Source organism: Quercus robur, chromosome 7 (assembly GCF_932294415.1).
Source record: "Quercus robur chromosome 7, dhQueRobu3.1, whole genome shotgun sequence".
Classification (NCBI taxonomy): Eukaryota; Viridiplantae; Streptophyta; class Magnoliopsida; order Fagales; family Fagaceae; genus Quercus; species Quercus robur.
The window spans coordinates 15,644,678-15,788,856 of record NC_065540.1 but is presented as its reverse complement, the minus strand read 5'-3'; the positions used below and the strand labels follow the sequence as shown (position 1 = coordinate 15,788,856).

The following is a 144,179-nucleotide window of genomic DNA, read 5'->3' as shown; positions in this document are numbered from 1 at the left end:
TTGTAACCTTCTACCATCTGACCCAATGAATCTTTCTTGCTGATTCTAAAGTGCCCCACAGAAAATTACGGTTAACTCTTTCCATACCATCCAGAATTTTCCCCGGTAATAAAGTACACTGCATGACATATGATGGTATGGCCGCTGTGGAAGCCTGAATGAGAACATTTTGCCCAGCCAAAGATAGTAAATTGGTCTTCCACCCCGCAAGTTTCTGCTTCACCCTATCCAATATGAAGTTGTAATCATGGGAAGAGGCTCCCGGCACCCTCATAGGAATTCCCAAATACTTCCCAATGTTTGGAGTGGATGTAAAACCAAGGACATTGCTCAACGACTCTCTAGTGTCCCTATCAACATTAGGTGAGAAAAATACTTTCGACTTTGCTTCACTCACCGATTGACCTGACAAGTTGCAGAACATATCTAAGACATCTCTTATTACTAAGCAATTATTGAGGTCTGCTTTGGCAAAGAAAACAAGGTCATCTGCAAAGAGAAAGTGAGAAAAAGCCGGACCACTTTGAGAGACTTTAACTAGCTGCCACAATTTATTACTGCATTTCTCCTCTATGAGTTGACCAAGGAAATCCATGCAAAGAATGAATAGGTATGGGGATAAAGGGTCCCCTTGCCTTATCCTTCTAGAATGATAAATCGGATTAAGCTCTTCACCATTTACCATAATCGAAGTAGAGACCGTCGAAACACAGCTCATCATAACCTTAATAACATCCAAGGGGAGGTTGACTCTGATAAGCATATCGCTAATGAAACTCCATTCAAGCTTATCATAAGCCATTTCCAAGTCAATTTTTAACACCATATAACCCACCTTTCCTCTCTTCTTACTGATGGAATGGATGACTTCTTGGGCTATGATTGTATTGTCAATACCCCTTCTTCCCAAAACAAAAGTAGTTTGGAAGGGAGAAATGAGCTTATCTAAGAAAGGTCTCAGTTTAGCCACTATGATCTTTGTAACAATCTTATAGACTGTATTGCATAGAATTATCGATCTATAATTTCCTAAAGTCTCTGGAATTTGAATCTTTGGTATAAGAGTGATGTGAGTCCTATTCAAGTATTTAGGAACTCTTCTCTCTACAAAGACCTTTTTCATTTCGTCACTTACTGAACTTCCCACTATCAACCAAAATCTATGGAAGAAACCTGCATGCAACCCATCCGGACTCGAAGCTTCGAAAGCTTTCAAAGACCACAAAGCAGCTCTTATCTCATCTTCCGTTACAATCCCACTTATACTAGTCGTCTCCTCATCCAAAAGTTTTGGCCTGCCATCGGGAGGCCAACGAAGCTACCCTAGGAACACTAAGGAAGGAGGATGTGAAAATATCCCTAAACCCATCCCTAATGTGCTCCTTTACTCCGTTATCCTCATAAATCAATTCCCCCACTGAATTATTAATAGCCAAAATCTGGTTTCTTTTCCTTCTTACCAGAGTAGAGACATGGTAGAAGGCAGTATTTCTATCCCCTTGTATCATCCAGTTTACTCGAGACTTGAGAGCCCAAAGTTCCTCTTCCTGACTTAGAATCGTGTCAAGCTCTTTCACCAAATCTTTCTCAAGATTTAGGAGGAAATTTGAAGGTTTGGAAGCTACTGACCGCTGAATACCATTCAATCTTGCCATAATATTCTTCTTTTTAACAAAAATATTACCAAAATGATTTCTATTCCACTCGGTGACATTTTTTGAAAAGAGATCAATTGCCTCTCCAAGGTTATGAGGCTATCTCCGAGCCTGCGATACAATGTTTGGAAAGGTGTGATCCGTCAACCAGCAGATATGGAACTTGAAAAGTCTTACTCTGCCTCTATTAGTTCTTGGAAGCATGTCAAGCATGACAAGACAATGGTCTGAATGGCACTTTGTGAGATGAATAACTCTAGCATCCGGGTAAAGCAGACACCAACTAGGATTGACGAAAAATCTGTCAATTCTTTCTTGAATAAGAGCATGGACCTCCCTTTTATTTGTCCAAGTGAATCTCGGACCAGTAAACCCAATTTCAATCATGCTACAGTTATCCAGGCACTCCTTGAACGGCAAGGAGCTACTAACCCCAACAGCCCTACCCCCAAACCTATCCTCAGCTGATAGAGTTTCATTAAATCACCCGCTATGACCCATGGCAACTCATAGAGCTCTGTGACTTTATTTAGATTATTCCATAAGATGGGCCTTTTGGCACTCCTAGGACTAGCGTAGATTGCAGAACTTAACCAACTAGAATTAGAATTTCGTACCTTAACTACGGCTTGGATCTCTTACTCAGTGTTGGACAACGGGTTCACCTCTACCCTATCTGAATTCCAAAGCATCCAGAGACCACCAACATACCCGATAGTGTCCGTGTGAATCCCACCATCAAAAGGAAGATGGTCAGAAATCTCCCTAGCCCTCTCACCACCAACTTTTGTTTCCATCAGAATTAAAATAGCCGGATTGTGGTTCTGAATCAATTCTCTAACATGCCCTTGGAAAGTGGGCTTCAAAGCCCCCGTACAATTCCATATAATGACATTCATGAGGTAAATGTGTTGAGGGGGTGGGACACCTATCAACAGGAGGTAACGACATGATCTCCTCCCTCAAGATCCATACACTCTACTTCAACATCTCCATGATCTGCCCCTCCCCTGAAACCACATCAAGATCCATTGAAACAATCCCAACCTTCTTTATGGCAGTCTCTCCAAAGGCTTCACTACACGCAATAAGGCCATTGGCACCTCCATCAAACCTGCCCACCACTGGTCCATCGGCTCTAACCAAGCTAGATCCGAGAGACCCCGAGCGCCCACCCTCGCGCTCTTCTCTGCCACAGAGCCCTCTAAACTCAAAGCCCACCTCCGGTCAAGGCGTGACAGATGGATAAAGCTCTCTTCTTTGTTTTAACTTGCCATCACTCTCAATTTGATGCCGATTTTCTTGAGGAAGACAATTTATGGGCTGTATTGGAGAGGAAAGAACTTGGCAACTACCAGCTATGCTTTGAAAAGTTTCTTTATGAACCCTAGCTCATGCAATGGATTTCTTGCCTTTGACCGAAGCTCTATGGTCCAGCTTACTCGAAAAAACCTCTGCCTCAATCCGCTCCTTATCGTTGCCCACTTCATGATTCTTTGGGCTTTTAACCAACGAAGCTTGGGCCTGAGAATTTTCACTAGTACTTGCGTTTAACCCAACATTTGCCATATGGGCTTTAGTGGTGGGCTTTTGGGACGTAAGTTTCCTCTTAGACTCCCTGGCCAGCCTCTTGCTAAACTTAAAATTACCCATAGCGTTGTTGAACCTTGCTTCAGTAATGTTCTTTCTCAGCTCTTGCTTCCATCCCAATATGGGACCCTCCACTACCCTGAAATTTTGTCTCATTCCTCCTACGTGAGACAATAGTCCATGGTCCGTAAGTACCTGACTATACCTCCTCACGCACATTCTCATGCATGATCTTGCTGAGCTCCACGTCAGGACCCACGTTGTCAGGAACATGCTCATTGCATGGTTATCCATCTGAAATCCCATCCTCCTTTGTTTCAAGCACCCTCGGCGATGGCTCAAATCGAATTGTATACGGACAATTTTCTTTACAATGGCCGATTCTATCGCAAGAAAAACACAACCTCTGTAATCCTTCGTAACAAATAGGTTGTTCAAATTTCCCAATTAAAACTGCAGTAGCCAGTGGCTTATCCACATCAACTTGTACACACATTCTCACATATCTACTTCTTGTTTCCATAGCAGTGTGTGAATCTACTCGCAGTACATTACTGATGGATTTTCCAATATGCAGGAGGGCCTCAGGATTATAGTATTCCATTGGTAACTTTTTTAGCCATATCCAAACAGCAATTGAAGTGATGTTTGCCGATGCCGGGCGAAAGTCTGGCTCCCAAGGTCTAATGGAGAGGAAGTTTTCTCCAATGAACCAAGGACCTTTTTTGAGAATGGTTTCATAATCATCTTTCAGAGAGAAGTGGGTGAGATAGAACCCATGCTCCAAGTCAACACAGTCCAACCTCCCAGCCAGTTTCCATAAGGAAAGGAGCCTATTATGGAGGAAGTTGAGCCCCACGATCTGCCATACACCTTTACTATAAGAGCTTTTGACCATGGCGTTCAGATACGCTTCTTAATATCCCTTGAGAACTTGACAGCTACAAGCCCTTCACGCAAGTTATCTACTTCTTCATCCGAGTCCGCCTCATCTTCTATGAGCTCACCAAAGCAAAAAGCTTGTGTGAACGCCCCAGGAATTTCACCTACAAGTTTATCTCTGAATGTAGCCGATCCATTCCATGGCCCCTGACCATGGTTTGGTGATGACGGGCCCAACCCCAACCCCAGTTCTTCCTTGAATCCTGCGTGCTTCACGTCTTTTACTTTTTTGTTACTACGAGCTAGCTCTTCTTGTTCTTCTCGTGAAAGGGACAGGGAAGGGGAGCTCATGTCAGTGTCACTTTCTTGATGCTAACTATTGGGACCTATTACATTAAGGGTCTCAATCCTTCTGAGCGTTTCTTTAGGGTAAGAAATGACTTTTTTTTTTTTTTGGGGAATTAATTAAAATGAAAACTTACAGTTTTATAGTATAAGAAAAGTTTGCTAAAAAAGAAAAAGAAAAAGAAAAAGAAAAAGAGAAGTTATCTCGTTTGTCTTGTGAAAGGTTACTTTTTTTGCCCAATGAGACAAAAGGCATGTGATTGCTATAGAATGAGATAAATTATTGGATTAGGTGGTAATACTAATAATATTGTGGAAAGAAAATGTTAAGAGTCACTATAAATTTGGGGTAAGAAGTTACACTTAATGTAACTCTTTATGAATGTTACAATAATATTTTTAATTATTTTAAAATTTTTACCATTGGATTACACAATTATATTATTCTTAACAATAACAACTAATTTTGTGTTAATTAGATATTACTCACTACTATTCAATTAATAAACTCATTTTTTTGTGCAATATTAAAATACAAAAAATAAACTTGAAATTTAAAGAAATTATAGACGAAATAGTTATTATGGGGTCAGAGAATTTGTGATCCCAGCCCACTTTACATTAGGGCCCAAGGCCCGAGCAGAGGAGAGACTTTGCCGAGGACGTGCAACGAAAATCCAAATGGCCTAGAGGTGTAGCCGAGGACGATCTTATCCTTGGCATCCCAAAATTTAGAAGGAAAGAATGGCACGCTATCAAAGGCAGTCCCTAGAGCGCTCCCAGAAGAAAGGGCGAGTACAGTGTAGGAGCGGTTTAAGAGAAATGCTACAAATACTGCAATTAACTACTCTACGCCTGATAGGGCCATGCTCTTCAGCTTTTACAACCACCCCCAACCACTTAGGGTATGGGCTAACAAGACAAGTATCAGCCCTAAAAAGCGAAACTTACACGTGGACGTATGAAAGAGGTGAAAAGCTAGTATAAAAGGAGGAGGAAGCAGCCAAAAAAAAGGAGAGGCAGATCGTCTCCAGGGCCATTGAACCCTAAAGTAAAAAGAATAATAAGAACATTAAACTTCTCGGACGAAGGCTAAGAACCAAAGCCACCCAGGCCGTGCCGAGGAGAAAGTTTTCTTGGATACACTCAGTCCACCCCCGTGTGATCATCATGAAAACCATGACTAACTACTGTCCAATAACCAAGGCCTAGCCTTTTAACCCATTCTCTACAAATTTATTGTTTGGGCCTTTAACGTTCGAACCTAATAAACCAATTTGGGGTCATTACAAATTGAGTCCTTACAGTTAGCGCCGTCTGTGAGAAGGCTTGTGCGTTGGCATAGGCGGCGGTTAGTTATGGAAGGATCAAGCCCCTGTCAATGAGGGCCCCTCGAAAGAAATAATTTTCGTAGTGGTGCAAGCTATGCGAAAGCCACTCCATCATTTCCAGCAACACGCGGATGTTGCCCTAACTCAGCCCCCACTCAAGGCTACACTTCGAAGTGCCAGTCGCGTGGGCAGTTCTAAGGGCTTCTGACATGAAGTTTAAGCCCCACACACATGCAAAGGGGCTAATCCACGAGACACTCTAAAAAAAATATAAGTTTTCGACAGAACCAAGGTATTGCATGGTCCTCGGACTCAAACCTATGGGGAAACTAACTACTTCAAAAAAAAATATATAAGTTTTGGACAAAACCAAGGTCTTGCATGGTCCTCAGACTCAAACCTATGGAGAAACCAACTACTTCAAAAAAAAATATATAAGTTTTGGACAGAACCAAGGTCTTGCATGGTCCTCGGACTCAAATCTATGGGGAAACCAACTACTTCAAAAAAATATATATAAGTTTTGGACAGAACCAAGGTCTTGCACAGTCCTCGGACTCAAACCTATGGGGAAACCAACTACTTCAAATATATATATATAAGTTTTGGACAGAACCAAGATCTTGCATGGTCCTCGGACTCAAACCTCTGGGGAAACCAACTACTTCAAAAAGAAAGTGCTAGACAGAACTAAGGTCTTGCATGGTCCTCGGACCCAAACCTATGGGGAAACTAGTCACTAGAAAATATAAGTTTTGGACAGAACCAAGATCTTGCATGGTCCTCAGACTCAAACCTACGGGGAAACCAACTACTTCAAAAAATATATATATAAGTTTTGGACAGAACCAAGGTCCTGCATGGTTCTCGGACTCAAACCTATGGGGAAAACAACTACTTCAAAAAAAAATATATAAGTTTTGGACAGAACCTAGGTCTTGCATGGTCCTTGGACTCAAACCTCTAGGGAAACCAACTACTTCAAAAAGAAAGTGCTAGACAGAATCAAGGTCTTGCATGGTCCTCGGACTCAAACCTATGAGGAAACTAGTCACTAGAAAATATAAGTTTTTGACAGAACCAAGGTCTTGCATGGTTCTTGGACTCAAACCTATGGGAAAACCAACTACTTCAAAAAATATATATATAAGTTTTGGACAAAACCAAGGTCTTGCATGGTCCTTGGACTCAAACCTATGGGGAAACCAACTACTTCAAAATATAAATATATATATATATATATATATATAAGTTTTGGATAGAACCAAAGTCATGCATGGTCCTCAGACTCAAACCTATGGAGAAACCAACTACTTCAAAAAAAAAAATATAAGTTTTGGACAGAACCAAGGTCTTGCATGGTCCTCGGACTCAAATCTATGGGGAAACCAACTACTTCAAAAAAATATATATAAGTTTTGGATAGAACCAATGTCTTGCATGGTCCTCGGACTCAAACCTATGGGGAAACCAACTACTTCAAATATATATATATAAGTTTTGGACAGAACCAAGATCTTGCATGGTCCTCGGACTCAAACCTCTGGGGAAACCAACTACTTCAAAAAGAAAGTGCTAGACAGAACTAAGGTCTTGCATGGTCCTCAAACCCAAACCTATGGGGAAACTAGTCACTAGAAAATATAAGTTTTGGACAGAACCAAGATCTTGCATGGTCCTCAGACTCAAACCTACGGGGAAACCAACTACTTCAAAAAATATATATATAAGTTTTGGACAGAACCAAGGTCTTGCATGGTTCTCGGACTCAAACCTATGGGGAAACCAACTACTTCAAAAAATATATATATATAAATTTTGGACAGAACCTAGGTCTTGCATGGTCCTTGGACTCAAACCTCTTGGGAAATCAACTACTTCAAAAAGAAAGTGCTAGACAGAATCAAGGTCTTGCATGGTCTTCAGACTCAAACCTATGAGGAAACTAGTCACTAGAAAATATAAGTTTTGGACAGAACCAAGGTCTTGCATGGTTCTTGGACTCAAACCTATGGGAAAACCAACTACTTCAAAAAATATATATATAAGTTTTGGACAGAACCAAGGTCTTGCATGGTCCTTGGACTCAAACCTATGGGGAAACCAACTACTTCAAAATATATATATATATATATATATATATATATAAGTTTTGGATAGAACCAAGGTCTTGCATGGTCCTCAGACTCAAACCTATAGGGAAACCAACTATTTCAAAAAAAAAATATAAGTTTTGGAAAGAACCAAGGTCTTGCATGGTCCTCGGACTCAAACCTATGGGGAAACAAACTACTTCAAAAAATATATATAAGTTTTGGACAGAACAAAGGTCTTGCATAGTTTTCGGACTCAAACCTATGGGGAAACCAACTACTTCAAATATATATATATATATATATATATATAAGTTTTAGACAGAACCAAGGTCTTGCATGGTCCTCGGACTCAAACCTATGAGGAAACCAACTACTTCAAAAAAAAAAAAATATATATATATATATATATATATAAGTTTTGGACAGAACTAAGGTCTTACATGGTCCTCGGACTCAAACCTATGGGGAAACCAACTACTTCAAAAAAAAAAAAAAAATATATATATATATATATAAGTTTTGGACAGAACTAAGGTCTTGCATGGTCCTCGGACTCAAACTTATGGGGAAACCAACTACTTCAAAAAAAAAAATATATATATATATATATATATATAAGTTTTGGACAGAACCAAGGTCTTGCATGATCCTCGGACTCAAACCTATGGAGGAAACCAACTACTTCAAAAAAAATATATATAAGTTTTGGACAGAACCAAGGTCTTGCATGGTCCTCAGACTCAAACTTTTGGAGAAACCAACTACTTTAAAAAAAATATAAGTTTTGGACAGAACCAAGGTCTTGCATGGTCCTCGGACTCAAACCTATGGGGAAACCAACTACTTCAAAAAAATATATATAAGTTTTGGACAGAACCAAGGTCTTGCATGGTCCTCAGGCTCAAACCTCTGGGGAAACCAACTATTTCAAAAAGAAAGTGCTAGACAGAACTAAGGTCTTGCATGGTCCTCAGACTCAAACCTATGGGGAAACTAGTCACTAGAAAATATAAGTTTTGAACAGAACCAAGATCTTGCGTGGTCCTCAGACTCAAACCTATGGGGAAACCAACTACTTCAAAAAAAAAAAAATATATATATATATATATATATATATAAGTTTTGGACAGAACCAAGGTCTTACATGGTCCTCGGACTCAAACTTATGGGGAAACCAATTACTTCAAAAAATAAATATAAGTTTTGGACAGAACCAAGGTTTTGCATGGTCCTTGGACTCAAACCTCTGGGGAAACCAACTACTTCAAAAAGAAAGTGCTAGACAGAATCAAGGTCTTGCATGGTTCTCGAACTCAAACCTATGAGGAAACTAGTCACTAGAAAATATAAGTTTTGGACAGAATCAAGGTCTTGCATGGTTCTTGGACTCAAACCTATGGGAAAACCAATTACTTCAAAAAATATATATATAAGTTTTGGACAGAATCAAGGTCTTGCATGATCCTCGGACTCAAACCTATGGGGAAACCAACTACTTCAAAAAAAAAAAAAAAAATATATATATATATATATATAAGTTTTGGACAGAACCAAGATCTTGCATGGTCCTTAGACTCAAACCTATGGGGAAACCAACTACTTCAAAATATATATATATATATATATAAGTTTTGGACAGAACCAAGGTCTTGCGTGGTCCTCGGACTCAAACCTATGGGAAAACCAGCTACTTCAAAAAAAAAAATATAAGTTTTGGACAGAACCAAGGTCTTGCATGGTCCTTGGACTCAAATCTCTGGGGAAACCAACTACTTCAAAAAGAAAGTGCTAGACAGAACCAAGGTCTTGCATGGTCCTCGGACTCAAACCTATGAGGAAACTAGTTACTAGAAATTATAAGTTTTGGACAGAACCAAGGTCTTGCATGGTTCTCGGACTCAAACTTATGGGAAAACCAACTACTGCAAAAAATATATATATATATATAAGTTTTGGACAGAACCAAGGTCTTGCATGGTCCTCGGACTCAAACCTATGGGGAAACCAACTACTTCAAAAAAAAAAAAATATATATATATATATATATATATAAGTTTTGGACAGAACCAAGGTCTTGCATGGTCCTCAGACTCAAACCTATGGGGAAACCAACTATTTCAAAAAAATATATAAGTTTTGGACAGAACCAAGGTCTTGCATGGTATGGGGAAACCAACTATTTCAAAAAAAATATATAAGTTTTGGACAAAACCAAGGTCTTGCATAGTCATCGGACTCAAACCTATAGGGAAACCAACTACTTCAAAAAAAAATAATAAATATATATATATATATATAAGTTTTAGACAAAACCAAGGTCTTGCATGGTCCTCGGACTCAAACCTATGGGGAAACCAACTACTTCAAAATATATATATTTATATATATATATATATATATATAAGTTTTGGACAGAACTAAGGTCTTGCATGGTTCTCGGACTCAAACCTATGGGGAAACCAACTACTTCAAAAAAAAAAAATATATATATATATATATATATATAAGTTTTGGACAGAACCAATGTCTTGCATGGTCCTCGGACTCAAACCTATGGGGAAACCAACTACTTCAAAAAAAAATATATAAGTTTTGGACAGAACCAAAGTCTTGCATGGTCCTTGGACTCAAACCTATGGGGAAACCAACTACTTCAAAAAAATATATATATAAGTTTTGGACAGAACCAAGGTCTTGCATGGTCCTCAAACTCAAACTTATGGGGAAACCAACTACTTCAAAAAAAATTATATATAAGTTTTGGACAGAACCAAGGTCTTGCATGGTCCTCGGACTTAAACCTATGGGGAAACTATCCACTAGAAAATGGCTTAAGTCCTAGACAGAATAGAAATCCTGCGCGATCCTCGGACCCCCAGCTCTACGGAAACTAACGTAACCGAGTGTTTAGATCCGGTACAGTCATACCTCGGTCCTCGAACCGGATGCCCAAAACAACTTAAGACTATGAATATCGTCTGAAACATGGCAAAGTACCCCAGCGCCTGGTGACCCCCTCGGACAGTTCATTTTAGGTTATACGTCCTCGGGAGATCACCCCACATGCGATACAAAACATTCATCTATTATCCCGATTGGTCTCATATGGTTAACCCACTTGAAATTGGCATTATTGTGCCCATCAGTTTTAATAAGTTCAAAGTGATAATTCTTTGTTAACAACGGCATTAGCCCTGAGTACTGTTCGAAAGAAAAAGGGCACCAGCACATTCATTCGCAAAATAATTATTACAGAAAAGAAAGAACATGCAAAATGGGATAAAATCATCTTTTATTAGATAAAGAAGTAGTACAGCGTACAATAAGGGGCCTAACCAAGCCTATACCAGAAGCTAACTACAGAAGCAAAAAGAAAAACAAAAAAATATATATATAATGAAAATAAAAATACATGGGAACGATAAATCCTTCAATTTTGCTCTAGCATCGACTAAGCACGTCCAGATGGCACCAGTGATGGAAGAGAAGAAGAAGCAGAGGCACCTAGATGGCACCAGTGATGGAAAAGAAGAAGAAGCAGAGGCACTTGGGTGGCACCAGTGATGGAAGAGAGGAAGAAGCGAGGATGCCAAGTCCCCGTACCAGCTCTGACTGCAATCGAGCAAGTATCATATTAGCAGCAATCGAGCGAGAGCAGATGGTACCGGCGATGAGAAATCTCTGTGCTGTCGCACCAAAAATCTGATGCGACCTCCACCTGCTTCGAATTTTGGCTGAAAGAAGAAGAGGCTCCTTTCTTGCCTTATCAAGGGGAAGAAGTGTCTTGAGTCTTTGTTTCCCTTGCCCTAACCGGGCCATCTTGAGTCTCGAAGAAACCCAAGGCTTCTGGAGAGGGTGTGGTCCCTTCACCCCCATCTTGGCCTGACCATATCACCCCCTAAGGCTCAGTTACACTGGTAATGGGGATTATGGGCACAACTAGAGGGTTAGGGATTTGAAAAGCTTAAAGGGTCTGCAAATAAAGGAAATGACCCCTCACCGTGCTTCTTATATAGGGGGCAAGCCTGGCGACATTTAATCTGTACAAATCTCCAAGAAAAACTACAAACGAGATAAGTCTCGCTCAATTCCCAAAGCCGTCTTCAGTCGTTGGATTCGCATTGCCTCATAAAGAGACCTTATTAAAGACGCGCCTCGTGCACCGAAATGGCAAGAACGCTGCGTGGGTAAAACTAAAAGAATGTCTCATTACTAGGAGCGTGTCCCAGGCAAACGAAGAGGCTTCGGCATTGATGAAGGATAAGACTTGGTAAGTCGTGACATAGGCCCAATGTCACCAAAACCCTCCTCTCCGTCCGAGGGGCTGGACAGCAGGATTTTGAGGGGCTATTGTGGGGTCAGAGAATTTGTGATCCCGGCCCACTTTACATTAGGGCCCAAGGCCCGAGCCGAGGAGAGACATTGTCGAGGACGTGCAACAAAAGTCCAAATGGCCTAGAGGTGTAGTCGAGGACGATCTTGTCCTCGGCATCCCAAAATTTAGAAGGAAAGAATGGCACGCTATTAAAGGCAGCCCCCAAAGCGCTCCCAGAAGAAAGAGCGAGTACAGTGTAGGAGCGGTTCAAGGGAAAGGCTGCCAATATTGCAATTAAGTATTCTACACCTGAACCACTTTGGGTATGGGCTAACAAGACAAGAATCAGCCCTAAAAAGCGAAACCTACACGTGGACGTATGAGAGAGGGGAAAAGCTAGTATAAAAGGAGGAGGAAGCAGCCAAAAAAAAAGGAGAGGCAGATCGTCTCCAGGGCCATTGAACCCTAAAGTAAAAAGAATAATAAGAACATTAAGCTCCTCGGACAAAGGCTAAGAACCAGAGCCACCCAAGCTGTGCCGAGGAGAAAGTCTTCTTGGATACACTCAATCCACTCCCGTGCGATCATCATGAACACCATGACTAACTACTGTCCAATAACCAAGGCCTAGCCTTTAAGCCCACTCTCTACAAATTTATTATTTGGACCTTTAACGTTCGAACCCAATAAACCAATTTGGGGTCGTTACAAATTGAGTCCTTACAGTTATTTATCACTAATCATTTTGAAAATTTAAATGGAGGGTATAAGTAGAAATCATAATCCAACATTAGATTATCAAAATAGACATCTAATAAAAATATATTGAGTGATATAAAATTGTTTAAATTTTTTTTCTTATTTACACCAAGAATGAGTTTTATAATAAAATATTAAATGTATGTTTGGTAACTGTTTTTTCTCCTTATTTTTTATTTTCAAAAAAAAAAATTCTATTTTTGAGAATAAAAACTTGTTTGGCAATCTAAAATAGACAAAAAACAAAAAATTGTTCTCAAAACTCAATTTGTAAAGGAAACATAAAACATGCAAAAGACTGTTTTCAATTTTTAGTTTTCAAAAGTCAATAAAAACATGCATTTTCTTTCTCAATTAATGAGTTAGCATTAAAGATCAAATCCTAGTAACAACATATTTTAGTATTTTCTATTTTTTTTTCTTCAAAAAACTATTTTTTTTTTAATTTCAACTAACCAAACATGTTTTTGATTTCAAAAATACAAGAAAATATTTTTTTCTTTATATTCCCAAAAACAAGTTTTTGAAAATAGAAAACAAAAACTGTTACCAAACATAACCTAAAAGTCTTACAAATTGACTTGACAATAAATATGATTGTGTCATATATTTATTACTTACTTGTTTTATGTTTTATTCATAAGATAGATAGGTAGATAGTAAATGAGGGAGGATAGGGGTTCAAACGACATAGAACACTACTAAGAATCTTGTTTTATGTTTAGAAGTTGACACATTATTTATAAGATTTACCAAATAAAATTGGTAATAAAACTAGGGAAAAGTTAACGAGTGCCTAATGACATTTATTAGCAAACCATTTTTATAATAAAATTATTATGGAAAAATAAAAAATTAACTAACTTTTTTTATAGTTTTTTATATTTCTTATAAAAGTAGTATTAAAATTTTCTTAAAATGATCCACTATAAAAAATCCTAAGAGTATCTATTAATTGGACCCATAAAACTAATATTAATCATTATCTAATTAGGGTATCATTGACGTAAAGCTGTGATAATTACTTAATGAGTTCAGTTAACAAATGTCTAAAAGGCATTAATTACGATTGATTTTTTTTTTTTTTTTTTTTTTACAAGATATAATTTCTAGTCTAATTTAATCTAAGTATCTATGTGTGTGTGGGTTCCAATTAACTCAACTGGTAAAGTCTCTGATAGTTGTATAAGAGATTTGGGGTTCAGTCCCGCTTATACCAAAAACTAATTGGTATCTTAATTTGATAATAAAGAGTTATCATCAAAAGCAGACGCCATAGGTTGAAACTCTCTAAAAAAAAAGTGTCTATGTGTGTGAAGCTCCCTCCTGAAGACTTAAACCTCGGCCTTTACCCCCCACACTCCACAAGTACTTATACTTGAGGAGTGACCACTGCACTAAAGGTACGCGGTAGTAAGTTTTTTTAATTTAATTGATCAGTTTTTTTAGTGTAGTCACATTTCAACCAATAAAAGAAGTATCTATTTATTTATTTTATTACTTTCTAACACAATAAGACCTATTAAATTCTTCCGTAACTGCTTCATAAAAAAAAAAAAAAAGTTCTTCCGTAACAAATGTGTGAATCTGTTAACAAAAGCTTTTCTTAATTACCCAAGCAGCTAATAGCCTAATAAGGTCGAATCAAAATCGAGATTCGAGACAACCTGTGCGGGCCAATTTTAAGCCTTTTTAAGAGTTTAGACATTTTAGCACACATGGTTGGCAGGCACAAATTAGGTCGAAGGTGGGGTGGACCTAAAGGATCAACTTGGAATTCATCATCAATCAAGCTATAATACACATGGACATGGTTGGCAGGCACATCAGTTTACTCTTCTTTTCCTTGTTTGTTTTCTCTGTTTTTCTTATTATTACTTCCTATCAAAAACAAAAACAAAACAAAACCAAAAAAAAAAAAAAAATCCTGTAATACTATTTTGCAATCAAATGCATTTGTTGTGACTCCTTCATTTATTCAATTTGCAAAGAAAAATATTATTATATATATAGTTCCCATTTCTAACTAGATAATGTCTTCCATCAACATTTCAAGCAAACGTCTTGTAGAAATGTTTATATATATGGCCTAATACTTTTTGTTTGAAAATTTTAAGTGTGAAAATGACTTATACAATAGAAAATTTTAGGATCTCTATTTTTTCACCTCCTCGAAACAAAAATTCTTCACTTAACGTGCCTCTTTTCTTTTCTTTTCTTTTTTTTCTTTTTTTTTTATAAATATTTTGGACATTTTAAAGGCCCATTCATACTTTTCACCCATCAGGAAAATAATAATAATAATAATACTCTTTGAATCCATAATTACATCTCACTACAAGTTGCACCAATATGTATAAAAATTATGCTTAAGAGACTTCTTGGCACGCATTAATTTAATACATGTTATGTCGAAAGTGTAACATCCTCCTACCTTAGTCTAGAACTTTTTTTTATTTTGGACTGAAGAAGGTAGACTTAGTCTAGAACTATTATTGTACAATTATAAATTATCATATTTGAAAATGTGTTAAATGATTACAACTTGGAGGAATAAGGATGGCTTTTAAACTAATGGAGAAGTTGTTTATTAAAACGGGAATTGGGCTACTTCGAAATTATAATAGAGCCCAGCCCGTATTTCTTTTAAACGTAGCTTCATTTATTTTATAAGCCACATGGGAATACATTAAGAAAGGGATGAAAACCCAATGGCCTTTAGGCCCATAGGCATTTCTCTCATCTTGTGTGGTGATTTTGATTCAAGTGTCAATTTCTTTGCCTTCAGCTAGTCACTAAAGAAATATGCGCGTATAATGCACATATTATTTTGTTGGCTTATTCCTTTATACGAGAATCCAACAATATCACTTTAATATAATGCTCTTGGCATGCATGTATAGATTCGTCCAAAAAAGTTGCATGGCAAGTGGGTTGAACAGAGACATTTGGGTGGTAAGTTTAATAGACTTGAAGAATGTGTCATGAATTTGGAGTTTTCAAGTTCAATTCATCAATTTTTTTTTTTTTTTTTTTTTTTTTTGCTGAATAATTCATCATATTATTAGTCGATAGGGTTCTGGAGTATCTAATAGATAGAGAATGGAATAATCTTAGCAAAGTTAAAACTTGAAACTCAATCAGCAAATAGGAGGCTTAGCCCATCATTCATGAGCAAGCCTGCATAAAGCTCCCATAAAGCCCATAGCCCATCCAAATCAAAATGCATAGTGCTACTGCCATCTCTCTCTCAAAACTGCTCTTTCAGGTACCGGTGCAAGTCCTCTCTTTGTTGAGTTTTATAGTCGTTTCCATCCTGAATCACCAATTTCTTTTCTTGATCTAACTTGGTCCAAGTAAGCTTGTATTAATTACTTGTATTTACAGTTCAAATGTCTACATATTCAAAGATGGACCTAGGTGGGGGGCCAGGCCCCCCTGGTCCAATTTATATAATATATATATATATATATATATAGTTATTATATAGTTTATTTTTGTAGTTGCACGGTTGCACCCCCTTACGAATTTTAGGGTCCCATTTCCCCCCCCCCCCCCCTCCCCCCTCCCCATCAACCTAACTAGTTTAACCCAAATAGCAACTATCCAATTCGAAAACTTAACAAAAATACAATGGTAATTGTATTTTAGCAAAAAAAAAAAACTATTTTACTACCAAATAACCAAAAAGTCATGTGTTATAGGAGCAACTAAAGCTAATTTTTTTGCAATTACAGTAAACTGGTATAAATACTAGTTGACTATAGATGATTGCATCTTAAATATTATAGCTAACCTAGTATTAAAAAAAAAAAAAAAAAAAAAAACACTGGTAGATGATTGCATCTTAATGTATTTAGAAATAACAATTTTGTGTATTTATAATTTTTTAATACTATATAGATGCCTATTTGGAGTTTTTTTTTTTTTTTTTTTTTTTTTTTTTCCTCTGGTCCCTGCTAGCTTAAAATCCTAGGTCCATCCATGTACATATTCCTCAAACGCATATGGTATTAATGCAAGGACTCCTTTTTATTTATTTATTTTTGACTTAAATAAACTAGTGTGTGAGGTTCTAGAACTGTTGAAGATACACAAAACAAAAAAATTATGGTCAAGCCAAATCATTAAAGTATGCAAAATTTTTGCACAATAACCAGCACTCACACTTCAGAAAATATCTATTTGCCAACTCTTGACTGTCATTAACTTGATAGGTCCACACTCAACTACAGTAATTAGTAGATTAAGTTCTTTACGATAGGTTCTTGGATTCTACACCATCTATTCTTGTAGCATTTTTCTAAATCCATCATCTCCCTATCACTCCCTAGCAGTTGTTAAAAAGCAAACACTTTTTCTAGTGTCATGTGTAGTCCCATTTCCTGTGAACATTATTGTATGTGTAACAAAGTCATCTTCTGAATCCCTCCTAAATCCACAATGACATTTGTAGAGTATAGTTTTGATTTTAAGAACTCTTTAGATACTCATATTGTTGCACATAAGCAAGTCCCCTCATTCAACTTACTCATCATGAACTCTTCTTCATTAGAATGAATCACTGTGAAGCTAGTAATAGTTACCAACAACGCATCCTGAAAGATTAAATTAGATGTATAAAAAATTTTCATATTAGAGTTAGTACAAAGAACAATCCACAAATTTTTTTCATATATTATAAAATATATTACAACAAAAATTTTGAAGTGATAGCCTATTGCAACAAAAATATTATTCCAATAACCTGATAACAATTATTTTGTAATCTATTACAATAACAAACATAAAGCAATAAATATATATAATTGCAATAAATTGACTCAATTATTTTTACCAGTTAATTGTAATCTATTGTGATAATAGTTGTAAAACAATAACCTATTGTCATGTGATTGCATAATAATTAACAAAAGTAATTGCAATAGATTGCAATTAGGCCTTATTTTACAATTATATACAAAGAAAGAGGGCATTAATAATATTTAGTTGCAATAACTTATAATTTTTTATTGCAATAGAAGACTTAATACGTTACTGCATTAGAAAATTTTGTAGCAATAATTTAAAACAAAAAATTATAGTAATAAATTGATATTAATTATTTTTTCCAACATATTACAAAAAAATTTTTGAGTGATAACCTATTGCAACAAAGACATCATTGCAATAACCTGATAGCAATTATTTTGCAGTCTATTACAATGAAAAATATGAAGTAATAAATAATTACAACAAGAATATATTTGTTGTAACTTGACTCGAATTATTTTTATCAATTATTTGTAATTTATTGTAATAATAATCGTGAAACAATAGTATATTGTCATGAGATTGCAAAATAATCGACAAAATTAGTTGCAATAGATTGTAATTCGGCCTTATTTTGCAATTATAGAGAGAGATTGATTACAAATGTTATTTCATTAGAATTCGAAATTCCATATGAAATTGGGCTATAAATGTACACATGGTTGAAATGCTAATGTGAGACTAGAAGAAGGTTGTTGGGTCCTTCATGAATAATGCTATTTTGGGGTGGCTATTGAGTGTCTAACTAATTGGTTGAGAATCACATACAATGTGCCACTGTGTGTTCAATGGGTCATATCATTTCCTTCAAAATCAAACAACTAATTTTATTCATTCAATAAAAAGTAAAAATAAAAACATACTAAAAAAAAGGTATGCCTAGACGTGTTTTGAGCTTTTTCAAAAAGTGCAAAAAAAAAAAGTGTGACCTTAGAAATGATATTGCTTACTATGAAAATGAACATTTTTTCAATTTTTGTTTTGAATAATAATAATAATAAAGAAGCAACTTATGACATATGAATGGACCATATTCTTTCCACTCTTCACCACCAAATTGAAGGTTGTAAGTAAGCCCATAAGAACTAGTTTAGTAGCTAGCAAATCCCAAAATGTATCTGCCAATTCCTATGCTGAAAAAAGATCTATCCTTAGATAACGAAAATGGAATTTCCAATGTCTCCCAATGGTTGCCTCCAAGAGAGAGACAATTCTCATTACCCAGCAAATTGCAAATCTTCTTTAATTTTAAACTTTGGATATTATTTGTGAAAATGTCTTTCATATGAAGAGATTTGTCACAATCCATGTCCAACATAATTTACTTGGTGGAGGCACATTTTTCAAAAAATAAAATATACATGTCAGTAATTCATTGGCTTACACACAAATTAATTGTAATTGTGTGCACTTTTTTAGATATATATGTGTTCATTTTAACTTTGTTCAAAAAACTATTTAATAAAGCATTATATATATAAACTTTATTTTTTGGAAAATGAAGAAGGCTAAGATTTACTATTTATTCTTTAATTTTTTTTAAAAAGAAATATAGAAATTTGTACTACATAAAAAGACCACATAATAGTGGGCTATATATATCCCATCCGATAATCTTGAACACAAAATGTGTGTTGGCAAAATCACAATGGACAGGAAAAGATCAGAAAATAGAGTACATCGATCATGCAGTTCGCGACCTCGTCGCGACTTGGGAAATGGTTGCGACTTGCCTAGTCGCACTCTAATCTAGTTTCTTTGCCATGTGTTACTCACGAAATGTGTAGGTCGTTGAGGTCGCGAGTTGTCCTAGAATGCAATTTTCACAATAGTAAGAGACTCGAGTACTTTCTATCCCAAATACAATTAAGACTAGAAAAATATATTAAAAATGAATAAAAAATACAAATAAATTTATCACTAAGTAAAACCAATTAAAATAAGGACTTTATAAAAAAACCTAACGACAAAAAGTTTGCAGAAAAAGAAAGGTTTTGGACCTTTCGTGTGCTGCCATGTATAATTGTATATATATTACTAAGTAACTAGGTTGGTTAGCAATTTCAAGGGTTGATATTCAAAAGATATAATTTTTTTTTTTTGTGAAGTATAGGAATTTTAATATTTACACACAAACATAGGTGATATCTTGATTCTTGAGTACCAACTTAAAAGTACCATGATACCCATAAAAAATTTCCATAGTAGTTAAACACTCTCATATGCATCAAAATATTCTCATACACGTCATACATTATATCATCACACTTTCGTCAAAAATTTAAAAATAGAATTGTGTTTGGGTGAGCATGGGAGCCAAATCCCCACATTTGTGGACCTAATGTGGTCTTGGGTTTTATTTTTGTAGTTGGCCCCCCCTTACAAAATCTTAGGCCCCCTTTATCCCAATCAGCCTAGCTAGTTTAACTCAAATAGCAACTATCCAACCCGAAAACTTTACAAAAACAATAAAAACATTCACAATGGTGATTGTATTTTAGCAAAAAAAAATTATTTTACCACCAAAGAACCAAAAAATCATGTGTTATAGGAAAAACTAAAGCTAAATTTTTTACAATTACTAGTAAACTGGTATAAATACTAGTTGATTGTAGATGATTGCATCTTAAATATTATAGCCAACCTAGTATTAAAAAAAACATTATTTTGTTTTTTTTTTTTTTTTTTGTGTTTGTTGGTAGATGATCGCATCTTAATATATTTAGAAATAACAATTTTGTGTATTTATAATTTTTTAATAATATATGGATGCCTATTTGGATTTTTTTTTTTTTTTTTTTTTTTTACTTTGGTCCCTACTAGTTTTAAATCCTGAGTCCGTCCCAGTACATATTCCTCAAACACATATGGTATTAATGCAAGGACTCCTTTTTATTTACTAATTTATTTTTGACTTAAAATAAACTAGTGTGTGAGGTTCTAGAATTGGCAAAATACTGTGTGTCAAAGAGAATTGTAATAATTGTAATTATGTTTATTTTTTTAGATGACCAACACGCACAAGGGAGATGGAATGAAATTCTAACACAAGGTAAATAATTATGCTAAGTTTAAGTCTAAAACTATTGAAGATACACAAAACATAAAATTTCAGTCAAGCCAATTTATTAAAGTAGGCAAAATTTTTGCACAATAACCAACACTCACACTTCAGAAAATATCTATTTGCTAGCTCTTGACCGTCATTAACTTAATAGGTCCACACTCAACTACAGTAATTAGTAGATTAAGTTCTTTACGATAGGTTCTTGGATTCTACGCCATCTATTCTTGTAGCATTTTTCTAAATCCACCATCTCCCTATCACTCCCCAATAGTTGTTAAAAAGCAAACACTTTTCTCTAGTGTCGTGTGTAGTCCCATCTCCTGTGAGCATTATTGTATGTGTAACAAAGTCATCTTCTAAATCCCTCCTAAATCCACAATGACCTTTGTAGAGTATATTCTTGATTTTAAGAACTCTTTAGACACTCATATTGTTGCACATAAGCAAATCCCCTCATTCAAATTACTCATCATGAACTCTTCTTCATTAGAATGAATCACTGTGAAGCTAGTAACAGTTACCGACAACGCATCCTAAAAGATTAAATTAGATGTATGAAAAATTTTCATATTAGAGTTAGTACAAAGAACAATGCACAAATTTTTTTCATATATTATAAAATATATTACAAAAAAAATTTTGAAGTGATAGCCTATTGCAACAAAAGTATTATTGCAATAACCCAATAACAATTATTTTGTAATCTATTACAATAACAAACATAAAGCAATAAATAATTACAACAAAAATATAAGTGCAATAAATTGACTCGATTATTTTTACTAGTTAATTGTAATCTATTGCAATAATAGTTGTAAAACAATAACCTATTGTCATGAGATTGCATAATAATTAACAAAAGTAATTGCAATAGATTGTAATTAGGCCTTATTTTACAATTACATATAGAGAAATAGGGCGTTAATAATAATAATTGCTATAACTTATAATTTTTTATTACAATAGAAGACTTAATACATTACAGCATTAGAAAATTTTGTTGCAATAATTTTAAACAAAAAATTGTATTAATAAATTGATATTAATTATTTTTTCCAATATATTACAACAAAGATATCATTGCAATAACCTGATAGCAATTATTTTGCAATCTATTACAATGAAAAATATAAAGTAATAAATAATTACAACAAAAATATATTTGTTGTAACTTGACTCGAATTATTTTTGTCAATTATTTGTAATTTATTGTAATAATAATCGTGAAACAATAGTATATTGTCATGAGATTGCAAAATAATTAACAAAATTAGTTGCAATAGATTGTAATTAGGCCTTATTTTGCAATTATAGATTGTCTATTTGCCAGCAAAGCTCTCGACCGTCTCTCCCTTAGTAGGTCCACACTTAACCACAGTAGATAGTAAATTAAGTTGGTAACTACAGGTTTTTGGATTGTATGCCGTAGGCCCTCGTAGTATTTTCCCAAATCCACGGTCTGCCCATCGCTTCCCCCAAGAGTTCTTAAAACGCCAATACTTTTCTGCAGTGCTTGAAATCCCATTTCCTCTGAGCATCACTGTAAGTGCATCAAAGTCATTTTCTGTTGGAGGCCTAGATCTTCCAGAATGACCTTTGTAGATTATATCTTCTCCATGTTTGATATTCATGAACTCCTCAAATATGTGTATTGATCTATGTAGCACGGGTGCGTTTTGGGACTCGGGTGCGGGTGCGGGATTCGACAATTTTTTAAAAAGTAGGGTGCAGGTGCGGCGGGACTCGGCGATTAAAAAATTATTAAAAATATTTTTATTTATATTTTCTATATATTTTTACTATTAAAATATTTTTAAAAAACACATTACTATGCTTTGATTCACAAAACAAAGAAATAAGAAGGTAAGAATGCCTTTGAGGTGAGAATTTAGGATTTTCCGGCCAGATTCAAGGCCGATTTCGGCATTTTTCGGCCGTTTCCGACATGTTTCGGCCGTATCGGCCGCCGGCCGATACGACCCGATATGGCCGATACGGCCCGATTCTGGCCAAATCAGCCCGGTTCGGAGCGAATTGAAGCCGATTCGGCGCGAATCGAGCCGCGTCGGCGCGAATTGAGCCAAGTCGGCCCGAATTTGAGAAAAAAAAAAAAAAAAACTCAGACGCGGCACCGACGCGCGGGCAACCGCGTCGGACGCTGCGTCCCGCGTTGGGTCGCGTCGGACGCTGCGTCCCTCGTTGGGCCGCGTCGGACGCGGGTGCGGCACCCTCCCAGCCGCATCCATGCTTTCTAGGTATTGATGCACATAAACAAAGAAATGCTACAAAGAAACATTGTATGATTCACTCACAACAAAAGAAAACATATGACAATTGCACTGCCAAACCAAAAAGCATAGTAAAAAAAAAGAAACAAAAAAGTTTATATCTTTTAATAGGGTCTTTAATATTTTTTTTTATAGGAATAGGGTCTCTAATCGATAAACTCACCGGCATTCTTTTTACAAGTTTAAGTTGCAGTTAAACACTCTCATATGCATACACATCATACATTATAGTTAAACAGACTCATACATCAAAAAATTGTCATACACATGGATTTGGGTGTTTTACCTCAAAAACCTAAAAATATGTGAACTGTGCTTGACAAAACTTTTCATAAAGCTAAAAATTGTGAAAATGAGGTTGAAAAGGGAATCAATTAACCAAACATTGAACAAATTTTATGTAAATAATATTAGAGAAGAAATATATATATATATATATATATATATTACAAACGGGTAGTTACCAAATAAATATTGAGACAATACAAAATAAAATGTACAATATATGATTAGTGTGTGTATATATATATATATATGATATGATTTGTGTGAAATTTTAAGGGCTGAGATTTGATTAGATTTTGTCAGAATAAATAACATTTTTTGAGTGATTTAAAAAGAACTTTGATATTTACCAGAATACCCTAACGAGGTGGTATAGTGTACCAATTGAAAAGTAGCTTCCCGACCCTTTTCTGTCTCAGGAATCAGGATAACCTAACCCATAATAAACCCTTTTCTTTCCTAAAAAATAAATTAAATAAATAAAAAACCAAACCCTTTTTTTTTTTTTTCAATTTTCAAAAATACTTTCTCCCTTCCGGAGTTCCAGCTTACAGAAAATCACATTCGGCGAAAATCCTACTAACCGCTCCACTCCGAATAAGTTCCGACAACTGCTCCAGCCGGATGACGACAACTGCTCCAGAGCACGTGTTCTCTAATTAAGGTTTCGATCCACCGTTATTCTATTTTTTGTCTTCAATTTCTCTATTTTCCTCTGTGTGTTTCTTTATGGATTGGCTTTCCCGCTTGCTTGCTAGGGTTTGAAAAATTGAGGTTTAAAAAACTATAATTATAGCGAAGAAGAAACGCTCTCCATGACTGAACACTCACGCTCCCTATCTATCGAAGAAGAACAGGAGCTCGCGAGGAGCAACAAGAAAGTTAAGGACTCGCACAATGCAACCCCTGTCGATTCAAATAGACTACCTGGGAGTACCAGTTCTGCCAGTAAGTTCTCTTTCCGGGATAAACTCATGAGGGATATCCCAGATGCATACTCTCATGCTTTCACCTATTCGGACCATATGGACGCTGACTCTGAGTCGGATGAGGAAACAGAGGAACTTTGTGATGGTATGGCTGCGATTTGTCTCTCTAAAGAAACAAAGCGATGCATTAGAGCTCCCTGGGCAAAAGCACTTATTGTCAAGGTATTCGGCAAAACAGTGGGGTTTAACTTCCTACATGCTAAACTCATGGGTCTTTGGAAACCAGTTGGGAGAGTTGACATGGTGGATCTTGGAAGGGACTTTTTTTTTATGAGATTTTCGCTTATTGAAGATCTAGAGTTGGTCCTTAAGAAAGGACCATGGTTCGTAGGTGAAAATTTTTTGTCGATCCGGAGATGGGAAGCTAATTTTAAGCCGTCTGAAGCGCAAGTTACTTCGGTGGCGGTCTGGGTGAGATTCCATGAGCTACCTATAGAATACTATGACGCGGAAGTCCTTCGTTAGCTTGGGCGAGCTCTGGGAAAAGTTCTTAGAGTAGATACGCACACTGCTACGGAGGCTCGGGGCCGATATGCTCGTGTTTGTGTGCAGGTTGATGTTAGCAAACCTCTAGTCACCTCGGTCCGCATCGGGCAACGAAACCAACCAGTTGCGTACGAAGGTGTTAGTAATAGTGGGTTATATATATCCATCCGATAATCTTGAACACAGTTGGCAAAATCACAAGGGATAGAAAAAAAATCAAAAAATATAGTACACCGATCATGTAGCTCGCGACCTCGTCGCGACCTAGCTAGTCATGAAATGGTTGCGACTTGCTTAATCCGCACTCTTATCTAGTTTTTCTGCCACATGTTACTTGTGGGCTGTGTAGGTCGCTGAGGTCGCAAGTTGTCCTAGAATGCAATTTTCACATTAGTAAGAGACTCGAGTACTTTCTATCCCAAATACAATTAAGACTAGAAAAATGTATTAAAATGAAATAAAAAAATACATATAAATTTATCATTAAGTAAAACTAGTTAAAACATGAACTTTACAAAAAAACTTAACTACGAAAAGTTTGCAAAAAAAAGAAAATGGTTTTGGACCTTTGGTTTGCTGCCACATATAATTGTATATATATTACCAAGTAACTAGGTTGGTTAGCAATTTTAAGGGTTGATATTCAAAAGAAATAATTTTTTTTAGTGAAGTATAGGAATTTTAATATTTACACACACAAACATTCTATAGTGAGGTGGTATCTTGATTCTTGAGTACCGACTTAAAAGTACCATAATACCAATAAAAATTTCTCATAGTAGTTAAACACTCTCATATGCATCAAAATATTCTCATACACATCATTCATTACATCATCACGGCAATGATTTTCCCATAAATATAACATAATACTCCTCGCCAGGGTGGCCCAAGGCTTAGGCAACTTAGGCCTAGGCCTAAGGCCCCCACCACAAATAAATATTTACCCTTTACAAAAAAAGACTCCCATCTCATTGTAAAATACCCAAAATTTTATAAAAATATGAATTTTTTTCAAATTGTTGTGCACTTTTTATTATTAGTGATGTTAGGAATATCACAAATTTTATTATAGATTTACAAACTGACATGTTACCAATCACAAAAAAGTATTTTAAATATTCATTAATTACATTATTGAAGCTCATCCTTCACTATTATTGTCACATTACATTGTGAACATTTTGTAGTACCTTTAACATTTTCCTTTTTTATTTCTAATTTCGTCAAAAATGCAAAAATAGAATTGGGTTTGGGTGAGCATGGGAGCAAAATCCCCACATTTGTGGACCTAATGTGGTCTTGGGATTTATTTTAAAATCTTCAAAACCTAAATTTCATATTAAGCAAAGCATTTTGACACGTGCTCACAATAAATTTTGGAACTGTTGAGAATGCAACTGAGAAAGAAGACATTAAGGAAAGCAATACAGAAAAGAAGAAAGAAGAAGAGCACAAATGCAGTGATGTAAACGACAGAGTTTATAAGCAAAAGAAGAAAGGAAAGTTAAAGGCAAACGGTGGCGTTTTACTTAAATGAATGGCACGTGAGAGTGTTTAAGTGGTGTACAGCTGTAACATTAGGATTAATTAGTTTGTTAAGAGTTAGTTAAAGCAGTTTAATTTCCCTCTTTGCTCTGTAAACGTGTATATAAGGCAGAGCCTTACTATAACTTAATTACTTCTTCATTCTAATCAATTGAAGCAAATAGTTTTCTCTCAAAACAGTTTCTAGAAGTGTTCTTTAATAGGAACTGAAAAACCCAAATAAAACAAAACAAAACAAACAAACAAAAAATCTCTATACTTTTATAAAACAAAAGTGGTAATTATGAGGCAAAAATATTTAAAAAAAAAAATCAACTTTAAAAATGATCCAACATCCAACTTTGTTTGAGAGAGGCTGAAATCCTTTGAAATTTGAAAATCTAACATAATCTTCGTACGATCAAAAGTAACATTATCACTTCCTACATTATAGTACGTGATGGTTTGTGAGAGAGAAAGAAAAACTTGAAAATATGCAAAATGTGAACTTTGCTTGACAAAACCTTTCTTGAAACTGAAAATGGTGAAAAGGCTAAATCTCTCTTGAAAATGGATTTATTGACCAAACAAATCAATTGTAAAAAAGCCAAATTTAAAGTATATAAGCTACAAGGAATCAATCAACCAAACAAATCAATTGTAGATAACCAAATTCAAGGTATATAAGCTACTTGTAATTTTATTATGAGTATTTGATAATTCTTTTACATCTCATGAGCTCCTAATTCTCTATTTTATCAAATATATAAAAACATTGAACAAAATTTGTGTAAATAATATATATTTTAAAAAATAAATAAATAGCTAGCAATTTAAATATGGAAATAGGATTAAGGTAGTTATCAAATACACATTGAGGAAAAAAAAATTATGACCATGTTATTTTATTAGATTCAATTAAATTTTCTAATAATTTTGTGTTAAAAAAAGTCAAACAACTTGTTTAAATCAAATAAAACCACACATTTTAACTAAAAAAACTCATTTTAAACCACATGTCTATGTATCATACAATACAATACAATTCATATTATATGCATCTATGTATCGAACAATTCATGAGCACTTACAATGCATTTTTACGATACGGAACTTTTTATACACGATATTGACAACTATGGTGTGGAGTACTTTGGAGCAATCAAACGAAAATTCAATTCACTTTCATGGCTAAATCTAAAAATGAATATTGAAAATTTGGTTTGGTTTTGCAAAGAAAGAAGCGAAAAGAGAAAACCAAACAAAGTCTCAGAGTCAGGGGTAGCACTAAAGCAAATTCAGGGATTTGAACCCCCTGACTTCAAAATAAAAAGCTATATATATATAGATATTGTTAGCTTAATACTTTAATTTTTTTTTTTTTTTTTTTTTTTTTTTTTTTGCACAGTCTAACTTAAATTTTGCACATCTTTATTACAAGTATTTTCGACTTTAAGAATAAAGAGTAAGTTTTTTTTTTTTTTTTTTGAGAAACCGAATAAAGAGTAAGTGTTTGTGAATTGTAAGTGTAATTTTTTTTTTATTGTAAATTTATATTATATGTGTGTGATTGTGTTTAATATTAATTGTGTACATTACTTTTTGTTATAATATTACGTATTTGTATAAATTATGATGTGTGTGGATGTTTGCTTGTACAATATAAGTATAATATAACTTTATATAATTTAATAATTAAGAAATAGAGAGGGTTTTTTTTTTTTTTTACATGTGTGTGTATAGTTATCATATTATAATAATTTTTTGTAATAAAGTAGTAAAATTCAAGAAAACAATTGTAAAGTTAATGATTGTTCAAGCATTACCACCGCACACCCTTGGTGCAATGATCACTCCACAAGTATAAGTGCTTGTGGAGTGTAAGGGGAAAGAGTCAGAGTTCAAGTCTCCAGAAAGGAGTTTCGCACATATATACACTTAGATTAGACTATATAATTCATGTATAAATAAGTGTGATTGTGTGCATTAATAATTAATATGGAGCCAATGAGTTGAAATTAGTCATTTAGTTTAAAATATTTTTATGAAAACAAAGTCATAGCTACCCACATTAGCAATAGATATTCATAATGAACTATCATGTAACATTCAAAATTTGAAAACTTGTAAAATAAAATTCTAAAACTTCATGTATTATTATTATTATTTCGATAATTCAATATATTCAAGTTTTGTTTTTACTAAAATTTTGTAGTGACCCTCCTAAACAAAATTCTTGGAGTCTCCACTGCTTAGAGTATCAAACCTGTACAAGCTCAAAGTCTTTAAACAGAATGAAGAGCATAAATGACAAGTGTTTTGTAGTCTTATTACTGATACAACTTGTAGCCTTATATAATCTATTCTAGTTAGTAAGTAATGTGTCGGACACGTGAGGCACTATACACCTTAGCTTAGTTTTTTCACTACAACAAACTCTCTTACTTTTCTTTTCTTTTTTCCATAAAACAAACTCTCTCTCTTACTTTGTTCTTATTAATAAGAGAAAATCATTGGGTTTCCATTTAGCTTCTCCCTCTCGAAATCAAATTAGATAAAGAAATGAAATCAACTTAACATTATTATTATCATTAATAAAAAGTCCAAAAAAATTGGATTTTGATATCCACGGGTAAAAATCCGAATATGAATGGGTAACGAGTACTTAATGGGTATTGAGATTTGGGATTCATGAGTAAAAATTTAGTCTCGGGTTTGGGTATACCCGACCCAAACCCAGGCCTACTGTGCTGTGCTTACTTTCCCTCCAACATCAAAACATCTCATTTCCATCATCTTCTTCGGTCATTCTGTCATCTCTCTTTCCAAGCCTCTCGGTCCCTCAGGGCAACAGACCCACCTATTTTAGCCTCAATCTTAGGTAAGTCTCCTTGATTCATACTCACAGTTCCAACTATATTTGGTGTTGAGTTGTTTGGGTTTTATTGTTAAATTTTGTGGGGTTTGATGGCTTGTTCCACTCTTTTTTTTTTTCTTTTTTTTCTTTTTTGGGATTTTTTCTCTGTTGTTGTTGTTTTAGTTTTTTGGATATTTTCTAGGTTTCTGATGTTTGTGTTATTTTATGGGTTTATACCTTATTTTATGAGATAAGAGCTTCAAATATCGAGACCGAAGCCTTAAAATTAAGGGCCCGTTTGATAAGTGTGTTTAAATAACAGTTTTCAGTTTTTTTAGAATACGTGTGTGTGAAAAAGTATATGCAAATGCATGTAATGTTTTTTAAAAACTGAAAATATGTGTTTAAGTTTATATACCAAACGGACCCTAAATTCTAAAGCCACATTATCACATTACTAACAAAATAATAAGGTAGATGGTACTAGTCAATAGCAACTATAAGGTTGGACTAAGGCAAGTAGAGGAAAATCCTGAAGCTCAGGAAGATTGCTAGAGATTTGATGTTGGGTTCAGGTAGGAATATTCATCTTTGGCATGAGTGGTGGCATCTAGATGGTGTCTTATGTAGGAAGTAGGATGCAGCCAGCTCTTCTGATGCTAATTTGGAACCCTTCCAAATCTGGTTCTTACTCTTGTGTAGAAACTTTAGAGGCTATTAGAGAGAAAAAAATATAAGGTTACTTGGTGGAGATCGATATAGTATTCAAGAGACATACTTAAAGCATGCCTTCATTGGTTGGCTGGTCATGTTGAATAGATTGTCAACCTAGGAAAGAATGCTTAAATGAGGCTTTAATGGAGATAGCAGAAGTAAAATTGAAAACATAGAGCACCTCTTCTTTGATTGCTTTTTTCTAGGAGATTATGGAGGACTCTCATGAGTTGGTGTTTGGTGAAGCACCCTAGCTTTTGTTGGGATGAGATCATGGCTTGGGGTGAAAGACATGCCAAAAGTAAGAGCCTTAGATTCAATGTATTCCGCTTAGCCTTATGGTCTGCTGTATATCACATTTGGCAGCAAAGAAATGGTGTGCTTCATCAAGGGAGAATTTATGTTGAAAACAAAAATATCCTTCACTTGATCAAATGGGAAGTTAGAAGGAGAATTGAACGGAATGGCTATTTTGCTAATTCTGTCCAAAACAAAGTTTTGTGTTGTTTATGAGGATTTTCTTCAGATGTTCTTTAATCCTCTTCTTCTTAATTCCTTCCCCTTGTTGTCGCTTAAGTGATTGTTTTCCTTGCATGAGTTAGTTTTGGTGTTCATTGGTGTTCCAGTTTTGCTATTAGGGTATTGTTACTTGAACTTTGTACTCTTTTCGTCTGACGCAATACAATCTTCTATTTCATTAAAAAAATGGTACCACTTACCTACTATCATAATTCTTTCATAGTATCAATTCTATCATAATTCTAAATTAAAGGGGATAAAACATCAAGCTAAAGTAACAAATGGGTGATCTTGAGGGAGAGAGCCAGTTGAAGACCATCTCTAATTGTGCATGACTTCACCAGAACACTAGTTAAATGACCAATTGATAAGGATATACTCGTTACCTAATGTCTATTATGATCACAAATTAAACCTCTGCTATCTATTGACTTTGGATTTTCTAAAAGAGAATCATCAAATTAAAGCCATTCATTTGACAATAATATGCATTTGGTTTAGTTGGTTTTATAATTTGATGGTTGAGTTAGAGGTTTTGAACTCAGAATATCTCTTTTTTTTTTCTTTTTTTTTTTTTTGGTTAAAAGGAACCATGTCATTATCAAACCAAAACAACAGATGTATTAGCAGAGCGCCTTAGATTGTACAGACCCTGTGCATCAGAACTTAGAATATTACATAGTTCAACAGAGTCAGGATTTTCTAATATAACAAAATCAAAAGGGGAAGAACAGCCTTCCTTAGCTAGCTTGTCTGCCACTCTGTTAGCTTCTCTGAAGACATGGTTGACCTTGAAGTGTTGGAGACGATTAAGGAGGAACCTGCAGTCATTTAAGAGGGGGGAATAAGCTCTATTAGAGTTGTTATTTGAAAGTACAAGCTGCACAATAACCTTAGCATCAAGCTCCACAGCAAGATGGGTTATTCCCAGTTGGTCTGCTAAAATGAGACCATCTCTGAGAGCCCAAAATTCAGCTATGATGCTTGTTGCAACCCCAACTCTTCTTTTATAACCTTTAACACAGTTGCCATTACAGTTGCGAATTACACCACTCCCTCCCCCTTTGCCCAGGTTCCCTAAGGATGCTCCATCTGAATTTAACTTAAACCATCCCTCCTCTGGTTTATTCCAACGTATTAGGTTGGTGGAGCAAGGCTTGGGAATGTGTACTTTGCTCACACAGAAGTGATACTCCGTGGCTTGTTGAATGCAGGATTTATGGAGGCAAAAATTCAGAGGGGTGTTTTCAAAAACCACCCGATTCCTGTGTTTCCAAAGGCCCCAAATAGCAAAAAGAAATTGTGTGCTCCATGGCAATCCATTAGCCTTCAACTGGTTGCTGTCAAGGCAATTCTTTTTTAACCATTCTGCCAAGCTCAGATGGCTTAAATTAAGAAGAGAGAGGAGTTTTGATTGCTTGCCAAAAGGAGACAGCAAAGGGGCAATCTCTCAAAAGATGCAGTATAGTTTCCTCTTGGTTATTACATAAAGGACAGGTAGTATCACAATTAATACCACGTACAGCAACCACTCGCCTTACTGGAACACTATTGTGGTGACATAACCAAAGGAAAGAGCTGATTTTTGGCCATATGTCTAACTTCCAAACCCAGTTGCCCATAAAAACTTGGGGGTTATTTTCTGCAGTAAAGTTAGACGCATATGCCGATGTCATATTAAACTCACCATCATGGGAAGACTTCCACAACAAGGAATCCTTCCTCTCACCATATATTTGCATAGGTGTGGCATAAATCTTGTCTTTTACCTCATTCGGTAGATCAAAAGATATAAAATCCCATCTCCAATTCCCATCTTGAAACATATCATCTATAGTCAATTTAGCTTCACCTTGGGTGAGGGGGCCTTCAACCAAGCTTCTTAGTGAGTTGCCTTTAATCCATTTATCCCCCCAAAAATTTAGCTTAGAATTTTTTCCTGCACTCCAACACACTCCCTTTTCAAAAATGGGAAAGCCTTTTTTAATTGCAGACCAGCAAGGAGAGCATGGTAACTTGTCTAGGTCTTTTGAGTTTCTTCTTGAGTTTGAACAATATTTTTGCAAAATGACCCTTGCCCATAATGATTCTTTTTCCTGATATAGCCGCCAATTTAGTTTTGCTAGTAAGGCAATGTTCTTTGCCTTTGCCTCTTGGATCCCCAAACCACCCTCCTCCTTTGATTTGATGATCTTGTTCCAACCAACCAAATGTAGCTTCCTCTTCTCTAGAGATGAGCCCCAAAGAAAATCCCTATTAATTTTATCTAGTTTGTCATAGAGATGTGTTGGAAGAGTAGCCCCTTGCATAACATAATTGGGGATGGCTGTCATGACTAATTTTACTAATACGGTTCTGCCTGCAAAAGACAAAAATTTGGCTTTCCATCCAGCCAGTTTAGAGATTACCCGCTCTGCCACAAAATTAAACTGTCTCCTGGTTGCCCCTTTGTGTCTCAAGGGAAAACCCAAGTACCTCCCAATATTGGTGGTTTCATGAATCCCCAGATATTCACAAGCTTTGTCCTTAATATTGGATTGAACATTTGGCGAAAAATAAATCCGGGATTTTTCTAAACTAATCTTCTGCCCAGATTCTACACAAAACACATCTAGTACATCTTTAATGGCCTCACACCCTTCTTTACTCACCTTAGCAAACAACATTAAGTCATCCGCGAAGAAAAGGTGTGAGATGGCAACATTGTCCTTAGAAGCTTTTATCGGAATCCACCTTTTGGCAACGCATTCCTTCTCAATGAGGGCCCCAAGGTATTCCATACAAAGGATGAACAAGTAGGGAGAGAGAGGATCCCCTTGCCTAATTCCTCTAGATGGCTTAAAGGAGTTCAACTTACTTCCATTGAAAAGAATTGAAATGCTAGTGGTGGTCACACAACTCATAATCAATTCAATCAAATTTTGGGGGAAGTGGAAAGCTTTAAGAACTTTATGGATGAAGCTCCATTCGATTCGGTCATAAGCTTTGGCCAAATCCACTTTGATTGCCATGAACCCACCCTTTCCTTTTTTCTTGTCCAAGGAGTGAATTAATTCTTGTGCTATGATGATATTATCTAGACCCCTTCTTCCAGGGACGAAGGCTGCTTGAGCTGGGGAAATAAGTTTGTCCAAAAGTGGTCTGATTCGGCCTACTATAATTTTGGTGATCACTTTGTAGATTGTATTACATAGACTGATGGGCTTATAATTGTTGAGGCTCTCCGGGCTTTGAGTTTTTGGAATTAGAGAGATCAGGGTCTCATTTAAATATTCAGGAACAGTCTTGGCTTCAAAACTATTACATACCTCCCTACACACTGAAGCCTTAACATCAGCCCAAAAATATTGGAAGAACCCAGCATGAAGCCTATCAACTCCCGGGGCTTTAAAAGGCTTTAAAGACCACAACCCAAGCTTTAGTTCCTCCTCTGATACCGGTGCACAGAGGGAAACCCGATCACCTTCCGAGAGAAAGCAACAGGAAAAATTTTCAATATCAGAAAGGCGATTGGATGATGAAAAGCTTTTCTGGAAAAGATCTATATACCCCATTAAGATAACATTTTTAACCTCCTCCTCTTCGGTCACCCATTCACCTAGGGAGTTTTTAATACTCTTAATCCTGTTTCGATGTCTCCTAACCAGCGTGGACACATGAAAAAAGGACGTATTACGATCCCCATAGGCAGCCCAGTTAATGCGAGATTTAAGAGCCCAGTATTCCTCCTCTTGAAGCCTTATGTCAGCATATTCCTTAATCAGATCCTGTTCTAATTGTACCAGGAATTGGTTTAGCCCATTTGAAAGTGCTTTTTGGGTTCCATTGATCCTGGCAAGTAGCCTCCTCTTCCTAGCAAACAAGTTACCAAACACTGTTTTATTCCAATTGGTGACCCTATTTGTGAATAACTTAATAGCAAAAGGAAGAATTGATTCCTGTTCCCAGGCACCTCTAACTACATCATGAAAGTCAGGGTGATGCAGCCACATAGTTTGAAAGCAAAAAGGTCTGTTAATGGAGGCAGGAGGGGGCTTGGAGAGCTCTAAAAGAACGGGGCAATGATCCGAAAAAACCCTAGGGAGATGAGTAACAAAGGCCTCAGGGTAAAGGAGTCTCCAAGACGGATTAGCGAAACATCTATCAATACGTTCCAGGATTAGGTCCGAAACTTGTCTGAGATTGGACCAAGTAAATTTAGGTCCTGAAAATCCTAAATCCAGGAGGCTGCAAGTATCCAGACACTCTTTAAAATCTAAAGCTCTATTAAGATTTATACTCCTACCACTGAATTTATCTTCACTGCTGAGAACTTCATTAAAATCCCCCAGTAACAACCAGGGCATATTGAGCAACTTGGGTTAAATTTTCCCATAGAATTTTCCTTTCAGCTATTCTAGGACTAGCATAAATAGGAGAAATAAGCCAAGTAAGGTCAGAATCATGTACCTTAATAGTGGCATGAATCTCTTGTTCAGTTGAGGACAGCACAAAGACATCCACTTCCTCTTTTTTCCACAGCAGCCATAATCCTCCTGCATATCCAATGGTCTCCGTTACAAAGAAACCATCAAAAGGGAGATCCTCACAGATTCTAGCAGCCCTAGCACCTCCAACCCTGGTCTCAGTAATGATCATGATGGATGGAAAGTGGTTAACAACCATTTCAAAAACTCTCCTCTTAAAATCCGAATTAAGAGCACCTCTACAGTTCCACAATAGAACATTCATTTGGGAGCAATTGTTATTTGGAATCTCCATTGGGTTAGTTCCCATCATTGATGTTGCTATCATGCTCCATCCCATCCTCTGAAGAAGGTCTTTGGAAGCTGTCCAATCTGGTTTCCATACTATTAGGTAGTTCAGTATCCTATTTGCTCTATCTCAAAACTTAAAACTGCTAGTAAAATATCTCTTTTTTTTTTTTTTTCCTTTTTTTTTTTAGAAAGGAGTGAAAAATCCGTGCATGGATGATTCAGGTGGGACTAGTATGCATGTATGTTAACTCCCTTGTAGTAAATCATGACCGCTAAATTTTAAGCCTTGGAAAAGGCATAGCAGATTTCCTACATGACGTCAAGAACGATGATATATCTCAATCAATCTCAATTTGGATATGACAAGACTTTCAATACAGACCTTTTTCTGATTTAAAGAGAGATCTTTTTCTCTGCAAGTCATGGGAGAAACCCATAAACCCTACCGCAACAAACATGGCATAGAGGTAGTAACAAACAACAAAGCTAAAAATTAAGATCACCCAAAGTAAAAACACAACGAATTTATACCCCTAAAAATTATATATATGCCAAATAATCAGATAAATTAGAAGAATATGTGCAAGGGAGAGTTGCTAATAATTTTGATTATATAAAATTTGCAATATTGGTTGCAGGTCATTTAAACCAAAAAACAAAAAGTTGATACAATCAATTACAATCCATAATTTGAGCAACTTAACAATATATTGGAGTCTTTCAAGCAAAAAGGAAAAACTCAAAAAAAAAAAATTTTGAACTAAAATCTGAAGAAAAAAAATTATAATAAAACTACTATAGGCTAAGCAGTGACTTGATCCCTTCAACTAAGCACACTACCCAATACAACACAATTTTCAACATTTTATTATTTTTTATTACAGTATTATTTTTCCTCACCAAACACATATCATTTACTTCTCATTTTTAATTATTTTTTCTTGTTTATTTTTAACCACACACGTATTCTGTCTCTTCGATTTTTACAATTCATACTTTTAAATTTTATCACATCTTCATTTACACTTTTACATCTACGTTTTGCCTTCCTCCTTGTTCGTAGCTTCTGTGTCTTCTACCAGTACTAGTGCAGCAATGCCTCTCTCAAGTTTTGAGTCTCATGTTAGGTTCTAAAGTTTAGGATTTTATGTATTTAGAACTCTAATTTGTATTGTTGGCAAACCATGATCAAAACAATGTGTTTAGAAGTGTTTAAAGTTAGCTCAAAGTTGTATGTCAATGTAAAGTTGGAATCGAGTGTAAAGCAGGAAGCACTGTGGCTTTCGGCCTGGCTCGATCGATCGAAGCTTAGGCTCGACCGATCGAAGCTCGGGCAGATCGCTTTTCTGCAGAATTTTCCAACTCAGCCCTATTTGTTTTAAAATGTTTTTAGGGTTTCTTATTTGTCCTAAGTATAAAAGGCAAACCCTAGCCACGTTTTAGTGTTGCTCATATTGCGGTTTGTGTAAATCTCTTGTGAGATCTAGAGGAGCTTTCCTTTACACAAACTTAGGGTTTTCAAGGAGGAGATATTTTCTATACCTTGATGATCAATTCAGTTGCTGCCATTAAAGCTTAAAGAATACACAAGCGGGGGTGTTTGTAGCTGGTAGGAATCCAAGAAAGAAGGAGTCCGTGGATTCGGAGCTTGCACGTGGTCGTGTCAGTAAGTTCTACTGGTTGGTAGCATTAGGAAGTCAAGCGGGGGTGCTTGTAAGTCCTTTTGTATGAACTTCAATTCTTTCAAGATAGTGGATTCAAGTTTACCTTGAGGATAGCTAGGTCAAATCCTCCCCAGGTTTTTACCGGTTTGGTTTCCTGGGTGATCATATCTTGTGTTATTTATTTTTCGCTGCTTTGCTTGATTTGATCTTTATTATTGTGATAACCTAGACTTGTTTAATTGGACTAAGTAACAACTTGGCTAATTACCTAGGTTTAATCAATTGTTTAAGGGGTCTAAAAACTGTCATCTCAAATTTCTCAATACGATTTATTAGTTGTACAGGTACCTTTGTTCATTTCTTTTCTTTTCATTTTTTTTTTTTTCCTTTTGAGGTTTTTTGGTTTATAGAATGCAAATTTGTTTTGGTTTTAAGAACATTTTTTTTTTAAGCACAAACTTCATGCCGATCGAATATTGAATTTCGGCCGGTATTTACCGAAACACCTGAAATAGACTGAAATGATCCGAAATTTTTTCCGAAGTGAAATAGGGTGGGTTATTTTTCCTGTTTGTTTACTGGCACGGTATTTTCCGGCCGTTACGGTCGGAACGGAATGGAATTAATAACATTGAATCAAACCTAATTACCTAAAGGCTAAAAAGAAATAAGATTGCGTAATTTATACTTCTTAAGGAATACTCTAAACAAAATTCCTAGAGCCGCCACTGCCCAACCATCAAGCACTTCATAAGTGCAAACTCAGAGGACCAAAGTCGCTTCCCACTTCATAAGTGCACATGGGACAACAATATTCTTCATCATACACAAAGTCATGATTAGGGCTTAGTAGTCGACAACACTAGGGCCACACTTTATGATGAAAGACACAATCCTTGAACACCGAACCTTCAAAGATTTTCAGGGTGTACTTAGCAGCAACTCTGGGCTTGGCCTCAAATTGAATTTTAAAACTTACACCAGCGGCGAGCATTGGTTTCATCTTCAATTCAAAATCTGTTCCCCGAGGACCATCGGAAAAGTGAAACTTGGTATCTTATGCGACACCTGAATAGCTACACATCCCTACCATGGCTATGCATTGGTGACTTTAATGAGATATTTTCCTCGGATGAAAAGAATGGTCGAATACCTAAGCCGTTGGGACTGATGCAAGCCTTCAGGAGCACACTTCTCCATTGCTGGCTAGTTGACTTGGGTTATAGTGGGAAGATCTTCACGTGGCGAAATGGGAGGCAGGAGATGGAGTTTGTGGAGGAGTGGTTGGACAGAGCTTGTGCGAATAATGCGTGGTCGGAACTCTTCCCTAGAGCAAGTGTGGTACATCTTAATGTTGCATACTCAGACCATGACCCCATCCAACTGAATATTAACAACTCAAGCCCATAAATTGTTCGACGGAAACGTTTACAACGATTTGAGGAGAAGTGGGTGGTTCATACGGAATGCGAAGACAAAATTAGAACTTCTTGGGCTCAGGAGGTACTGTCAGGAAGTCCGATGTTTTGCTTATTCGAAAAAATAAAGAGATGCCACCTGGACCTTTTTAGTTGGAGCCGGGTCACTTTTGGGGATACTAGAACCAAGTTGAATCAAAAGCAGAGGGAGTTAGATGAACTTACAAGTGGGGACTTCTCATCAAATTTGGGCAGGATTACGAAGGTCAAAAAATCCATCACTGAGCTTTTACATCATGAGGAGGTCTTCTAGAAACAACGGTCTAGAGCTGTATGGCTTCCTGCTGAGGATAAGAGCACAAAGTTCTTTCACCAGCGAGCAAGCCATAGACGACGCCAAAATCATATCAACGGTCTGCATGATGGGTAGGGAGTTTGGCAAACAGATGAGGGTAGAGTGGCCTCTATAGCTGAAGAGTATTACAGAGAATTGTTTACCTCCAATAACCCAATGCACATGGATGAGGTGTTGGATTCTGTGGACCGGGTTGTCACAGACGACATGAATGAAACTTTAGTGCAGCCGTACACTGAGGAAGAGGTTCGTATAGCATTGTTCCAGATGCACCCTTCAAAAGCCCCGGGACCGAATGGTATGTCTCCTTTTTTCTTTCAAAAGTATTGGCATATTGTAAGGCAGGATGTTACCTCTGCTGTGCTCTCGTCTTTACATTCAGGGAGATGCCTCCGTAAAATGAATTTTACTCACATTGTGCTTGTCCCAAAAGTAAATGACCCCCAGCTATTACTGAATTCCGTCCGATCAGCTTGAGTAATGTGGTCTCTAGAATTGTATCCAAGGTGTTAGCAAACAGGTTGAAAACTATCCTCCCTAATGTCATCTCGGATTCACAGAGTGCTTTTGTACCAAGTAGACTTATTACTGATAATACGACAGTGGCATTTGAGATGTTGCATCGAATGCGAAATAGGAGGCGAGGTCGTACTAGGCACATGGCTGTCAAGCTGGATATTAGTAAAGCATATGATCGAGTGGAATGGGCTTTCCTTAGAAGGATAATGCTCAAGTTGGGGTTATCCGTGCAATGGGTAGATTTGGCCATGGAAACTGTTTGCACAGCCTCCTACTCCATTCTTATAAATGGAGAGCCAAAAGGTTTCATCACCCCAACCCATGGGATAAGGCAAGGGGACCCCGTATCCCCCTATTTATTCTTATTATGTGCTGAGGGTCTCTCATCTATGCTTAGGAAAGCCACAGAACGCAACCAGGTCCATGGATTAATGTCATGTCGTGGGGGTGTAAAGATATCTCATCTTCTCTTTGCTGATGATACTTTGCTCTTCTATGAGGCTCGCACTAGGGAGTGCCAAAACCTTTTAGCCATATTGGCACAATATGAAGCTGCTTCTGGTCAAGCTATCAATAGGCAAAAAACAACTCTCTTCTTCAGCCAGAACACTGCACCTGAGGTTAAGCAAGAGATTCAAGCCTTACTTGGTGCACAAGTGATGAATGACTGTGAGAAATATTTGGGGCTACCAATGGTAGGGGGACAATCCAAGGTGTCTACTTTCAAGGGGTTGTTGGAACGAATAACGAATAAGGTGATGGGGTGGAAGGAGAAACATATTTCAAAAGCTGGAAGAGAGGTCTTGATCAAGACCGTGGCACAGGCTATTCCGACTTATTCTATGAGTCTTTTCAAAATTCCCAAGGCCATTTGTGATGGTATAAATTCTGTCTTGGCTAAATATTGGTGGGGTCAATCTCGTAATGAGAGGAAAATTCATTGGATTAACTGGAATAAGCTTTGTTCCCCCAAGAATAAAGGTGGTATTGGATTCCGGGATATTCATGCTTTCAACTTGGCCATGCTTGCCAAACAAGCTTGGAGCCTTATTCAGGGGTCCCACTCTCTGTTTTATAGGGTGTATAAAGCTCGATACTTTCCTTCTTGCTCATTTATGGACGCTGAATTGGGTAGCAACCCCTCCTTTGTTTGGCGCAGCCTCCTTCAAGCAAGAGAGCTCATCACTGCGGGTTCTACCTGGAAGATTGGCAATGGCAAAACTGTTGGCATAGAGAGTCATAAATGGCTCCCATAGCCTCCTAGTTTCAAGCCTGGAGCGGACCGATCACTTAAGGTTAGTCACCTGTTTGATGTCGATACCAGACAGTGGAATAGACCGTTGATTCAGTCATTGTTCCATGCTTCCACAAGGGATGATATCCTGTGGATTAGGCTAGGGGATGCATGAACACGAGATAAGCTTCAATGGACTGAGACAAAGAGTTGAACATTCTCGGTCAAATCCGCCTACCATGTTGCACTTCGTCTTTCCAATGCAACCATTGGGGAGCATTCTCTTGCTAACCAGGATAAGGGCTTGTGGAACAAGGTTTGGTCCCTTAATACTCCCCCGAAAGTTCAGAACTTCATTTGGCGTGCGTGCTCTGACATCCTCCCTACCAGGGTCAATCTTCGGCGGCGGAAAGTACAAGTTGACCCCAAATATGGCTTCTGTGGACAACAGGATGAAACAACATGCCATGTCCTTTGGGAGTGTCCGTTTGCTCGGTGCACTTAGTCCCACGTCCGAGGCAAAATTCAGAAGTCCAACTCTGTAGCTTCATGTTTTCACCTACTGACTAGGCAGATGATTGGTAGACTTCCAAATAAAGAGCTGGAAGTGTGGGCTATGATTTCCTGGTCCCTGTGGAATGCTCGCAATAAGGTCCACTTTGAGCAAGTTCGGCCTTACCCTGCTGGGATCCATCGTGGAGCGATTGTTTTCCTTGAGGAGTATCAACGGCACATGGCAGCTCTCCGTCCTGTGTAGTAGTGATTGTTCACACGTCTTGCTTTGGATCTTTTCATGTTTGTTTTTTCTTTTTTCTTTTTCTGAGCCCAGTAGCTATCATAGCCTCTGCGTAGGCTTTTTGCTTCTGACACTCTTCTTACTAAGTAGTTTGTATTTTTTTCTTGATTATTTAATAAAATTTTATCGCCTTTGGTCCAAAAAAAAAAAAAATTCCGTGCCCTACACCAACCAATTTGTTCAAATCGAATATTACTAATAAGTATATAGACAGATAAACATATAGAGAGAAAGATAAAGATAAGAAGAAACAAACCTTAACTTGGTTGTCGCAGTCTAATAGCATCTCTCCATAGACAGAACATTCATATTGTTTATCCTTAGAAATCTGGGGAACAAGCAAGTTTAATTTTTTTTTTTTTTAAATCCTACTTTTTTTTTAAAATAAAAAAGAAAAGACCCACACATTGCAAAAACCTCTATCTCTGAGAAACATTTTGGCACATGAAATGGGTCTATCTCTATGATCTGAGGCTGAAGGTTGGAGTCGATGGTAGGGGGAGGGGTAGGAATAGGGGTAGGGCTAGGGCTAGGGCGAGCAATTTTAGAAGGGTGAGAGAGGTTGATTTTGAGTCAGGGTTAATTTTTTTTCATATTCAGAAATGAAGTCATCTTAGTCTGAAAACAATACATCCTCATAGTCCTCATTTGCCATCATTCAATCTCCCAAAAAAAAAAAAAGGTCAGTATAAATATCCACAAATAGAGGGGCAAGGAGCTTGGAAAAAATAAAAGAGAGAGAAAGAAAGAGACATACCAAAGAGAATCTTGAAAGAGAGACCTAGCGCCACTTCTGATCTGAAAAGGTGTTTGTAATAGAAAGCCTATGTGTGCAAAATGTAAATACTAAGTAGAGTTTATGTTTAACTTTTTTTTAAAGAGCAAATATTAATTAAAGTTAAAACTTCATTAAATCTTGAACGTCTTCCCTCCTTAAACTTATTGAATTAACTCATTTGCTCTTGCCTTATTTAGAAGTGGTTTTGCATGTTTACTTATCTTTCATTATTAACTACAACTAGTTTTTAACTCATGCTTCGCATGGTTTTTTTATTAGGTATTTCGTTTAAAGTTTATAAATCATTACCTACCTTACATCACATCTTCTCAAAGAACTCAATTTAGATTTGTGCTAATTTTACAAAGACCACAGTAAGTGTGGATTTAGCATCATCCCTTTTTTCTTCTCTCAATCTAGAAACATATTCCTTGCTATGGTTTGCATTGCTTTTGCATCATTGAAGTCCCCAAATGGTACAATTATTGGTGGGTGCATGTATGTTTGTGAGAAAAACATGTTCCATACTAATGCTAATGGTACAAGTATGCATTCCTAGTAGAACAGAAACGGTTCGAGGGCAATTTAACAAACCCCTTTGAACAAGGACGGAGCTAAGACTTGGAATTAAGAAGGGCAACTTTGCTACTAAGTATGTGCTGCAGTTCTGGTCTCTGAATCTATTGTTTAGCTGCGAGGGTGTTTTTTTAGTGTCTTTGATGTCTGCTGCTTGTAAGGACAAAATTAGTTTGTTTAAAATTTTTTAAAGGACCAAGTTGTTTGGTTTGAGTAAAATTAGTTGATTGAGCTTAATATTTTTTTTTTTTAATTTTTATTGCTAATTTTCTGGACTTGTATATTTTGTTTTAGATTTTAGATCTATAAATTTTTATAGCCATTAAAATGATGAAAATGCTATATTTACAAACATTTTTATAAATTGCTGATGTGTTTAGTGGTTATTGTTATGTAAAAAAGTGATGTAAGTGGTAGTTCCAAATGCAAACAAATAAGAATTTGCTACCTCAACGGTTTGTAAAAATATTATAGAAAAATTTGTTACTATAGCATTACTCTCAAAAGAATTAATAATATTATTAAAGAAGGTAAAGTGTAATTTTATAAAACAAAATTGTTAAAATTAATACCTACACAATATATACCTATAATTTAAATAATAAAAAAATTAGGGGGCCATTGCCCCCATGGTACAAGAGCGGCTCCGTCACTGCCTTTGAAATTCAAAAGGAAATCCTTATCTTCCTCATTGATGTACAAGTAAACTACTTCTCTCAGTCTTTTAACTTTATTTAAAATGTTTCCAAATTTTTCATTCCTTTATACTAGAGTTTTTAAAATTAGTAATCTCTCAAAACACTTTTTTAAATAATCTATAATAAAAAAAATGCATACCCAAATGATCAATGTTGGCAACATAAGCCTCAAAGAGAATGATTTGCTCAAAAGCAAATGCAAAATCTCTAGAGAGACAGCATACCAAGTTTTTGGTCAGCCAGTATGGAGAAAATTCATGCTATGAAGCTCATGATCTTCGACATGCAAACTGCAAAGCAAACCGGTTGAAAAGCTTACCAATTTATAAATGTGGCCTATCAACATTTATACATAGCCTAATATTCTTTGAAAAGCACACCAATGTTGTAAGTGGTTAAATGTGGCCCATCAACATTTATACATGGCCTAGTATTCTTTGAAAAGCACGGTTTTCAGACACGGACCGTTCATTAAACCGTAAAAATGAGAGGTTCAAGATTTGTGAGGTCGAACCAAGATCGAACCGGGGTCGAACCGTGATGACATCATAATTAATTTAATAATTATTTTAAATATATATAAAAATATAAAATTAGTAAAAAATAGAAAAATTAACTAAAATAGTCCAATTAAAACTATAAATTCATATTTTAACTATGTCTAATATATCCATCAATAGCCCAAATATGAAATATCTATCCAATAATAATAATAACCATTTTTTTATAAAAAGAAAATTAAAAGCATCAAATTATCTTTTCAATTTCCACTTTCCAATGCCCACGTGACCAGCTGTCTAGCTCACATTCACAAACCTAAAAAAGCACTAGAAACAAAAGTAAATGAAATTAAAGGAAGAGATAAAAAAGCAATACAAACAAAAGCAAATGAAGAAAGAATTGTTATGTTATATCCATAATAATTTTCGCAATATTTTCACAAGAATCACATCAAAATCTTATATAGAAAGTTGTTACTAGTTCTAATTTGAACCCACTACTGAAATTATTTTTTTACTCACCAATATTAGCTAATAACAATCTATTACTTAAAATTTATTGTGAAAATATTGTGATAGCATTTCTTAATGGCCATTTCTTGATATTTAATACCACACGTTTGAATCCAAAAAAAAAAAAAAAAACCACACGATTACATAAAAAACATAATAATAAAACTAAGGGATAAAGACCACCACACATTTTCATACGAACCCAATTTATTACTCAACTCTGAACCTCACATTTACTTCACAGTTATCACATTCACATATTCACGTCAGAGAAAAGAGAAGAGAGAGAGAGAGGAGAATCTGAAGCTCCGGTGGAGATCGAGGTGCACAGATCAAAGGCCAGCGGAGATCGAGGTCGCCAAAAGGACAAAGCCGGTGGAGATCAGCGTTCACCATGCAGCACTACCTCGTCCGCCACCCCACCGCCATTCGTCCTCCTCCCCACCACCAGACTAGGTCAAATCGGCTTGTTCTTCTTTCTTTCTTTCTTTCTTTCTTTCTTTTTTTTTCATATTTGTTTGTTCTGATTCCACTTTATTGTAAGAATTGGATTTTGTTGTGTTTTGTGTTTGGATTATGTGAGACGTTTTTTGAGAGTGAAACAAAGAAACTGAAACAAAGATCAGACGTTTTCTGATTTCTTTTTACTTTTATTCAAATTCTTTACCAGTGGATTTTTTTTTTTTTTTGACCAAAAATAGTAAATATTCCGGTATGGTGCCGTTTAAGGCTTTATTATTAATTTTTTTTTAAAGGGACCTATGAGAACCGCAAGAACCGTTCATGGTTCTCAGAACCGTGAGGTCCGACTGCGGTTCGCACAAGTTCCTGCTTTTTTCCCATAGAGCGGTTCTTGAGGTTAAAAGAACCACAAAAATGAGTGGTTCGAGGTTTTTCTAGTCGGACTGTACGGTCCGGTTCGGGTTTCAAAACCTTGTTGAAAAGCACACCAATGTTTTAAGTGGTTAAGATTTGGAGATTTATAAAAAGAGATGTTTAAAATTATGTGAAAACTATGGTTTAAAAAATATTGTGAAAACACGTATTTAAAGTATTCATAATGCAAAAAATGTGTTTATTACCATATTTCAAATAACATGTTTCAGTGTGTGAAGAACATAATTGTGTGTTTGGTACATGTGTGTGTGGTACATGTGTGTGTGTGTGTGTGTGTTTTTAAAGCTGACAAGCACAGTACAATTTATTTTTTTTTTTTAATTTGAGGAGAGAGAAGTCAGTTTATGTATTGTCTAATCAAGTGGGCCATATGATTTTCAACATATTTACAAAAATGTCATTGAGCAACATTGTTTGAAAACTGAAAACTGTTAAAAGGAGTTTTCTAAATGCAATATTTAAACACTCTAAACTGAGCAATGCAACTCAAACACTCCAGTAAAAAACACTTTTACCAAACGCATTATAAATATGATCCATCAACATTGTCAAGCAAACCTGTTGTATAAATGTTTATATATATATGGCCTAATATTCTTTGAAAATTTTCAGGGTAAAAAGGACTTGTACATTTTTAAAATTTTAAGGGGTTTTTTTGTCACCTCCTCGAAAAATATAATTATTGACTTATCGTGCTTTTTTTTCAGTGGTTATAAATATTTTGGAAATTTCAAGAGCCATTCATAATTTTCACCCCTTTGAGGGAAAAAGAAAATTCTTGAGTCCATTATTACTTGTAAGTTTTAACTACAATTTGCAGTGGTTAGGATGGCTTGTAAACTGGTGGAAAATATGTTTATTATAAAGAGGTGGGCTACTTCGAAACTATCATAGAGCAATTTCTTATAAATATAGCTTCATTTAATCTGCCTCACGAGGATAGCGAGATGAAAACCCAATGGCTTTTAGGTCTACGAGCACTTCTCTCATCTTGTGCGTTGATTATTATTAAGGAATCAATCCCTTTGTCTTCAGCTGGTCACCGAAATAAGAGTTAATAGAGTAATTCTAGGACCACAACCAATTTCACACCTATTTTCACAATTATCTTATATGATAGACTGTGACTCACTGTCTGTCACTTTCATATGGACTCACTGCTTTTCTTCCACCACTTACAATCAGCCACATTGTATAGTTATAAAAATGTGTGTGGAATTAGTTGTGATCTTAAATTCCACCCCACCCCCCCAAAAAAAGGGCCTTAGAATGCACATATTCTTTTTTTTTTCTTTTTTCTTTTTTCTTTTTTCTTTTTTCCCCCCAAAAAAAGGGCCTTAGAATGCACATATTCTTTTTTTTTTCTTTTTTCTTTTTTCTTTTTTCTTTTTTCCCCCCAAAAAAAGGGCCTTAGAATGCACATATTCTTTTTTTTTTTCTTTTTTCTTTTTTCTTTTTTCTTTTTTCTGATATACAATATACTTTATAAGAGAATCCAACAATATCACTAACCATAATGATATTGGCATGTTTGTATTGATTTGTTCAAAAAGTTTCATAACAATTGGTTGAATGGGGATACTTGGATGATAGGTTTAATAGGCTTGAAATACAAATCATAAATCCAAAGTTCCGAAATTCCATCCACCATATTATTGGTCTATGGAATTTCCGAGGTATATTATGGGTAGGGAGTTTTTTTTTTTTTTTTTTTGAGAAACAGGGTAGGGAGTTGAAAGACTAGAATTCCAGAACGCTACTTTTTTATATAATAAATAAATAAATAAATAAACATATACCCAAAAAAAAAAAAAAATAGAACAAGAGCAAAGGGGGTTAAAAACTAGCCCATCATTCATAGCCTATAGCCCATCCAAATCCGAAAGCTAGTGGTGCTATTGTGCTATTACCAAATGTCAACTATCAAATGCCGTTCGCTTCAAGTTTGCCTTGTTGTCCCTGTATGGGGGCATACCTTTTAAGTTTGGAGCTGTGTACATCATTTCCACGCTGTCCAGGGTTACACTTACACCTGGGTCCCATAACCACATTCTATGGTCGTATCTCATTGTAAAGCCCAGAACAAACAAGCCTCCATTATCTTCCAACCCACGTTTAGACAGACAAATGAGAAGCCTCTAAGTCTCTTCCAACCCCAGAAAGAAGAATATTAGCTGTACTGTTATTAGTGTGGTGTGGATAACAACGACACCACACTCATCATTCACATGGAGCAATACTTTTAGTTGCCAAAAATGCTCACTAATAAATAGTCACTATTAAGCTAGGCTCCACCGCTTAAGTTAAATCTTCGGTTGAGATTGTACAAAATTCTCTTTTTCATATAGTAGGATGTGACATTATAACTACCATAAATCTTCGGATTTTACTTGGATCTTTTTTTTATTTAAGATCCAACAATGATTATTTGCATGTCTTTAGATTCGAACAATTCACCGAGAGATGTTTGTAAAGGTTCTCTCAATAATGAGTCAATGTTTAACTAATTTGTTGGATTGGCATTCCATTGCTTCCCATGTTCCCATTAATACCAGCTAAAAGTTTCAAGTTTCAACTCTATAAATGCATTCAGAAGTTGGGTTATCGCTTGTAATAGTGTCTACGTCTAACCAAGGCTCAAATTCACAATGGTCAGGAGTTTTAATTGTTTTATAATTTGCTAAGTTAAATATTGTTAAGAGTCTTTAAATTCAACTGGTTGACACCTCCTACTCCTTCTCTCAAATTGATTGAGGGGATGTGATCTAAGGGTGCAATTACCTAAATACCAAAATATGTAGTGGCTCTTATCTTGTTATATTTAGTATAAAGATGATTGTAAAATAAATGAAAATGTGATAGGCGAGGTTACTTTCTCTAACCAGTACTATTTAGGTTAAGGTGATCGATCATCAAGTTTTGAGTTCTTATCAAAATTGGCCTTAGATAGGTTGGCTTGTTACATTCGGTGTTTGGTCATACAGTGCCTTGTTTGGCAACACTAGAGCCTTATGTATAGAAGGGTGTCACGAAATGGCCTGAACACTACGGTCGCATACCAAATCAAGCTAGTTCCTACACCGACCCATCCACTTTGAACCTACAAAAGTCTCCTCTAATTACAATAACAATAATTTTGTTAGATTAAATTTACTATTTCTTAAAAGTTTAAACTTTAGAAGAAGAAAAAAAATGCAATAATGTGGTGGAAAACTTTCTGTGAATTGCATGCTATATTTATTTGTTTATTTATTTTTCTGTTAGAATAAAGATAACATTTTTAGCAAAAAAAAAGAATAAAGATAACATAAATACTGAGACTATTTGAATTGTTTTTGATCCAGGAGTTATGCTAGGACAATCGAATTTGGCGTAATTTTATGCCACAACTCGCGACGTAGCGAGTTATGATTTGTAAAGATATGTTAATGGGCCATACGAAGACACATTTTTATAAATCACAACTCATCATATGACGAGTTGTGGTACAAAATTATGTTCAATTTGATAGTCTCAACGTTACTTTTTGATCCAGAGAACCATATTCTTCAGAGTGGGCCCTCTGTTTCTTTCTTTCCTTCCTTCTTAGCTTCTTGATCCGGAATAATTACGTGGGGTTAGCTAATTACTTTTTTTTTTTTTTGAGGATAATTACTTTAGTACTTTATTTGATGCTTTTAGCCATTATTAAATTATTATAAGAAATCAATGCACACCGGTAACTGTAAGGCTTAGGTGGCTTGGGCTTGGGGTATGGTGGATTCAATAAAATGAAAAGAGAAATCCATTTTATCTTTCTATTCTTTCATAATTATGAGTTTTAAATTAGATGTCAATAATAAATGTATTGTTCTTGTGAAAGGGGAATGAACCAAGGGCAATTTTTTTGTTTTTTATTTTTTATTTTTTATAATTCGATAATTGAGAAATGTGAATATAAATCTTAGATGTTTCTAAAAATATAAAAAGGTTCTAACCATTTGAACAGTTGAACTACAAAACTATTCTTTCTCAAAAAAACTATAAAATTACTGACAAATTATGGACAATTTTAATAAACTATGGCTCATTGACTGATATCTTCAATCAAATAAACTAATTAATTATCATTATTTCTTTCTAAGATAAAAAAAAATGTAATTAACATTATCTTGTATTAGAGAATCAAAAATAAGAAATATTTTTAAAATAGGAAATAATATACATGAAGTATTAAATTTTCCAATTGCATCAAATCTAAAATAATGCATCTGATTTCTGACTTCACCCACCCCTCGGCTTTGGAGGAAGAAGAAGAAGAAACTTCTTTGGATCCACAATCTCGATAATTGCATGATTCACTACCTGCAAGTAGTTTTTTTTTTTTTTTTTTTTTCTCCTAGGAAATTGGTCGATATTCTTTCTTCTTCTTTTTTTCATTTTGGAGAAGAGAGCCGATTTAATTTTTATTTTTTGGCTGAGTTAAATAAATTAATAAATAATAACCCATTAATGATTAACATGTTCCCACGTGCTTCATAATGTTATATATCCATTTACTTGTATATGTGAACTGGCTGGGAAGCATGTGCCCATGATTGGGTCTAGTACTCTATCCATTAATAAGTTATGGTCAATGTATATGGAGATTGGAGAAGCCGTGAATCATAGTTGATGGCTATGGCTTATGATGATTGAGGGACTAACGAACCAATGGTACAAAACTAGAAATGAAAACAAACCGTTCGAGGCTTGAAATATGTTTATCCTTCTTTTTTGTTTACTTCTTGTATCTATATCAAATTTACAACTTAATTCATGATCTCTTTGAATAGGGGGGAAATGTAACGTAGAATTCGAATGTACAAATATTTCAGACAAATCTATATGGAACCCACTTAAAATGGATCGAATCTAATTGTAAAGTTTCAACTGAATTATTGCTATATAGGTAGTGTTAATGTATATTATATTATATTATGGGCTTTAGGCCCAATTACCTTACTTGTACAACACTTTACTTGTACCGCACACTTACGCCTCCTATATAAGGCTCTGATGTATATTCTCTTATTATGAAATACAATACAATCTTCCAGTATTTCTAACATGGTATCAGAGCCACTGCTCTGACCTTTTCTTAGCAGTCTTGTCTTCATTAGTGTGGCTTTCTTTTTAACAACGCTTCCGCCATCACACTGCCGCCGCAGCTTCTCGCCGTTGAACTTCCGACGTCATCCAGCCGTCGTCCTTGGGTTCCGGACCTGCAGCCGCCGTCGTTAAGGAGTTTCACACTGAACAGACCACTGCTCCGCTGCAATTATTGCTCCGATTACGATTTTGAAGGTACCACTGAGATCGTCCAGCGCCGATCTACACACTCGTGGAAGCCTCGTCGCCATCGGAGACTGCACGCGCCCCCACGCGCCTCTCAAAGTTGCTGTTCCGCCGATCACGCGCCACCACGCGCCAGCAGCTTCTTTTCACGCGCCGTCACGCGCCTCCACGCGCCGCCACGCGCTCCACGCGCCTCAACAGTCTCGCTGACGTCATCGCTGACGTCAGCCCTAACAGCTTGCTGACGTCACTGCTTGCGTCATTCGCTGACGTCACTGCTTGCGTCATTCGCTGACGTCACCTTCTGAATCTGGATTTGACCGTTGACTTCAGGCTGACCGTTGACTTTGACTGGTCGTTGACCGTTGATCGTTGACCGTTGACTTTTCCAGGGTTGACTTTTTCAGTCCAGGTTCTCCTTACCCAGTTTTTCGCGTAGATTTCATTTTTGCTGTCTGTTTTTGCATATTGTGTCTCTAAATGGATAAAAAGGATAATTTTGTTCCTCGCCCCATCAATACTGTATTGGAGGGGAATAAAAATTACTTATCTTGGTCTCAAGCTATGCGCAATTTTCTTAAGGGACGCATGCTCTGGCATTATTGTACTGGTGCAATGACTATTCCTGTCAAGGGAGCAAGTGAAGAAGATGCTGTTTTTCTTAGTCGCATGATTGAATGGGATAGTCATAACCACATGATCCTCACATGGATTCGAAACACTTCCATTCCCTCTATTTCCAATCTGTTGGGCAGCTTTGATGATGCAAAATATGCATGGGATATGTTGGCCAGAAGGTACTCCACTACTCATGGATCCATGAAATATCAGTTAGTGGTTGAATTGCATCAACTCAGGCAAGAACCAGGGCAATCCATCAATGACTATTATGATCAGCTTCGATACATTTGGGACCAAATTGACCTTTCTGATCCAACTTGGGCATGCTCAAAGGATGCTCAGCAATATGCTTCCATCAGAGATGAATTTCGCCTCTATGAATTCCTGATGTCACTTCACAAGGACTTTGAGCCCATTCGAGGTCAGCTTCTAAATCGCAGTCCTGCTCCCTCTCTTGATACTGCTGTGAATGAGTTAGTTAGAGAAGAAGCTCGTCTTGCAACCCTTCAAGCCCAGAATAAGCTCAATGTTTTGGCTATTACTCCATCTACTCCACTCATAGAGCAACCTCAGCAATCAAGTGATTCGTCTGGCTCTCACAATCGTCGCAAGCAGTCCAACAAAAAAGTCTGCAACTATTGCAAGCGTTCTGGCCACACCATTGAGACTTGTTTCCGTCGCAACAAATCTACTGCTGCTGTTGCTAATACTGAGCCTACTCCGCCAATGGCTTCCACCTCAGCTGAGTCCCAGTCTTCTGGATCCACTATCAACCTCTCCCCCACTGAACTACAGGAAATCATAACTCAGGCTGTTCGTATGGCTGGTAATGCATCTCTTTCCACTGCCCTATCTGTTCTACCCGGTAAGTCTCAAACTTGGCTTTTTGATTCTGCCTGCTGCAATCACATGACACCTCACTCATCCTTATTCTCCAAACTTGACCCTGCACCACATCCTCTAAATATTCATATAGCTGATGGTTCCACCATGCATGGAAATAGTTTAGGTTTTGTTTCAACCTCTAACCTTTCTGTTCCTGGAGTCTTCCATGTACCTGACCTATCCTATAATTTGTGCTCTGTGGGACAATTAGCTGAATTAGGTTATCGCCTTATTTTTTACTATTCTGGGTGTATTGTGCAGGATCCGAGGACGGGACAAGAGCTTGGGACCGGCCCTAGAGTTGGGCGTATGTTTCCCGTGGACAATCTTCATCTTCCACCTGTTGCTCCTGTTTCTGTTGCTGCTGCAGCTGCTGCAGTTTCTTCCTTACCATCTCTTGCACTTTGGCATTCTCGTCTTGGTCATGCATCATCTTCTCGGGTACAACAGTTAGCTTCTAGGGGTCTGTTGGGTTCTGTGTCCAAAGACAATTTTGATTGTACTTCATGTCAGTTAGGAAAACAACCAGCTTTGCCTTTTAATAACAGTGAATCCATTTCTAATAGTATTTTTGAGTTAATTCATTCTGATGTTTGGGGACCTTCTTCTGTTGCTAGTATTGGTGGATCTCGATATTTTGTTGTCTTTATTGATGATTATTCTCGTTATAGTTGGATATTTCCTATGAAATCTCGTTCTGAAATTTTACCAATATACAGCAACTTTGCCAAAATGGTTGAAACCCAATTCTCCAAACGTATCAAAACTTTTCGTTCTGATAATGCTCTTGAATATACTCAATATGCTTTTCAAGCTTTGTTACATTCCTATGGCACTGTGCATCATCTAACTTGTCCAGGTACCTCTCAGCAAAATGGTCGAGCCGAAAGAAAACTTCGTCATATTCTTGACACTGTTCGTGCTCTTCTTCTTTCTGCCAAAGTTCCTGCCCCATTTTGGGGTGAAGCTGCTCTTAATGCTGTTCATGCGATTAATCGCATTCCAAGTGCTGTCATCCATAATCAGACTCCGTATGAGCGTCTCTTTGGGTCACCTCCTGATTATCATCACCTTCGATCCTTTGGATCTGCTTGTTTCGTTCTTCTTCAGCCTCATGAGCACAACAAACTTGAGCCTCGATCTAGACTTTGTTGTTTCCTTGGTTATGGCGAAACTCAAAAGGGGTATAGGTGTTATGATCCTGTCTCTCATCGTCTTCGTGTTTCTCGTAATGTTGTCTTTTGGGAACACCGATTGTTTGTTGGGCTCTCTCACTTTCGTTCTTCCTTGACTAACTCCTCTGTTTTAGAAATCTTTCCAGACGAGTCTCTTGTTCCTTCTACAAATACTTTTGATCCTTCTTTGGACTTCTCTCCAGATATTTTTGATGCTTCTCCTAGACAGGTTGAAGATGAACAGGTTGATGACGAGCTACCCCACCTTGAGCCTGGGTCCCCTGCTCCTGCTCCGCCTGAAGATCCTCCACAAGACATTCCACATCGCCACTCAACCCGGGTAAGATCCATTCCTACACATTTACTTGACTATCATTGTTACACTGCCCTTGCTACACTTCACGAGCCTCAAACCTATCGTGAGGCCTCCACTGACCCTTTATGGCAGATTGCAATGAAAGAGGAACTTGATGCATTAACCAAAAACCATACCTGGGATCTGGTTACTCTCCCTCCTGGACAGTCTGTGGTTGGTTGTAAGTGGATCTATAAGATCAAGACTCGCTCTGATGGGTCCATTGAGCGCTACAAGGCTCGTCTTGTTGCAAAAGGTTTTACACAGGAGTATGGGATTGATTATGAAGAGACTTTTGCTCCAGTTGCTCGTATCTCATCTGTTCGTGCCCTCTTAGCTGTTGCTGCTGCTAGTAAATGGGATCTTTTTCAGATGGATGTTAAAAATGCTTTCCTTAATGGGGATTTGAGTGAAGCAGTCTATATGCAACCTCCTCCTGGTCTCTCTGTTGACTCAAACAAGGTTTGTCATCTTCGACGTGCACTTTATGGTCTTAAACAAGCTCCACGAGCTTGGTTTGCCAAGTTCAGGTCCACTATCTTTCGCTTGGGTTACACTGCCAGTCCGTATGATTCTGCCTTATTTCTTCGTCGTACTGATAAAGGCACCATTTTGCTTCTTCTATATGTGGATGATATGATCATAACTGGTGATGACCTCAGTGGCATTCAAGACCTCAAGGATTTTCTCAGTCAGCAATTTGAGATGAAAGATCTTGGACATCTCAGTTATTTCTTGGGTCTTGAAATTACTCATTCCACAGATGGTCTTTATATTACTCAAGCCAAGTATGCTTCTGACCTTTTATCTCGAGCTGGACTCACTGACAGCAAGACTGTTGACACTCCGGTTGAACTTAATGCGCATTTGACACCCTCGGGGGGGAAACCATTGTCTAATCCTTCTCTTTACAGACGATTGGTTGGCAGCCTAGTTTATCTCACAGTTACTCGTCCAGACATCTCCTATGCTGTTCATCAGGTGAGCCAGTATCTGTCTGCTCCACGATCTACTCACTATGCTGCTGTTCTGCGCATTCTTCGATATCTGAAGGGCACTCTCTTCCATGGCCTTTTTTACTCAGCTCAGTCTCCTCTTGTACTTCGTGCATTTTCTGATGCTGATTGGGCAGGGGATCCCACTGATCGCAGGTCCACTACAGGTTATTGCTTTCTCCTTGGTTCTTCTTTGATTTCTTGGCGAAGTAAGAAACAAACTTTTGTGGCCCGCTCTAGTACTGAAGCAGAATATCGTGCCCTTGCTGATACCACATCTGAGCTCCTTTGGCTACGATGGCTTCTTAAGGATTTGGGTGTGTCCACCTCCTCTGCTACTCCTCTTTATTGTGACAACCAGAGTGCCATTCATATTGCTCACAATGATGTCTTTCATGAACGGACTAAACACATCGAGATTGATTGTCATTTTATCCGTTATCATCTTGTCCATGGTGCTCTTAAGCTCTTCTCCGTCTCCTCCAAAGATCAACTTGCAGATATCTTCACCAAGTCACTTCCTAAGAGACGCACTCGTGATTTAGTTGACAACCTCAAGTTGGTCTCACATCCACCTTGAGTTTGAGGGGGGCTGTTAATGTATATTATATTATATTATGGGCTTTAGGCCCAATTACCTTACTTGTACAACACTTTACTTGTACCGCACACTTACGCCTCCTATATAAGGCTCTGATGTATATTCTCTTATTATGAAATACAATACAATCTTCCAGTATTTCTAACAGGTAGTTTTCCTTCGAATCAATTCAGATGAATGATCTCCAATCTATAGGTGGTTGTTTGCATCATAACGAACACAGTTAAAGGAATTTTTCTCTAAACTAATTTGTTGGTGAACTATATCCTAATTCTGTAAGGAAAAAAACTGTATATTAGAGGTGTCATTTTCCACTGATTTTATACACAAATCCTAAAAAAGTAAGTAGAGTTCACGCTAAATTGAAGGTGTTCCCAATTAGATTGAGCATCAACTCACCAATCGACCCAATCATGACTACAAGTTTGAAAATCTCTAATTGATGTTGATTGAAAAATAACGAGCTATGGACCAAACTTGTAACTTGCGAGGCAATGATCAAACCAATCATTTGTACTAGTTCATCTCGTTGTTGATGCCCATTTTTTTACAAAAAGGGTCCAACAGCAGAAAAAGCCCAACAATATGAAGAATGTGGAAAAAGAAAGCAGTAAAGGAAAGACCATTGGGCCAGAATGGCAAGAATAATGGTCCAGATGCCCACAAAATAATAAGTGGCCCCATAGAAAACAAATAGGTCGAGGAAGCCCCAAAGAATGAAGCAATAAGCCCATGGAAATCATAAGAAATGGAAAGAAAGCAAAAACAGGCCGGAAGAGCCCAAAGAAATGAATTAGTAAATGGGATTGGTTCGAAGGCCAATAAACCCAAAGGCAAAGGATGTGATAACTGGGCCAGGGAAGCCCAAAGGATTTAGTAAAAGCTCATGGAAATGTAAGAGATAGGGAAGAATGAAATGAGCTAAGGATGCCTAAAGAATGAAATGGGTCAAGAATGCCCAAAGAATGAAGTGGTCCAGGGAAACCCGAGATGTTGAATGAACTGGCCCAGCAAGAATGTTGGGCAGTAAAAACTAAAAGAAGGAATTATATGAGAAATTGGCATGGCAAGCGCTTCAGCCCGCAATCCTAGAAGTAATAACAAGACAAACAATGGTAAAATGATGTCATAGTAGGAACAATGCAGTAGCATGGCAGAAGCACCAACCAGCCCACGGACAAAGGATGAAAAGGGAGATGGGCTGAATTAAAGAAAAGAAAGCCCATGCTTAAGCAATGCCCAGCCTGAGGAAGAAATTGGATGCAGAGAATGAAGAACCAAAAACTCATTCAGGCCACAAGAGTTAAACAAGCACCAGAGTGTACAGCAGAGTCAAACAAACCTGGAGGTAATGGCAAATGCGTGAGAGCCAGAAAAGCACTGGACTCATATGGAAGTGGAGCACGCACACAAGACTCAGGCACCACCTATTTGTACCCTACCAATACAGGGGAGGTGGGTTACAGGTCAAAGGTAAAAGAGGATGTGGTCTAGTAGTGGGGAGAGGGGAGAGCCTATTTTGGGGTTCCCGCTCAAGCTTTTTTGGGGAAAATGTCCTATTAAGATGAAATCTCACCCAAAAGATGTAAACATGAGTTGGAATCACTGGGTGCATGCTATAGAGGTTGGTAAGGGAGAAGTCCAGCCCTTATCCGAATGGGAGTGTCAAGGGAAGTAAAAAACAAAACAAAACCACTTTTTTTCTAGAAGGAGGTGTGGCACGGCCAACACAGTGTAGTGGTGGTGGCTGGGCAGCCGGCAGACTAGTGGGCAGTCCTAGAAGGACACCCACAACAGGCCAAAAACTATTAAGGGGTAAAAATGGTAAATCCTATCACGGCAGGCAGTATAAAAGGCCATAAACGTGCACAGTAAATAACAACAACAACAACGGGAGAGGAAAGAAGGAGAAGGAAAATAAATAAAACAGAGAAAAACGAGTAAGAAAAAGAAAGAAAAACAGAAAACCAAGAGTAAGGAGGGAAAGTATGAGTGATAGGAATAAAAGCATGCACCAATAGGCTACCTACTTCTCTCCCTCTCAACAGCTCACTCTCTAACAAGTCAAGAATCTAAGATTAAGCCACTTAGGTCCATTTTACAAAGTGAGTAACTTTTATAGCAGGACTCCCCTTTAAGGCTACCCACATTGGAGATTGGTTCCCTTTTTTGGACTTGAATCTGCTGAAGACTCAAGTCCATTCCTTTAGTAGACTAACCTTCGTTTCTTTTGCCATGGTTGATTAAGGACTAACGTGACTTTTTGCTATTAGTCTATTCTTGCTGTAATCACGTTGTAATACTTTTCCTTTGTGGAATTATTCATGTATTATTGTTGTTAGAAGAAAATATTTTAGTTAAACTGTTTTAGTTATCAAATTGTTTTAGTTATCCTACTGTATTGTGTTTTTCCTACTATAACATTTTGTAACAGTATTTTCTACTGAGCACATGACACGCTTAAGACTCCTGCTAGGGCATGTCGACACAAGAAGGGCCCAATTTGCGCACAAGCTGGCCTAAGGTGTGTTTCAATTAAGCCAGTCCCGACTCTCTTACCCCAAAATCATAAGGCTGTAGTACAACAGGAGCAATCCAGCCCAAGACACGAAAAGGCCCATCACACTCGTCAAGTGATGAAATCAGGGTTGATGATCTAATGTAGGATTCTAAATAAGGAGATCAAGTCTGTCTCCATCAAACTTGATAGAGATGAGATGGATGAAATTGGAAGAGAATGAGATTGACAATGGGTAAGTGGTAATGGGTTTGGCTTGGGTCCAGTGTCTTGTGCACTTGACCTAAGAGGATGCTGTCATATGTCAAAAAATTGCTACATGATAGCATCTAATCGGGTCTAGTGTACAGGATGCATTGAATCTAAGCCTCTCTTGGATTTAATAGTCATGTTTTAAGAATTTCCAATAAATAAGTTTTAAAAAATCTAATCTAATCTAATTGCATGCTACGTGAATTGATGGGTGAGTTTTACATAGTGTTTTAAATAGAAAATTATTCATTACTCTTGAAATGTAGCATCCCCCACAATGGTGCTCAATTTTATGAGGTTTTTACATGCATGAAGGGCTTATGAGAAGTGTTGACTACTTGGCCGTTAGCATCCTAAGGTCATAATCACCCAAGATAAATGTCAGCCAATTTTGATGATAATGATTGTGTAGGAGGACAGGCAAAAAGGGAAAAGAAGTGACTATGATAATTGAGGATATTGGTGGATTATCAATTATCTCAATTATCATGATGTGCTCCAATTGTATAATAATAATAATAATATATCTTTACCATCATACATTCTTGGTGCGATGGTAACTCCACAAGTATAAGTATTTGTAAAGTGTGGGGGGTAAGGGCCGGGGTTCAAGTCTCCAAGAAAGAGTTTCATACACATATACACTTAGATTATGTTAGAATAGGATCCTATCTTGTATAAAAAAATAATAATAATAATAATAATATACCTCTAAATAAATGGCAATGGAAACAATGAGAACTTGATGGGCGGCGTGTAAAAAGGGACTGGTCTATATTGCCGTTGAATACGGTTGTAGTTTGCGGATGTGGACCTTCTTTGCTGCGTGCCCAAAAGTCGTTGCTAAAACGGTGCGCTGGGACCATGCCTTTATCAATTTTTGGTGGACCAAGCTGGTTTTCTTTCTTTCTTCTATCATTGGCATCAAAAATTTCATTAAAATTAATCTATGGCATTTAAAAAGTTTTCGTCCTCAACTAAAACAATGCATTCTTCCTCAAAAAAAAAAAAAAAAAAAAAAAAAAAAAAAAAAAAACTAAAACGATGCATTATTTAGTTAATGAGCCTTAAAAAAGAATTAGTATTAGTTTTAGGAGAATTGATGATAAAGGTAATTCTACATGTCATAAAATAGTCTGAGTTTATTTTTGCTTATATTGATAAGATTTTGGAATAGTATAAAATATTTAATAGATTAAAAACCTTTATTATGTTTTTTTCAAATAAATAATTTGAGTAAATTATGTTTACACTAAAAAAATCAACTAGTATCTTAATTGTAAAGAATAATTATTATATAGTGAACTTCATAGATTTAAATCTATAGTATTTCTAAATTAAAAAATGGAAAAAAAAAATCAAGCTAAAGCAACAAATGGGTAATCTTGATAAATGACCAATTGATAAGGACACACTTGTTGCCTAATGGCCATTGTGATCACAAATTAAAGTATTAAACGCCCTATTATCTATTGACTTTGGATTTTTTAAAAGAGAATCATCAGCTATCCATTTGACAATAATATATGTTTGTCTTATCTTATTTTATAATTTGATGATTGAGAGTGAGGGGTTTTAAACTTCAAATGTCTCAATTTTATAATTGTATTCTAACGAAATTAATGACGAGGTATAGTGTTGCCTCAACTATAGTAAATCCCATTAATTGTATTACTTTATTAAAAATGAAGTCGTACTATATACATTGAGTACTGTAATTGGACTTTGCAATATTAAGTTAAGATTAAGATAATCCAAAGGTGACGAAATGATAATGTATTTGAATATTGAAGCATTAAAAGCATGAAATTTAATTCCAAAAAAAAAAAAAGCATGAAATTATGGTGTCTAAATTCTAAACAAATACCCATCTTTCTTAGTCAGCAACAGCTGTGACAAAGTGCCAAACCAAACAATGCATGTGACGTGTGTCACCATCCTTAATGCTCTGTGTTTCCATCTGTAGCAAGCAATACGCCAATACCTGATTGACTGCTTTCACAACTCACAAGAGTTGGATCGATTGTCCAAAATACCTGCCGTTTTGGCTTTTCTCCAAAGGGCACCGTGGGTATTTCGTGTGCCAAAAGTAAATAACGGCTACTTCGGCGTGTGGTGCGCCCATCGAATCCGTGTCTGTCTGTGGCTGTGCCATGCGAGCATTTCCCAAAAAGCTCGTGCTTTGACCGACTGATCCGGTGACATTTTCCCATGAAACTTTTCTTTTTTTGGAGAAAATATGTTGTTATAAGAAGAAAAAAAAAAAACAAAACAAAACAAAACTTATTATGTTTTTTATTGATGTATATCCTTAAGGTTATATATTAGTAGATTATTTTAGAAAATTTTATATAAAAAATTTACCATTTTTTTTACCATTTTTTAATTTCCTATAAAATATTTTTAAAAATGAATGATTCATTAACCAGACGTCTAGACCCATGCTACAATAACAAAAAACTTATTATGTTTTTTTTTATAAATTATAAATCGCTATTTTTTTTCTAAAATTTAATTTAGTCATCTAACGCTACGATTTTGTTTAATGTAGTACCCCACTAGTTCCCATCAAAATTTAGCCAATTAAAACTCCCAAAATAATGTAATTTTATATTGAACACTGAAATTTAAAATTCACACACATATACATTTAGATTGAGTTAGATTAGAATTTCTATTTGAATGAGTGAAAGTGAAGTTAGAGTACTGAATTAATTTTTATACAAAGTTAAAGAATGTAATTTGCAATTTAAACTCTCTTTTTTTTAACAAAATAAAAAGGTTGAACTAATGTAAAAACTAAACAACTATGCAAACAAAAACAAAAACAAAATTTTTTGGGAAGAACATTCTATAACGAATCACACAAACATCTTCTAAGTTCTAACTAGTAATGGACTAATAACATCTTCTAAGTTCTAACTAGTAATAGACTAATAGTTAAAAGTGGTACTAATACTTTCCATTTGTGTCTACATGACATAAAATAGTTTTTTAGTTAGATAAAGCTCAAATGTTAACTCAGGGGGTTGGCCAAGTTGGTTGGGCTCTTGGTCTCAAAGTGCTTGTACTGGGCTCGACTAGGTGTGCTCCCTAGTTCTAGTCTTGCTACTTGCACTTTGAAAAGAATTTCATGGGCTAGTGCTTTACCCCTTTGTGGGTCCACCCGGCACAAATAGTGATTAGTCTCTGACTGAAAACCTTGAGGAAACACTGTGAAAAATCAAAAAAAAAAAAAAAAAAAAAAAAGCTAAAATGTTAATCCACAAGATCTTGCTAGGAACTTCTTTTTCCAATTCTCTTTCTTTTCTTTTCTTTTTTCTTTTTTTCATTTTTTTTTTTTCTCTCTTTATTGGACCTTCTTATTACTTAGGCCCGCAACTTGCACTTTTAATTTTTTTTATATGAATCAAACAATAATTTGATTCTTTGAAGGGCTGTGACAACAAAGAATATATATAAAAGACAGTATAATGATTATATGCCACATGTCACGTATTAAATAAGATGAACTCGTCATTTGAAAAAAAATATATATTGAAATGTGAAGTTTTAGCAAAATAATTTTAAACTAATCCAATATGAAAAAGGGCATGTTATTGCTTAGGTTCTAGATTTAAAATATTAATAAATGGATCTGTAAGGACCTGATTTGAATCCCTAGCCCAAAGGGTGGATGGATTTGGGCGCAGCAAGTCCAAAACAATGAATTTATAGAAAGTGGGTTGAAAAACCAGATTAAAATGACTTGGACAACAGATAAAATTGACTCAAAATGACAAGAACAAGAAAATAGATAGATTTCAACTAAAGAAGATTATCCTCAGCACTTTCCAAGGAGACCAGCTCTTTTATATTTCTCTGAAGTTTTATTACAAGTTTGTTTTCTGATTGCTACAGTATTTCTCTTTAGATTTCTCGATCTCCTTCTCTCATTGCTCCTTCTCTTCTTTTATACTCTTTTCCCTTTTCATCTCTACCCTCCACGTGTAAGCCAGATGGTTGGTCTTCATCCTTGTCCCATCAACCCTTTCCTAATGTCTTTAGGTAATAGCTGAAAGGTTGAAAGTCATTGTTCAGGTATCACCTCCTCATTAATGCGACCGGAGAGTTAGCTGCAGAGCATTTAATGTAGTGATAGTAGCTTTCTCTTTAGATATTTTAGGACTCCCCTGTGTCCTTTATTTCTGCAATGCTTACAACAAAACTTCTTGAAACATTCCCTCCAGACGACAAACCACCTCTACGGACCTTGGCTTGGGTTAGTCGAGGTGGCATTCATCCTCGGCCTAACCTCCAAGGCTATTATGATCAAAATTAACTTCTTCATTTACTACCACGGGCTCCCTTGACAATGTTTGACGACCTCTTATCCTCGGCTTGGGCCTTCAGGCCCAATATATACGTAGGTAATGATCTCCTGGGCCCAAAACCCCTACAGGATCATTTTGTGAAAGTTTTAATACAATTTTTACAAAAAAAATTAAAAGGTAATAAAATAGATTTTTTTTTTTCATAAAAAGTTTTTAAAAATAGTTATTAAATTAATGCTCTTAAGGAATTTGTTAACTTTTCTCAATTACATAGATTTAGGATGGGAAAAAGAATAAATAAAGATCTACTCTGAAAAAAATATATATTGAAATGTGGAGTTTTAGCAAAAAAAAAATTAAACTAATCCAATATGAAAAAGGGCATGTTATTACTTAGGTTCTAGATTTAAAATATTAATAAATGGATCATTTTGAGAAAGTTTTAATACAATTTTTACAAAAAATTAAAAAAAAAAGTAATAAAATAGATTTTTTTTTTTCATAAAAAGTTTTTAAAAATAGTTATTAAACAATGCTCTTAAGGCATTTGTTAACTTTTCTCAATTACATAAATTTAGGGTGGGGAAAAAGAATAAATAAAGATCTACCCTTGCTTCTTATGCATGTTATAGTAAATATTTTAGAAAGCAACTGCAAAATAATGCAAATAATGACCATAATTCACATTTATGATTTATCTCTTTTATTGGTCTGTTTCATCCCCACTGTCAAGTACACCAGAAAAAGAGGGGTAGAATATTAATGTCAGTCGAGACTAATGTGATAAAAATAAAGAATATTTCATCCAAAAAAAAAAAAGAGAAAGACAATGACTTCTTTCTCTTTTTTTTTTTTTTTTGGTAAAAAAAGACAATGACTTCATTGAATATTATTTATGGCGTACTCGTGGAGTTTTAGGTATAGCCGGTCACCAACTTTGGTTCCGCAGTCCGCACTAATAAATAAAGGGTATTTATGCAGTGTACTATAGAGAATAGGCTTCCTTTTCTTTTCTTTTTTTTGATGAGGAGAGTAGGCTTCTTTGCTCTAGAACTTATTGTGATTGTGATTGGTAGCCGATTTTAGTAATGTATTGCAACAATTATCCAAACTGACAGTTAATCCTAAAGTTGTATTGTAGTTGGTAGCACATTTAAGTAATGTATTGCAACAATTATCCAAAATCCGGACTTCTTTTTTATTGTAAAAATGTCCAAACAAATTGTTAATAATAAAATGGTCATTAAATCTACCAATTGGACACTAAACATAATGTGTGTGACGGGTGGTTAAAAAAAAAAAAATCGTTTCATCATCTATATAAGTCATCCACAATAGCAAAGCTCGTTTAAAGATGAATTTCATAAGGAAAAGAGGAAGAAGTAGCTAACACCGAAGAGCAAGGTTGTCTAAAGGAGATAGGTCATCTACACCACAAGAAGGTCTAAATGATCTGCAAACACTTGGTAAATTTTAAAGTATTTTCTACAAACCCAGAACAATTGGACTACGATCCACTATTTCGTGGGATAGATTCTCTGAAATTCACTCCACTTTCCCTACTAAGCCTACACATCTCCCATGATATTAGTAGAGCCTAACAATAGGACTCACTCTAAAACTCTTTATAAAAGGGACCAAGCCTCACCAAACTAAAGTACATTCTACTATTCATCTACTCACTATACTTGAGTTCTAAAAAGAAATTTGACTTAATCGTCGGAGGGCAGTGGCGGAGCCAGGAATTTATGTTAGGGGGGGCAAGATTAAAAGACAAAATTAGAAATAAAAAATTAATCTAAAAAAATTAATCAATATTAATAACAAAATAAGTAAACAACTATATGATAATGTAATTGTCATATAGAATCTAACATAATATGTAAACTTTAATTTATTTTTTCACACCTAACTTATTTTACTCAATTGTCCGCAACGATTTTTTATATTTTGAAACCGCTGCATGATTTCTTCACACTTAATAGTTTTTAATATATCTTTCTCAATATATGTGATTAAGCAATCATTTATCCATTGATCTCCTATTTGATTGCGTAATCGATTTTTAATTATGTTCATTGCTGAAAAAGCTTTTTCAACAATAGTTGTTGGCTTGTTGCAACTAGTAAGATCAATACCAAAGTCACTAATAAGTAAACCAATGAATATGAAACATTCTTTTTCATTTCTACCATCTTTTCAACAAACTGTCCAATTCCTCTAAATGCTGAAAACTCTTCAGTAAACTGCATGTCGTGGATGTATGTCTCAAGTTGGTTATCCAAGAAAGAAACTTGAGACATAAAAAAATTCTAGGCGGCTTGGTCTAGTCCATCAAATTTACTAAGTGGGACCCATTAATATTTTATATATAGAGAATTGTACTAGGAGTAGAAGTCTACTACTGCTGGGAAAGCTAGAAAGAAAGAAAGAGAATGGAAGAGTTTTTTTTTTTTTTTTTTTATTTAAGGAAGTTGTCTTTGCTTTCTACTTTTGTCGTTTGTTTGTAGCATGGACATGAGAACGCCGTGTTGTAACCGTTGAACCAGTTTTCTACTTTCACTTCGCTTTTTCAAGTGTGTTGGGAATGGGTGGCTTTTTTTGGGGGGGGGGGGGGGGCCGGGGGGCAAAACATTTGAAATTTCAGGGGGGGCAAGTGCCCCCCCTCGCCCCCCCCTCCCTCCGCCCCTGTCGGAGGGTCCTTGGCCAGTTCACCCCGATTACCTTTGATAGGTTTTTTCTTTCTTTTCAAATCATTCATCTGCCATTGAAGCTCGGAGCATTCAGCCTACTGATTTCACACATCATCAATGTGCTTTTTAACTTTGTCTTGTGAATATCATTTTTTTTTTTTTTTTTTATAAAAGTTTATCATAAGTGCCTTTGTAGTAATGTCACTTAAATACAATACTCTTGGTAATGCTGTAATACATTTAAGTATATTGCTAAAAGAAAAATATTACTTGTCGAAGTACGGATCTTGGAGACCCAACACGTCCTAGTTCGCTCGTTGATTAGATCCACAAGATAGTTAACCCCTTCGACCAACCTAAAGGAAAGTGTCATTGGTGCCTATTGCCATAAGCTTGACCACACATCCTGGTTTGGCCACCCTCCACGAATTACATATAGTATCCGATCAATATTGATGGTCAACTTGGTTAGAGTCCTACAAAGTTTGAGCTTGGCGGTGCCCTAGCAGCTATAGGTAGGGCAATCACTAATAAATTCTTTTTATTTTTATTTTTTTTGTCTAAATTGCAAACTACACCACTAAAGTTTGGAGGTGTTTGAATTTTATACTTTGAAGTTTCAGAATTTAGATTTTACCCCCTGAAGTTTGGGGGTGTTTGAATTTTACAGTTTAAACCCTAAAGTTTCAGAATTTGGACTTTACCCTTTAAAGTTTGGGAGTATTTTGATTATACACTCCTAAATTCTGAAACTTCAGGGTGTAAAATCCAAATATTCCCAAATTTTAAGGAGTAAAATCAACACCTCTAAACTTAAGGGGTAAAATCTAAATTCTAAAATGTCGGGGGTGTAAAATCCAATTACCCCTAAACTTCGGTTGATAAAATCCAAATTCTGAAACTTTAGAGTATAAAATCCAAATATCCCCAAACTTCAAGGGGTAAAATCCAAATTCTAAAATAAATGTTACTTGATAGGAGCTGCCTCTTTGCTGAGGACAACAACCCATCCTCACATTCTCTCAACCAACTTAAGGGACAACAACATGCCAATCGTATTCCTAAATTTGGGGAAGGTTCCTAATCCTATCAACTTAGTTTCGTAAATACCCTCTAATTTACATATAGATGTATGCACAAAAACACTATTAAAACTCTGTTATCCCTATTAGTAGATCTATAGAGTAATGAATAGGTTTCATTCTCCTTCCATAACAACTGCTTGATTTAGTGCATTGTGACCACCAAGTATGACTCCAATCAAAGTCATTGCTACAATTCCATAACATCTAAAACCAACCCCCCCCCCCCCTCCCTTGATTCAATTTGTACAAAAACATTACAAACTAATATATTACCAATCACAAAAATATAATTTAAGTCATATTGTTGAAATTATTAATAATGCTCACTTGAACGTCATAATTTAAGTCATTTATAAGACATGTTTTCTTTGGACTTGGCTAGAGCACTGAACTTGTTAAGATTGCCACACATCTACTTTTGACAACATGTCACAATTGTAACGGGTTTTGTCCAAGTTTTGCCCTTTTTCTTCCTCATGGTTTTATAAACCGAACTGGGGGCAAAACCGTTTTTGCCTCCAATTCTCAGCTTAACCCTTTTTTTGACCAGTTTTCACTGATTTTCAATGGTTTTAGGATATTTTTATCTTACCAAACTAGTGCACGATTCTCAATTGAATCGGCTAGTCCGATTTTTAAAACCATGTTCTTCCCAATTGAATTTCTATTTTGTTGGGTAAAAGTTAATAATTTTCATTCATTACAATTTGAAATTACTACATTTTCCAAACACCAAAAAAAAAAAAAAAAATCCTAGGGATGTGATGAGTATTGCCGTTTTTCTTCCTCATGGTTTTATAAACCGGACTGGGGGCAAAACTGTTTTTGCCTCCAATTCTCAGCTTAACCCTAGTTTTGACCAGTTTTCACTGATTTTCAATGGTTTTAGGGTATTTTTACTGGACCAAACTAGTGCACGGTTCTCAATTGAACCAGATGAACCGGTTGGTCCGGTTTTTAAAACCATGTTCTTCCCAATTGAATTTCCATTTTGTTGGGTAAAAGTTAATAATTTTCATTCATTATAATTTGAAATTACTACATTTTCCAAACAAACAAAAAAAAAAAAAAATCCTAGGGATGTGATGAGTATTATGCGTTTGTAGGTAAAATAATTTTTCATCAATACTAAGTTAAAATCCATATATATATATATATATATATTTTATATTATCAGTACTAAATTCAGTCCCAAATTTGTGGGCATATCTAAACCCTTTTTTTTTTTTTTGTGATGTATAGAAAAAGAATACTTCATTTTTAAATGTTTCATTTATCCAAACTTTTATTCTTTCCTCAACTATTTACTATATTTTTTAAGAGAAAATTCCGATTTATTGATGGGAGTTATCTACTTATCTTCAATCCTAAATTTAGCCACCTACAACACATCCATAATAATAGTTAAAAAAAAGCTTAAATTCAGGATTTAACAATTACCTTTAAAACCAAGAAACTCTACGTAACATTTTTTATGGAATAACATTTTTTATGGAAGTAAAAATGGATGTGAGTTTTTTTTAGAACAATGGACATGGCTGTGTTATGTGTTTATGATAGTCTTCAAATGTAATCACTTAGTACAGATCCATAACAAAACAAGGTACAAAATTTTAATAGTTTTTATTTATTTTGTTGCGGTAAAAGGCTCAATTTTTTTTTTTTTTTTTTTGTGTTAGGTTTTTTATTACTGTATTATTTATTTTTGTTGAAGGAAAGGCTCCAAGATCCACGTTTCTTTATTTTTTTAGTGTTGTTTTTTTAAAAAAATTTATTTAGAAATGCTACGTCCACAACATTTTTACAACAAATCATAGATAGTTAGTTGTTATTGGTTCAAATTTGAACCTAACACTAAGATTACTTTTTTGTCCCAACAATAATAACCAGTAACAACCTATCACTTAGAATTTTTTGTAAAAATATTGTGGACATATTATTTCTCTTTTATTTATGGTAGTTATATATTTTTGTTTAATCCTAAAATGTAGTTTTTTAATATTCAAATGTAATCAGTTGTAAAAGGAAAAAAAATAAATAAATTAAAGCATTTTTTAAGAGTAAAGCATGGGAAGTGAAATTTAAATATAATCTGTTGTAAAAGAAAAAAAAAAGTAATTGAAAGAGTTGAAAACGTTATTGGCATATTAAAAGCACTTTTTTAGAAGTAAAACATGGAAAATAAAATTCAACTAGCAGTTTTTTTTTTTTTTTTTTCGTATTTATCCTGCTAGTTGAAAATTTTGTAAGAAAATAAATTGATGATATTTTAAATATTAAAATTGAAGATTCCAAAAAAAAAAAAAAAAAAAACCTCTTAAACAATAGTATCGACAGAATATATGCCCCAGTCCCCACGCTGAACGCAAGTCACGGTCCTGAGGAGGCAACGTCCAACTAACCATCAGGCTCAAGTGGCATTTGCATGATGGCAATCTTAATATTTATGAAATAAATTAATCCACCTTTATATATATATATATATATATTCCCTTTCTACACAACTCTATCCGCTCCTTCCTTTTCTCACTTGATGCGTGTGGTAACCGGGTAATCCGGTCACTCCCCCCCGCGCTCGTCTTTATTGTTTATCGCTTATGACTTTCCTATTCATTTCCCACTTTCAATAAAACTCCCCCAAAAAAAAAAAAAAACTCAGTCTCTGCAAAGCTTCCAGACAGACATGGCCTCACCCCCATAATCGGAACTTTCGCCTCCAAAATATAAACCATGCATTCCCGTTTTACCCTTCGTTTTCCTCTCTATTTCCCAATCTGCACTCTCCTATCTTCTCGCACAACATCCTTAATCGGAGCTAACCACACTTCCGCTCGTTTCTGCTCTCGCTAGCAACAACAATAACAACCCCTTTTTTTTCTCTCTCTAACAATCTAATTTTTCATTCACAAAAAAAGTGTGCATATTTCTAACCATGGACTCGACCTCATCCAAGCCGAGCTTCCTGAGAAACATTCTTGTACGCTTACTCTTATTCGGACTTTTCATCATAGCCGTCCGATTCACCTACGTCGTAACCGTCACAGGCGAATCATGCACTGTTGGTGACTTCTGTTTCTTCTCGTTACCTGAATCTTTCAATTTCGTCATCACAACGAGTACGAGTCCAGAAGCTTCCTCGGCTATTTCAGTCAAACCATCCAACGGTGGTGTTCACGACCTCTACACCAGCAAAGATTGGATCAAGGCCGTCCATTTCTACTCCTCGATTTTCCAAGATCTTATCGCCCACGGTTACCTCTCACCGGACTCGAAGTCGTTAACCGTAGAGACCCGAACCGGACAGGAAGTCTACGCTTTGAGACAAATCGGAGTCGAGGACTCGATCGGTATTTTTAAAAAAGCCTCGGGTCCTTTGGTAATTAAAGCGCCACAGAACCGAATCCCGTTCGACAACAACACGTTTGACTTCGTTTTCATCGGCGAGGGAAAACTCGACAACGCGTCTCGGCCGTTGGATCTGTCTTCCGAGATCGTACGGACAGTGAAGCCCGGAGGCTACGTGGTGGCCCACATAGTCCCCACAAAAGATACGTATAGTTTCAATTCTTTCCTTGAGCTTTTCAATTCTTGCAAATTGATCAAATCTCATCAAATCGAAGGTTTGGATTCAAAGTCTTCGATGCCTTTTATACACGAAGTCGTTTTGAGAAAAGAGGTTGAGAATGTTGTTAAATTTAAGAAAACTAGGGGCAATTCGGTAAATAAGTGTTTTGTTCCTGGGCATAAACTGGAATTGGTTAAGAAAGCAGAGCCGTTGATTTCGACGGAGCCGATGAAACCATGGATTACGTTGAAGAGGAACATACAGAACATAAAGTATTTAACATCAATGGCTGATATTAGGTTTAAGAATAGGTATGTGTATGTTGATGTTGGGGCTAGGAGTTATGGTTCTAGTATAGGAAGTTGGTTTAAGAAGCAATACCCTAAACAAAACAAGACATTTGATGTGTATGCAATTGAAGCCGATAAGGCGTTTCACGAAGAGTATAGGTTGAAGAAGAAAAAGGTTACATTGTTGCCATATGCGGCGTGGGTGAGGAATGAGAGTTTGATGTTTGAAATTAATCGAGACCCGGGTAAGGAAGTCGAGGAGGATGATAAGGCGAAACGGGGAATGGGGAGAATTCAACCCGCGAAGAATTCAGGTGGTGGTGGTGGTGGTAGTAAGAGGGAGGTGAATGAGATTCAGGGGTTTGATTTTGCAGAGTGGTTGAAGAGCACAGTGACGGAGAGGGATTTTGTGGTGATGAAAATGGATGTGGAAGGGACGGAATTCGATTTGATTCCAAGGTTGTTTGAGACCGGGGCGATATGTTTGATTGATGAGATATTTCTCGAGTGTCATTACAATAGGTGGCAAAGGTGTTGCCCCGGTGAGAGGAGTGCAAAGTATGAGAAAAGTTATGGACAATGCTTGGACTTGTTTAGGTCTCTCAGGGAAAGTGGGGTTCTTGTTCATCAATGGTGGTAACAAATCAGACAGATGATATCTTCTTGAAACTTTTTTTTTCTTTTTTGAAATTTTTTGTTATTTTACAGTTACAAATGTTGTTAGTTCTTGTAATTTTGTTGGGCAATTGTATTCTGAGATTTTACTTTTGATGCAAGGGATTGGAGCTGAAAATGAAATTTCATTTGTTACAATGTCTTTCATCGGTCTCTCAATAAATCACTATTTAGGATTAGCTACCGTTTAAGTAAAGTTTAGTTTATCAACAAAAAACAGAAAAAGAAAAAAAAGTAAAGCTTAAATGTTTTCTTGTTTTACCATTAAAATGTTGTTGGTTCTTGAATCTGTTGGGCCTTTGTATCCTCAGAATTACTTTTGATGTAAGGGTTTGTAGCAGAAAATGAAAATTTTCGTATGTTCAGTGTCTTTCATTGGCCTTAATAGTCACTTTTTAGGAACTTTAGATGTTGCATAAGTAAAGCTGAACAGAATTTCTAAGTGCTTTGAGCTTTAACTTTGGTTTAAATTTCCACGTAATTACCATTTTGATACGCTTTTCCCCCCCTAGGATAACTTTTTAAGAATACTGGTTACTGTGTTAATGTTACTCCTTATGTTCTAGGAAGTGGTATTGAAGTATCATTATACTGTTGATGATACTAATTATTGATGCTGTTTTTGAGGTTTGCTCATCTAGAAACCAGTAATCCTGTTCAAATTCATTTTGGTGGAATATGGAACTTGATTTGCAGGGAATATGTGGGTTGTTTAACAATTGAGAATGGTCATTCTAGATGGTGACATTCCTAAATTGGTTACATCTACACTGCTCATAGAAAAAACTTAGTGATAAGAATATTCTTATACAGGGTATTCAGCATGTTATCCTTATTTTTTTATCTAGAATTTGAAATACAAAGATTCTTTTTTCATATCCAATAACCTGGGTGATTGCTTTAATTAAAGATGAGAACTATATTAGCAGAGGCTTCTTTTTTCTTTTTGGTTAAATTATAGCTGAAGATTCAGTGTAAATACAAGCTGCAAGTCAGCAACCCCTTAACCTTTTATGTGACATTGAGTCTAATTCTTGCTATGAGGTTGCAGCTTGTTGCATTTCCAATTTTCCGTTGAAGCGAGTGCTGAAATTTATTAGGCTGTCTGTGATACTGCAGAATCTAGTAGTTGTACAAACTAAAAAGTACAAACATACCAAAGTTAAAAAGCTATGTACATGAGGTTAAAATGATCAAGAATCTTATTTGCAGCAGCTTTCAAGAAAGTTCAAATTCAACTATGATGGAGTTTGTTGATACAGTCTATTAATCACGATTTCTTGGCCTTAAAGTAACATCTGAATGTAAAAATTACATATTTACAATAGTATGTATGAGTTTATGAGCACAATAAGTCTAGAAACACAATAATTTTCAACTGTTGAAATGAAATGTTGTGATTATAATGCTTATAAAAAAGTGGTATCCAACATAAAATGATGTTTTAATCACAACTTATCACATCAAACATTACAAAAAAGACAAATATTTTGAGTGTCTTCATCACTCGAATGAGCATAATCCAGTTAAGGTAAAGGAAAGATCCTTTCCTGCCAAAGAAAGATAACTAAAGCAAGGCATCGAGCTGTCGATACTCGATAGCAACATTGTGCTGGGTCTTAATATCTTGGTGTAATGGCGGTGAAAATAGCCAAATAGCATCTTTCTGCAAACTATATTGCAATCTACCACTATTTCGGAAATATGTAAGGATCTACCACTTTTTTGGTACTCAAGTTTGGTGAAATCGAGTTTTTCATGGTACTCAAGTTTATGGAATTCAAATACCATAAAAAATTTTCAAAATTTTTCAGAGTATATTTTTTCAAAAAACTCGAGTTTGTACTCGATAGCAACATTGTGCTGGGTCTTAATATCTTGGTGTAATGGCGGTGAAAATAGCCAAATAGCATCTTTTTGCAAACTATGTTGCAATCTACCACTATTTCGGAAATATGTAAGGATCTACCACTTTTTTGGTACTCAAGTTTGATGAAATCGAGTTTTTCATGTTACTCAAGTTTATGGAATTCGAATACCATAAAAAATTTTCAAAATTTTTCATAATATATTTTTTCAAAGAACTCGAGTTTTACAAACTCGAGTTTCAAAAAAGTAGTAGATCCCTATATATTTCCAAAACAGTGGTAAATTGCTAATTTTTTTGCCAAATAATGATAGTGGGCCATTTTCGCCGTGTAATGGCAACAATATGAGGTTCAAAATTGGAACTTTATACCGATCTGTCGTTTGCTTAACAACTTTAGCTAGACTAAAAATAGACGTTAAGAGATGCTTGAATGGGAAAATTAATGTTTGTTGGTTCTGTTATAGCAAAAGACAAAAGCCCGTGATATGTCTAAGGCACCCGTTGAATTGGGAAGGAAAACTGGGGCTGGAAAGGAATGGTTTTCACTTTCCACTGTTACAGTAAAAAGATGAAAAAACCAGTGTCTTGTAACTTGTAATACCAAGAGAAAACGGACGAGAACAATGACACTGTACATCATCTGAAATCAATTGGGACATCTCATAGTCTCAAACAAACGGTTCGGGGAAAATCAACTAGTCCTATGAGGCTATGACACCATTTTTTTTTTCACAGTTCTTTAGATGGTGTGATTGTAGCATACGAAGGAAAAGGGAACACGATCACTCCATTTAACAGTAATAGAATAGAGTTCCAAATATGTCGGATGTATGAGATAATTATTGCATACAGTGATGGTGCTGTACCAATCACAATTCATACGTGTGGCATAAGATGAATAGGAAGAAGATAAATAATGTTATACCAATCACAATTTGTGAATGAGATAATTATTGCATGTAAAAGTAATGCTTTGATAAACACTACTTGCCACGTGCCAAGATCCTAGAGAATCAATTTCAAGTTTTTTACTTTATTTTGCTGGATTTAACGGTCTACAATTAAAGTGACATTTCATTTAAAATTTAAAAATAATGTTATATTGGTTATTGGTTATTGGGTACATCTTTACATTTATAATATTTAATTTGAATTTTGAAATAAATCGATTTTAAATTAATGGAAATGATCCTAATATTTGTTGCCTCAACAAATTTTTTTTATAAATAAAAAAGTGAAAAAAAGTTTTTTCTCTATTATTATTTGTGGAAAAGAAAAAAAAAAAAAAGACGCAAAATAAAATGATAAAACTCATCCATTTTAGTTGGTTTTGTACAGTTGATCTACAATGAATTCTTTGTCTCAACATGTTTAAAACTGAGCAAGCATTGCAATTGTAGTACGAATTCTGTTTGAGAAATGTAAAATAAATTTAAACGTAGAAGAAAGAAACACGAAAGCACGAAAGCAAAAGAACTAAGAAAGGAATCAAAGGAGGGAAAAGATATATGTCTGCTTTTGGCTTATCAAACAATTTATGCCTAGTTGTGGCTTAAGCAAACTGACTATCTAAAATTCTATACGTCTCTATGCTGTCTCTTTCCCTGTCACACTACATTATTCCAAGCCGATATTCAAATTAATCCACAACTGGAAATTATTCTACTTTCAATTTCTATAATGATTTGGATGCCCTATCATCTATACTACTTTATTGAGAAAAGCCATTTTCTTTTGTCAAGAAGAAGAAGCTCGAAAAAGCCACTTCTTAATTATATTTTGCTCCTCCAAATTAACGTCGGCCCATCAAATTTATAAAAAAGAAATCAGTCTATCAAGATGCGTTTCTAGGGACTCAAATTTTGCTCGAAAATAATTTCAATCTCAATGTCGTTATTTATTAACGTAAGAAAGTAATGTTAATGATGGGTCTAGATAATAATTAGCAAGAATATAATTTATAACAATAACATTACTTTTTTTTCTGGTTTTATTTTGCTAAAGAAGATGATGACCTGTGAATTGGTTAGAAAATTGTTCCTAATTTCTCTTTTCTATTGGACAGCAAGATATTTCTTAAAAATAAGTTCTGCTATGGTATGATATATATTATAAAATTGTAATTTTACACATTTTAAGCCAGTAAACAAAAATCCCTCCCCTCCCAACAATCAAATTATCAACAAAACTCATATATAAATCAAATCAAGACGTCTGATTATCAAAAAAAAAATTCAAATCAAGACACCCATTGCATATTTTTTTCCTCTCTCATTCACTTATTGATGATATTTTTATTCCATCAGAGGCAAGAATAATTAAAAATCTTAATTATTGTTGATATGGAATGGGACAACTAGTTAGGGGTGTTATCTGACTTTTCTCAATTAAGACTTAAGAGTGCATACCATCTGTTAATTCTGGGTGTCAGAGACCGAAATACAATTGATGAATCATCTTCTTTTTTTTTTTTTTTTAATGAATAATCTTAATTAATAAAACTTTTGAACAAGAACAATAGAGGATAATATGATCAGATCGATTAAGGTGCCCCTGAAGATACTATTTTTTGTGTGATTTTCCCTTGTTTTTACTGTGAGACTGTTCTACAGGATATAGGACCAAGCTGCAAAGTGGATTGCGCAATTTAAAACAAGATACTTTACTATAAATAAGAGATAAAAAATGGTGAGGTCAAATTTGTGAAGAATGTATTTGGTATCATATGATACCATGTTAGCAGTATCAAAATCTAATAAGTGTGAGACATGTTAATAAAAAATAACTAACATATTAATAATTGAAAAATATGTATTTGTGAATAGTTATTTTTGCACACATGTCTCTCGTTTATTGAATTTTGATATGTATAACGTGGTATCATTTTATACCAATTACTTTTTCGAATTTGTGAATCATTACAAAAAAGAGATGGCTTGTAAACATAGATAAATATAGGATAGGACATGATTGGGTATAAGCCTAAAATGGAGATGAGGTCACAGATCACTTCCACTCCTCTCTAATCTGTCTAGATATTGAGCGTAAAAAAAAAAAAAAAAAAAAAAAAAAAAAAAAAAAAAAAAAAAAAAAAACAAAACAAACAAACAAACAAACAAACAAACAAACAAACAAATCCCAAATTTGCTTACTATTTTATGAGATTTTTTTTTAATAAAAATTTTTAGTTGTAGAAAAAGATGTATTATAAGTGTACATTGCACTTCGACTCCAAATTATAATTGTATTTACATAATACACTCTGAACTTCAAAATTTTACAATTTACATTGCAATTCTATGTTAATTTACAATGTCCACCCAAATGTGTAATTAAATTAACAGTTTAGTAGGCATTTGTCCACCCTAAAAATATGAGAGCATTAGAAATGTGTTTCATAAACTATAGGCGAATTTGCAATGTGCAACTTAAACTAGAATAGTATTTACAATTTTCACCACTTTGAGCCTATTTGGATGGTGGTGGATATCATAAATTATTCTTGAATTATGATTTTTTTTTTTTTTTTGTGAGAGAACTCGAATTTTGATGTTTATTGCAAAGTTTAAGATGTAATGCAACCCATATTTATATCCTCTAATAAAACATTGCCGCATAAGATTTTTTCAAATGAAAACATAAGGTCTAATACACACTCTTATTGAATTAATTTTTATTAGGCCTTATGCTATTATTTGGGAAAAAAAATGACATGGCATTGTTTTATAACTATGATATATGTAAAGCTAAGCTCATTTGACTTTTGATTAACCATATAATATTTTGCTACATAAGTTTTTGTATTCTCACAATTTTACATGTCAATATTTTAATATATATCTTTTAATTGGACTTAAATTATATTCTATCATTTAATTATATTTAAACTCTCAATTAAATGATTGAATAGATTCGTTTAATATACAAACATAATCATAATAAATATCTATTATTAAATATTAATAATTACCATAACCATATATTTAATATTTCCATATAAATACACAATCATAATAAATATAAATAACTATTAATAAATACCATAAATATCATATTTCATATACAAATATAATTAAAATAAATGTTTTTCTAATACCATCTATCATAATTATCTTTTTTCTTTTCTTTTTTTTTTTGAGAAACTCTATCATAATTATCAAGTTTCATATCTATATACAAAATAAAAGATAGATAAATCATTTTTTTAAATAAAATAATGTTTTATTGAACTTTCCCTTGCTTTGAACAACTTGTTGAGTAGTCGAAATATATAAATATGGACTTTACAACCCAACTTAATTTAATTTAATCTCATTGCAAATATCCCTATATAGTTTATGGTGGATGCTTGTAATAATAATCATATATAAGAAAAATAAAATAAAAAACCCACTTGTTACTCATATACCATTATTAACTAAAATGACAGTTTATATATTATTGTAAGTTTCTTTAAAAAACATTCTCCCATCTCCTAGTATGTGTGTTAAAATACTTAGTATTCTAAACCAAAAAAATAAAAAAAATGACAGCAGAACCTATATCAGCTTTATGGGTTTAGTTCCATTACCTTCTTCACAAACCAAAAAAAAACTTACGGGTTTAGCTTATAATAATATTGTTGTGGTACAGTTCAAAAATGAGAAAACATGATATGCAGTACAATTCTATCTCATTTAAAATGATTGAAGATAATGATGTATGTAGATTTCTCTTATTACTAAAAATTAAAACTAAATTTAGATAATAAACAACAAAATGATAGGGAAGGTACACCTGACAATTGTGAAACAGGCTGTGTCTCTAGCAAGCGAAAAGATCTCTTTGACTTTACATGGTTATTATTTTTAAGATTAGCACGTCTGAGAATTCTATGTTCAGAGAACAACTAACATAAGAACGAGGAGCACGGCGTTTTTTATTCATCAAAATTCAATTGTTTGTTGCATTCTTTATCCAAATAGTTTTTAATTTAAAAAATTAAAATTTTAAAAAAGACATTTCCATTTTCAAATCAATGATTGATTCCTTGTTTACAGCCATTCTTGTCCTACCATATAAATACTAAAACAACTTTTTCTAAGCTTTACACATCAAACCCGTAACCTTGAATTCTCTTAATTCCTTGGTTTCTCATTCCATACAATCAGTCCCTAAGAAATCCTCCCCTCATTTTCCAGCACTTTCTTTCCAGAAAGTGCTTTGGCATTTCCATAAATGGGGGCTTGTTGTACTAAGGATGTCAATTATGGAAGGGCCAAGGAGGATGATAGGGATGAGAATGAAAACCAGTTTGATGAGGGTGAAACACAATATGGGGATGGTGGGGCTCGTATAAGGTTGGAAGGACATTCTAGCTTCATATCAATGTACACCCAGCAAGGAAGAAAAGGCACCAATCAAGATGCCATGACGGTTTGGGAGGTACATTATTTTCTTTGTTATTTGATAATTCGATAATTGGAGGTGAGAGGGTTAAAACCCTAAAAATTTTCATTAGAAATACCAAGAGATAACAGATAAACTAGAAATCTCTTTGCCATTATCTTTGTTTTATGTAAACTTGTTCTTGCAAATATCCATTTTTCTGTCGTTTTTTTAAAATTATAAATTTAATTAATTTTGTTTGTATACTATCTAAAGTTATTTTAATTTTGTTGCGATTGATAAATATCTTGGCTTTAATTCATGCTTCGTTTATGTCTATTCTAATTAATGCCCAACTAGTTGACGTTTAAAGCAATGGACGTTGTATATTATTCTTTTGTGTACATGTTTCAAAATTTCAAAACATTTCCAACATGTTTTTGTTTTGTTATTCATCAGAATTCTCTTCAATGCTGCTATTGGGTATTTATCTCTTGCTTTGCTAAACCGTCATGTTGCACCTATTACTCCATGCTCTAGAGTAGTTTCAAATTAAAACATACAATTTCAAAAGTTTCAAACTAAACCTAAAATTTTAAATTGTTACAAATAAAACTTTATAGTTTCAGCTAGTTTCAATAGAACCATAAACTTTTAAAATGGTATCTAATTAATTAAAACGTTTTAAATTTGATTGGAGATTTTATTTTGAAGTTCATGCTTTAATATAAGCACCAAGTGAATCCTATAATTGTTACTCAAAAAAAAAAAAAAAAAAGGTGAATTCTTTAATTAATATTTCAGGATTTTACTGGTGATAAAGAAAGGCTATTCTGCGGTGTGTTCGATGGTCATGGTCCCTTGGGTCACAGAGTTGCACGAACGGTACGTGATAATTTACCCTCAAAGCTTACTGCAGCAGTAGAAGACTCACAACATAATAGATGCAAAGACTTTGGTGCTGATGATGAAGAGGACCATGATCATAATGATCACAGTGACAGCAGTCTGGATAGCAATGATAGTATTGACAATGAAAATAGTCAAAATCTCTCATTTTCTTCATGGGAATCAAGTTTTGTCAAAGCTTTCAATGAAACAGATGAAGAACTTGGTCTAGATTCCTCCATTGATAGCTATTGCAGTGGCACTACAGCTGTAACTATAGTTAAACAGGTATTATTCAACACACATTTGAAAGAGTCTCTTTGACATTTTCTAGTTGCCAACTTTAATCTACCAAAAAGCATGGAGTCATATCTGTATAATCTTAACAATCCATGTATTATATATATATATATACATATATATATAATCTTATGATGACGGTTAAGATTAAGTAGGTATAGTACATTTCTACCGACCAAAAAATATATATATATATATATATATTATCATTATAAATGAGATTCAATATGTGAGATTTTTAACTTTTAAATGAAACGTGGAATAAAGAGTAAAAATATAATTCAAATTTGTCACTTATTTTAATAACGTGATAAACTACCATGTGTTGCAAAGGCCTAAATTATTTGAAAATTATGAGTTAAATCATTTAATTCGTTATTCTAACTATATTATTGTTGGCCATTGCTATTTATAGGATGACCACCTAATAATTGCCAACTTGGGGGATTCTCGAGCAGTTCTTGGCACTAGAGGAGATAATGATCAACTTGTTCCTATTCAACTCACAGCTGACCATAAACCGTGTGTTCCTTGTGAGGATTTCTATTTCATCCTTCTTTGTTTTTTTTCTCTTCCTCTCCTCAAAGCATGTAATTGATCTTCTCTCTTTCCTTTTTATTCTGATGTTGGCTCAGCTGAAGCAGAAAGAATCAAGAGTTGTGAAGGTAGAATTTTCGCGGCAGATGAGGAACCTGATGTTTATAGAGTATGGATGCCTGAATGTGATTGCCCTGGTCTGGCTATGTCAAGAGCTTTTGGAGATTTCTGCATCAAAGATTGTGGCCTCATCTCAACTCCAGAAGTTTGTTATAGGAAAATCACAAGCAATGATGAATTTTTAGTTCTAGCAACAGATGGGGTAAGAATTCAAAATGCAGAATTTAAAAAGCTACTTATATGTTTTGTAGAAAATAAAATAACATGCTTTAGACATTTTGTAAAGTAGGAGAAATTATATCATACACATATTGTGCTATGCTTTCCTCTCACATAAAATCTAAATTCCGTATGAGTCACATATAAAGACAAATTATTTAATAGACTAAACTACAATTCATGTAAAGAATCCATTGATCGGTCTACCGTTATATGAGAGGATAACGTAGCACACCAAATATGCTAAAGAATTTCCTCATAAAATTCTACTTATATTTATATAAAATTCTACTTATATTTATATGAAATGGAAGTGTAGTACATCATGTGTGCGAATAATTTCACATAATTTACCTTCTGTGATTTTATTTCTTGCGTCATGAACATGAGACTTACTTTTATGTAAGTGGGAGGTACAGTCCTACAAATATACAAAATAATATCTTTTACCTTGTCCTTTTAATGAGAAATTATTGTTTTATACTCTAAATGTATACTCTATGCACACAATGTCCACAATTTCACACAAGATGCATATTTAAAAAAAAAAAAAATATTCACACTTAACACATGATATGTACAGACAATATACCAATAAATCAGAAACAAACCAGTGTGATATGTGGTGAGGATATGGAATTTCCATAAGCTAAAATGTATTGGTTTGACTATGTATTTTGCAGGTATGGGATGCATTGTCTAATAACGAAGTTATAAGAATAGTTGGTTCAGCAAAGAGGCGATCCACGGCAGCCAAATTGTTAGTAGCTCATGCGATTAATGGCTGGAAATATAAATATCCTACTTCCAAGGTTGATGACTGTGCAGCCATATGCTTGTTCTTCAAAAGCCAGACAACCAAGCCCATGTCTAAAAATACTAAGAGTAATGTAAACAACCCAAAGTTTCTTGACTATAGGTCCATTAAATGTTGTGGGAAAAGCCCAGAATCTGTGATTGTGAATGACAACAGGATTACAGTGATAGACAGAATAGGGTCAAAGAAAGAGTGTGGTGCTCTTGATGGAGGAGTAAGTAGAGTAAATACGATATTGAAGATTTCTAGGTCTCTCAGCTTTATGAGTCGGAGGAAATCATCAAAGCGTTTTGATGAGGTTGAAGCTCATTAATTAGCAATGTGATTTTAATTTATTGACAAGTTTATTTGAAACCCATCAATATTGGGGTTTAGTTTTACCTGTGTTATTTCATTCCTTCGAATTCACATATATATCTCTTTTCTCTAATTTTGAGTTGTGGCAACATAAAAAGGGCAAAATGTTTTTTTTTTTGGGCTCCTCTTATAAGTCAAAATAATTGCAGTAAATAACAAATTGATGATTATAGATAATTCAAACAAAGCTAAAATTTAAGTACAATTCATTTTCTTAAAATATAGAACGTTACATTAAATTTCTCAATTAAACCCAAATATATAACTGCATTGAATTTAATTATTTTTTAAAAGGATAATACTATTTATATTTTATTTATATTAGTCGTACATCAAGAAATCAAGAAAAAAGAGAAATTGAATCTTTTAAAGAAATTATTAATCATACACTACACCAACAAAAAAATTCTTTGAAAACTGTATTACTATTTTCTTGAATTGAATTTGTAACCGTTATAATTTCATTGAATTTAATGAAAAATGTATTGGAATTATGGTATTTTCGTTGAATTTAACCAAAAATGTATTGGATTTAAGATATTTGTTCATTTGCCAAACATAAATGAAAAATGGGCTAAATTCAAACGGAGGAAATTGTTAATTAACTACCTTAACACCAACACAAAGAGGGGATTTTTTTTAAAGGACTTTGTTAACAGGTGCCGGCCAGCACCTGTTAATGAACTAACCGTGGTTCATTTATAATCTATTACAAATCCCACCTGTACAAGAAATTGGGAAATTTTACTTTTCAGCTGTGATTTTGCAAAATGATTTGACTTTTTCCATCTAAACTGATATAACTTTAATACATATTCAGTTTTTTTCAAATCCTTTAAAAAAAGCATTAATACATATTCAGTTTTTTTCAAATCCCTTAAAAAAAACGTGAATAGTTTATTTTAAATTTTATCACATTATCGGGTGCTATACAACACTAGTTAACAGCACCCTTTTTTAAAATTTAATTTAGAAAAAGCTAATGCACTGAAACTAACAAACCATAGTTTTACTCTTCAAATAAATTAAAGCCCAAGTTGAGGGGAAAGCAAAATTAGCTCTTTTTTTATATATAATAAATAAATAAATAAAAGCTAGATGTTAATATTTGGATTTGAATTAACCGAAGTGGTTTTTTTTTTCTTTTTTTGGGAGAATCAACTAACAGTGTATTCTCAGTGTCACACTAATTTAAATAAATAAATTTTAAAAAAAAAATCTATGTACTAATACATATACATGGTTTTTCTTTTTCTTTTTTTCCCCGACCATACAAACCAAGTCCTTTACTAGAACTCTATATTTATTGAATTAACTAGAACTCATGGCATGACTTAACCATTATTAAATCTGTTAAAATCCTATCTATCCAGCAAGATCTTTATAGCGTAATAACATTGTTTAGTTCTCTATTAAGCTCTTCTATAACTTAATGACATTGTTTTAAATTTTAAATCCTATCCACCTACTTGTTTGTTGAGTTGTAACTTCTGTAAGTAAAAAATTCTCATCTACCAAAATAATGCTAATTAATGGTTAGCGTTCGTTGTACATACACCAAATTAATGCTAATGAAAACGTGGTAGACGTCAGTCCAAGACTCTTAGAACACTATTAATTAAGCAAGTCTAATCCCACCACTAGGGAATAAACCTTAAAAACATTGACCAGATCAACCCCTCACTGGACCAACCTCTTAGTAGGACCTTGCTATCCATACAATAAAAAAATAAAATAAAAAAGCTTAAGCTAATTTTCATATAATCCCATCTTTTGTATAATCCCATGTCATAATTTTCATATAAGCAATTGCCTTGTAAATTTGAAAATTAAAAAACTTTATTTATTTTGTTGGAACAGTACAAGAAAGTCATTGAGCTGAGCTCAAGCTCATTCCCCAAAAGTTGAGGTCCATTCTAGGGGCTACCTCATAAGCTAGTCACTGATCCTCATGATCCCATATATCATCTGCGCTTCTGAATGGCCCTGATTCCTTGTTCACAAACAAATCTTCACCATCCAGGACTCGTCTCTGCACCCATAACCAAAGTTAATGTCACACATTTCTATCAATGTGGCCTAATTGATGCATACAATTGCCAATACATAGCACCAAATTCCAAAGAGCAATGCTAAGGAGTACAAAAAGTTCTAGAATCTTGTTCACAACTACTAATATGATAAGTTGTGATTGAAATAACATTACGTTCGTGTGATACTCTATGCACTTTAATAATCATTATAAATTGTAAAAAATTTGTGTCCCTAAACTTATTATTGAATTGAAAAATATCTGACAAGATGGAATTAGAGTTAGACATACTTGATCTGAGATACTGCAAAGGGCTTGGAAGTCTTGCTCTGGGATTTTCCACCCAAAGACCTTGATGTTCTCTTTGATCCTCTCTGGATTGCTTGATCTGGGAATCGCACTTGTTCCTCTCTGGATGGCCCATCTCACTAGCACCTGACCCGGGCTCTTGTTAAGCTTCCTTGCTATCGTTTCTACAGTCTGATCATGGATCAGATCTCTACCTCCTTCTGATGAGCCCAGTGGTGTGTAAGCCTAGGAAGAAGGAATTAAATTATGCTTGTCCAAAATTACAAACAGAACCATATAACAAATATTCTAATAAGTCATCCAAATAAGCTAGTATTAATCTTACAGTGACATGAATGCCATTCTTCTTGCAAGCCCCTAGCATTTTATCATTTCTCCACCCAGGATGCATTTCCATCTGAGCTCCAAAAACACACAAAAATAACCTCAAAATAAAATGTTGATAATGCTACATTCCATTTTTTTATATATAAATACCAAGTTCTTATGTCAATCAAGTAATACTAATGCTTCAAAATTTTTTAAAACTTAATTGGCTAAGTTGACAAGTTATTATTAATTTTCGCATGTCTCATCACTGAGATTTTGATATGTCTATCACTAACAATTTGTCACCTTAACCGCTGTAAAATGTGAAAACATTTCCAAGAAAAGATGTGTCTATACTGCATATTGTTGTCAATTATATCTGGAAAACTAAACTTCAATTCAATTACTGCATATTTTAATGTTATCACCTGACACACAGAGGGCATAGTATTAGTTTGGGCAATGCCCAGTAGCTTATTGAGCTTCTTAAGACTAAAATTGCAAACCCCAATGTCTTTAACGAGATTTTCCTTGACAAGCTTCTCCATTTCTCTCCAAACCCCTTCCATGTCGAAGTCCAATATATCACCAGGCTTGGGGGGTTTGCTGGCACCATCTTTAAGGTGGAAAGGCCAGTGAATCTGCCATGCAATGGAATCACAACCTCTCATGTTTGCATTATTTATATGTAACAAAAGCTAGCTAAGACAGAGTATATACAAAAATTACCAAGTAAAGGTCTAGGTAATCAAGTTGGAGCTCTTGAAGGGTATTTTTCAGTGCTGGACGAACCATATCTGGGGACAAATCAGAGCACCTGAATTCACCATCACATAACACAAAAATGAGCTTTTGGTTATCATACTCCTCGTGGACTCGATTTTTAACTAACCTGTGCCTTTTAATAGTCTTAATCAATTGACATCTATTTTGGAGAACATAAAGTTACTCTTAAATTATTACAAAAGGCTAGCAATTTAACATCTAGCAATTAGAAAATGTTAAAGTTGTTGTCAATTTCTTGTAAAATGCTTCCACAAACTTACCCCCAAAACAAAAGGTAATTCAGATTAATTGTAGAGGTGACAACAATCTCAATTTGCAAGTCATTGAAACATAACATAATCCACAAAAAATGTAAGAGCAGGGAATTTTCCATAAACTTTTTTTTTAAAGTGTGTTCTTAGGTATAATACTAATTTTAGTAGATAAAATTAATGTGTTATCAATTCACTAAAACAATGCAAACCCTCATTTATCATCTCGTTGATGTGAAACAAATCACATTCACTATGACATTAGTTTATTATCTTTTGCGGTAAAATTTAGAGTTGATCGTTATACTTCCATCTCAAAAAAATAGTACGTGTCTGTTTGGCTAACTTATTTTACTATTTTGCTTATTTTTGTTATTATTCATGAGTCTCACTGTTATTTTTGGTACTATTCATAGGTCCCATTGTACTATTTCAACTAACCTTTACTTTTATTTACAGTACTTTCAGTAAAAAAAATTTTAAATTTCAGCAAAATAAACGGATCACAAACAAACCCTAAGTTCTAAGTTTTTGATGAATGAGACTCATGATTATGTGAGTTGGAAATACATTATTATTATTATTATACATTAATAAGCTTAAAATATTCATAAATTTGTGCTAAATAGTAAATAGTACTAAATCAATCATAAAAAATAAATAATTATTTTTTAATTTGTGTTTAAGACTTTACCACAAACTTATATAGTTATATATAATATTAATATTAATACTACTAATCTATTAACTATCATATATTAATTACCATAGCTTAGAAGTAACAAAGAGTTCCTTCCTCTCAACTCCTGCCGACATGGCAGCCTTGAGTCCCTGCCCAACCTGTCAGCAGATACGTGTAAAAAAGAAAATTATCTTGCTGTATTGTATAGATGATAGATCACTATGGTACTAAGTTGGAAAAGATTTGTTTTAAAAAAAAGGGTTATAAAAGAGTTTAGACTTTAGAGAGAGAGATAGTGAGAGCCATGCCTCTTTTTGAACTCCATACGCCGCAGCCGTGTCTATGTGCCTATAACCAGCCTGCAGCATTAATGGTCAAAAACCCAATTGATATTATTAGTCTACAAGTAGAAGCTAGATATAGCATAGATCTCTCGGACGAAACTATAGATAGAATCAACCAGAGCATGAAGAGAAGTTAGTAATAAAATCAAGAGTCATGTTAACAAGTGCCTCAATTCATTTTAGGAAAGTTTTGACGACATCATTTTTATGGAAAATGAAAAAAAAAAAACTGTCAAAACATTTTTTTTTTCTTTCTCATAAAAATTTTTTTAACTAGATTTTTAATCAGTGGCTTAAGAGCACTCGCTAGCATTTTCCTAAAATCAATGCCCGTAATGTCACAAAGAAGTTAGTAATAACTCATTGTCTCTGGAAAGATCAGCATTCCTTGTCTGTTAAAAAAAATATCAATGAGGTTTGTTGTTTTCCAGAGCATGCTGGTGCTGCTTTTTTAGGCAAAAGTAACATGTCCCATGCATGTTACAAAATAATTATCTGAATTTGACGGTGATATAAATGATTCATATATAATAGACTCAATAATACAGATCTACATAGCACATGAATTCATGTCCAATTTATAGAACTTTATAGGTTAGATTAGTGACATGCCTAAAAGAACAATTGTAGGCATGCAGTACCTCAACAATGGCAGTGAACACAGATTCGCCAGCTTTTGAACCAGATTTCCAAGTGCCAAACCCAACCGCTGGTATGGTGTGACCACTCAACAAGGAAAAATATTCTGCCTGTTGATCTTGCGGTGTAACTGTTGCCTGTGCCATGCTTTGCTTTCTTTCAAGATTTTCAGTGTGATTTTTGGATTTGGTCGTGGAAATTCATGTAACATGTTTATATAAGGCTCCACGGATTACTGCATGTAAGACACGTTCAAGGCTTTTAGAGCTGGCGTGTCCTAATCTGGGTCAGCTTTTTGACACGTTTGCCTATCATTTTTTTCTTTCTTTCTGGTTTGCCGAGTTGCAAAAATTCAGGACAATGTAGTTAAACATGAAATCCTTTGCGAATGTGATGTGCAAGAGGGCAACATTGTGTCGGTTTGGAGCTTTCAATTAGTTTAAGTTAGTTGTCAAAAAGACATTACAAAAGGCTCAAAGTCACTTCATAAAATGACTAAAATGTAAATTACAAACCCTTTAGGTGATTTTAATTTTTGCTTCTAATCTATAAAAAAAAATTGATTTAATTATCTCAAGTTTAAAGGCTTTACATAGCTTTCCCCTTCCCCTGTAGTGTCAGTGTCTTAGGCTTTACAGTTTACATAGCTTTCCACATCGGTAGTGTTTGAATAGAAAAAGTCCTTTAAAACCCTCTTCTATGACTGCAAGATTTATGCACTTTTGTAGTGGTTTTTGAGGTTATGTATCAATTTCTTTTTTCTTTATCTTCTTTTTATAGAAGGAACATCGTAACTTCCATTCATGACTACTTATCAAATCGGCAAGAATCACAGTTTTGATATCAGGAGGAACATCTTTTAAACAAGCAAGAAAACAAGATTGAAATTTCAAATTTAGTCCTAATTCTGTTAGTTACACAGCTGGTAAATGTGATTATAAACTCAAAACAACGTAGGTTAATAATCCACGACTGGGACAAAAAAGACAATTTTATAATTTACCTCCTCTAACTTTGTTTAAAATTCAATCGAGTTTTGTATTATTATTATTATTATTATTTTTTAGTCAATTGACAAACTTCTTGTCAATTCACTCCTTCCATCTACTTCCGTTAAGTGGGTGTGGGTTGTAATTCTCTCTCCTTCCTTGAACTAATTTTCCTTGATCTAATCAGCATTTACTTTTAGTGGTAGCTGGTACTAGTTGTTTTTTTTAGAGAGACTTTCAACTTATATAGCATCCGTTCTTGATGATAAAGAATCATCATACCAAGACACTAATCGGTTTTTAGTATAGGCGGGGATTAAACCGCAGATCTCTTATTCAACCATCAGAGACTTTACCAATTGAGTTAACTGGAACTTACTATTACTAGTTGTTGTTGATAGGCAAAAAAAGTAATTTTTGTAGTGGTACTAATTTTAGCAATTTTTTTCTATAAATTTACACTTTGCCCCCTTTAATAATATCATTAATTCTTTTAAGAGTAATGTTATTGTCACAAAATTTTCTACAATATTTTTACAAACTATTGAGATAGAAAATTCATATTGGTTCGCACTTGGCCCACCACTTACACTACTTTTTGACTTACCAATAATCACTCACTATATCAACAATTTGTAAAAAAGTTTGTAGCTCTAGTATTCCTCCTCGTAAAAACCATTAAAAAGTCAATAGATCTAAAATCTAAAACAAAATATACAAGCCCAAAAAATTAGCACAACAACAAAAGTTACTAATAGTGAATCTAAAACAAAATAAACTTAATTAATCAATTTTATCCAAAACAAAAAAACTTAGCCCTTTAAAAATTAAAAAAAAAAAAACTCTTTTGTCCTTACCCAACATCAAAGTCACACACACACAAATCCCTCAAGCGACTAAATAGTAGTAGAGCCAAAAGTTAGAACCGCCATATGTAATCAATAATAGACCCATCTTTTTAACTCTCAGTCCTGGCTACCTACTTCATAGGTTAGTAAAACACTAAAACCCAATTAATATACAAATATTGAATCTCAGTTAAAAAGAGCCCACCAGACGAACGCTTGGATTTTTATTATAACTGGGAAGCACAGGTCATGGTTCGCCCAAAACGAAGGCGATCAAAATAATTGAGTGAAAATTGAACCGAGGGACAGTTTGGGTTTTAAAATCTATTCCAAAACCCAATAACTATGGGTACCTCCTCTGTATCTTTTTACCAAAATGGAATGCTCACTTGTGACTTGTGAGAAGAGGTATAAATAACATGTACGATATATTTATCTTTCCTCCCACTTTATATCGTGTGGACCTTACAAACGTGTAGGGTTCACACTTCACATACTATGAGAGCATACATATCTTTGATTCATGAGATACTATTACTAATTTTAGGTCTTTTTTTCTCTCAATAATTTATCTTATTATGTATCACCTATATTTATCTTTCCTCTCACTTTATATCGTGTGGCCTCGCAGACATGTAGGGTTCACACTTCACACACTATGAGAGCATGCATATCTTTGATTGATGAGATACTATTACCAATTTTAGGTCTCTTTTTTCTCAATAATTTATCTTATTATGTATCACATATATTTTTCTTTTCTTTCCTTTTCTTTTCTTTTTTTTTTTTTTTACTTCACAATTATAAAGGAGCACATGCTATGGAAAACCAATATATATATATATATATAAATGCTTTCTCTTCCTTTCAAACTCAAACCAAAGTAATTGTTTGGATTATATATACTACTAAATAAGACAGGAATACTTAATAGACTAGAAGCTAGGTAACTAAAACTTGTAGTTAATTTAAACAACTCTAACAAGTTGGGGGTGTTTGGTAGAGAAGTTTGAGTAATATTGTTTAAGACTTAAGTGTTTTTGATATACGTGTAAGTGAAAGTATGCGAAAATGTGTGTAAATATATTTGAAATTCTTAAAATGTTGCTTAAAATAAACTAACAAAGGCTCAAGTCTTGCAGTTGAACTAATACTTTCAGTTGTTTCTAGTAAAGATGCCTAACATTTAAATCCTTTTTACCACATTCTTGTAACTATAGAATTTTTTTTTTTTTTTTTTTAAGTGTTTGACAAAAAAAAAATAGTATTCATTGCCAAAGCCTCTTATAAGTTGCAACTTGATACTAAATATTTCCAACGATTATTCAAATCTTACCTCTCAAATATCGAATTATCAAATAAATATATATATATATATAAAAAAAGTCTTCACTGAATTATTTCCCATCAACAAGATGACATAAAGATAAAGATAAAGGAGAGTATGGCCCTGCCTTTTTAACCTTTTGAAAAAATAAAAATAAAAATAAAAATAAATGAGAAGAAGTACGTCGGTGTGGAGCTAAGGACAAATATAGAGGTGTTGATCAAAGTGTAGATTGCTCTGATGGTACAATTTGAATTGAAGGAGATTGCATGCATTGCTGCCACCTGATGTACAACACAATGTACGACAATTATTGAGTGGACAACACTCTACTCTATTCCAATTTTTCGTCATTGCAGAAGAAAAAACCAACGAAGGCCCCTTGGAATTTGGATCATACTAATACATCAAAGGTTATTCTATGAATCTATAGGACCACAAATTTTGGCCACAATGCTGTTGTGAAAAAGATTTGTGTGTCTTGGACTTTTTCAAACATCAGTGTACGGCCCATTAAATACATTAAAGCCTGCAATTTTTCTGACTTTAATTTTTTTTTTCTTTTTTTTCTTTTTTGGGTTTTGCTCAGAGGCACTTGACACATGCTTTGATTCTGAATTATGGCTTAAGCAAAAAACATAAGTTGATGCATTTTTCACCTGGGTTGCTTTGGGCATTGTGAAAATTGAACCCTTCTTTTTATATGACCCCAGTTTAAGGTATGGTATTTTGCTCTTTTTTTTTTCTTTTTTCTTTTTAATTAGATAATACAAAGTAAGAGAATTTGAACCTATGTTTTTACCGTATATATTAAAAGATATAAGTTAAGATACAAGACTCTCGAACAAATTTTTTATTTTTTTAATAATTCACTTTTGAAATTTGAAGATACAAATCCATGATATCTAATATTCTAATCCACTAGGAGTATAAATTATATAAACATTAAAAAAAACTCCATATAAAACCGAAACACTACACAATCTATCTTATACTTTTTTTTTTAAGAATGTATAATTACTCAATATTGTGATATGATACTTCTTAATCACACATGATAATGAATCCCATTAATTAAATGAAATTCGTTAACATTCATCAAAAAAGAAATATGTTAACAAGTGCATAAATGCATTGATTAAGAAGGAATCGAGCAAGTCACAATGCATTGAAAATTAGAAAAAGTTGATAAACAAATACCTCTTTAAATGAATGCTTAAGCAACTACCCAAAAACAATTTATCACTTGCCAAAAAAAAAAAAAAAAAACTCAAGCTCAACTAATAGGCTTTGCTTATTAACTGAATACTAATTTAATTTATAATGAGATCCACCAATCATGTTAGGAAAGAGAATCAACTCAATGTAGGAGTATTCAATAAGAGAAATGTTATGTTCAAAATACTGCCACAACAAATTTTAAGTGATAGTTTGTTATTGGTTGTTACTAGTAGGTATAAAAGTAATTTTAATTGTGGATTCAAATTAAAACCAATAACAACTTATCACCAATGATTTGGTGTAAAAGTATTGTAAAAAAGTTATGAAGGTAGCATTTCTTATTCTTATTCAATAATTTTCATATTTAAAAGAAGCCAAAATTCAAATTTCTTTTTTAATGAGTACCCAAGTGAACAGAAACTGTAGGTGTTTGTGTTCAATTAAGTAAATTTTACTGAATAAAGGTACAACTACATTTTTTTTAGTTAAGACTTAAGATCTTAAGAAGCTACACAATGGAGTAACATTTTTGCTTACGTAATGATAAAACATACTCATACCTAAAAATTAAATGAGGCTTTAAACCAAACATGCACCTAAATTTGACATTTCTCACGTACCAAAAGTCTATAAAAACATACCAAATTTCAACAACACACCACACTTTTTAAACCCCGGTCACATTTTTGTTCGGATTTTCCTATCATTTCATTTCTTTTCTCTTTTTTATTTTTTTATTTGATAATACGAAAAGCTAACACTTTTAAAATGTTAGCCCAACAATGTGTTAAAGAGTATTTTATCCAAAAATGTATGTTCTGGACCGTAACATCATATCCTACCAACACCTTCAGAAAAAAGATAAGAAGACACGGCAAAAGACAACTACCACCATGTCCAGTCAATATCTCTCTTCTCCCACCAGCTCCACTTTTGATAACCCCAAAAACACTCCTGAATTAAAGAGACCAAAACAAAGAGAACTGTACAAAAAGATTGTGACCATTAAGCAATCCCTTTCACGACCAAGACATAATGCAAACTAGGTACCTGCAACCAATTTCTTTTATCAATACTCACTGCACCAAAACAAAAAACCACTTGTCCGGATTGATCGAGTTGGTTGGGCTCTTAGTCTCAAAATGCTTATACTGGACTCGACTAAGTGTGCTCTTTAGTTCGAGTCCTGCTACCTACATTTTGAAAAAAATTTCCTAGACTAGTGTTTTACCCCTTCATGGGTACTCCCGACACAAATAGTGATTAATCTCTGATTGAAAGTTGAGGAAACACTGAAAAACCAAAAAAAAAAAAAAAAAAAAAAATCATATCCCACTTTGCCACGCACCAAGACAAGGCAAATTAGGGTTTTACACCACTTTTTTCCACATTTTTTTTTTTACTGTGATTAGCATAACAACACTTTACCTTCAACTAGTTCTATTACTGTCACTACTTTTATTATTATGCATCGATTGGGCCATATCAACAATTATGAAAAAGAAAGAGTTATAAAAAGTGTTATGAAGTAAACTTAGTTGGAAATTCTCAAATCAGAATCACTCTTTATACAGAAGCAGAGATGGGGACAAAAGGGAACATGCACTTATATAAGCAAAGTTAATCAACTCTTCGTCTACACTAAGCAATATATAATACCACCATTTTTTATACATTACGCTAGTAACTATTCAAGTAAAGACTGACAAAGTTTCACCACTGTAACACACGATTAATCAAAGCCCCCTCATCAAAAGAACATAGTAACAAGATCAAAAACACCCTTTAATTTTTAATTAGCATAATTGAAGGTAGTGGGTACTAATGCGGTGGATTTGCGCACGATGTAACGATAAGCGGCGACCTTTTTCCTCCTGGAGGTTGTGTTATCCACAGAGAGCACCATTTTGCCGGGTTCATGTGGTGTGAATGAGTTGTGAATTGCTTCTTCAGGAGCAGCAACCTTTCTAGGCTTCTCCACAGCGATGGTGTAGCTACCTTGTGCACTGGGCACAAACTCAGCACTGTATTCTAAGTCCCAGCCTCCAACCACTATGTCCCAAGTAATAGTTGCACCAGCCTAATAAGATACAATTACTGGCCATTATTAAATTTGTCATGTATAATAGAGCTTTGACCAGAATTCAAACAAAGATCTTGTTAGTAAGTATCCTCAACATGCAAGCATATAAAATACACACTATTTGAAAATAGAAATGGACTAATCACAACAGTATTTAATTTGTTTCAGTAGATATTTGCAGGCAGTTAGAATTTAATTTTTTTGAAGAATGTATAAAGACGATATATACGGGAATAGTACAACTTTTCCCTTACAATATGCCAACATGATAATCCATCTTCTCACATTCCTATAAATCCTACCATGAATTTAGTTAGTAGGATTCATCATAAATGTAAGACAAGGGATCACTGAATCATTATATTCCAGAATTACTTAATAATTATTGAGAAATGCTAATGAGTACCCTTAGAACATTGGTTAAGAATCCAGTTAAAGAAAGTTTTTATGGAAAAATAAAAAAAAATACAATTAATGTTTTGACAGCTTTTTTTTAATTTCTTATAAAAGTGATGTCAAAACTTTCCTAAAATGGATTGTTAATGAATGTCCTTAAAGCACTCGTTAGCATGACCCATAATTATTTTATCACAAGTATTTTTATTTGGGAGAAACTATCACCAGTTAGTAGAGAAACTTCATCATAAAACTCTTAAATCTTATCCATCCATTTCGAAATAATTACATTAAATTGTATCACATCATAACTAATAATGATAGTCAAAACTCAAAAGTCATTTGGAATTCTACTATGCAGTTACCTAAAATCTTTTAAGGATCCTAGTCCCATGTTAACAAAAGCCTTGAAAGCAATTTAAAGATTGAATTGAATAATTCCTTTGCCTCCCGTGCACTGGACCCGCTACGATCATGACTCGTGTCCATCTTCAGACACGTGTCATGATCGCAGCAGGTCCAGTGTCACAAGACACTGGACTGAAGCCACACCCTTCATGTAGAAATGACTAACACCTAATTTTTAGGCTTTCAATGTTATTAATAGATTTAAATTAGCAACACTACATATTAAAGAGAACCGAAATAAAAATTTAAGTAAAGATAATAAAAGAACCTCAATCCCCTCTATCTGTATATTAACTTTCTCTCCGCCTTTGACAGTGAACTCGGAGGCTGGTTTTGGAGGACCATTCTGCAAATCACTGAGTCGACTCAGTCCACCATACTGAATAGGAACGTCCTCAGGCCTAATAAACCTGTCCAGAAAAGCAAAACCCATTTCAAAAAACAAGCTCAAATTGTGAACAATGTGAACGTAAATTGGAATTACCCAAAAAAATAAAAAGGACTGGTAGGTAAAAGGGTCGTACAGAAACAACAAACGAGAGAAGAATTTGTCTTTAACAATGGAACAAAACCGAAGTTAAAAAATGGAGAAGTAGACAGAAAAAATCAAAAGCCAATTGGGAATCTTTGATCCCTTTGCAAAAAATAGTGAAATGAAAAGAAAAAGTAACAAAAAAAATCCTAAGAAGATTCCCAATCAAATTTACACACAACAAACCAGAAATAGACAGAGCAGAGAGAGTATTGAATAGAATAAATTATTGATGGTAAAAGAAGAAAGCAAGAGAAACTAGGGAGACTTTACTTATAGAGTGTCTCAGCAACATTTCCTTCCTTAGAGATCACGAACTTGCTCTTAGTTCGCTGAGTTAGAAACGGACTGAACATCGAATACAACACGCTGAAGTACCATGGAACATTGATAAAAATCTGAACCCAAAAGATAGACACAAGTATCAGTATGGAAGACACACAAAAAAGCCAAACAAGAAGTTCCAACACCAAATTCAACAATCATTAAGCCTTAATCCCAAAATTTTATGATTACTATGAAATATGAATCCCTACTAGACTAACATGAAATATTGAAAAAATAAATCTGAACCCCCCAAACAAACAGAAAAGCCAAACTAGAAATGCATACACCAAATACAATATCAACATCCAAGCCTACTTCCAAAAATTTTGAGAGATCTAATCAGGGCCAGCCATAAACATTCTTTTCCGTCATTCAATTCTATCTGAAGTCATACTCTCCCAATATCAATATACAACAAACACTCAAGACTAGGCTCCAAAATTTTGGGATCTACTATGTATTACTAATTAGTGTTTGGCCACATGCATTCTTTTCTACGGTCCATCTTAAGCCACACACTCTGTTCCTCATTTAATTAACATGTACTTTTTTTACTACTACTATGAACCTTAAACACCAAATGCTTTTAACATTTGAGTCTATAAAATCAAATGGGAAAATTTATTACCTTACGAGCCACCATTTCAGGATAGTTATCTTGGAACAAAGAGAGAATGTGATTAGAAGCGACTCTGAGCTCTCTTTTGGGCATGTCTTTGAGATCGGTTACCTGAATAATAGAGTTAACCCCACCAGGCTTAAAATGCAGAAGATTAATCCCTCTCTCAAGCACTTGAACCCTCCACCTCAAAAATTTCTGAAGCTTCTCATCATCACCAAAGATCCTCTCATACATTTCCTTGTCTTTAAAAACCCCATAAGCATTATAACACACAGGGTGTCCCTCTCTATCATAACCATGCATATAAGCCACCACGCCCTCAAGTTCCTTAAACCCAAGTTCCTCTTCAACCACATTATCTGCTCCAAACTCTTTCCTCCAAGCTAAGCACTTGAGCAACATGTTGAGTGAGTCAGAGACCCTGAAATCTCTAGCTCTTAGAAACTTTAACAGTATCACATCGGCTTTGTCCTCACCACCCAATAGAGGAACACCCCACATGGATGAATCGGAGGCTTCAGAAGCTACAAGCTTGTCTTTGAGCTCTTGGAGAGCTTTTTTCTCTGAGGACTTGAGGTTGGAGATGAAGTATGTGTCTTCTTTGAAGGAATGAGAACGAAGTGCTGCGGCTTCCATTAGAGTTGTGACAAAGCTTTTTTTGTAGGGCTTTGGTGAAGCCTCTGGGTGGTCTTGAAGTGGTGTGGTTTGGATGGAGATTGGAGATGAGGAAGCTTCCATTAATGGTGGTTTTGAGTAAGACCCAAATTGAATTTTTTGAGTTTGCAGAAAATGGAGGAGATGTAGCCAAAAATTTTGGCAATACAAGTATAAAATTGTTGTGTGCACAATGCAAAAGAAGGGTATTTTTTTTTATAAATATATAAAGACTTTTCAGAAGAAGCTCTGGTTTCGATTGTCTGTGAAAAGCACAGAGCTTCTTTGATTTTTTCTTTGCAATAGAAAGGGACAGGCACAGAGGAAAAAGATAGAGACAAACAACGGGGTAAAGATAAACACGGATAAAGAGATTTGAGCCGCGATTCTAGTTTGAACATTCAAAAGCCGCTTAAAACTTAAGTATAAAAAACAGAGAGAGACAGAGACAGAGAGAGAGAGAGAGAGAGAGAGATAAATTTTTTTTTTTTTTTTGGTGAAAAAGATAGATAAATATTAATGATTAATCATAGGATTTTGAATGTGGGAGTGTGAGAATACGCGTGACTGTGTTGCGAGTATGAATATTTTATAAAAGAAAACTTAGAAAAGTGAGCTTAGCTTAGCTGAGCCTGATGATTCTCAAAAAAAAAGCTTAGCTGAGCCTGATCTGAGTGAGTATTTTTTGAGTAAGTTTACAAAAATTTTCAGCCACATGGCCATCTTTGAGCGGCTAAAATAAAATAATAGGTCCATATATATTCATAATTTCATGATTTTTTACTTACGAACGTAGCAAAATTGTGAAAAAATTTGGACCGAAACTCCTATTTTTTTATTCTTTTTTTTTGGTAAAATATTTTTTTTTATTCTTTCACTCCTTTGTTGTGATTTGTACGGATGAGAAAGTGTGTGACACAGTGACAATACTGCGAGCGGTGGAGTGAAGAAGAAGGTGATAATAATTGAGGGATCCAGGGGACAGTGAGCAGAGCACGGGTTTATTGCGTTTTATGATAGGACCCACAACCAACCTTAACCCCAACCCTTTTCACACCTAGAGCGTTTCCTTTCCTTTGCTTTTGTTTTTTCTTAAAAATCCCAAAAGAAAAAAAAAATTCAATTAATTTTTTACATGTACAAGATTAAACTTTATATCTTTAATTAAGTCAGTTTTAACTTTTAACCCCACATTTTTATTGATTTGGAACATGCTGCACCATGTAATTATCTCACATAATGTGATATGTAAAAGTAAATAAGATAAAAAAAAAAAATTAGTAGATCTCAATTTCTTTTTTATGGTTTTTGTTAACTAGTTTCGAGGTACATTCTCGTTAATGATGAATTTAACAAGTTTCATTATATTTGAAAATAGTAAAACTTAATAAATAAATATTTCTTTAATTGAAAGTGGCTCAATTGTCTAAAAAAAAGTCAGTATTGCAATGTAAAACTTGACCTTAACCAATATGCTTCAACACTCGTTAATCACACATAGTTTTATTAATATAACAATTAAAAATTGAGTCTTACTTTATTATTATTGCCTAAAAACAAGAAATTTGAAAGCAATAAGCATGCATCAAAAACAACCTTCTCTTTTTTTCTTTTTTCCCTTAGGGAAGACAAGGGTGGTAATTTTTTATAAGACTTTGAGTTAGAGAGAAAACGGTAATGGATTCAAATGAGTTTGTGTATATATATATATATATATATATTTTTTTTTTTTTTTGGGTAAAAATACCTCTCTTAAATGTGAGAAAATAAAACAATAAGCAATACAAGTTGAAGTGGCCTCTTTGGCAATGCCCTCTCTAATGTGAAGCAATAAAATAGAGCTATATAAGTTTAGTAAAACAGTGTTTTTTTGTGTGTGTATTGATGTTAGATTTCTTTCACAAATAGACAAGAATTTCGATTATCACAGGAATGAAAGTGTAGAGTCTATTCGATGTGCGCGGGATGCCTAGAACGTTGCTAAGCATGCCGAGGTCGGCCAAAGACGTTGCCAAGCATACCGAGGACGTTACTAAGCATGCCGAGGACAGCCAAGGATGTTGCAAGCATGCCTAGAACGTTGCCAAGCATGCCTTAGGTACCCACATATATATATATATATATATATATAATTTGTTAGATATAACAATGGTAGAAAATGATTTGAACCCTAAATATTCCCAAAGAAGAGTAAATTGAGTTATAAGACTTTTTGACAAATGTTGATTTTAAATTGATACAATTAAATATATAAGGTTTAAATTTATAACAAACATAAAAATTTTGGATTTTTTCCTTTTGTTCTTTGTTTTTTATTTTTTTTCCTTATGCCTAATACACCCAAAAAAAAAAAGTACTACTCGATAAGATAGTTTCATAAAACATTTATTTCACAATATGTACAAATCCCACATATATGAGTTTCAAATATCATAAAACGATGATCTCATAAGATTGTTTCAAAAGATAAGTAAATAATTTTTCGTGTTACATGCTTTGCAAACTCGAATTTTGATCCCACAATCCACGTAGTTATCTATTCTAACAATTTTCATTCAACAGTCCAAAGGAAAAAGGAAATGAGAACAGAACACAGCAAGAAAGAAAAACAAGAATTAATGCACAATTTCAGAGTAATCCATTACGTAAACAGATCGTCTGGGTTACACTTTGGAACAACGTGAAGTTGAAGTCAATAATTATAACAAAACAAAACATTATTTACTGTCTAATAAAGTGGTTTCTGGTCAGGTCGTGGTCCTGGTGATTAAAGTCTTGGTCCCAATACAGAAATGAAATACCTTAATTTCTACTTTATAATCTGAAAGGATTACAGCATGCAAAAGAGTAATTTTAGTGAATGATAACCATGTTTCTACTCACTCTAATGTTCTTTCTTGCACTTTACTTTGAAAGTACTACAACCTCATCTCATCTGAACCACTTTACTCAGATAAAATTGGAAAATCATGCGGTGGATGTAAGATATAATTATAAAAGTAATAATATTTCCACAACGTTTTCATAATATTTTTACAATAAATTATAAGTGATAAATTATTATAAATTGTTATTAGTAGACAAAAAAGTAATTCAAATGATAAATTTAAATTTGAACTAATAACAATTTACCATCTATAATTTATTGTGAAAATATTGTGAACGTAACATTTTTCTAAATATAAGTTGAATCTCATTTTTTTTTCTTTTTACTTTTTTAGTTTTCTAAATTAGCACTGCCTAAATAAAAGTGGAGCAGGAAACCACAATAGCAATTAGGAAAATATCACATTAATGTGAGCCTAAATAAGAAATAGGGTATGATTAATAGGTGTTTTTAAGTCCTTTCTTAATAAATTATTTTAGAAAAGTTTTAACATAATTTTTATGATAAATATATAAAAATTTAATTATTTTTTCTTTTCTAATAAAAAATTTTCTAAAAATACTTACTAAATCAATGTCCAATGCATTCATAGATATTTTTTCTCCACCGATAAATTTTAAACATCAATTTTCACACTCATTTATTATGTATGGTTGTACATATGCATTGCACTCTTGTCTTGAGTTGAGATGTACAATTTACCATGATTGTCCTGTTTTCAATCTTGAGGTTGATCACGATTGATTTTGGCCTTGTATTGTCATTCGTACCACGCAGTTTTACCATAGCATTTTTCTATTTTAATCGATGCTTTATTATTAGTACTTTTTTTTTTCTTTGTCCTATGAACAAAAATACACTATTATTTATTTTTGATAAAGATGCTTTTATCTTCTTGTACCAAACAAAACTCATCGGCCTATTTTAGCCAAAGTGCATGAACCAAGCTGCAGAGTTGAGGTTGTCTGCGCCAATCACCAATTTTTTACAAATGGCCTTTACCCTATACAACTAGTTTAGTTTTTAATCACAATGTGAAAATATGTACTTGGGTTTTGGTACATGAAGGGGACCTTTCGGCCCCACTTTTGAGGGAAAGCCGGAGTATTTGCATTGGATTCTAAAAACAATGAAGAAAAATCCAACATTTTAGTTTCGTGTGGGCATGGGGTTTTTGAGAATTTTCAGGGATCTGATTAAAGGTAATTAGGCATGTTTGACATGCTTAATTAACATAGGACCCATAGAATCATTTTACCCACTTAAAATTCGAAATGAGATTGAATAATTAACCTTTCCCAACAGAATGAAAGTACAAACGAGGATGAAATTTTAAAATAACACAGTGAAGGAAGTTGATAATTTATGAGGAACATTTTTCACTCATAATGTTTTTGAGTGCTAAGTACCCCTTTGGATCTTACATCCAGCGTCCACGTTTAGCGTTTTGTCTATGTTTTTTTTTTTTTTTACCAGCGCCTCTTGCACTATTCATGGGACATGAACAGTGTATTAAGACCCATGAACAGTATTTGGGGGAGTGAACAATTACCCAAAAATTAATTTTTTATTATTTTCAACAATAAGTTTTCAATTTTCAGCAAAAAACGATATCCAAACACACCTTAAATTTTTCATGTTCTCGTTTTATGAGGTAGTTTATATTTGAGTAATAAGTAAGACACTTTAGCCACACTAAGAAAAAAATCTAAGTTTTTCAAAGAAGAGAATAAAAAGAGTACTAAATTTCTTCTCATCAAGTTAAAAGTTAATATTTGGGTTTTGTTAAATAAAAAACATATACGTATAATTGCATAAAAGAAAAGATGTGAATTTATATATGCACAAAATTCATTTACAAAAAATAATTATCTTATATATGCACTGCGTAAACCTATAATTATCATATTCAATATATATACATTATTAATCTTAAAATGTGTACACCTCACAATTATATGAGAAAAACACACTATCCATTACTGTTTTTGGTCATTTACGGCCTGTGCCCTTTTGAAGGTGGTAGTCTAGTATCTAGAAGACTAGAAAGAAAGGACAATAATATATAAAGTACATGTTTAGATCTCATCTATACACGCTACTTTTTTCATATGTACACGCTACTTGGGAACTCGTAAAAGGTTTCGTGGTTAAACCTTTAAGGCTTCAACAGAAAATTATCAAAGTAATTCTTTCTTTAAACTTTTCTTGGTTTCATACAAATCACTTTTGACTTGAGCACAAACCTCTCTTGATTAATTAACCTTTATAATCATCACTTTATACTCTCTCTTTTTTATTTTTTATTTTGCTGGCCAGGCTACAAGCCAGAAATTAACGAACATCCCAAATTAAAAATAACAATTATTAGTAACATGTTGTATATGTATGTTTTATATAAAGATATATGTTTTCCTTTAAAGTTGTTTTCTGATAGATAACATGGAAACATCTTTTCTTATTTTTTATCTGCTTTGGCATGAGGTGTTGGACTCCTTTTACTACAAGGAATGGAACATTATTTTTATGTGTCTTGTTTTAGAGGAAAACGTCGTTTTCAAAAGATCTGCAACCGGCACATACATTTCCTGTATATTGCTGCTGAATTTTTCTCAATCATTTCAAAAACATAGTTGGACTAAGTGCAAGAATATTATGTAGCTTTCTTATCCATCAATCTAGTAAAGGTTATGAATATAAAGACATTATAGTCACTCTTGTACTGATAAAGTTTGTGTTTTGCTTAGTTTATTTAATTTAAATTTTTTTTTAAATGTAAAGCTTATTTTAGTTTATTATGGGTTCAAGTTAACTTAACTGATAAAATCTCTTACTGTTAAATAATAGATTTGAAGTTCAATCCACATCTATACCAAAAATCAATTGGTGTCTTGATCTGATGATAAAGAGTAATCATCAGGAGTGAGTTGAAACTATTTCTTAAAAAAAAAAACTTTTATATAGTTTTTAAAGTTCCATTTCTTCTAAATATAATTGTTTTTTTTTTTTTTTGGTTCATTTAAAGCAAAGAAATTGCATAGGAAATAAAGGAAAAGGGTGCTGAGAAAAATATATATATATATATATATATATATATTCTTCACTCTTGATTCTTTTAGCCTACCTTTCCTTGATGTTAAATTGATAAAGCACATACAAGTAGCTGTAATTTTTTTTTTTTTTTTCCTTTGTCTAGATTTTGTTGTATCCAGCGCATCTCAATCTCTCTCATTAATTAGTGGATTTAGAAACAAAAAACAAAACCAACAACGCTTGCTAAAAGGAAAAGGCAAAGGACAACAATAAAATACAAGTACTGTTTGCCAAATACTCTGCCACCTGAAGATAATATATATTAGTTTCTCAAAAAAAAAAAAAGAAGATAATATATATTCTTAATCACAGGAAAATCAAACCATGACCTGTATATAGTCTTCCAAGAATATGATCTTTTAACTCTTTATGTCCCACCATAACGACTAAACCCAAAAACATATAAAGAGTACAGCTCATATAAGTTCACAAATGTCAAAATCTAGATAGGGGAAAAAAATGAATTAGAGTAATGATTTCGGCACATAGAAAATACAAAGATTCATCATCATCCAATTAGATTCGTTTATTTGCTTATATTAGTTGTAAAGCATGTTAGTTTTATGAGGTAGGAACTAGGAAACAGAATTAATTAACTCCAGAATCCAGATCCACAAGATGTAAACAATAGAAAAGAAAGACAGTAAAATAAGTAACATATCACAGGGTATACCTGATTTTGAGAGCTAATTTAACTTTTGATCTCGGTTCTTCAATCAAAAAAGTTTTGAACTTTTTAATTTTTACTATTTTGTTTGAACATTACTTATTAAAGGGTTAGATTTGAAAGTTAGTTTTTTTTTTTTTTTTTTTTTTTTTTTTTTTTTTTTTTTTTTTTAACTCTCACAAGAGTTAACTAACAAACTCTTTCGGCAGCCTTAAATGATTGTTGAGGCTTGTTGAGCAGGTTCAACAACCAGACAGTCCACACCTGGGTGAAACATGTATTCTTTGAGGCATAACCAACACAATGAATCAAGGTTCACACATCATGATGAACTATCTATCCAAATTTAGTGTCACATAAATGAGTGTAACTTTATAACTAAACCTCTCTCTCTTGATAGCATTTTAACTTTTGATGTAATAAAATCTTTGTCAATAGTCTTGTAATTCAACTGATTAACACCTCTTAATAATTCTAACGAAAATATTCATAATTCTAATTTCTCTCCAACTATTATTATTATTATTATTATTATTATATACAAAATCTAAACATCTAATGATTGCAATTATAGTTGGTCAATGGTCAACGTTTATTCTATGCACCCACATAAATTGTTAGTCCAAAAATTGTCAGTGTCTTTTGTGATGGAAATTCTTAGTTGACCCATTTCCAAATCACCATCCTAGTTCTTAATCCATCCCTTGGTCACACGCCTCTTTTAGGCTGAAAAAATCTGTTATAAAATGGTAACTTTTCGTATGATTAATCATTACAAAACTATGCCAATCTCACTATGCTACAATCGTCCCTCCACAAGATATTCATCGCCATCAAATAATTGATCTGATCTCAAGAAACATCCTGAAATTTTTAAAACAAAAATTTTGTTAGTTGGTGAATTAAGGAGGCATTGTTACTGGAATTCGATTCCATCTTCTCACCTATGGAGAGAGTTGGAACTTGGAAGTGCTACTGAAACAGGAGGTACTCCACATTATATTTTCTCCTAATTTATTCATCACTTTTATTGGCAAGATTATTCCTTACACACACACACACACATATATATATATATATATATATATTTGTTTCTCAAAAAATATATATATATTTAAAATTATTTATTGGAAAATTACTGCAACTACCTTTGAAGTCAGGCTCTTAACAATGCCATGAACAAATTAGGAAAACTATAGTTTACATATTTTTTAGACACAGTTTTATTACAAAATTGGTTGTAACCTAAAACTACAAAATTATTCAATAAAATAAACATTACTACATATTTTGAAAATCTAACCGTTAAATTGCTTGTTCTTTATGCTTTTAATACACATGTCAAATTTTGTATCAATCGGATATTATTTATTATATGATCTATAAACTTATATTTTATACATAATTTTAAACTACAAAAACTTGCAATTTAAACAATTTATTAATGATATAGTTATTAATTTTTAATTTTTTAGAAATTTTGCAAGCATGAAATATATAAGAAGAATGTGTAATTCAATAGTGAATTTGTCAAAATTTACTTTCAATAAAAAGATATTGAACAAAGTTGTAGTCTAAAATTACAATCAATTTTATAATAGTTATAATTTAAGGTTACAATCAATTTTATAACTAAAATTTGTTCATATTCAAACCATCACACTAAATATTTACATTTTAATGTAAAAGTGTATGAATACCGTTAATGTAAATTAACACCACGTAGTTTTTTTTTAATTTTTTGAGACACCACCACGTAGTACTTAGGTGGCCCAACCATACCAAATTTGCATCGCAGACATTGATCGAATAGGTGGGGTAGAGACCAACGATGTACTCCCTAGCTGAAAACCCGAAGTCTATGGCCCCATGCTGATTTTCTATGGACCAAAACTTAAAATTACCTAATAATTAAATAAAAAAATAAAAAATATTATAATTTTTGTCACAAATTATTCACGTCGGGTTGCTAAGAATAAAATTTTTGTCATAATTTTTAAACTTCCATTCATGACTTATCACGTAAACAAACTGGGACAAAGTTGTGCTAAAAGCTATAATTATAATTTTACTCTAATAAATAAGACCCTTATCCAAAGTCCGAACACCTAGGAGAAAAGAACAGTAAAATTTGTAAAGGAAAAGTGGTAAAGCTCTTTGCTCTACATATTGAACCAATCGGTATACAACACCTACAATTGGTATCAGACCAAAGAGTTGCAGAATAGCAATGCCATTATTCATGAAAAAAATATAAAAAAAAAATTATAAAAAAAAAAAAAAAAAAAAAAAAAAAAGAAGAAGAATAGCAATGCCATTGAAAAGGTACCCTAGATGTAGTTACTCTCTATGGTCCAGCATTGTCAAACATTGTCAGCCATAGTAGGATTGGTAAGGTTGTGACATGTGAGTGAATTGAGTAATTTGACTTTAAGGTCTAGAATTTTGAATATGGTCGTGTTTTTTGTTTGCACTTTGCACTGAGTTTCAGACAATCTCATGTAGCTGGACAAATGGCAGATAAAAAATCAAATCAACCCATCAAAAAAAAAAAAAAATCAAATCAATTGCGTACTGGTACTGAATAGTAAATAGTGAATACTGATAAAGGAAAACGTGTTACGTTGAGTTTGGATTATACTAAAAAAATAAAAGTATTTTTTTTTTTTTTGTCTTTTTGCATTGTTTACAAGGTTTTCAAATACCGAAAAATGTAAATATTAAATTAAAATTGGATTCTATATAATTATTTATATATTTAAAAATTATTATGATACAGTATTTTTAGTTCTCAATTTTCAATAATAAATCATATCTAAATAAACCTTTAGTATCATAGTATGGTTCACTTTTGCAATGCATGTGTGAAAACTTCGCTGAAAAATATGGTTGATCAGTGTCGAACTTTCTTGTGTTGAATGTATATAATAGGGTAAATTATAATGAAATGATGTTTGAGCTAACATGGTCCTGTTTAAAATATTTTAAAATTTATTAATTTAATTCTTAATTATCGTGAAAAAAAAATGACTAACGATTTAAGGACCAAATCAACAAATTTAGAAACCTAATTGATTAATTTTAAAATGTTTGTTACTTTACTGGAAGGTGTTGATTGTATTTTGTTTCAATGAAGTGCTGACTATATTTTCGCTTATATAATAGCATACTTTTTTTTGTGTGGATAAAATATATAATAAGGTACTGATACTATTATCCTATATTCCTATTTGATAATGTAAGTTATAAAAGAAATTACTGATTAAAAAAAAGGGAAAATTAACTGCATCGGGTTTTTTAATGATAAATTATTATGGAATTCAATTAATAAAAAATTGGCATAAATGGCTAAGAAACATTAAAAATACTATTGATAAGTAAATTTAAAAAATTTGCATTAACACTATAAAACTGGTGAAAAATGTAATTTTCTAACAAGCAGTACCCAAATTATAAAAAATAGTTCTGAGTGAACAATTGACTGATTTGATTTTTTTCCTTTTCTTTTTTTGATAGAAACTGACTGATTTGATTGAACAATCGATTGCATGGCGTACCTATGTGTAAGGGTGGGGGCCATGGCCTCCCAAATTTTGAAAATTTTGAAAATATATATAATTAAATATATAATCATTCTAATGTTTTCAACATTTGGTCTAAAAAATAAAAGTTGTCCTCCCAAATATTTGATTTAATCCAATAATGTTTTAAAAAAAATAATTTCATTAAAATTATAAATGAAATGTCTCTTTAATTACTACATAATGGATTAGAGCAAAATAGTTTCAAATATGTTTGAAACCTAATTTATACCTCCGAGTTTTGGATCATTTATGTTTTTAAAAATTTTATTAATTCAATTGAAAGATTTTTTACTTGCTTTAGTATAAAATTTCATAATTTGTATCGAAAATGAAATTTTTTAAGAATTTCACTATAAAAATAGTAAAAATGAATTTTATTTTATGTAATACATGAAATGTCTCTTTAGTTACTACATAATGGGTTAGAGCAAAATAGTTTCAAATACATTTGAAACCTAACTTATTCCTCCAAGTTTTGGATCATTCACGTTTTTAAAATTTTCATTAATTCAATTGAAAGATTTTTTACTTGCTTTAGTATAAAATTTGATAATTTGTATCGAAAATGAAATTTTTTAAGAATTTCACTATAAAAATAGTAAAAATGAATTTTATTTTATGTAAAATCGCCACAAAACATAATTTTGATTGAAATTACTTAACTCTTTTTGTTGTTGTTTGGTGTGTATATATAACTTATCAAATAAAAAAGTGTGTATATAATAAAAAACGTATGTATATGTGTATATGGGATTATCCTAATAAATATATTAGAGTTGCAACTTGGCCCCCACAAACAAAAATTTCTGGCTCCGCCCCTGATCAATTGGTGCGGGGAAACTGGCCACTACATAACACGTTCCAAGTTCTTAGATCCTGAACGAACTTGCACGACACCAATTTTTGTTTTGTTTTTTTTTTTTTTTTTGGGGGGGGGGGGGGGGTTTGTTATGAGGAAGAGGAAGTAGGATGAATCAAGAAATTGCAAAGTTTTAGAGTTTGTAAAAATAATAAAATAATAAGAAGCCTTTGCGCACTCACTCACATGCGTGCTCAGAGGCTCTTCTATTTTTTTGGAAAAAAAGTTAATAATTTGTGTTCATTATAATTTTGAATTACTACATTTTCCAATCACAAAAAAATTTAGGGGTATAATGAAAAATTATTTCACCCACAAACTCATAATACTCATCACCCTCGAATTTTTTTGTGATTGAAAAATGTAGTAATTCCAAATTATAATAGATGCAAATTATTAACTTTTCAAAAAAATAGAAGAGCCTCAAAGAGGGTAGTGTTTATTTTATTGAGTATAGTTGTAGCCTTAGATTACAACCAATTTTATACTTAAATTTTGTGCTTTTTTTAATAGCAATTCAAACACAAACTCTTGGTAACGTATTTTCAAAAGTTTTCCCTTTTTATTTTTATATAGGAATTCAAACACAAACAAAACTTGAGGATAATTCAGTAAAAATATATCTTTAACTCCCACATAAAACTAAACTATTTTTTTTTCCATCAAATCCTAAATTTCAACCTCTTTTATCTCTCCCTTTATTTTTAAAAAATTGTTGTTTTTTTAAAATTTCTGTTTCTTTAAAATTTCAATTCTCACATTAAATTTTTTTTTTCCAAATCTATTCTTCCCTATTTGAAAAGTATATTTTCTATTTGAATTTGGTTACTTCTTGGTCCTTCCTTTCTTTTGTTTTTTTATTTTATTTTGTTTTTTGTTTTTTGTTTTTTTTTAACTCAAATACTCTTAATTGTTCGGTTACTCTTTTTTTTTAATCTTTTTTTTTTGGGGAAGTACGTTTTTTTTTTTTTTTTTTGGAACCATTTAGGGAAGTATGTTGGGTTACTTTAAGGAAAAGAAAGAAAAAAAATGTAAAAAAAAAAAAAAAAATTCTCCACTCAAAATCTAGATTTTTTTAAAATCTAAAAAAAAAATATTGAATTTAAAAAAAGTGATAAACATCAATAAATAAACTTCTCAGATTCAAATCCTTTAAAAAGAGTTTGTTTTTGAGTGAAAAGTTTGAAAATATCCACAGACAAAAGTAAAAGATAAGGAAAAAAAAAAAAAAAATCTAATACATGTAAATATGTATATTTTCTATTTGAATTCAGTTACTTCTTGGTCCTTCCTTTCTTTTCTTTTTTCTCTTTTTTTTTTTAACTCAAATACTCTTAATTGTTCGTTTACTCTCTTTTTTTTTTTAATTTTTTTTAGGGATGTATGTTGGGTTACTTTAAAGAAAAGAAAGAAAAAAAAAATTCTCCTCTCAAAATCACGATTTTTTTTTTAAATCTCAAAACAAAAATAATTGAATTTAAAACAAAGTGATAAACACCAATTTGTTATTGATAAACTTCTCATACTCAAATCTTTAAAAAGAGTTTGTGTTTGACTGAAAAGTTTGAAAATATCCACACACAAAAGGAAAAGATAAGCAAACAAAAAAAGAAAAAGGAAAAAAAAAAAAAAAAAACTAATACACATAGATACAAATGACAAAGGTATACAACAAACACTCAAATAGAGTTTTATGCCAAAGTGATTCCTTTTGGGCTTTATTATACGTATAGACAACTTCTTTTTTGAATTTTATGTATAGACAACTTCACAAAAGAGAGTTTGTGTGAGTTAAAATTGAAAAGTTTGAAAATATCCACACAAAAAAAAGGAAAAGATAAGGAAAAAAGAAAAGAAAAAGAAAAACAAACACACGTTGGTGCAAAGGAACAAAAAAGAAGAAGGAAAATATAAGGAAAAAAAAAAGATTTTGTGGCATGTGATATTGAAGTCAATCACAAGTAATAAGCAATAGTCAAATACCATTGAATTCCTATAAAAATCTCATTCATCCATTAGTAAGTACACTTCAAATTCTAAATCATTGGTAGCCATGGAAGGTAAGAACTCAAACAATAGTCAATGATGAAGAAAAGAAAATAAGAGAAAAGAAAGAACAGCTTGCAATTTAGATTAGAGATGCAGAAGATAGAACTTGAAAAGCCATTTAAATTGTGTAAATTATGTTGAATTGTTTAGAACCTAAGTCTGGAAATAGAAGAAGAAGAAGAAAGAAGAGGACCTTGTACTATTGAGACTGAATTTGTGTAATTTGAAGAAGAATGAGAATAGAAGTTATTGGGTTGTAAACTACCAAAACCTACGTGGGTTTGTGGGTTATTAAGGTAAAAAAGTTTTATTTTACATATTTATCCCTGTTAGTTAAAAATTTGTAAGTAAACAGTATAGGGGTATTTTAGAACTATGAAAATGAGGAATCAAAACAGGAAAGCCCCTTAAATAGTAGTATTAGCCTCTGAGCAATTGCGTGCTCAGAGGCTCTTCTATTTTATGGGTAAGGGTTAATTTAGAGCATTTATTATAATTAGGATTAGTACATTTTCCAATTACAAAAAAAACCTAGGGGTGTGATGAGTATCATGTGTGGAGAAATAATGTTTCATCACACCCCTAGATTTTTTTGTGATTGGAAAATATAGTAATCCCAAATTATACTAAATGCTCTAAATTAACCCTTACTTAAAAAATAGAAGAGCCTCAGAGGCTAGTCAATACTTATATTGTATTTTATAAGGTACGAAACATTTTCTATGAAGTAGTAAATTAATAAGATTTTTGTTAAAGGAAATGCTCCTAAAAAGATCCTAAAATTTAGTAACTACCCATCCACTTTTTTTTGTGCCTTTTCCTTTTTGGTGTTGTTGATGTAGTTCTTTTTTTCAAATTTTATGTATGACAGTTTTCATTTTTTATCTAATCCTAAAATGTAGTTTTTTTTAATCCTAAAATTTAGTCATTTACTACACATCCATAACATAAGTAAATAAAAGCTTAAACTGAAAATTTATGGCAAAAGATACACGTTAATTGTATAAAACCACAATTGTATTTTGAGATTTTTTTTAATAAAGTATTAAATGGTGCTTTAACCTTAACAAAAGGCTAATACAATTGGGAATTAATGATTAGAAGTGATGGGAATGACGAGATTACATCCCACTGACGAAGCTAACGCTAATGACGAAGAAAGCATCCATGACGAAGTCGTCCTAAATAATGAAGAAAACAGTCATCACTGACGAATGCAGGAGAGTCATTCAATGCAGTCAATCAATGACCTGAGCAGTTACCAAATCAACCAGGCAGATCGTTGGAAGCCTCTTAAAAGTCTCATTATTGGACCAGAGGCGTTACTTGGGAAAGCATTAACAACCACAACGGCTAGCCCCTAAAGCCACATGTATAAAGCCCTCACATAGCCAACAGAAGGTACGAATATACATTCACACTTTGAGAGAGCACCCTGGTTTTTTATCTTGTTTTGTCATTATTCTAACTTTGGCATCGGAGGCGTTGTGGCAGGCACCACACCGGTGACCCTTATAGAGCATACACTCACACCAACATGGGATTCCATCTGCTCACTCTTACTGACGAGCTCGTGCTTCATCAAGAAGTATCTAGAAAAAAAAAAAATTGTTTAAAAACTTCATGATTGTTTGTTGAGAAGAAAAAAAAACTCTAAAGTATTATTAAAGGTGGTTTAACAAAAACCCAACAGGAATAATAATGAACTTTTATTTTAATTCGTCAATGCTGTTCTCCTAAATTTTTTATTGAACAAAAGTACAATAAATGTTGTTTAAGTTCATAGCAGTAGGAACAATATCCAAATTCACATTTAAGTTCAAATTCACATTTTCCTCCTCTTTTTTTTTCTTTTAAATCTCTTCCATATTTTGGGGAAAAAAAAAAGACTTCTACTATAAAACCACTATTATAACTTCTCCATCCATATCTTTATATTTAGGCACTAACATATCTGATTTTGAAAGAAAATAAAAGGCTAAATTTTAGGGAAATTTAAAAAATAAAAAATTTAAATTGAATTTGACATAGAATTATACAAATGATAAATATAGTTTCTGTGGGGGCCAATTAATCAATAATTATTAAAACCGTGTTAACTGAACCTGTAGTCCATCCGAGGACGTTAAACTATCCGAGGAGGCCCACATAAGGTTATAAGGGGAACCAAATGAAAAGAGAAGTAGATATCACATGAGATGGATCCAGTATTCGTCTGAGGACAAAATATTTCTCGGCAATATGTGTCCGAGGACGACCTGAATGCCGTATTGTCATAAACACACTTCGAAGTTACATTACCACTAAAGGTGGGACATGGGGCCAAGGGTAAGAAAGAAAAGATAAACAAATATCTTTAACAACTGCTGCCTCCGCATTAATTGCCTCTTAACCAACTCTCTGGCCGCATTAATGTGGAGGTGATGCTTGAACTGTGATGAAGCAACCTTACAGCTGCTAGTTGAAGGTTCCAGGAAGTGTTAGATGGGACAGGAAGGGATCCCCCGAATCCAACCTACACGTGTGTGATGAAGATGACACCAAGAGAGCAGTATATAACATGGACGAATGCATTGAGAGAAAGGATCGGAACTTCTGAACAATTGATGCTTAGAAGACAAACTTACGAAATAAGAACTTAGTTTGTTTCAAGGACAAATTGATCGTAATATCTGTATTAATCCATCTAAAAACGTTAAGTTTAATCGTTTTTCTTTTGAAGTTAATCTAGTTTTTTTATATCCAGGCTCTACAAATTTATTGTTTGGGTCTTTAGCGTTAGAACCCAATACGAGTTTGGAATCGACACAAATTGAGTCCTTACAGTTTCTATTACAAAAAAAAAAAAAAAAAAAAAAAAAAAATTTACAACAATTTCTTAGATAACAACCACTTTATGTGAGGTTTAATACATATAATAATTCTTGTAAAATCTCTCACCCGAACTTATCTAATATTCCACTCCAATGACTCCTCACTGCAATCCAAAAAATTTGTGCGTACATGAACTTGAGAGAGATAAAAGAATTAGGGTTAAACCAAGTATTTTAAAAAATAATAATAATAATCAACAAACCAAAGTTAGCGTGCGTGTTATTATAGATAATAGCATAAGTTTGTTAGAGTTTGTGTTTGATTTAAATTTTGATGAGATCATTTTTCCTGAAAATCCTATTAAAATTGTTCAAGATAAAGATAAAGATTTTTTAGAATTTAACTCTATTATGGACTCTTTAAAATCTTATCGCCACATCATCAACTATTAAAATAAATAACTAATGGACATCTAAAAAAGAAAAAGAAAAAAAAAAGGAGTTAACTTGTCAAAATTACATTTTAAAAAAGAAAAATGAAAAAAAAAGGGTGTTAACATTTCAAAATTACATTTAAAAAAAAAAGAAAAACAAAAAAAAGAGAGTTAACGTGATACATATAAAAAATAAAAAATAAAAGTAGAACTCAAGGTTGCTACTTACCTAAATAAAAAAATAAAAAAATTTAATGCCAAAAACATATACAATGATGGTAAAACTTCCTTAAAAAGGGAAAAAAAAAAAGTGAGGAAGGAGAAGGAAATAGTAATTGGTCATTAATCAGGGAGTATTGTGGTAACTATTTTTATTTCAATTCCAAATTTTTAAATAAAATGTAAACATATGCTACTAAAGTAGGTAAGGGAAGCCATACTGTTTAATTGTTCACGAATGATTTTGAATGTTTTTTTTTTGTAGCATAAAGTAGCACTATCTTTGGATCACAATACCTATAACATGAAATGACAATTCATTAAGAAATACAGTGGTAGAATATATGAAGGAAGCATTGCTTTCAAAATTACATTTAAAAAAAAAAAAAAATAGAACTCAAAGAAAGTCAATCATAAACAAAAGAAAAGAAAACAAGGAGGAACTTTAAAAGATAGAACTTGAAAATTTGTTGAAGCCTTTGAAAGTAAATGTCTTTAATCTAAAGAAAAAGAAAGGAGGATGTACAGCTAAACTAAATGTCTTCAATCTGAAGAAGAATGAGAGATAGAAAGTGAGATAGAAACTGCGAAGCGTACGTAAATTTGTGGGTTTTAAAGTGTAAGAGTTTTAATTTACATATTTATCCCTGTTAGTTGAAAACTTGTAAGTGTGTATGATGAGAGTATTTTAGGTATAAAAAATGAGGAATTCAAACTGGGGAAGCTCATTAAATAGTAGTATATATATATATATATATATATATTTATCCCTGTTAGTTAAAAACTTATAAGTAAATGGTATAGGGGTATTTTAGAATTATGAAAATGAGGAATCCAAACAGAAGAAGCCCCTTAAATAGTAGTATAAATAATCACAGGTGACACTCAATGAGTATTCTTATCGAACTGTTTTTTTTTTTTTTTTTTGAATAGTTGTTATAATGGACACTTGTAAACCCTGTCATCTCTTGATTCTCTTCCTCTTTACTTATGTAACACATGGTCACTACTTGCTCTTCAATCACTATTACAACTTATAACCCAACCTTTATTGGACATTGGGTTTAACTAAGAAAAGGGAATTGCGAGTCAACCTCCCTACCTAGATCATAATTTAAGGCTGTCTGGTATGTGTGTTTAAATAATAGTTTTCAGTATTTTTAGAAATATGTGTGGGTTAAAAAGTGTGTAAAATTACGTGTAATGTTGTTTAAAAACTTAAAACATGTGTTTAAACACATGTACCAAACAAAGCTTAACATGTTGGTAATTGTTGAACATTTGAGTAATGGTTTCACAGTTATAAGTTTTTTTTTTTTTATTTTTTTTATTATTTTTTTTTTTAATGACAGGTTAGGGGAAAAAAAGTTCTAACAATGGCTTTTTCAACTATCTAATTTGGGTAAGTTGAATTATTTGTTCATCAGCTATGGGGTTTACACAAGTTTGGTTACTAAATTTTAAAAAGTTCTAACTCAATCCTTTAAATTTCAAAAAATATAAAATGTTGCCGCATGTTTTAGTTCATTTTCTTGATTTTCATAAAATTTATTTTGCTTGCATTTTTTTCACTTAAAATATGAGGTTGTTTTGATTTTGATCCTTAAATTATAGAGTTAATTTGATTATGATTCCCTATATATGGAATCGATTCAATTTTGGTCTCTTAAATACGTGACGTCTTAACATTCCATTAGTAGACGTGAATGGAAAAAAGATAGAAGAACTAAATTCTACATTTTAAAATTCTGAGTAACCAAAATCATTTATTTATTTATTTTTAATTGGAAAGATCAAAATTAAATAGACTTCATAATTAAGTGACAAGAAATGTAATTAAGGCCAAATGAAATGATGTTTTATAATCTATTTATCTTTTTTAGTTTCCATAATTTTATCCATGGATTTTGTGTGGTAGAAGAAAAGGGAAGGAAGATAATAGAATAAATATGTTTATTTTGTTATATTAATTATTTTAAGCATAGTAAAATTTTAATGTCATTTTTCTAAGATTTATATGAGAAACAATTGATATTTATTTTTTTAATGTAAGAAACAATTGATTTAAAATATGATATTTTTTGTTCAAATTTAGTTTTTATTGCAACAATTGAAACAAAGTCCAACTAAAAGGAAAAGAAAATATATATTTTAGTAACACACAATCAAGAATGTAAAAAAATAATTGAAGGATATTGGGGTGGAGGATTTGAATCTAAATGTTGGAGACACCATGAGGTGTCAATCAATTAAATTACAATATTCTTGACAAAAATGATTGAAATACTGGAAGAAACTAATAACAAGTTGCACCGCATGGGAACTCAGCGAGTTTAGAGAAAACCCAATATTTTGCAAGCTAAGTAATTACACATATTTAATCCACCTCTTATCTGTGCTCTTATGTTTGAACAATGTACCTAAACCTGATTATTTCCAACATGAGAGAAAAAACCATGCATACAGAATACAATACAAGATGTTATATTCAAGTTTAAAATTACTAAAGACATCCAAAGTGCACCAAGCATTCCCTGACCTAAGGGTTGCTTGGAGGTGCCACTGGATGTTTCAGATGGCTGTAATCACATCTTACAACCTGACAGTATGAAGGATTTTTAAGGTTTAAGGTTGAAATGAAACTTGTTAGATAGATCCTGAATGTAGCAAGTGTGTTAAAAATAATGAAAACCATTCTTGAAAGTCATCTAGACTCAAAACATAAGCTTCGAATTCACAAGAAATTAAGGAAGTTCCAAAGGAGCTCTCAGATTTGTCAAATAGAACTTGACGAAAGACATTTCATAACTTTTGACATTTTCAATGAATGGTGCTTTTGTCTGTAGGAACATTTGAAACATTTCATTTTTAAATAGAAAAGCCGTTTTTATTTTCAATGTAGCGGTCGATTGATTACGTATTAATTAATATTCAATTCATTGGTACGAGGTAATCAAAAAAAAAAAAAAGATTTGTATAAATCATTTCCTTTCTTTTTGTCCACGTTACGTCTTTCTCTTTTTGTTTAAATAATTTTTTTTTATATTTTTTGGTGAGTTTTGGAATCTAGATCACTTTGAACAGAATATTGTAATGGGTTGTGCTATTGCCGCTAAAATTGTTACGGGCCATTTGCTAGAAGAATTTTAGAAGCAAATGGGCCTGGTTGGGCCTGGTTGTAATGATAGATATACAGAAGAATTTAGCCAAACTACTACTTGTTTCTCTTAACCATTCTCTCTCTTCCACTCTTCTTAGGAGGCCTGGTTGTCCTCGAATTTCAACCATCCTTATAGACCTATTATTCATTGCTAGGAAGAAATTAACAGCCTGCAAGGTTTCAAATGGCCAGAATAAAACAGCACAATGGTTAATAAAAGATACAACTTTACACTTCAGTAGTGAATATAATACACAATAAAACAGGTTACTAATTATAGTTTGTTTTCCTGTTTATCTTTTAGAAAGACTTGCCATATGAACTGTCATTTGGTAGAGTATTGGATCACAAAGATCAATGTTTCCTTAGTATCCCATGCAATCTATATTCATGGTCACTACTATGACAGAATCTTGCCTATTATATTTATGTCTCCTCATTGATATTTTGATATAAGTCTAGGAAATTTTCAAAGCTGGTATTAGAATAGAATATGGACTAATCGTTTACAGTATGTCAAGAAATCGATACTGTGAGCAATTGGTAGACAACATAAAAGCATTCATGGTAACTAGGGGTAGCAAAGTAAGTCCAAACCCATTTGTCCACCCAAACCCATCCACTCTAATTGAACCCAAACTCACCCAATTATTAGTTGGGTTAAATGGGCTTCAACCCAATTAGACCCAATGATTATTGGGTTTTAACTAAAAACCCATTGAACCCTATTTAACCCAAAAACAATTTACCCAAATTCAATCCAACCCTTCCCATAATTTTTTTTTTTAAAAAAAAAAAGAAGAAGAAGAAGAAGAAGAAGAAGAAGAATTAATAAAAAATATGGACTAAACAAATGAAAATTAACCATCCTGTGATTTTCTCAGTAACCAAACAGAGTCCAAATATTTAAGAAATTTAAGAGAACATTTGAAACTCAAATATACAAATTCTCTTTCTCTTTTCCAGCATTTTCTCCCCAACCAAATAGGATATTACTCACATATAAAAAACAATTAAAAGAAGAAGAAGAAGAAGAAGAATAAAACGTAATTTATAATAATAAAAAATCTAGACTAAATGAATGAAAATTAACCATCCTATGATTTTCTCGGTAACCAAACAGAGTCAAAATATTAAAGAAATACATTAAGAGAACATTTGAAACTCAAAATCCAATTCTCTTCATCTTTTCCAGCATTTTCTCCACAGCCAAACAGAATATTACTCACAAATCAAACACAATTTTTTTTTTTTTAAGTCAAACAGTTTTTAATAATAAAAAATTTGGACTAAACTAATGAAAAACAACATTATGATTTTCTTGGTAACCAAACAAAGTCCAAATATGAAAGAAACGATAATTATCCATGGTGCATCTACGCCTTCTCCGATGCAGAATCCGATGATGATATCGGACTCATTCGCTCGAGATGCAATTCTCGCGTGGTACCATGGGGAGTTCGTGGTGGCGAACGCGGTCATTGACGCGCTATGCGCGCACCTAACTTAGTTGGTTGGCGCCGGAGTCGGAGGGGTGGCGTTGTCGGAATATGACGCGGTGTTTGCTGCAATACACCGTCGGAGGCTGAACTGGATCCCGGTGCTCCAGATACAGAAGTAACACTCCATCGCCGATGTTGCGGTCGAGCTCCGATGAGTCGCTGCCCTAAAGAAAAAGTACGATACGATCAATGAACAAGATCACACGGCCTCGACCGCCAAGGCTGAGACGAAGAAGAGCGAGGAGAAAATCGGTGGCGAAATTGGATGAGCAAGATCAGAAAGTCGAAGAGGAGAAGCAGAGTGAGAAAATCGACGAGAAAGTGACGGAAAATTAAATGTTGATGTGTTTTTCACTTTAGGGGGCATTTTGGTAATTTTGATAATTGGGTAATTGGGGTTTACCCATTATAATTAGGTTGGGTTGGGTTGAGTTTGGATTAAAAGCAATTAATTAAACGGATTTTAATGGGTGAATTGGGTTTTATATACCAACTTAATTATGCCCACCCCAAACCGAGTTTGGATTAAAAGCAATTAATTAAACGGATTTTAATGGGTGAATTGGGTTTTATATACCAACTTAATTATGCCCACCCCAAACCCACCCATTTGACACCCCTAATGGTAACTTTCAATTATTATTATTATTATTTTATTTTGTTTGCTTAGTCCTGGTGTCTTGTTAAACATGGTAATTTGACTCGTGGAAGATGAGTGAAACAATTAATTAGTTCTCTTGTACTTGAATCTTAAACAAAGTTTGCACCAACATCTCTTTCCCTAAATTGGTTTGCCGTATTGTAGTAAAATTTTACGATTAAAAAAAAAAAAAAAACTTAGTCACATTTTATTTTTGCATGCGAGAGGTGTACTGTGAAGGTATTATATACATTGCAAACATTTGATCATGCATTTTGAATAAGAGAAATACTATCTCTATAACATTTTCACATCAAATTTGAAGAGACACTTTGCTCTTTTCTTTTAGGATCCGTTTGGGAGTTTATAAAGGAATGGAATGGAATGGAATGATCATTAAAGGAATGGAATAGAATGGAATGGATTTAGTAGGGAAAGGAATGGAATGGAATGTGATTTAAAAATCTTGTTTGGATGTTATAAAATAAAGGAATGGAATGAAATTAAAAGTAAGTAACGCTGTTTGGGAGTGACATTGGAAGGAATGGAATGAAATCATTTTATAATAACATTACTATTATACCCCTCATTTTAAAGAACATAAAAAATAATCAATGAGAACTTATAATTGCTTTGAAATGCTTAATATTTAGTGGATGATGTGAAATTAGTTAGCCACAATTGGGTCTGTGTTAGATTATTGAATTACAATATTGTTTTGTCAAGGTGAATAGATTGTATCACGCTAATCAATAATTTAACAGATGAAGATAATGGCATGAAAAATTAACAATAGTACAATTTCTTTATTTCAATTTGCAAATTTTTTTTAGGGGTTGCTAGTTTTAGATTGGATCTTTTTTGGCTGGTATGCTTTACAATGGATTTGATAATTTAATACATCTCCATCTCCTAATTTCATTAAGGAAAAAAAAAATTATTGTAGCTAAAAAACAAGTTATGTATATTTCTATGTTGTAAAGCAATTCATGCATCACATATTTATTCTCAACAAAATAAATATTGTCTAACAATGCAAACAAATATCTTTAAAAAAAAAAAAAAACTCCGGTAATGAGTCATGACAAAACAAAACAAAATAACATAATCCATTCCAAAACTCAGGTTGGCCAAAACTAAGGTTAGAGCTATTAACTAATTGGATGGTTGACTTAAAACTGCAAGTGTACATAACACACCACTTGCTTCGTAAATAACAGAAGAATCAAAGAGGAAACAGAGTAAAAAGCAAACTTGAGTTCTCTAGCGGTTCTCAGTTTCAAATTCACAGCAATTTTACAGCAGTTTTCCAGCAATTCTCACTTTCAAATTTCTAAATACAATTTTTTTTTAGCTGTACAGGTAACAGCAGTTTTCGTTTCTTTTCACTTTCAAGGTTTTTTCGTTTCTTTTCACTTTCAAGGTTTTTAGTTGTACAGAATGTAGTTTGTTTTGGTTTTTAAGTGTACAAAAACACTATATATCACTCTCATGAATCACTAGCAAATAGTTCATAAAAAAAAAAGACTAGCAAACAACTGAAAAGAAAAAGAAAAAGAAAAAGATAGACATACTTGGTTTGAGCAATATCTGAAAATTGTAGCAGAAAAAAAAAAAAAAAAAAAAAAAAAAAAAAAAAAAAAAAAAAAAAAAAAAAAAAAAACACCAGCGGCAGCAGCTTCACTTTGTAGAGGACAGACAATATTGTGCAAGAATTATAGCTTTATTTTTCTTATGGCTGAATGAGAAAAAAAAGGTTGATATTAAAGGGGTATTTTAGAGATTTTAATAAAAATTTCATTAAACCTAAATTCATTCCCCCCCATTCCTCCCAATTTTGAGGGGAACAAAAATTTGAGGTTTTGAGGGAAAAGGGAGGAATGATCATTCCCTCCTAACCATTCCATTCTCTCTTATTTAAACTCCCAAACAAGGGAATGGAATCCGTTAAAACTCCCAAACAAGAGGAGGGAAGAATATTCTAAAAATATTCATTTTATTCCATTCCATTCTCTCCTCCCAAACGGAGCCTTAGTAACTTCTTAATTACAATGGTAAAGCTCAAAACGGTGTCGCGTTACTAAACACTGAAGGACTGAACAGCAGTTTCTGTTAAATGAGAACGGTGCTTGACAAACACGGCCAAACGATATTGTTTCGGTTAAATGAGAACGGTGTTGGTGAACAATGTTCGTTATGACTAATTCAGACTAGCCAACATTCCATTTCCACGACAAATTTCCAATTTCTTGTGAAAACTCACTCTCAAATTTTCCCAAAGCGAAATTCTCTCTCACACACACACTGCACACAGAGAATCGGAAGCAGATTGGAGCATGAAGCGGCGACAAGAGGAGGAAGAAACGGAGAGGGAGGGAATTAAAAGATCAAATAGTTTGACTTGCCTATCAGGTACTCGACAAAAGTCCCCAACGAATGCTGACATTATTAGCACACTACCGGACTCTCTCCTCTTGCACATCCTCTCCTTTCTTCCAACCGAAGACTCTGTTGCAACAAGCATTTTGTCGAGCAGGTGGAGGCCTCTCTGCAATCAAGTCCAAGTTCTTAACTTAGACGAATTCTCACTTGTTAAGAGGTCAGGCTGTTACAAATTTGAGGATATAGTGTTCCTGATCTGGTATCGACGCCGCATAACTAATCCCTACCCGCTACGTGGGTTGTGCCTCTGTTGGGTTCACAATTGCCGTCTATGCTTTGTCGAGACATGGTATGCAAGAACTCAATCTCCATATTGAACCTAACCCAAGTTATAAATTGCCCGATAGTGTTTTCTTTTGTAGAACATTAGTGGTTCTCAAATTGGAAGGTGCGATTATTTTCAATCCTCCTAGATATGGTTCTGAGTTCGCAGGTCTGAAGCTTCTAAAACTCAATGTTTTCTATGCAAACAAAGACTCTCTCTCCACGTTCCTAGCTGCCTGCCCAGTCCTCCAAGATTTGACCCTTGAGATTACTTACGATAGCGACGTCGTGTTTGAAGGCAAGCTCAATATTATAGTGCTCATACCTACACTGAAAAGATTTCATTGCCATATTCTTTTTAGTACACCACCATACAAACTCAAGATGAACACCCCCGCTCTCAAATACTTTTATTTCAAAGGTCCTTTGACAAACGATTTTGTGGTGGAAAACATGCCCAGCTTGGTTGAATCAGTCATTGGAGTTGAAGAGGTTATTGCGAGTCTTGAAGATTATGCAAACAGCGCACGTGACTTCATCAGACCACTCTATAATGTTAAATCGCTGGAAATGAGCGTAGACACCGCAGTGGTAAGGTTGGATGTTTTTGAAATGTTATGTTTTTCATGCATTAAATTCACTATATTAATTAGATAACTAATTACTACATAATATCTCGAACCCGCAAGCACTTTGTATATGGAAAGGTGTCAATTCAGCTACAAGGCCTTTGGCGTTGTGATTGAGTTCTGAAAATGTAAATTTTGTGCTTGTTATGTTGCCGTGCAGCTCCTCCTCCATGCTTCTGAACCTGATGGCATTACATTGTTCCATGATTTATCTTCGTTGAAGTTTTGTGGTGACCTTACCTGTGATCATGCATGGCATGCATTACGACTTTTAATTGGTCAGGCTCCAAAGCTTCAAATACTTGCCTTTGAATTGACGGAACAGTTTCCATGTGCTTATAGCCCACTTGAGGGTTTCTTGGTGGAGCCACAGGATGTTCCTGGATGGCTGTCATCACAGCTTACAACTTGTCATTATGATGGATTTTTAGGGTTTCCAGTTGAGATGGAACTTGTTAGACAGATCCTGAAGGCAGCAAGTGTGTTAAAGACGATGAAAATCGTTATTGATAGTCATCTATACTCAAAGGAGAAGCTTCGAATTCACGAGGAATTAGGGAACTTCCAAAGGACCTCTCATATTTGTCAAATAGAATTTGACGAAGGACATTTCAAAGCTTTTGACATTTTAGATGAGCTTGGTGTTTATGACGATTTGCTAGAGTGAGCAATTTGAAAAACTCAAGCTCACCCTTTGGATTAAGCCTGTGTTAGGATCACTATGAACAGAATATTGATACTGTTGTTGCAGGTGTGCTGATGGTACAAGTGTGTTGTTGGCTGAGATGCAAGTGTGCTGTTGACTAAGATGCAAGCTATTGTGACACGTGGCTGACAGAATGTAGAATTGGAACGGGTCATGTGCTAGAATTGTAATGAGTCATATGCTGAATTGTAATGAGTCGTGCGGGAACAGTTAGTTGTAATTGACTAGAGTCAGTTGTAAGAGATAATGAGAGATATGAAAAAGAATTTAGGCAAACTACTACTTGTTTCTCTTAACCATTCTTTATCTCTTCCACTCTTCATAGTAGGCCTGGTTTTCCTCGAATTCAACCATCCTTATAGACCTATTATTTATTGTTAAGAAAAAACTTTACAGCATGCAAGGTTTCAAATGGTCAGAATAAAACAACACAATGGTTAATAAAAGATACAACTAATTTACATTTCAGTGAATATAATACATAATAAAACAGTTTATAGTTTGCTTTCCTGTTTATCTTTTAGAAAAACTTGCTATATGAATTGCCATTTGGTAGAGTGTTGGATGACAAAGATGGATGTTTCCTCAATATCCTATATTCATGTTCACTACTATGACTCTACGACAGAATGTTGCCTATTATATTTTCTTTGTCATCTCGTTGATATTTTGATATAAGTTTAGGAAAATTTCAAAGCTGGTATTAGTTCTCAGAATATGGACAAATGGTTTACAGTATGTCAAGAAATAGATACTGTGAACAACTGTTAGACAAAAAGCATTCACGGTAACTTTCAAATTTTTTTCCCCGGTGTCTGCTTGCTCATTAAAGTGTGTTTACTCGTTATCCTTTCATATCAGACAAATCTTTGCTCTTTAGATCACTTGTTTTGAAGCCAAACCTTTTATCTATACTGATCTTGGATCCAAAACCCATCAAAATTTTTTTGGTCATATTTAACCATACGCTTGCCAAAATACTTCAAAGGTATTACTTGATTCTTTTAATTCAACCTTCAATTTGCAGGTTCTTTGCTTTTGCAAATGCTACTGCTTGTGTCTTCTTTGTGCTGTCCTTGCCCCTTAACCGGGCTAATTACTATTACTTGTTCCTTCATGATTTGGTATGAGCTATTTTGTTCTTTCTTTTTTATTTTACTTGTTTTCAAGTCTCCAATTGTACATATTTTATATAAATTTGCAAATGCATGGCCATGACTGCTGAGGGGTACATTGGATGTTATGGGAATACCAATCTAGTATTTGATCTTACTTTTATCTATCTCCTGTTCTCGGGAGCAACCTCATTCCTGTTTTCTGAGTATAGATATCTTGGTGTTGTTATTCTTCCTCTTCCTTTGTTCAGTTAAAGGCTTCAGCACCAAAAGTGAACCTTGCACTTACAACACCGGAAATATATGTAAACCAACATTGGCAAATGCCTTCTTTAGCACCATTTGCACGCTTTCTTGGTGCTCTCACATCAGTATTTTCCTTTGTTATCAGTCATGACTACTCAGACAAGCTCGATGGGGATTATGGTTTGCTTAATAACAACGCTTTATGAGATTAAGCGTGTGAGTGAGAGTGAACCATCCTTGAGGAGACAACTTCTTATCTCAAGATTCTCAACTGTCTTGATGACTGCTGGCATCGCCATGGTCAGTTTCTTTGCTTTACCATCAGAGTGTACTTTCTTTAATTTTGGGACTGACATGGTTGTAAAGAACGGGCATGCCTCTTCCCCTAAAAAGAATCTATTTTCTCTCTTTTGGCAGAGTTGGTTTATTCCTCATGATATTTTTGTCTCATTCATAAAATGATATGTGACTGCAGGCACCTTTTCTTCTGTGTGCAATTGGCTTGTGGGCTGGACTTGTTATTGGATACACTAGAGAGTATTATACTAGCAATGCTTACAGGTGAGTTATCTTCTTCAGGTTACTAATGCTTAGACTTTCTTCTGGTCTTCTATACTGCAGCAAATGATCTGAATATTGTTACATTGCGTATTGATATATGGATCCAGTTTTTCTGCCTTTGGCATTCTATACTTAAACTTGCCAGCCAAAACTATTAATACTGGGAACCTTTCAAAATTGGTTCCAAAAAGGGTACACTTTTGAAAGTGAACATTCCCAACTTATTCCTTAGAATTGGACAAGGCTAGAGGTCGACCCATAGTGGCCCAGAATCATGATGAAATACAAAAATTGTTAAATTTTTTCAATGAAGCTTTCTTGTTAGAAAGTAAATAACACGTAGATTACTTGTGGATTGCAATTCCTTCATAACATTGTGACATGTTTCTTCAATTCATGACTGTCAAAGAGAGGGCATCAACAATCCTAACAAATTTCCGATATGAGGAATTTTTCATTGTGCATTGTGCCACGCCTCATAGAAGAAACGCTTTTGTGTATATTTGTATGTATTGTACCCATCAACTTATAATTGTAATGCTTATAACCATGTTCAAATATTGCAGTCCAGTGAAGGAAGTGGCAGATTTTTGTAGGATCGGTGCTGCAATAAATGATTGGCTCTGGGATACAAATCTGTCATCATTCCCATATTTGCCATTGCCATTTATGTGAGCTTTAGCATAGCTGCTATTTATGAAATTTCTTATTTCTGTGTCTGCTTTGGGAATGCTCATCACTATTGTCTACTGCCACTGGTCTTGCAATTGATGCTTATGGCCGCATAAGTAACAATGCTGGTGGAATTGTAGGAATAGCTGGTATGAGCCATGAAATTCTTCAAAGAACAGATTCCTTAGATGCTGCCAGAAACATTACTGCTGCCATTGGCAAGGTGATCATCTTCACTTTCTGATTAAGACTTCGAGCAAATTCTTTTGAGGTCATCATGACCTTGCGGATTAGAAGAACTTGACTTTAGCTGCAACGAAGGGGTAACTTCAATCCCTATTATACCAAGTACATACTAATTTGGACAAACTGTTTGTCAACTTCTAAAATTCCAATTGAATATGACTTAATGGATTGCTAAAATAAAAGGAATATGACTAACGGCAATGGAAAAGTTGTTGAATAAAATAACCCCTGGCGATGAGAACTTCATAAAATCTATCACAGCATGAGCATTACAAAAATAGCGAAATTTCTTCATTAATTTTACTTTAATAAAACTTCTTAAATCTTGTTAAAACAATAACTTTAGAGTCAGATTTTACATTCAAATTAAACTTGAAATTTAAATTGCAACCAAGTAAATCCTACAGTCATAAATCATAGTAATTCATGCTATCACTAATTCTCTATCGTGTGTATTATAAAACGGAGTTCTCCAATCACCTAACTAACTATCATCTCAAGTGTATGTAATCTCTCATCTCATACACACCAAATAATTGCATGCATTCTAAAACAAAGTTCTCTGAGCATCTAATTATACTCTGAAATATGTATAGTCTCTAGTCTCATATAGATCAGGTAATTACAAGGAGGAACCAAGACCTCATGGATGTAATGTTTTAGTTCAAATCATGGTTTCTATTGCATAATTAGCTCCCAAAACTTTAGAATAAAAAAAGTATTAAAAACAACTGCCACACCTCTATAACTTTACAATAATTTATGGGTATTAAATAAAAATATTAGTGCCATTACGTGGCTTGGAGCTATGTGACAATTGAAAAAGTCATGCATGTGTAGCTTTATTAATACAAACTTTTTTAAGTCATGTGATTTATATAAATAATACATATAAATAATCTTGTAAATCATTATATAATGAGTTGGAAGAGTAGGTTCAAGCTGGTTTAAAGCTAAACTTTATCCATATTGCAAAAAAGGATTGTGGGGTAGTTGTTGTGAGTCTTTTGGTTGAATATTGCAAAAAATTGAGTTTACTAGTGATATAGGTACTGTTCAAAGTTATTTGGGAAAATGAGGAAATAGAGTGAATTTCGGCAACAGTGTTGCTGAAATTACAAGAAAAAGTATGAGAGAGAATAAAGATAAGTGATGTGATGAAGGAGGGAGAAAAAATTGAATTTCAGTAATGAGATTACTGAAATTCTTGCTGTCCAAAGTTGCTGTCCAAGTGAGTGTGAAGTGCCCGAAGTGCTAGTGCTAGGTGGAGTGCCCAAAGGGAAACCAATTGTGACAACCAAGTTGCCGAAATTGTAGGGAAGGGAGGAGAGAGAAAATATGAATTGTAGCAACCAAGTTGCCGAAATCTTGGGGAGGAATTTAAAAAAAAAAAAATCGGCAACTTTGTGCAAAAGTTGTTGCACAAAAATGTATTTTGTTAATTATTATTTTTCTATATTATCTTACTTTCAAAGCTTTAGAATAGTATGACTTGTCTTGTGAATGAATATATATTTTTTAATTTCTAGCCGATGGCATGCATGAATATATATTTATTAACTACTAGCCATGTGAAATGCATTATAATAATTATTTATTATGTATTATAATAATCAGGGAATCAATTTTAGTTATATAAAATGCCACAAATCAACCACAAATTTTTTTCCCCTCCATTTTGGCAATGCCATTGTCACAAATCAATTGCCACAAATTTTTTTTTTTAATTCCTCCCCAAGATTTTGGCAACTTGGTTGCCACAATACTTTTTTTTCCTCCCATTTTCGGCAACTTGGTTGCCACAATTCATATTTTCTCTCTCCTCCCTTCCCTACAATTTCGGCATCTTGGTTGCCACAATTGGTTTCCCTTTGGGCACTCCATCTAGCACTAGCACTTCAAGCACTTCACACTCACTTGGGCAGCAGCAAGAATTTCGGTAATCTCATTACCAAAATTCAATTTTTTCTCCCTCATCCATCACATCACTTATCTTTACTTTTTCTCATACTTTTTCTTGCAATTTTGGCAACACCGTTGCCGAAATTCACTCCCTTTCCTCATCTTCCCAAATAACTTTGAACAGTACTTATATCACCAATAGACTCGATTTTTTACAATATTCAACCAAAAGACTCACAACAACTACCCCACCATCTTTTTTTTTTTTTTTTTAAGAACCAACCCCCACCATCTAGTAGACTAGTAATTTACAATTAATGGATGTTAAATAATAAAATTTCCATTTTAGGTAAGGTAACCTAACCACGTGATAGCCTTAGAGCATTAGCGTCTGAGGATGCAAAAAAAAACTTATTTTGTATTTTCAAATATTACTTTATCTATTTTATCAACTTATTTTACAACTTGCTTTACATCTTAGTTTTTATTTTTATACACAACCCAATAAAATAATATAAAGTACTATTTTCTCTCTTTTTCCTCCTACTCATTTTTTCTTTTCATACACAACCACAAGATTAAAATAATATTTTTTTTATAACTTACTGTTCATAGGTTGCAAATTTTTTCAAATTTATAAACCAGTAGATTTTAAGTGGCTTGGGTTGTAAAATAGTACCTGAGGAGTGAGCATTAGCATTGAAAAATGCTAATGCTAAATCTAAGGACAATTTAACATTTTAAGGCTTAAAACCGGTTGCATCAAAGAATGGTAAAGCTCACTATTGCAAATTTTTTTGCAATAGTGCTACAGTACTATTCTAAAGTTAGAATAGTACTGTAGCACTATTGTAAAACATATAAACATATTATATTCTCTGCTGAGCTCCACTCTCAACCGTCCTCGTCTCTCAACCGTCCTCGTCTCTCTCATTCTCCCTCGCCCTTTCCTCTCTCTGATTGCCGTTTGCTCCACTGGGTTCGATGGTTTGTTCTGATGTGGGTCTGATCTGCTCCGATCGGTGTATCACGGGTCAAGTGGTGGATCGGCATGGTGGGCGGTGGGTTATGGTTTATGGGTTTTGGATTTGGGTTGATCTTTCCTCTCTCTGATTACCGTTTGCTCCGATGGGTTCGATGGGTTTGTTCCGATGTGGGTCTGGTTTGCTCCGATTGGTGTATTATGGGTCATGGGTTTTGGGTTTTGGTATGGCCGTTGCTCCGATCGGTGTGGTTTGTGTGTGTGTGGGTTGATCTTTCCTCTCTCTGATTCCCGTTTGCTCCGATCGGTGTATGGCCGTTGCTCCGATCGGTGTGGTTTGTGTGTGTGTGGGTTGATCTTTCCTCTCTCTGATTCCCGTTTGCTCCGATCGGTGTATGGCCGTTGCTCCGATCGGTGTGGTTTGTGTGTGTGTGGGTTGATCTTTCCTCTCTCTGATTGCCGTTTGCTCCGATCGGTGTATGGCCATTGCTCCGATCCGTGTGGTTTGTGTGTGTCTCGATGTGTGTGTGTGTGTGTGTGTGGGTGATCTTTCCTCTCTCTGATTGCCATTTGCTCCGATCGGTTTATGGCCGTTGCTCCGATCGGTGTGGTTTGTGTGTGGCTCGGTGTGTGTGTGTGTGTGTGTGTGATAGGTTTGGATTGGTTGATCGGTTCATCATGGGTCTGTGTGTGTGTGTGTGTGTGTGGCTTTGTGTGTTGAACCAGAGCTGTGTGTGTGTGTGTGTGTGATGGGTTTGGATTGGCTGATCGGTGCATCATGGGAGAAATTTGTGCCAGAGGTTAAGGGAGAAATTTGTGTGTTGAACCAGTGCCAGAGGTTAAGGAAGAAAGAGAGAAAAAAAAAAATGTTGGGAAAGCCCAGGAAAATGTGATTCAATCACAAAAAAACAGTTAGAAATAAATGATAAAGAAAGATTAAAAAAATAATATTTTAATAAAAATAGAATTTTTTGATGTAGGAAGTATTGTAAAATGGGATGGTATAAGTAATAAAGTGATTTTTTGAGATGGTATAATAGTATAAGATAGCATTTTTCAATGCTAGTGCTTGGTACTGTTAAAAAAAAAAAACGAATCAGGAAGCGGAAGCAGCGTGTGTATATTGTTTGTGTAATTGTGTTGTCTGTGTTTCCACTTTCCACTTCGTCTTTAAGTTTCAAGTTTTAACAGCTATATACATACAAGTCACTCTCGGTTATCATTTCGCGCTTTTAGCGTGACCTCTCTCACACTCTCTCTCTCTCTCTCTCTCTCCGAAGCTTTTTTTCATTTCCAAAAACAAACAAGCAAAACCTTCACTCTTACAGTACGTCTCTCTCTCTCTCTCTCTCAAATTTTTCTTCGCTTCGCTTCGAAGTTTTTCCTGAACAAGAAAGAAGAACAATGCTATGATTTTTATTTTTCTTTCTGAAATGGATTGGTTCTAATTAATGTGATCAACTTCGTTTAGTTTAGTTTTTGAAATATCAATTTCTTTTCAGTATCGGAGTTTTATGGATTTCTAGGGTTTTGAACTGTTGGATTATGCGAATTGCAGAATAATTTTAGTGCTAATTGTTTATTACTTGTTGAAATCTTTGTGATATGTCTCTTTGCGATTTCTGATTTCATAGCCATTTGGTACGTCTAGGATTTAATCGTTGAGTATTAGATTTTTGATGCTATTTGTTTATAGATTGTGTGGTTTTCTTATGAATGATGTGTGTTTGTTTGTGTAGTATACTGAATATGTGTTACTAATTCTTGAAATACGATGGTTCTTTGTTTGTTTTTGTTAATTTTAGTATCACTCTTTTTGTATTGTCTGAATGTCTGGTGGATGATATTTGAAAACAAGATTGGGATTATAGTATCAAGCACTGATATTTTATATGATTTTTCCGAGCTATAGTTGAAATGTTGCTTATTGTTGATGTTGACATAGGAGTTAGGCTTCAAGCTTATAATAAGTGGTCGTTTTAATAGCTTTGATAGGAGTTGAATCTTGAACTGACGATGTCCGTTCAATGATGATTGCCTTTTATCTTCAGGCTAAGACACCAGTTGTATATTCATTACTTGCATTAATTGCATGCCATGTGTCTCAAGCTTGTGCCGATTAATTTGGACAAGTTACATGAAAAACTATCTTCTAATGAATTGTCTAAATTTAATTTTTGATGCTTATTAATGCGGTTTAATGACTTCTCATTGGTTGGAATAATGGATGTCTTTTCAACTCTTGTTCATTTATTAATCTATATCTATAGCTAACCCCAAAATTTTGGGACCAAGGCTTGGTTGTCATTGTTGTTGTTTTGTGTCCTATGGTCTTTAATCAATAATCCTACCATCATCAATTAAATATGTGTAATGTAATAACTTGTAAATTTTGGAATAAGGTTTGGTGGTTGCTGTTTAGTCCCCTATGGCTGTTTTAATCAGTAATCTCCATTTGTTATCTGAATTTTTTTTAATATAGATTTGCCTCTAGATTGCAGAATGGGTGCAGGGAGGAAAACACAAACATCTATTGTTAATGAAAACGCACCTTCTCCAAAGTCAGTGAATGGCTCTACAGCTGTCAGAAATTTGAGTAAGAGTCACCTGGGTGGTGTCATATTTGGTTGCAAGAACAGTACCATGAAAGAATGCTTATTTAAACAACTCTTTGGTTAGTCATCTCATCTGCCTTTGTTGCATGTCCACCAACCTGATTTTGCATTTTCTTTTCTTTTTGAGCTTTCAATTTTTGTTTTGCAATGTGAAGCCTTTATTAATAGGGATAACTAAACTTTATCCATATGTGGTTTTTGGCAGTTTCACCTTGCCTACCCATGGTTTAAAAAGTGACATTTTATCCTACTAAGGTTCTTTGTATTATGCTTCTGCAACTTACCTCTGCCTAGTGGCCCCAACCTTAAAAATAAACATAAAAATTCTCAAAATAAACCACACAACTACCAGATCTGTCTCTCCCTCCATACTCTAGGAATGTTCACAAAAGCCCAAAATAGAGCCTTAATCAACACACCTTATACAATTAAGCAAAATAACACAAGTGAGCACCATGGTTGAATCCATGACCAAAATTTCACAAAACCACCAATAATTAATGATAAAATCAGCATCAAACTGTGATAGATGCTCCCAAAATCTGATCTAAACACAGAATAAGTTTTTTTTTTTTTTTTTTTTTTTTTTTTTTTTTTTTTTTTTTTAAGTTACACAAGAACCTGAAGGGTCTTGAACCCACAACCTTACTCTCCACCTAGCTAGAAGGTTCTAGTTGAGCTTGAGCTCAATGGCAAGTAAAACTTACAGATTGGTTGATAGAAGGCAATTCTAGCTTTAAAATTTCCCAAAATGGTCAAACCTAGCTTGGCTACAAAGACAGTACCCGCAGGGTGGGGGGGGGGGGGGGGGGACAATTTTATTTTTTTCATTGAGTGAGATTTTGTATACAGGATCCGTGAGCCTAGAATTCTAGTGGTGTCCAAATTTGGTTGTTTTGATGAGGTGATTGGATGAGGAGGTGATGTGATGAGTTGGGTTTTCAGTGGCAATGGGGATTTGGGTTTGGCAGTGGCAGAGCAAAGGTGTATGAGGGAGTTTTGGGAGTTTCTATTGTGAGCTCAGCTCTGATTAGGTCACAGCTTAATGCTTCCTGGTGGTGGCGGTGGCATGGACCATGATTTGTAGAAAAGTGAAGCACATATTTTTAAAATTTTGAGCTATAAATCTTATTAATTTGTGGGTAATGTGGTTACTGATGATTTAACATTTTACTCCTAGTTTTGGCTCTAATAATAATGAGATATATTCTTCATTTGACAGGCTTACCAGCTCAACACTTTTCATATGTGAAGAATATTGATCCTGGCTTGCCACTGTTCCTATTCAACTACAATGATAGAAAACTTCATGGAATCTTTGAGGCTGCTAGCAATGGCCAAATGAATATTAACCCCTATGGCTGGACCACTGATGGTTCAGAGAGGACATCATATCCTGCACAGGTATCATATGAAATTTCCTCCTATATGGTCTAATTATTTTGAGTTATACGTTGGATTTGACTGAAGATATGGGTCTAGTATTGATATTGCACTGCATTTTACTTAAAAGGTTCAGATTCGTGTCCGCCTACGGTGCCAACCACTACTTGAAAATCAGTTTAAACCAATAATTTCTGACAACTATTACTCGCAGAACCATTTCTGGTTTGAGCTAGATCATGCTCAAGCAAGTAGGCTCATGTCATTATTATCATCTTTAGTGGTTGCTCCAAGTGCTTCTGTACCACAGAATACTGCAAAGTGGAAAACTATTTTTCAAGCACTTCCCCCAAATGACGCTGGAGAGGAAGGAGAAGGTTTTAAGCCACTTTCTTTGGAAACTGAGCATTCAAATTACTCTAGTTGGAAATCAGATTCTGCAGTTGTTGCTTCTTCGTTTGATGGAAATAACCAGCCATTGGGAGCTCGCTTGGACACAAAGCTAGTTAAACAAGATGAGAAAGACATTATATTCATGAAATTGAAAGAATTGTCACTTCAGCCAGTGAGCTCTAGCTCAAATGGGACCTCCTTCCCCTGTAATAGTCAGGTGGAGGGTCAAGTCATAGGTTCAAGGCCCAATGGTCCTGTGTGTGACTTACCAATCGAAAGAAAAGAATTGGCTGTTCCAATGTCAGGTTATGTAGACGATACTGCTGTTCTGAATGGTATTCAGTTGGAGGACAAAGGTTTTCAAGTGGAACCAACGGGTGTAGAAGAGAAGAATGAAGAGTGTCCTCATTCATCATCTGAGGGTCAGTTGATCATAGCTCAGGTATTGGAGTATGTCAATTGTCCACATTCTATAACTTCTATTCATGGCATCTTAGTCTGGTTTTGTTTACCACCATTCTCATATATTCTTATGTTCATACATAGTTGATTCAAGAGGTGCAAGAGCTAAAGGCCTTTAGAACAGAACAAATTCAGAAGACGAGTATTTTGGAGCAGAAGCTGGTACTTCCTTGCCATATTCTTAATTTTAAAATTTTCCATTTTCTTTGAATGTTTTTAGCCCTTATCTTGGATTTTTAAATTAGTAAAATGAAAAACAAGCATTGAGGGTTTGTTTGATCAGTCCATGGGAATTTAGTGGCTCAATCTTATTCTGATTGGCATTTTAAGGAACTTGTATGTGGCCATTTGAGAACTGCTGTTGACAGTCAAATTGATGTTATGACTTCTGTTTGAACTTCTCATGAATGTTTCTGTTTCTAGTTTATTATATTTTTGTTGTTGATGACTGCTTTTTTGGTAATGGCCTTAATTAGAGTGATAGATTTCTCTATGAAGTTAAATAAAATAATGGTCCTTTTTAATTTCCATGGCATGTTCAAATGCATGTTAAATATATATATATATATATATATATATATATATATTTTTATGTTTCTCTGGCTACCTTGATGTATATGGATAGGACCATTTGAATTTTTCTTCAATGACAGCTTTACAAGAAGTTGCACTAGAGATTCTTCTATAATAAGGAGTTTATAAATAATATAAACAAAAAATCTCAGAGTTCATAAAAATTTAGGTAGAAGGATATCAGAAAAGTCAGCTTGAGAATTGCTAGGAGCTTGGTAATGAAGAGAGGTGTTGCTGGATTTGTGTGGGAATTACTGTTTTTTTTTTTTTTTCTAAGGGGTTGAGTTATAACAATCTGGGTTGTTTTCTGGTTTTAGTTTGATCTGTTCTTGTCAGTTGTTGAGTGTTTGTATCCTGTTTATGGTGAGTTCTTTTTTTTTCTTTTTTTCTTTTGTATCAGGCATTTGTTGTATACAATAATTTTGACTCATAATAGGAACAAAAAATGTCAGACAAAGGGGAAAGTGAGAACTTAAATAGATTCTGCAAAATATTAGGACTATTTTTTTTATAGATGCTTATTCAAGGTTGAATGAATTTAATAAACCATGTATAGATGACACTCCTACCAGTGTGAAGAAAAGCATAGTAAAAATTGGCTATGAATGGTTGATTGTGCAGTTAAATAAAATTTAGGCCCTTGAACATAGAAGAAGCTTTGAGGAGAAATTAAAAATAAATTGTTCTTCTGGAAATCTTTAATTTGGCAGATGATGTACATGTTAACATAACTGTCAACAGAGTCTCATAGATCAAAACCCAGTTATTATAAGTGCTGAGTAATGTACAGTTCATTTTTCTAGACTTTTTGTTTGAAATTAAACTAGTCCATATGCCAGAAGCTTTGAGCTTATGCTATGACTCTTTTCTTGAAACTTGAAACTGCACGTATATATTTTCCCCCCTATCATGCTTCTCTTTGTAATGTTTGGATGAACACCTTTTACAATGGTTATTCAGATGGAGGCTGAAAGGGAAATTCAGCGGTTGAAAGATTGTTGTGTGATGATGTTGGAACCTGAGTCCAATCCTTCTGTGGCACTTGTTAATGAGACAGTTAGTGAGGTGATTGATGAGCTCCATTTGGATCATAATGAGTCAGCTAGTGAGGAGATTGATGAGCTGCATTTGGATCAGAATGAGTCAGTTAATGAGGTTATTGATGAGCTCCATTTGGATCATGATGAGTCAGTTAGTGAGGTGATTGATGAGCTCCATTTGGATCATAATGAGTCAGTTAGTGAGGTGATTGATGAGCTCCATTTGGATGATAATGAGTCAGTATTTCTAGTAGGAGGATATGATGGTAAATCATGGTTGTCATCATTAGATTCATATTATCCTTCTCATGATGTGATCAAATCTCTTAAGCCAATGAGCTGTGCCCGTTCATATTTTTCGGCTGCACAGTTGAATAATGATCTTTACGTATTTGGAGGTGGTTCAGGTCAAGATGGTTCGGAGTGGTATGACACAGGTGTGAGCTCGGACCAAATATTTTAAACTGTTTTTCTTACTGGAATTTAAACTTTTGCTAACATTTTTTTTATCATCTTTCTATGAAGTTGAGTCATACAGCCTAGCAAATGATCAGTGGACCTCACGACCTTCACTGAATCAGAAAAAGGGAAGTTTAGCTGGAGCTACTATAGATAACAAAATATTTGCCATTGGTGGGGGGAACAATGTGGAATGCTTTTCAAATGTTGAAATGCTTGATTTGGACATTGGAAGATGGATCCCAACACGGTCAATGCTACAAAAGGTATTATAGATTGTTTAGCTTGCTTGTTTTTCAGTCACTTGTGTTGCTTAAATCAAGCCTCATTCTTATTTTTGTGTTTCTTTTCCTTAAGGTACATCCTTTTTTTTCCTCAAATTATTTATGTTTGTGCAAACTTATCAACAGTTTTTCTTCGGGTATGCTTTTATTTTTCCAGCGCTTCGCTGTTGGTGCAGTGGAACTGAACGGCGCTCTTTATGCTTCTGGTGGTTATGATGGGAAGGATTACTTGATGTAAGATATCACTGGTTTGCTGACCAAACTGCTTACTACTTTGAGATCATGGCTGTATTTAGGAATGATCTTTTCTTTGGTTCAGTTTCTCTCTAAACCTGTATGTTCACATCTACATGTATGAACTTAGAGATATATTCATAAGAACATATCTATATGTTTTTCCCAGAACAACAATTGTGGGTGCACATCCCTCACACGCATGTTACATGTAGGCAGAATGCACTTGAGAAAAAAAGGAGCCGTACACACACAAACCAAATGAAAGACATAATAGTTTGAGAAGGTTTCAATACATTAAAGAGAGAATAAAACAAAAGATCAATTGCATCTGAAATCTTTTCTTTTTTTATTTTTACATGTACATTCTGTATCAAAGGTTCATTGAAATTTTCTACTGACTCAGGTCTGCTGAAAGATTTGACCCTAGAGAACACTCTTGGACCAAAATTGCGAGTATGAATACAAAGAGGGGCAGCCATTCCCTGGTTGTTTTGAATGAAAAGTTGTAAGTTTTTTTTTTTTTTTTTTTTTTTTAATTATTTTATTTTTACCCTATCAATGGCCTTTCACATAGGTGTCCAAAGAAATGCGTGCTTGTGTACTAGATTAGATATGAATATTGGATACAACTCATTCTGTCCAACATTAGCTATCTGGGAAGCTATATGTATTAATCTTCAGTTGAGGAATTCATATTACTAAGTTTGTTACTACTTTTTTATACCATTTTTTTTTTTTTAATTTTTTTATTGTGATAGGAAATTTCACATAGAAAATAAGAAATAAATAGTTTAACATTTATCCAATATGGAGAGCTACACTAATGCCAAGTTGCGAAATAACGTCCATGCATCGGAGATACCTAATTCCAGTTTGATGTGCTGATAATGATTCAGGACAGCTCTGGAAAGATCCACCAATCACTTTTGAGAAGAATTTAATGTCATTTGAGTGTTATGTAGGAGGGGTGGGGGGCAGGGGGGTGTATGGTGAAATTATGGACTTCAAGCGCGTGTTAAATCACATTCAATTGGATTTTGATATTTTAATCTCAGCACATTTATGTCTTCACCATAACCGCCTTCTTTTACACACATTCAATTGGATTTTTATATTTTAATCTCAGCACATTTATGTCTTTCACTATAACCGCCTTCTTTTTTTTCCCAGATATGCTCTTGGTGGATTTGATGGAAGTAGAATGGTTTCAAGTGTTGAAATGTTTGATCCCCGTCTTGGGTCATGGATGAGTGGGGAACCAATGAAAAATCCTAGGGGATATTTTGCTGCTGGTGTCATCAACGAATCTATCTTTGTAATGGGAGGAATTAAAGTTGGCCAAAACATTCTTGAGACGGTAAGTTACATTTTGCTATGGTTTCCCTCGTGCTCTTTTTTTTTTTTTTTTTTTTAATTTTAAAGATCAAATTACAGATACCACGTGATATATCTTTAAAATATGGAACTACTTTATCTATTATTTGAGACACTTTTACCTCCCATATGGTTAGCTCCAGCTAGGATGATGTGACAAGCATCAACATCACGTATTCAAAAAGAGTTTAAGGGAAAAAAGGAAAAAAAAAAAAAAAATCATTCTACGTTTAAGTTGTGTGAATACACAAACCCCAAATAAGGATTGAAGTAGAAAGTTAGAGAGGGAACTAGAAATATTTTTATATAATTCTTTTTTCAATAGATAATGTTAGGCACTTACAACATTATCAATTTTAGTTAAAGTTTATGAAAATGTCTGGTGGGAACTAAGCATCATAAAATATAGCGCAACGTAACTCATGTTTTAAGGGTGTACCACATGGTGTGTTATATTTACCTTTTTCTTTTTTTAAATCTCATCAATATTCTGCTGAGTTTCAATTGCAATTCGACAGGTTGAAACTTACAAGGATGGTCAGGGTTGGCAAGAAACTCAGACAACGACCATTGGGAAAAGGTGCTTCCTGTCAGCTATTGTTATGAAAGGGATTTAAAATTCCGTGTAATACTTAGGATATTGCATCTGGTACAATTCATCCTATCCGGGTGCAATACCTAGGGCACTTTCACGGTATTGATACTATTCATTTGTATAGAACGATAGGTTGATTGAGTGATGGGCCTGATGGCCATTAAGATAGGCACTTTATAGAATCGTCTCAGCCATTTTGTTTTTGCGGAAGGCCATGGGATGAATGGACATACGTCAGAAAATATTCTAGCTTTAGCGTGAATCCCATATCTTAGTAAATATAGCATAGTCATCAACTTTTGTTATTTCCTACCAAATCTTTTTAGTAAGAAACCCTCTCAATTTGATATTCGAGTATATCATTATGCAACCATGAGTACAGCGGTCAGCTGTGAATATCTAGACTTGAGATATTCCAGCATGAATGCAGTTAGGTGTGATGACATCGACCAAAATAAAAACATTGTGCGGTGTGTAAATCATGATTAAGACTGAACATTCCCATTTATTTTTGGAGTTGGAGACATAGTATGTTTGGCTTGTCTCCAATTTCAAAGATAAATGGATATATATATATATATATATAGGTCCTTTTTCCTTAATTTTAAACCTTATATTGATCATCGTCTTTTCCCAACTATTCAATTCATGGCTATGGTGACAAATTATAACTAGGGTAACATCACTTTCTCACTTTCATATTCATTTAGTTGGTTTAATTTTTTTACAAAATCTCCTAAACAATACTAAACAAGATGTGAAGAGGATGCCGCAATGCAAAACGTGCCTTAATAATTTACATCAGGAAGAAGGGTATTTTCGAGTAGAGTAAACTATATACCACTCCTGTTTTCCCCTTCAAAACCAAGTGTATATAAACTTACATAACGATTAAATTATCAATACGAAAAAAAAAAAGGAAAGAAAACATTTGAAGGGCCAAAACTTACCACTGCACAATACAAAAGAACTGATCCGGAAGATTCCTACGCTTCCATGTTCAACAACAATGCAAAGGCAGGCATCTTTAAGAGGACTAGATATTAAATAGGATTTTCAGAACAAAGTCAGAGGAACAAGCAGTTCTTCCATCATCTTCTTAAAAGATCAGCCCATACTTCATACTTGAGACATACCATGCGAATTTCCACAGCTGAAAATATATGAATTCTTTCACCATTTTAGGCTTTTAGAATGCACCGACCTAGCGAACAAGTAATCACAGATATGAAGATTGAGGAAAAAAGGTACTCAAATAAAAGATTTAAACTTTAGGTTGAAACATACATTTATGATAAATGCTTCCATGGCATCCAACTTCAATGAAATGGCCAAGCAAACAACTTGAAAGAGGGGAGAGGTAACCAGAAGTGATTCTTGAAATAAAATTGGAGGTTTATGCATAAATGAGCTGGCTCCTATATCTTCAGCTTTCTTACAAAAATCAACTGTTCTCCAGTGCTTGAAAATCAATGACTCGTCTCCAGTTAAAAATAAGCCTAACCTTATTCCATATAAAGCTGGTCTAGACCCTTAAGCAAGATGAATATCTTTCTCAGGCCTTCCAGATGAGTGAAATGACCATAAGGTCTACCGTCATTTGATCCATTGATTCTTAGATAGCAGATACCTTAGATTGAGAGAGAATAATGTTTTGAATTGCCTTGGCAAGATAAAATTAACCATTCAGTGTTCACTGATCATGGAGAGATGAACTTCCCTTTCTTGGCAAAGATATGTTAGCTCACGTTCTGAACCCCCGTATTTTTTGACAGACAGAACATCCTCAAACAAGCATTCCATACCCATACAGACCCTCAACGTGAAAGAAATTGCATTGGGGGTTTTGTAAAAGGGCGCAACATATGTGAATTTCCTTACCTCATCACTGCTTCCAAAGAGGTTCAAATCCAAAAAGACAAACTGAGTTGACTCGTCATCCATACTCATTCTCAGCCACAATTTATTCTCATTTGATGTATTATGAAGAGTAATGTCACATGGTATACCAACAGGTAGTCGTGAAACAAAAGGAAGAGGATTTTCAGAGTCATTATCAGGAATAGTCAGTTCTGCCTTTATCTGATTTAGTCTTCCGCAAAGCACAAACTGTGAAAGGGAGAAATGTTTAAGCAATTCCTTGAACATAAATGGATTGCAGGAAGCTTCACTACTAGACGTTTCATTTAGGCAGAGCAATTTTCCAACCTCACTAATGAAAATGGTTGGTTCAATATTTGCTGATTTGAGAATGGATTCAACACGCGACACTGTAGTAGATAGCTTTTTCAAAGTAGCAAAATGGCAGCAGATTTCAACTTTACACAACCTGAGAGTACAGGTCAGAAGTACCAGCTCCAAGATTTGCAACTCCTGTTCCATAGACAACCCAGTAAACCTACTTCTCAGTTCTCTAAGCCTCATGTCTAGTTTTCCCAATATAAGGTCCAGTTCTCCCAACCCAGAAGAACAAAGCTTTTTTGCAGGCAGGAAGTGTTCCCATACCTTTGCAAGCTGCTTAATTACCTGGAGATATTGTAATGTAAATGCTACAGCACCAATAGTCCCAAGTGAGTCTGAGGTGAATGTTGCCAATTCTTCCTTGAAATTCCTGCATTAAAGGGTGGGAAAAAGGATCTTATATTGTAAAGTTGTAAACAAATCTGGCAATCAAGGACATGCATGGGAAAAGGAGCATGATATCAAATATTTTAAATTTTTTGGCCATTCAAAATTGAGATATCAAAATTTTTTAAAATCAAATCCACGTACATAATTCAGAAGGTTAATCATGCAAGACCCACCCTGAGAAGACAGATGTAACTCAATCCCATGAACCAGCCAATGTCTCTTTCTTAATTAAGCACCCTAAGCTTAGGGCAATATAACAGATTGATCCACCTCTAAAGCTGAGAACCTCCCATGTCTTCCCACACAGACTTAAAATGATATACAGCTAAAAATACGGAAGGCTAAGCAAAATTTTAAAAGCAGGGTTTAAGACTTAGGACCCATATATAAAGCACTACCCCATGCATGAAGATAAAACATGTTAAGACCCCTATGTATAACCAGAAAACATTTCAACAGAAAGTAATACAATATTACAACCTCAGAGTCCTTAGTACTTCGTTGGTGAACCCTGAATGTATTGATGGCCAAATATCTTTGACCTTTGCAAGGATAAGATTTATGGGCTTCATTACTTCATCACGAACCTCAACCTGGAATCCTCCCAGTGGAGCTGCTAATTCCAATGGCTCCCTCATTGTCCAAGACTGAAGTTTGGAAGCCCCATCTTTTTCTTGCTGCGATGATGTCCTAGTAGAACCATCAATCTCATTGCTAGTGTCATTTGGAATCTCAATATTAGCTACAGGTAAGCATGGCTCCCCCCTTCTGATGTTTAACTCTGTGGCAGAGAATGTTGTTGATATACTGCATTGAGACAAGTAAGCCAAAAGGGCATTTTGATCCATAATATCAGTTAAAGCACGAGAGATCCTTCCTAGCAATGTAACAGCATATGAAAATATTCTAGGTGGGATACTGCAAACACGCTCTCCATGTGAGAGTGGAGCTGAAATGGCCAGAACTAGTAATGCAGCCACCCTTGCGCTATCAAAGCCCAACTTACCTTCAGAAGCTTGATCTATCTGAAGTAAAAGGAAAGACAGATTATGATTAAAAAATCAATAAATTTATCTCATAGATACCAAAGTCTGCAGCTGAGCTAAAAAGGGGTTTACCCCCCAAAAAAAAGGACACATTTGAAAAAGAAATTCATACCATTGATGAATAGAAACAAACTTGAAAAACAGAAATGATAATAAAAAGAATGCGAGATCAAACTAGAAAGATTTGAACTGTGATTCTAGGTTTTACTTCCATTGCTGTTTAATGCCATCTTTATCTGACTTATTTTTTCATATTTTACTAAAAATAATAATGGAATATGTTGTATTCCACACTTCAAACCCAATAAGACATAACAATGGCCTGACTGAGAGGACTTTTTAGTATTTAGCATGGAAAAGTATAACATGATAAAAATTGCTGTGTTTTTTTAAATACTTTGCCAGATAATGATTAAGTTTTTACTTCAGACACCTTCTGCTCTCTCCCCCCTCCCCCCCCAAAAAAAATAAAAATAATAATAAAACCCCACTTGGGGCACAGATGGTCATGAATATCTAGATAACAAATACAGCAGAAGAAGATTCAAAACAATGCTAACCTCCTCCGAAGCCTCATTGATAGTGGAGACAACAAATTTCCCATGATTACAACCAGTGTGAAACAAAACAGAGAATATGTCAGCTTCATCCTGTGAAGAAGTGATATGAATCAGTCAAGAGATAACAGAAAAGGGAATGGGGAAAAAAACGTAAGTTTGATGAGTCCGGCAAAGCAAACCTGTGGATGTTTTTCCAAATTTTCAATGAGGCTATCAAAAGATAATCTAAACATTTCTATATTTGGCAGCTTCACCAGTTTAAGTATTTTCCTAGTAGCAGATCTTATGAGCGTATTACTGTCCAGTAGAGTGCCAAGAAACTGCAACATCAACATTATGCACATGATCAGAATAGTATACGAGTATAATTGGAAATCTAATCAGGGATCTCCTGAAGGATCAGAAATTCACCATGTGCATGTGTGTTCCTTGCACCTTTAGATGGCCACAGGTTGCCATATGCAGCATAGTTTCCAAAGCTTCTAACCGGACAAACATTGAGTCATCATTTAGTACATCCATTAACAAGTTTAATGCTTCACCAGAAAACTCAGCAGAGATGATGGTAAGTGTGCACAAGGAATGACAGGCAGACTTTCTAACCTTCAGATTTAGCACAAACAGCAGCATAACAAAAGAAAACTCATAAGAGAAAGTGGATCTAATCCATATTGAATAGAAAATTTAAACAAGATCTCTGGAAATCATCTCATGGTTTCGAAAGTAATGTATCTAAAAAACAGATGTACTCTCCCCCACTATCTACCTTAAAAAAAGATGTATTCATATGGTGAGAATAATTGCACAAAATGTAAAAAGAAGAATCCAACCCAATCAGAGTGCACATTGGCAACAAAATCAATTTATTACAAAAACACACACACACATATGACAACGGTGTCACAAATCATAATAGCATGGCAAGTGGCAGCAAAAGCATCTATAGAAGAAAGATAGGGTCTGAGGTTATATTGATTAAAAAATAAAAAAGATGCCCCTATATCAACACTACATCCACAGTTCTACATAATAGAAAGAGTAGAGTGCAACAACTCAGGCAACAAAAGTTACCTCATAGAATTCATCCTCAAGCCCATGCACCAAAACTCCAGCTACATTGGATGCCAATATTTCAAATTGTTCGGCAGGGCACTGCCCAAGGGATCTCTTTTCCTTTGTGATTGCTAGGACTCTCTTAGATAAGGTTTGCAAAAGAATATCCTCAGATACCAAATTTATCTTCCCAAGGGCATCAAAAGCTTCAACCCGGACCTCCATGCTCATATCACGTCCCATAGAACAGAGCTGCAAGCATACACAATGCATGGGATATCATGGTAAGAACTCCACAGAATGCTTCAATTATTGGACAAAAGAACACTCACATTGAGACAAGATAACAGGAAGGGGATGTCCTACCATTCACCCGATGGAAGGTAAGGGTGCGATTTATTTCCGTGAAGATCTCCTAGATAAAATTTGACTCAATCAGGTTAGTGCAACTATCAAAATTGCAAGGTGTGGATAGTTATTAAGAAATCTAAGAAAGAAGAGACAGAAAGAGCATCTATCATGCAACACAGTTAAACTCATGAGATGCCTAAGACAAAACTCAAGCACCTATGCGATAAAATGGGGACAGGTTACATAAGCACCATGGACAGTTCCTTCCTGTCTAACTGCCTCAACGCAAGTAGACTTTGTTTCTTCAAATTTTTACAAGGTTACTTGATGGGCTGGAATTGCAAATTGATCTATCTTGAGAAAACCAAATTAGCAAACCATTAAGTCCTATTTGTTTAAGATGCAACAATAAAACTACTGCAGCACCATGAACAAAGACAGTTAAGTAATCCCACAAAACATAATTACTTACAACAAAGTTACATAAGCATTCACACATTGATACATCAGGAACAATAACACGATCAAATGTATTGCATTAGCAGAAACGTGCAACATAATATAAATTATACAACAAAAATCTTTATCAATACCTTGACAAATAAGTCATCTGACCAGTACAGTTTTGTCTCTGGGTTGGATGCTACAAGTATCAGACCCCAAGCACTGACCTGGATCAACAATGTAGAAAAATGCATTAAACTCATCCACAAGTCTTACATATTACAATGTAAAAAACCTACCATTTCACCAATCCCATTCAACAAATAACATATAAGCTTGCGCTCTAGTTCTCATTGGTTAAACTCAAAAGAATACTGCTTCCTTTTACCTATAATATGAGCTAATAAACCAAAAATTTCAACTAGTTCACCATATACAAAATCCTAAATAATCTCAGTGTAACTCAAATAGTACCCAAGCATTAACTGTTAGATAAAACATTAATACATGGTAAATTTCAATCAATTTGTACAACTCCAAAATATGCCATAACAATAGTTCAAATTGAGAGCATTTTCAATTAGTAATATCAAAATGCCTATTCAAAGACCATAATTAATTCAAATTTCATTGAACACAAAACCAACTCACATTTCAAGCAAAACAAAATTGCCGTATACACAAATTTCAATGAAGAAATTAAGCAAATAAATCAAAACATAGAGTATTCAGTGACTAATATCTCACCGCGCGAATCGCAGCGGATCTCACTTGATCTTCCATATCGCTGAGCAGCTCAACGGCACGGAAATAGCAACTGTTGATCATACTGCGATCTTCGATCACAGCGGAATTGCTCACACCGACGAGTCCATCCAGAGCGATTTTCCTCACGTAAGGGTACGGATCCTTAGTAAACCCTAGAAACAGAGTAAGCAACAAATACGGACTAATTCTGAACCTCTCTGCATTTCTGAGAAGCCACGACCGTAAGGAAACGGAGGGGCCGAAGCAGAGGGAAACGAATAGCCGATCGTCGAGCTCGTCAATGGCGGTGGACAGTGTCGGATCGGTGTTTGATATCGAGGCGAGCGCGTCAAGTGACTCGGCGGCGAGGCGAATCGACTCGGAGGAGAGGAGCGAGTTGGAGCGGACCGAGTCGAAGACGAGGTGCGAGAGGTTGGAGTGGCGGGAAGCGAGTTCGGAGAGGAG

The 144,179-nt window shown here is 34.3% G+C and overlaps 10 protein-coding genes across 16 annotated transcripts in view; 6 read left to right on the top strand and 4 right to left on the bottom strand.

Annotated features, from left to right (window-relative positions):
• Nucleotides 1-3,531: 3,531 nt before the first annotated feature.
• Nucleotides 3,532-4,143, bottom strand: LOC126691069 (uncharacterized protein At4g02000-like). The gene has a single exon (XM_050386149.1). It carries the CDS (start codon nucleotides 4,141-4,143, stop codon nucleotides 3,532-3,534), a length of 612 nt encoding a protein of 203 aa, XP_050242106.1.
• Nucleotides 4,144-24,240: 20,097 nt separating this feature from the next.
• Nucleotides 24,241-24,879, top strand: LOC126691068 (uncharacterized). The gene has a single exon (XM_050386148.1). It carries the CDS (start codon nucleotides 24,241-24,243, stop codon nucleotides 24,877-24,879), a length of 639 nt encoding a protein of 212 aa, XP_050242105.1.
• Nucleotides 24,880-68,577: 43,698 nt separating this feature from the next.
• On the top strand, nucleotides 68,578-70,703 carry LOC126692483 (uncharacterized). Its single transcript, XM_050388104.1, has one exon. It carries the CDS (start codon nucleotides 68,964-68,966, stop codon nucleotides 70,524-70,526), a length of 1,563 nt encoding a protein of 520 aa, XP_050244061.1. The 5' UTR covers nucleotides 68,578-68,963; the 3' UTR covers nucleotides 70,527-70,703.
• A 6,782-nt stretch (nucleotides 70,704-77,485) lies between these two features.
• On the top strand, nucleotides 77,486-81,109 carry LOC126692482 (probable protein phosphatase 2C 65). The gene is made up of 5 exons (XM_050388103.1): nucleotides 77,486-77,855; nucleotides 78,603-78,974; nucleotides 79,402-79,519; nucleotides 79,622-79,845; nucleotides 80,546-81,109. The coding sequence occupies exons 1-5, from the start codon at nucleotides 77,649-77,651 to the stop codon at nucleotides 80,990-80,992; spliced, it is 1,368 nt and encodes a 455-aa protein (XP_050244060.1). The 5' UTR covers nucleotides 77,486-77,648; the 3' UTR covers nucleotides 80,993-81,109.
• Nucleotides 81,110-82,825: 1,716 nt separating this feature from the next.
• Nucleotides 82,826-86,576, bottom strand: LOC126690849 (aldose reductase). 2 transcript variants are annotated; one of them, XM_050385973.1, is made up of 8 exons: nucleotides 86,391-86,576; nucleotides 85,714-85,764; nucleotides 85,490-85,563; nucleotides 84,416-84,584; nucleotides 84,115-84,327; nucleotides 83,703-83,774; nucleotides 83,360-83,602; nucleotides 82,826-83,068 (listed from the first exon to the last, which is right to left on the bottom strand). In XM_050385973.1, exons 1-8 carry the CDS (start codon nucleotides 86,532-86,534, stop codon nucleotides 82,976-82,978), a joined length of 1,059 nt encoding a protein of 352 aa, XP_050241930.1. In that variant the 5' UTR covers nucleotides 86,535-86,576; the 3' UTR covers nucleotides 82,826-82,975. The 2 variants fall into 2 exon arrangements, with proteins under 2 accessions (XP_050241930.1, XP_050241931.1); XM_050385974.1 differs by having other exon boundaries at nucleotides 84,416-84,503.
• Nucleotides 86,577-92,356: 5,780 nt separating this feature from the next.
• LOC126692481 (patellin-6) lies at nucleotides 92,357-96,172 on the bottom strand. The gene is made up of 4 exons (XM_050388100.1): nucleotides 95,148-96,172; nucleotides 94,466-94,590; nucleotides 93,929-94,070; nucleotides 92,357-92,853 (listed from the first exon to the last, which is right to left on the bottom strand). The coding sequence occupies exons 1-4, from the start codon at nucleotides 95,877-95,879 to the stop codon at nucleotides 92,566-92,568; spliced, it is 1,287 nt and encodes a 428-aa protein (XP_050244057.1). The 5' UTR covers nucleotides 95,880-96,172; the 3' UTR covers nucleotides 92,357-92,565.
• A 24,188-nt stretch (nucleotides 96,173-120,360) lies between these two features.
• Nucleotides 120,361-122,640, top strand: LOC126692480 (FBD-associated F-box protein At4g10400-like). Its single transcript, XM_050388099.1, has 3 exons — nucleotides 120,361-120,999; nucleotides 121,198-121,700; nucleotides 121,789-122,640. Exons 1-3 carry the CDS (start codon nucleotides 120,436-120,438, stop codon nucleotides 121,838-121,840), a joined length of 1,119 nt encoding a protein of 372 aa, XP_050244056.1. The 5' UTR covers nucleotides 120,361-120,435; the 3' UTR covers nucleotides 121,841-122,640.
• A 133-nt stretch (nucleotides 122,641-122,773) lies between these two features.
• On the top strand, nucleotides 122,774-124,858 carry LOC126690848 (pyrophosphate-energized vacuolar membrane proton pump-like). Its single transcript, XM_050385972.1, has 4 exons — nucleotides 122,774-122,867; nucleotides 123,110-123,404; nucleotides 123,580-123,665; nucleotides 124,232-124,858. Exons 2-4 carry the CDS (start codon nucleotides 123,252-123,254, stop codon nucleotides 124,338-124,340), a joined length of 348 nt encoding a protein of 115 aa, XP_050241929.1. The 5' UTR covers nucleotides 122,774-122,867; nucleotides 123,110-123,251; the 3' UTR covers nucleotides 124,341-124,858.
• Nucleotides 124,859-128,612: 3,754 nt separating this feature from the next.
• On the top strand, nucleotides 128,613-137,144 carry LOC126692478 (uncharacterized). Of its 6 annotated transcripts, none has more exons than XM_050388096.1 (11): nucleotides 128,616-128,794; nucleotides 129,969-130,063; nucleotides 131,305-131,486; nucleotides 131,596-132,300; nucleotides 132,405-132,482; nucleotides 133,854-134,370; nucleotides 134,459-134,658; nucleotides 134,834-134,910; nucleotides 135,317-135,418; nucleotides 136,084-136,270; nucleotides 136,806-137,144. In XM_050388096.1, the coding sequence occupies exons 2-11, from the start codon at nucleotides 129,970-129,972 to the stop codon at nucleotides 136,902-136,904; spliced, it is 2,241 nt and encodes a 746-aa protein (XP_050244053.1). In that variant the 5' UTR covers nucleotides 128,616-128,794; nucleotide 129,969; the 3' UTR covers nucleotides 136,905-137,144. The 6 variants fall into 6 exon arrangements, with proteins under 6 accessions (XP_050244055.1, XP_050244053.1, XP_050244051.1 ...); XM_050388094.1 differs by having other exon boundaries at nucleotides 129,969-130,141; XM_050388095.1 differs by having other exon boundaries at nucleotides 129,962-130,063.
• A 496-nt stretch (nucleotides 137,145-137,640) lies between these two features.
• Nucleotides 137,641-144,179, bottom strand: part of LOC126692477 (protein SIEL) — a 6,759-nt gene continuing 220 nt past the window's right edge. The window contains exons 1-9 of the mRNA XM_050388092.1: nucleotides 143,715-144,179; nucleotides 143,117-143,194; nucleotides 142,191-142,424; nucleotides 141,531-141,722; nucleotides 141,299-141,439; nucleotides 141,120-141,209; nucleotides 139,994-140,538; nucleotides 138,170-139,493; nucleotides 137,641-138,086 (exon numbers count right to left, since the gene is read on the bottom strand). The exon at nucleotides 143,715-144,179 is cut by the window's right edge and continues 220 nt beyond it. Of these exons, the coding sequence (XP_050244049.1) occupies nucleotides 138,569-139,493; nucleotides 139,994-140,538; nucleotides 141,120-141,209; nucleotides 141,299-141,439; nucleotides 141,531-141,722; nucleotides 142,191-142,424; nucleotides 143,117-143,194; nucleotides 143,715-144,179 (2,670 nt within the window). The 3' untranslated portion in view covers nucleotides 137,641-138,086; nucleotides 138,170-138,568. The remainder of the gene's footprint in view (nucleotides 138,087-138,169; nucleotides 139,494-139,993; nucleotides 140,539-141,119; nucleotides 141,210-141,298; nucleotides 141,440-141,530; nucleotides 141,723-142,190; nucleotides 142,425-143,116; nucleotides 143,195-143,714) is intronic.

Coding starts and splice junctions, on each gene's coding strand:
- LOC126691069 (XM_050386149.1), bottom strand. CDS start 4,143: ATGGTCAAAAGCTCTTATAGTAAAGGTGTATGGCAGATCGTGGGGCTC.
- LOC126691068 (XM_050386148.1), top strand. CDS start 24,241: ATGACTGAACACTCACGCTCCCTATCTATCGAAGAAGAACAGGAGCTC.
- LOC126692483 (XM_050388104.1), top strand. CDS start 68,964: ATGGACTCGACCTCATCCAAGCCGAGCTTCCTGAGAAACATTCTTGTA.
- LOC126692482 (XM_050388103.1), top strand. CDS start 77,649: ATGGGGGCTTGTTGTACTAAGGATGTCAATTATGGAAGGGCCAAGGAG. Junction 78,975..79,401: donor CTGTAACTATAGTTAAACAG/GTATTATTCAAC, acceptor TGCTATTTATAG/GATGACCACCTAATAATTGC. Junction 79,846..80,545: donor TAGTTCTAGCAACAGATGGG/GTAAGAATTCAA, acceptor TGTATTTTGCAG/GTATGGGATGCATTGTCTAA.
- LOC126690849 (XM_050385973.1), bottom strand. CDS start 86,534: ATGGCACAGGCAACAGTTACACCGCAAGATCAACAGGCAGAATATTTT. Junction 84,328..84,415: donor ATTACCTAGACCTTTACTTG/GTAATTTTTGTA, acceptor ATTGCATGGCAG/ATTCACTGGCCTTTCCACCT. Junction 83,069..83,359: donor TTTGCAGTATCTCAGATCAA/GTATGTCTAACT, acceptor TTATGGGTGCAG/AGACGAGTCCTGGATGGTGA.
- LOC126692481 (XM_050388100.1), bottom strand. CDS start 95,879: ATGGAAGCTTCCTCATCTCCAATCTCCATCCAAACCACACCACTTCAA. Junction 94,071..94,465: donor GTTGCTGAGACACTCTATAA/GTAAAGTCTCCC, acceptor TTTTCTGGACAG/GTTTATTAGGCCTGAGGACG. Junction 92,854..93,928: donor TACAGATAGAGGGGATTGAG/GTTCTTTTATTA, acceptor GTATCTTATTAG/GCTGGTGCAACTATTACTTG.
- LOC126692480 (XM_050388099.1), top strand. CDS start 120,436: ATGCAAGAACTCAATCTCCATATTGAACCTAACCCAAGTTATAAATTG. Junction 121,000..121,197: donor TGAGCGTAGACACCGCAGTG/GTAAGGTTGGAT, acceptor GTTGCCGTGCAG/CTCCTCCTCCATGCTTCTGA. Junction 121,701..121,788: donor GTTTATGACGATTTGCTAGA/GTGAGCAATTTG, acceptor CTGTTGTTGCAG/GTGTGCTGATGGTACAAGTG.
- LOC126690848 (XM_050385972.1), top strand. CDS start 123,252: ATGACTACTCAGACAAGCTCGATGGGGATTATGGTTTGCTTAATAACA. Junction 123,405..123,579: donor TGACTGCTGGCATCGCCATG/GTCAGTTTCTTT, acceptor ATGTGACTGCAG/GCACCTTTTCTTCTGTGTGC. Junction 123,666..124,231: donor TATACTAGCAATGCTTACAG/GTGAGTTATCTT, acceptor CAAATATTGCAG/TCCAGTGAAGGAAGTGGCAG.
- LOC126692478 (XM_050388094.1), top strand. CDS start 129,970: ATGGGTGCAGGGAGGAAAACACAAACATCTATTGTTAATGAAAACGCA. Junction 135,419..136,083: donor GTTGTTTTGAATGAAAAGTT/GTAAGTTTTTTT, acceptor TTTTTTTCCCAG/ATATGCTCTTGGTGGATTTG. Junction 136,271..136,805: donor GCCAAAACATTCTTGAGACG/GTAAGTTACATT, acceptor GCAATTCGACAG/GTTGAAACTTACAAGGATGG.